Consider the following 144,179-nt stretch of genomic DNA (forward strand, 5'->3'; position numbering starts at 1 on the left):
GAGTTCCAAGCAAAGTTGATGACAACCCCCTCCCCTTCAACCAAGGTATCCGAGCCCACAAATTATCCCACAGGATCAGCCTTTGTGACAGAGCAGCATAGAAAGGACCAGCTGAAACCAGAGATTCTTAAAAGATACAATTACAGGACACCTTTTCACCACAGCAATGTGCAGTCAGCTAATTAAGCCACCATAGACTTTGCCAAGTTCCTTGCATGACATAAGTTAGTCACACAAGGACTTGAAAGGTTTAATGATCATCCTGAAAGCTCTAGAGCCTGGTGATCTTCTTTCCAAAATGCTATCAGAGGCTAAGATTTGTCATGCAGTGAAGAGATAAACGTAATAGTTAAATGGTGCGGACTTGAATCTGCTGAGCATGCAAAATGAATCAGGACAATAAATATAAACTACCCTGAAACAGGCCTTAAAATGATCTGAGACAGGCTTGATGAGTGTTGTGGCTCAGCAGAAGCAGTGGAAAATGCACTTGATTGCTTTCTCAAAATACCTAACAGAGCCTATCAGAAACTTAGGGAATTTAGTGACTTACTGATGGAACTTCAAATAGCTAACTCAGAAGGGGACTTGCAAGAACTTTCATTCTTTGAAAACAGCCAGAGGTATCAACTCCGTTGTATAAAAGTTACCCTAAAACGTACAAGAACAGTACACATGGCTACAATACAAAAGGAAGTACAATGTTCCATTTCCCCCCTTCTCTGTTTTTGTAGACTTCATGTGCCAACAAGCTAAAACAAGAAATGATCCTAGCTTCGACTTTATATTGTCATGTGATGCTCCTTCAGAATATAATCCTCGCAAGCCTTCAGTAGCAGTCCCCAAAACTAACATGGCTACATGTTGCTCATCAGCACATCAGTTTGCCAAAGACTGTAAGGTCAGTGTAAAATGCAGAGAATGTGGCAGCACAAGCCACAACACAGCTTATATCCAGGCTTTACAACATACTTATAGTGCCAATGAGCTCCGCAAAGAGGAAGAACACACTGCTACAACCACAACAGAAATAATTCAAAATGCACAGAACTCAGTAAAGAGAATGTAGGCAGCAGGTTCTGATCCAAAATCTGTTTAGTCAGAATCTACCCAGCAAGTCAAAAGGACAAAACCATTAAAGCTTTATGCTATTCTAGATGATCAAAGTAACAGGTCTCTAGCCAGCTCAAACTTCTTTGGCATTAAAGGCCCCAGCACTCCCTATTCCTTAAAAACTTGTGGAATTGTGGAGATGGTGGGGAGAAGAGCATCTGGTTACCAAGTCGAGTCGGTAGATGGGAAAATGTGCCTGACTTTACCAACACTTATTGAATGCAACCAGATCCCTGACCATAGATCTGAAATCTCTACACCAGATGCAGCGATTCATCACACACATTTGAATCTCATAGTGCATCTGATACCAGAGCTTGATCCTCAGGCTCAAATAGTCTTGCTCCCAGGGAGACATACCTTATGAGTCCACAAAGCAAGAGCTCAGATCAGTGGTCCCTACAATGCTCTATACAGTCAGAAATTAGACCTAGGATGGGTCATTATAGGAGATGTCTGTTTAGGAAGCGTGCACAAACCAACTTCTGTTAGGAGCATGCTTATAAGCACATTAGAGAATGGACATCCTTCTGTTTTTCAGCCATGCTACAACCAATTTCTCTTAAAGGAATCACCACACATTACCCATTTGCCGTGTCCCTTCATAGGCTCCTTTAGTGACAACCTCATCTGTGACAGTGACCAAGATCATTTTAAGGTGCACAGTGTTTCAAAACACAAAAGATGACAATGTCTACTGAGGACAAACTCTTTTTTAGAAATGACAGAACTGGGATTAGTCAAAGGAGATACTGACAACTGGATTGCCCCTCTTCCCTCCGTATCACATAGGCGACACCTACCTAACAATAAAAAACAAGATATAGCAGGCTCCAGAGTTAACTATGCTATTCGTACCACAGCTCAAATGGTGCAGCAGCCTACAGCCACACCAGAAACATCAGCAAAGGTCAAAAAGCAATTGAACAAGTCTTCTGCAGAGCCTTTCATGGTATCTGCTCAAGAGGAACTTCCATTCAGTCAGCCACAGAAAGAGCCTAACATAAAGTATGAGACAAATACATCAGAGACTGGTACATCCTCAGAACAAATTGGTTTCCTCATTTCAGAAGTGGCTCCACTCAGCAAATACACCAAAGGTTCAGTTTCATCCATCCAAACCAAATGCAGAGAAAGAAAGAGCAGTTCACAGAAGAGCAAATCCAGTGATCTACATTTACTAATGGACATGGCTTGCAAGCAAGAGCATTTTCTGAAGGAAGAATATTCAACATCTCATAGATCCCTAATGAATGGAAATTCATCCAACGCAGAATCTGAGGGCAACTCTACAGTAGCAGAAGCAGTGACATGCCAGCCTCAACACTAAGTCACTACCCAGATTCCTTCACACTTGACTCATATTCCATTGCCAGAAAACTGTGCTCTATATATCAGATGATCTCAGCAATTCTAAGGGAGAAGCTAGCAATGGGATCTGATATTCCAAATTTAGATTACTGTCAAGTTCCCAATCACATTGAAAACAACAGTTACATAACTCTATCAACAACCGTATCAACAAAAAGCAATGGCAGTTCACCTAATGTTTTCGTACAACTGTTTTGGGTTTATTCCTGGCATAGCAGCTAAATTCTTCCAGTAATGTGATGCAGGGAACAGCCCCTAATTGATATGATCCACTCAGTACCTGTCAGCAGCTAGAAGCTGATCTTTCCTGTGAAATCTTTTAGGGGATCCATACCTTATTCCTGCTGCCCATCTTCCATTTGTCCTTTGATAGGGACATGTCAGTGTTGGGGTTGTAGCATTCCATGTGACTACAACATGCCACCTTTCACTCTCAATGTACAAAGTTGAGAGCCCTTTTGCCACCACTAGCATCTGTCAGGAAAACCTTTAAACAGAGTGGAAAAATTCTCAAACAGCCTTATCTGATCTTTGTGTTGCACACCCATATGCTCTTGTACCCTCTACAGTACAAAGCCAAAAACATTTTCTGATGTTTCTGTCAAAGTAATAATTGCTGTTGCCTATTTAAAAACAATAGAACTAAGTTGTTCCTCAGACCAGTTTCTGAACTGATCTTGTTACTATCTGAGGACTTAAATAGTGGTATCCATTGATTCCAGGCAGGGAGTGTCATGCCTCCAGCAAAACGTTTGTGTGTGTCATTATTTTTATTGCTATTGTTGTTCTTTAATGGTCATCTTCTCATCATCCCTCATTCCAAAACCAAGTGCCTCCTGGGAAGCCAGATTTCCTGTAGAATTCGGAGAAACAGAAGTACTAGGATCCATGTCACATGTTCATTTGAGAGCAAAAATTCACATCCCATACACTGCATTGCTGGCGCAAGTTAGATTTATTTGTATTTGTTGTGGTTATGCTCACCAGCAACTCAACACTGTTTATTTTGTATTTGGGTTCTTATTGTATGTTTTTCTATTTTTCCCAGTTTCACCATCCTGTTCCTTTAATAAAGCATTCAGATCTATGCACAGAGTCTGTCTTATTGGAGGATAGGTGTGTTTAGCTACATGTCAAGATGCACACAGAGTAACATGTAGTGAGGACAACACACAACATAAATCACATGATGGAGAAGTGAATTTTAGAGCAATGAATACAGTTCCATGATAACTGAAAATGGTGCAAAAATAGCATCACGTCAGAATATAAATGTATAAACTCATGCATCAAAGTGATACTCACCACACAGATATATCCATGCTTTGCCCCCATGTTTAACTTACATCTGGGAAATAGGGAGGGGAAAGAGAAGGCTGCAGTGAGCAGTCAGCATAGACCACCTGATAAGACCTGTTATTTGAGGAAGTACCTGTCTCCCATAATATCTGCCTGGATGATTCAATCTTGCAGGCTTGGTCCACTCCAAATTCATTTAATTAGAACAATGTTCTATTGCAGGGGTGTCAAATTCAAGGCCCGGGGGCCAGATATGGCCCACGGGGTTCTTAGATCTGGCCCACAGGCCTGCCCTGTAAACAGCGAAGGACCGGCCCGTGGGGCCTCTGCCAGTGAAAAGGAGCTCCGAAGGGCCGCATGCAGCCCTCCCAAGATCCATTTTGAGTTGCAACAGCCTCCTGCAACTCTCTGCCAGTGAAAACAGAGCTTGGAGAGGCCACATGCAGCCCTCCGAAACTCCCTTTTCACTGGCAAAGGCTGCAGGAGGCTGTTGTGGCCGAAAATGGACCCTCGATCAGTGACATCGAGTTGGCCATGCCCCCCCTGGCCAGCCCCCCCTCCCAGCCCCTCAAGATCAAACACAACCCTGCTGTGGCCCTCAATGAAATTGAGTTTGACACCCCTGTTCTATTAGGATCCTGGAAGTGCCCTCTGGAATAAGTTACCTTGAGATCTGAATGTCCCTCTACTCTACTGTTGTTTACAAGAGGTATGTAAAAAGCCGGCTCTTCACTCAGGCCTTTGAATGATGGAGAATGAGAGCTTGCTTCTTTCCATCCGGTCTGTCATGTTTGCCATCATTTATTGATGATGATTTATTGGTTTTGTTGTAATTTCTTTGTTTGTTATGAGCTGCTACAAGGGCATATAAGTTTAATATATTATTTTAAATAATGTGAAAGATAACTAAGCAGCTCAAGAGAAGTAAACTAAGTGAGGCTTTCTCTAAAACTGGCTTTTGCAGAATGGGGTGGCTTGGAGGAACCCATGAATTCATGCACTTGCTCTGGTACAGTGGGCAACCAACAAGTGGACTTGATGGGGAAAATTTATAGCAGCTGCCAAAACAGGAAACCACATCATGCTGTATTAGTCTTCCTCCCACATCCCACCCCCATGAATGTTATCTTTTTCTCAGCCAGCTATTTCATTTGTAATTTCTTTTAGAAGTAAATGGAAATCTTCCATAAGTTTGCTGTTCCATGGCTAAAGGAGTTGCTACTCTCACTAGTAGAGAATGTGGGGAAACAGCCGAGAAGTTAGAAGTTGATTGGAGGTTCTGTTCAAGGAGAGACTGCATGCAATGCTTTGGTACTGCTACCTGCATTTAAAGGGCAGCACGTGGAGGAAACGGAGTCTTAATGTGTTTGTCGGGATTGTTCAGGAAGCTCAAGATTAGGAGAAGTAAAAGTAAAAGTGGAAACAGATGGCTAGCTATCTTTGTAGCAAATCATTCTCCTCAGCTGGAACAGCAAAATGCAGCCCTTTTGAAGAAGCCAGTGAACACTAGAGACCATGCATGTTAGAGGCAGTTGTTTCTGCCTGCAATCACACATGTGAAAAAGCTTTATAAATAAATAATTTGCATTTGTTGTTCTCCTGATTCCCCACCACCAGTAGTGGGTTTCTACCAGTTCACCCGGTTCGGGCAAACCAGTAGTGGTGGCAAGCTTCACCCACCCGCCCAGATGTATCACGGACGCTCTGTGCATGCACAGAAGTGCACTCCCGGTTCCAAACCGGTAGTGAAGGTAAGAGGAACCCACTACTGCCCACCACTACCCATGATAGAGCCTTGGTGGTGCAGCGGACTAAGTGCTGTTATGTAGCACTTAGCTGCACTTAGCTGTCTGCAATTAGTGCAAGTTCAAATCTCACCAGGCTCAAGGTTGACTCAGCCTTCCATCCTTCCGAGGTAGATAAATTGAGGACCAGATTGTAGGGGCAATAAGATGACTTTGTAGAAACACCGCTTATGGGGGGCCAAAAGCCCTAATAAGCAGGTATATACAAAAGAATGAAGGCTATTGCTATAAGTGCATCGTAAGCCGCCCTGAGTCTTCGGAGAAGGGCAGCATATAAATTGAACTAATAAATAAATAAATAAATAAATAAATAAATAAATAAATAAATAAATAAATCTTATTCTTTACAGATTTTGATATGTTATTTCTTCCTCTCTCTTCCCTGTTCTTCCTCTCCATTTCCATTGTTCAAGATTTTTTTCTCATGGCTGAGTTAAAGTGCTGTCCTCTAGTCCTTGAACCACAGTAAATGTGATAATAGCTGTCTTGCCACAAACAAGTTGTCAGCAAACGCTTGTTTAAATTATACAGGGTACTGCTAAATTCCACTAGATTTATTTCCCTCCTCTGTCCTGCAAAACATCTCTAGCCAATGTGAAAATATCCACCATTCTGACTTTGAGCAAATGTTTTGCAGTGGTGAGTTTAAAAAGACCCCAATAAGTGCCATGAAGTCGGAAACAGAAATCCCATATCACCGCTGGTACTTCTGTTCAGCTGATCAGTCAAGAATCAACTTGGAGATCTGATTGGGGGGGGGGAGTAAATTATCTGAAGGAACTAGACTCCTTTGTTATTGAATACACAATCTCCCTGGAGAATATTACCCAGGAATTGAGAGGAGGGGCATGACTGCACTAGCGTGAAGTGGCTTATAGGAACTGGATATAACCTACCCCCTAAGGTTACCTGATTGCACCATTAAGGGAGTTATCAATGAAGTAGGTCAGAGTATACCCAGATTGTTGGTTCATATTTGCTTCATATTTAAGAAGATAAACTGTACAGTTAGCCCTCAACTTACAAAAATTGTCCCAAAGGTGCTTTTTTCAGGAGGCAACTGGACTTTCTTGTTTTTTCTTTGAAGATGTTCTGCTTCTCATCCAAGAAGCTTTTTCAGCTCTGACAGTGGGGAATGGAAGATTTTATATTCCTTGCAGACAGCTGGTCATTTTCATTCTTTTAGAGGGCCGTTGAAGCCCTTGGAGGTTTATCTGTGTCCTCAGGGTCACCTGAGTGGTGCTCCTGGTTCCTGTAGTCTGCAGTTTTTTCTCTGGAAATCCATTCCTACTCCCACACCATTCAAAGGGTGTTCATCCCTAATTGTATAGCTAAATGTCTGTAGAGATTATCTTTCACAGAAAAAACAAGACAGTCCAGTTGCCTCCTGAAAAAAGCACCTTTGGGACATCCATGACCTGGATGATTGAGAATCCCTACAGACATTTGCAACAGTTGGTTTAGTGACCATTCAGTTACAATGGCGCTGAAAAAAGTGACTTATGACTGTTTTTCACACTTATGACCATTGCAGGATCCCCATGGTCAAGTGATCCAAATTCAGAAACATGGCAACTGACTCATATTTATGTTATTTATTGTGTTCCAGTGTCACGAGGTCACCTTTTATGATTTTCTGGCAAGCAAAATCGATGGAGAAGTCAGATTCACTTAACAACCATGTTACTAATTTAACAACTGCAGTGGTTCACTTAAGTGTGGCAAGAAAGGTTGTAAAATGGGGAAAATTCACTTAACAACTGTCTCACCAACATAAATTTTGGGCTCAATTTTGGTTGTAAATTGAGGACTACCTGTAATTTAAAAATGGAACATCTGAGGCTGATTATTAACTGAGTCATTGCTCATAGTCACCCATGTCTTAGTCACCTCCAATTCAGATTACTGCAATGTGATCTACATGGGGCTGCCCTTGAAGACCATTTGGAGCTGCAGCTGATCCAGAATGCAGTGACATGTCCAGCTTTGGATGTCCTGTGGTTCCCAAATAACACCACTGCTATGTCAGCTGCACTGGCTTCCAGTTGCTTTCCAGGTGCAATTTAAGGTGTTGGTTATTACTTTTAAAGCCCTACATGGCATAGGGTCAGGTTACTTGTAGAACCGCTTCTCCTGAGAGTATCTGCTCATCCTACTAGTTCATCATAGAATAGGTGTGCTCTGAGTCCCCTTTCTAAAACATTGCCATCTGATGGGACCTCATAGGTGTGCCTTTTCGGTGATTTTCCCAGTCCTTCGGAATAGCTCCCCACTGCACTTTTAACCTTCTGGAAGGCTGTGAAAACTTGGCTCTTACCCCAAACATTAGGCTAGAATGAGACGTTGAGTTGTGACAATCTTTGAGTTGTCACCTAGAGGGAAGGGTATGTTTTTAATTATGTTTTATGGACAATTATGAGCTAACTAAAGTCATTCAATGAGATTGGTGGCCATATAAGCTGTAAAGAAAAATTAAGTAAGTCATAGAACACAGACAAAAACCAGATTGCTGGGACATGTTTGTACTATGGTTTAAGAGAAAGCAAAGCAAGGGTCAAAGTCAAGTTTCTCAGTGAACCACTTTGCTTTCAGCTTTGCTTTCAGTCCAAAACAAAGTTTAAATATGCATTTTTTATATTTATCCATTGTTACCACTGTGTCTTTCATCCTTTCCCTTCTTTGTTGTATTTTGTTGTTATCCTTTCTCATGATAAAGAGAAGTGTCTGCCCTTTGAGATTACCTTTCAAATCATTTTACTGTGTCAAAAGCTAATCTAATAATAGCAATTATAATAATAATGTTAGCATGCACTAGCAAAAAAGATAAAGCTGACACCACTGCTATAACACCATTTCATTTCGTTCTTGGCAACCATTCTATACCACATATTTCAAGTGTCACTCCACAGTGGCTGAAATCTCATTTTTCACTGTCAATTTCTGTCTTCTTGTGTTCAGTCTCGTTTGTGATTGTATTAATAGTCTCATTTTTTCTGCCATTTTACTCTTGGAAGTAGCAGGCATCTCCTCTGGCTACATATTATAATAATATAATATATATAGAAAATTCTCCAAATGGATTATTTTTCATAAGATCCTGTTGGCATATTATCAGAAATTAAAATGATAAACTCCTTGAGTATGTGTATGTGTATATGTGTGTGTGTGTGTGTGTATTCATATGTGTGTGTGTGTGTGTGTGTGTGTGTGTGTGTGTGTGTGTTTTTCCCTCTAGCCAGATTTTCCCTACATAACCAAGGTTTTTCTGCAGCCCCAGCTCAGTAGAATCACATCCACTCGATTCTGGGCTTTTTTCTTTTCTAGCAGCCAACAAGCTCTTCCTGCTAGGTGGGAGACCTATATAGATCTATTTCCAGCTCGTTTGCTGGGAGCTAGAAAGCATGCCTTTTCCATAGCAGTCCCTGCCCTATGGAACAATCTGCCACCTCAAGGTCAGTAGGCCTCTACCCCCCTAGCCTTCCAAAAACCACTCCACCCCCCACAAAAAAACCCCTCTGGGATAGAATGAGGGGACTGTATATCACAAGCTTGACTTGGTCCCAGGTTTTTGTTTTTAATGTTTAGTATGTTTTTTATGTTTAATTTTTGAGCCTCCCAGAGTTTGGTATAGGATATAAACGTTTTAAATAAATATATGCATAATTCTTTTGTTAATTTTTCTGTCTCTCTTTTATCTCTTGCAACTATTGGAAATTAGAAGTGCACTTTTATTGTGGTTATGCTCCTTCTTGAACGGCTGATAGATTCAAAATTAAAGGAAGAAAGAAGCCACATGTCTTAGTCCTCTTCTCCCTAGCTTTTGGGATTGAAGCATCATACATTGAATGCAGAGGTGGTATTCAGCAGGTTCTGACCAGTTCTGGAGAACCGGTAAACACCATCTCTGACTGGCCCCGCCCCCATCTATTCTCTGCCTCCCGAATCCCAGCTGATCGGGAGGAAATGAAGATTTTGCAGTAACCTTCCCCTGGAGTGGGGAGGGAATGGAGATTTTACAGTATCCTTCCCCTGCCATGCCCACCAAGCCACACCCACCAAGCCATGCCATGCCCATCAAGCCACGCCCACAGAACAGATAGTGTTGCAATATTTTCAGGATCAGACTCAATAAAGATAATAGGAGTTAGAGCTTTAAATATATTTCTTTTTAATTATGATAGGCATTCTATATTCACTGAATATTCAAGGTAGAAGCAACGAGAATGGTGAGGGTGGCTCCTTATATATACAAGGGGTGGAGCTAGGAATGGGAGTGGTAAGTTATGAATACATTAAAGTCCAAAGAATAAGTTAACCTCTGATGTTCCATATATACATTATTTACACATTGGAGAATAAGGCATTTACATCTGACAAATCCCCCTCTAAATGCCGGTTCGTTACACAACACCAATTACATTCTGATTCAGGACAATATAATACATATAATTTAGAAGTTAAATATTTGTGTTGTTTAGAAGGTAAGGGTTTTGTTAATATGTCAGCTAATTGTTCAGAAGTATCGCAATGTATTGCTTTAATGAATCCGTCTTGAGACAGTTGTCTCACATGCTTAAACTTTATATCAATATGCCTGGACCTTTGTCCAATTGCATCGGATCTGGATATTTCAATGGCCGCTTTATTGTCTTCATGCATAATAAATGGTAAGGTGGGTTTCTTCCAAACATCAGTGATCAGATCATTGAACCATACAAGGTTATTTGCAGCTTTGGACAAACAAACATATTCCGCTTCTGTAGTAGAAGTGGCTACTAGTTCTTGTTTACCAGTATACCAGTAAACTGGACAATCATTCAATAGAAAAACATAACCAGAAGTACTCTTTCTGCATGATGTATCACCAGCCCAATCTGCATCAGCATAACAAGTAATTTTTGGTTCTCTGTCATTATTGGGTTCCAACATTAAACAAAAATCTAATGTACCCTTCAGATATCTTAGAATTCTTTTGACAGCTTCCCAATGATACAAGGTTGGTTTACTAACATATCTTGACAATAGATTGAGAGGTAATGCAATATCTGGCCTAGTCCAATTAGATATATAAAGGAGTGAACCTATAACTGATCTGTAAAATGTGTTGTCTTTAAACTCAGGGGAAGATTCATCAGTGTTTCTAAGAAAATCAGTTTGCATAGGGGTGTCACAGGTTTTAGCATTATTTAAGTTACATTTGTTTAGGAGTTCGATGATTTTATCTTTCTGTGTAAGTTTGAATCCCCTTTTAGTTTTGTTAATTTGCACACCAAGGTATTTATTCACTTTACCCAGAGATTTCAGTGAGAAGTGTTCATTTAACTTATTTACAAAGATTTCCCTGCTCTCTTTATGCTTTCCAATGTATAAAATATCGTCCACGTAAATTAATACAAATTCAATATGATCATTACTCTTTTTTACAAAGAAACAGTTATCAGCAGTGGTGGCGTTGAAATCCATGGTCTTGAGTACTTTTACCAAGCAATCGTACCATCTTTTGCCGGATTGCTTTAATCCGTACAGACTCTTATTTAATAACCAAATTTCGTTCTTATTAGTGTATTGACTGTGTGGTGCTCTTACATATATTTCCTTATCTAATTTTGCATGTAAGTATGCGGTCTGTATGTCATATTGGAATACGTCCAGATTGAGTGCAGATGCTACTACAAGGGCTGTTTTGACACTCTCAGTTCTCACTGTGGGTGAATATGTATCAGTATAGTCTTCTGGATATTTTTGTGCATAGCCTTGTGCAACTAGTCTAGCCTTGTATAAGGTATTGCCTCCTTCTAAGTTCTTAATTTTATAAATCCACCTGGTACCTATAATTGTTTTATCCTTAGGTGCGATCGCAGGTGTGAATACATTTAATCCTTGTAAACTTTCCATCTCTTTTTCCATAGCTAGTTCCCATTTTTCTCTTTCTTCATGTGGAAGTTTCAATACTTCTTCATATGTATTAGGTGTTATTTGTTCTCCATTCATATGCATTATGTAATCTTTGTATTTATTTGGTATTTGGTTTCTATTGTTTCTAATAGTTCTTTCAGGCTTGCTATGGTTATCATGCAAATATCTAGCTTCCTTTTTTGTTAATGTGTCTGTCTTTATTTTATGCTGACTATTAGTCCAAGTTTTGGTTTTGTTCTTACTTTTGTTAATATTTTGATTTTCTGTTGTTCCTTCCTCGCAAGATATCGTATCTTTACATTTATTAGGAAATATTTCATTAAGGTGCAATTTTGACCAATTGGCCTGTTCATGGAACACAGCTGTTCTGGATACTATAAATTTGTTATTACTATCAATAAATCTGTACCCTTTGGTTCCAGTTTCGTATCCCATGAATCTTAATCTCCTGGATACGTTTTCTCCCTTTCTCCTCAATTGTTTAGGTATGTGTACGTCTGCAGTGACTCCAAATATGTGCATGTGTGATAATTTGGGTTTTCTATTGTACATCACCTCATATGGTGTCTTATTCACAATACTGGACCAGGTTCTATTTTGAGTGTAATTCGAATAATGTAATGCCTCTGACCAAAATTGTTTGCCTAAACCAGCATCCTCTAATGTGCACCTAATCATGGTTTGTAGTGTGGAATTTTTCCTCTCTGCAACTCCATTTTGAAATGCAGAAAAAGGATTGGACGTGAAATGTAACATTCCTCTATCCTTTAACCATTGGGAGAATTCTTTAGACATGAACTCACATCCCCTATCTGTCATAATTTGCTTTATTCTGATATTATGTTGTGTTTCTATACGTTTGTAGAATTCCTTAAATTTCTGAAATGTTTCATCCTTGTGCTTTAATGTGTAAACAAAACCATATCGGCTGTAGTCATCCACTATTGTTAGGAAGTAACGTTTTCTATAGGTAATTGAGGGACTTAATGGACCAACTAAGTCCATATGTACCAAATCAAAAATATTGTTAGTTGATCTGTTAGATTTTTTTGGTCTGGGACTGGTTTTTAGTTTGGTGGACTTACATACTGAGCATTCCAAATAATTTTCACAATTTTTTATTTTGACACCTTCTGCGTGTTCAGTCATTTTTTGTACTACAGGAAAGCTTGCATGTCCTAACTTCCTGTGTAAGATGTGAGCACACTCATCATGAATTGGTTTACCTATTTTTGGTTTCTTTTCCTTGTAAGTATTTTTGTGATCATGAGTTATTCTACACTCATCATTGTCACTGTTACTGACATTTTCATCATCTGCTTCAATACAATCTTCCATATTTGAATCAATGTTATGTAAACATCTTTCTTTAGTTATCAGATAGGGTAGACCTCCTTTTATCATTACAGTACCTACATTTGTTTTGTTCTTTTCTATAGTTGCTTTCCCCTTTGAGAAAACTATATTGATATCAGATTCTCTGCTTAATTTTATGGCACTTAGTATGTTGTGAGGTATTTCTGGGATTAATAATACCCCCTCTATTTTCCCTAGACCAGGCAAGGTCACATTTCCTTTGCCTAGTACTTGAACCTTTTCTTGATTAGCTACCTTTATCACAAACTTATCTTCTATAAATGAAGATAATATACTTTTGTTGTTGGTGGTGTGATTTGTTGCACCAGAATCAATAAGCCAATTGTTATTCTCATCCTGCTGTGTTCTGGTGCTGTCTTGTTTATCTAGCCCATTCAGTGACCCAGATTTCCTCTCTTTTGAATTTTCTCTACCTCCTCTACCTTCTTTGTAATTTGGTGGGCTTCTATATTTGTGTCTATCTGTGGAAGATTGTCTGTAATTATATTTGCTCCTATATTCTGGTCTATGTCTCTCTCTTGAGACTTTGGGGCAGTCTCTTCTACTATGTTCCCTGGATCCACAATTGTAGCATCTAAAGGCCTCATTATGTTTATCTTGAAAGACTACTTTCCTAAAAGGTTTGTGGTCTGTTTGGTTACTGGATCGATTTTTTCTTGAATTGTCTTCTGCTATCAATTTGTTAGATAGACTTTCTATGGATAAATATCCCAAATTAATGGTATCTAAGTGTGACATAAAGCTATCCCATGATGGATCAAGTGAATTGATAATAACACTTTTCATTGTTTGATCTGAAATCACTTCCCCCCTCAATTGTAGCTCAGCTCTTATTTTGTTTAGATTTATCAAATGCTCACTTATAGAAACCCCTGGTTTTACTCTAGAGGAAAAGAAATCCTTAGACATTCTTGTGGTTGTAGCTACGCTATCGCTGTGAAATAGATTAAACATGCATTGAATTATTTCTGATACAGTTAGGTTTGGTTTGATGCTATGATACATTGCAGGAGACACGCTAGATATTATTATGAAAAATGCTCTATGATGTAAACAATCTATTTTTAAAGTCCAAGGTCTTCTTGGAGGGCTAGTTATAAAGAATAGTAAATTTTCTTTCATGAAAATGACCTGAAGCTGTTGATACCACTCTTGTAAATTAATGCCATCAATTCTAAGTTTTGGGAAGTCACTGGGTAAGTTACCTACATTATTCTGTGCATTACTTACAACCTGGGGCAGTCCGTGATCTCTCAAGTGCAGGAAATTACAGAACGGCATTGGGATGCTTGCAATGAGTCTGCGCGGTTCTCTGGCCAGTTCAAGTCCTTCTGGGTTGTCTACGTAGTTTCGCACATGCGCGTTGCTCATTTCTTCTTTGGTGGCGTCGTGGAAGGTTCTCTCCCTTTCAGCTCTCTCGATCCGCTCCTCCTCAGATGAGTCGGTCTCTGGCTCGGTTTTTGGGGTTCTGGTGGTGGTGACGGTTCTTTTCTTCTTTTTGTGTGCGTTGGTATTCGATTTTGTCTGTGGTGTAGGGCGAAATCGGCATGGCTCTCTGGGCTCGGGCGTCGTCGCTTTCGAAGCCAGGATGGGAGCGTGCAGGTCTTGAGTCGCCGGTTTGATTTCTTGCTTCTTCGTAGATGTCTTGGTAATTTTCAGTCTTGGCCCAAAAGCAGCAAAAAGCGTTTTCATTGCTGATTTTACTTGAGATTTTGTTAAATCGTCTTCACTTTCTGATTTTGGATCATCTGAAGAGTTTGAGACTTCTTTCTCACTTTCTTCGTCTGATGGTGTTTTTCGCGCCAGAAATTTTGAACTGAGCGTTTTGATTGGCTCTGCTCCATTCTCTTTTGAAGTTCGTTGAAACCAAGATGGCTGCCATTCAAAATTTCGCGCGGGATCACATCTTTTCTTTTTAACAACTATTTTCTCAGTAGTCATCTCACTTACGATTTTTTGATCTTTGGGTTTTTCTTTAATGACGTTTTTCTCTCTCGCTGCTCCGCTGTTCTTCAGCATCTCCTGGAGGTCCGCGATGAGACTTTCATCATTCTTTTGGCTTTTTAGTATCTTTAATATCTCTGACCTGAGTTCGTTATTTTCTATTTCGATTTCTTTCTGGTCATTATTTTCACTCATTAGTTCTTCTTCTTCAGTGGTGTATTCTTCGGATTCTCTCGAAATCGCATTGGTGGATTCGTTGATCATCTCTTGATCAGTTTCTATTTCTTTGCTGTAGGCCCTGGTGTTGGGCCTATCTTTCTTGGACATTTTTAATTACTTATTGAGTCAACAAACCATCCTCTGCTACCAGCTTGTTGCAATATTTTCAGGATCAGACTCAATAAAGATAATAGGAGTTAGAGCTTTAAATATATTTCTTTTTAATTATGATAGGCATTCTATATTCACTGAATATTCAAGGTAGAAGCAACGAGAATGGTGAGGGTGGCTCCTTATATATACAAGGGGTGGAGCTAGGAATGGGAGTGGTAAGTTATGAATACATTAAAGTCCAAAGAATAAGTTAACCTCTGATGTTCCATATATACATTATTTACACATTGGAGAATAAGGCATTTACATCTGACAGATAGTAAAAAATTTTGAATCCCACCACTGATTGAATGTATATCTGCATTCAAGCTGGAGCAGGGAAATTATAGAGTTGGTCAGGGTCCTGCATGGGCCAAGTAGGATAAAACAGTCTGTGGAACTTTAACAATATGGATTCTGCTCTGGTTGTAACTCAGTCTGTCCGAAGGAACAGATCAGTATTTGGGAATCCTTTTGGAGTCATAACTACTGGATTGATGTGGAGATGCTGGGCCGAGGAGGCTTTACTTAGCAATGGTACACAAAGCACTTGCAGCTAACACCGGCTTGGGGGTTATGCCCCATCACCCTGAAAAAGGACTACTGCAGTACCTTTGGAAATTAATTGTAAAAGGAAGCAGCTTGTATGCTGGGGAAGGAAGACTGTTGTAACACTAACATCTATACTGCAATAGTGCAAATGTGCATTGACTTCCTATAGGTTTTTGAGTACAAGTGAAGGTATTTCTTTGACTGCCATGTGTCTTTAGGACTGTTTCTTCCACATTTTGGACTGTTGCTGTTTCACTAATGTGAATAAAATGGGGATAAGTAAGTAAAAACACAAAAACAATATTATTCTGTGATGATCCCCCATTCTCTAGCCCCTCACTAGAGACTCAAGAACTGTTCTGTCCCCATCTCACACACACACACAAACAGTCAGCCAGGAGTTAAAGTAAACTTGTAGACAATAATTTCCTTCGATAACAGAATTGGCAGCAATCCAGTAGCTGCTTGCCAAAAACTTTACTCACTCCATCAAATAAACCAAAATAAATTCACAAAGCCAAAGAATTGTCAAGTCCAGTCCATAATAAATCCAAGGAAGGCAGATAACGAAGTTCCAGAGACACAGTATGACTTGCTAGCTGTTCAGTTTTGTCTGTCACAAAGCCTGAATGGCCACCACACCCCCTTTTATCCTCTGTGTGGTGTGGTCCAGTGATTCAGATTAATCTCTGGCATGCCTCCTTCTCTGCTGCGTGCGCTTGTCTTTCCGACGTTGGCGGGGATCCAGCCAAGACTTATCTCCGTCGCTGTCTAACTGCGGCTGCTTGGAGATGCCTAGCTCCTGGCCTATCTCTTCTCCTTCGGGAGACACCTGAGGCATTGCCAGAGAGGAGGGTCCTGGAGAGGGAGGCCTTGCCAACTCCTCTCCTTCACTTTCGGAGTCTTCTCCCTCCGATAAGACGGGTCGGGTGTCGGAGTCACAACAAGAACTACATTCTCTTCAGTGTTTCTGCAAGGTTGGGAAAAGGAAACTTTTTCCTAAAGCTTCTAAGATTTAATTACTCTTGTTTCTGAGTAGGGATTGGTACCAAAGCTGCCTTTGTCATTGTTCTTTATTGATTACTACTTTTCTTTTTAGAGTTTATTACATGTATTTTAAAATCATATAGTAAGTTGCTTGGGGTCAATTTTGAATATAATAATATGTCAAATAAACGTAAAGTATTAAAGCGCATCAGTTGATTAATTGCAGTAATCAAATCTGTGCTACTTTAAAATTGGTCATTTCTGGAGATAAAATGAAGAAGTAAAATTCTCAATAATGAAACTAGAGACAATTTCATATATGCATCACATAAAAAGAGTTTGAGGGCTAGTCTTTAATTATTTGTCAGTGGAAAGTTTCCTACAAAATGTATTTTTCATAAGGGCTACTTCTCTTTGCAATAGTAAAGAGAAATTCAGCAGTGGCAACACAAATTCGAGTGGCTAGCTATTAGTCCAATTTATGAGCAACTTCAGTTTGCTGTTCTTCCTACTGTTTCATCATGTTTCATCATATGCTAGTGGCTTGATGTTTCTTTCAAAAATATATCTCATTAGAAGGTTAATCAAAAGGGAAATAAATTGAATCCAAAATCCTTCTGTCCAATTTGAAATGATCTATAATTCTTCAATTTTTTTGTATATAGAGTAGCATAGCAAACAGCATTTGACTATGTACAATGCGACAAAAATATTTTTTCACTGAACTCTATATTCACAGATCTTCTTTTCTTCTTTTTCATTTTTAAAACAACTGCTTTATTTAATTTGAAATCCTTCTTGCAACTCCTGAGCTGATGATGAAAAGCAGTGTAGAACAGATGACCTGAATGTGCCAGAATATTTTGGAAATGCCATGATAATCTCTGAGATGTACAGTTTTCTTTCGGTTTTATTAAGCAGGAAAGCAAAATTTATGCTTTTCAGAAAAAAAAACTAATTATTAAGCAATAAATCTTGTAGGAGTTGTTTATTTAAAAATAGCTTGTTTCTTAAAATTCAAGATCTGCCTTTATGATCAAAAACATTTCATGTATTTAGAAGAATTTCTAGAACAATGGCATTTTATAACTGAAAGTCTAGGTATGTGTATAGAGTTACCAGATCTAAAGGTACAAGAAAAGAGGGCACATTTGCATATTTATTTTCATTTTGATTTAAATTCTATTTACATAATTTGCATTTTTATTTGCACAAGTATTTTAGTCATTTGGCCCAAACAACCTAAACTAGTATCATTGGCTGGATTTTTACTATATATTGTTTTCTATATTTCAGTTTGTTTACAAAGTTAAATATTGTTGGACAACCTCCACTTCTATAAAAAATGATAAAAACAAATCTCCTAAATCTGAAATTGAATAGGAAGTGCTAAATATCAAGACAAAACAGAGTAGTAAAAATTTGTTGCAAATTTTGGTACAGAAAATATACATACCACACACACACACACACATATATATTATAGACATACACAAATTGACACACACATACATATATACATATATATGTACAGATTAGATTAGATTAGATTAGATTAGATTAGATTAGATTAGATTAGATTAGATTAGATTAGATTAGATTAGTTGGAAGGGACCTTGGAAGTCATCTAGTCCAATCCCAGGCCAAGCAGAAGACCCTACACCCGTGATGGCGAACCTATGGCACGGGTGCCACAGGTGGCACGTGGAGCCATATTGGTGGGCACGCGAGTGTTGCCCTAGCTCAGCTCCAGCACGCATGCGCGCACCAGCCAACTGATTTTCAGGCCTTCCGGTCCCACCGGAAGTTGGGAAACTGGCTGTTTCTGGCCTCCAGGGAGGCCTCCAGGGGGGATGGGGAAGGCTGTTTTTGCCCTTCCCAGGCTCCTAGAAAGCCTCTGGAGCCTGGGGAGGGGGGAAAACGGGCCTACTGGGCCCACCGTGCCATCACATGCCAAAAGCAGGGGGAAGTGTGGGGGGGTCACGTGCGCATGCGCGGGAGGGCGGAACGCATTGAATTATGGATGTGGGCACACGCACCCGCGACTTCCCAAGCTCCCCCCGCTTTTGGCACATGACGGCAAAAAGGTTAGCCATCACTGCCCTACATCATCCCCAACAAATGGCAGTCCAATCTCCCCTTGAAAATCTCCAGTAATGAAGCTCCCACAACTTCCGAAGGCAAGCTGTTCCATTGGTTAATTGGAAAATTTCTCCTTATTTCTATGTTGAATCTCTCCTTGATCAGTTTCCATCCATTGTCTGGCCTTCAGGTGTCTTGGAAAATAGCTTGACCTCCTCCTCTTTTGTGTCTTTGTTCTGAATAACATAAAATCTTTCCTTTTGATTGCTAAATTCTGTGTATCCCAATATTCTATGTTCCTTTCTTGTTCTACCTTCTTTGATAGCTAAAATTTCCTTAATAGCTGGAATATGTTGGAAATCTCAACTGGGAACTCAGGCACCTTGAAACAGTTAGTTTATCACTTTTCTTCAAGACTTGGAGACTTCAATAACAATCTGCTATCCTTTATAGTTTTATGGAAAAACAATATTAGGTAGACATTTAACTTTCCAAAATACTGCTGAGACAGAACTACCTGCGTCACAAATGCAGAGTAAGTTCCTGTTTTGAGGGAAGTAAAGCAAGATATTTAAATGAAGAGTTCCATATTTAAGATTTTTCTTTGAAAATGTATACCAAGTCATTTTAATTAATTGATTAATTAATAATAACATTTATATATTGCCAGCTTCCCAGATTCACAACAGTTTGTCACTTGATGATTAACAACAAAAGGGATCCTTGCCCAGTGAAATTCTTAAGAGTATGTATATAAATATCAGACTCCATGCATTTAATGAAAAAAGGAATCTCTGTTTATAATTAACTTAATTAGTTAATTAAGTTAAATATATTTTCTCAATTTAGGCACTTGAGTGGCTACTGCTGTTCAAAACTGCTGTGTCCTGCTCTCTCTCTGGTCTGCGCCTGACACGGGAGCCCCGGTGTGCCCTGATTGGTCGAGATGCAGCCGGTGCAAAATATTAAAGAGCTGTCAAAATGCCGGGCATGCCACTGCCGTTGTGAGCCAAGCAGCCTCCCGTTAGCTATTATTGTTAGCATTAATAAACGTGTTAGCTTTACTTGCTGTCTCACCTCAATCTGTCAAGCCTCGTTCCGGACACTTCAAGAACCATTATGACTTTCCAGTTATATACCAAGCACTTATTTAAAAACAAACAAAAAATCACATATCAAGCATATTAATTAGCTTTAAAATTCAGGTAGCTCACTTTAAAAGAAGATACACTGAGAGAGCATGCCCTCTCGTAATAGTGGATGGGTCCAGCAATATGTTATTTTATTGAATTTTACAGTTTTATCATTTGTATTTGACACTCATGTACATGAGTGATATGTTTTATCATATCATATTTATTATATTAAATATCTTTTTTCAGATACAATAAAGTAATTTTAAATAGATAATATTTAAAATGCATTAGACTAAAAACCTTCTTTAATTTGCCATGCTAAGAGTGGCTAACAGAAAATATGCAAACTGAAGCATGTTCACAAGTACATAGATTTTCATTTTCTTAATGGACCTTCATCTGAATTGATATTTGTCCATTTTCAGAAAAATAGCATGCTTAGTGCCAAATATGCCACACATTTAACTCAGGCCATGAGAAACAAGGAAGAGACAGGAAGTACGGAAGTGATTGCTCACATCGAGAAAACTTCAAGTGAGAAAGAAAATCATAAGAGTCCTGATTTGACTTTGTTGTACTTTAAAAGGAACAGGAAAGGTTTTGGATAGACATCCAATATTCTGTTATTCTCTGCCACTAAATTATTATTAGATTTTTTAAATTCCATCTTTATTACTTTATAGGTAATTTAAGGTAATGAACATTCTTAATATAGAACATTCCTGAAATCTCTGCCACATTTATCTGGTTTACCTCAAAGATTGACACAACTCAAAGATATAAATATAAATGCATGCGAGTGTGCACACCCATACTCCAAATCAAAATTGGGTACAAAAAATGATTATTCTGTTTCATTTTCAAAGACAGTGATATTTTAAGAAAAAAATAGTTATTTTGGTGGTTAATTGCCAATTCTTCTGAATATCCACACAAGGCAAAGAAATGAGAATTTATGTCCTCTTTCCCCAAGTAAAATGCTTTATCCAGAGTAGGCACTTTGTAAAGTACCAAATTCATATCCCAATTGTCTGGAAAAAAGCTGAAATGTTGGACAGCTACTGTCAGGAAATATTAACAATATTGGACTAAATCAGAGCTACCATATTTTGGGTGCAAAAATCAATCAATCAATCAATCAATCAATCAATCAACAGATGGCAGCAAACAGAAGCAGAAAATGATAAATGGACTAATGGTTTGACCAGTTAAAAGTCAGTTTTCTTATCTACAGGAAAGAATAATGATCTTCTTGACAAAACATTCACAGATTGGAATTCTGATTATATTGGCTTGATGCAAGTCTCATTGATTTCACTCATGGTTATTTAATATAATTTTTATTTGAATGATTTCTATAGATTGATCAAAATAATATGGTTTTCTGCTACTAAGTAAACTATGATTCTTCAGGGCTGAGTCTCTATTCATACATTTCTGATCATATTTAATTTTTCTTCCCACAAAGGTTCAGTAGATAGTATGTGGATCATATTTTCCAGCACAGCATATATGAGCTTTGTCTGAACTAAATTATTCCTTCTTTATATTTCCACACTTGCTTAAAATAATTTATATTGTATCTTTTTTTTTTGAGTTTTGTTCTATGTTGCAATGGAATAGAACATAGACATCAGACATCAATTCAAATAGAAAAGGATGCTTGATTTAATATGTCACAATAGTTTGCATGCAAAAATTACTTGATTATGAGATGGGAAGGTATAAAAATATTATAGTAAATAAATAAAGAACAAACAAATGAATAAATAAACTACAAAAATAATCTCCCAGATTTGGTTTTAAATATGCACCATGTTCTTAGGCCTGTGAAAGATGGCTTGGATCCATTACATAGAATATAGAGCATAGAATAACAGAGATGGAAGGGACCTTGGAAGTCATCTAGTCCAACCTTTGCTTGAGCAGGAAAGACTATACTATTTTAGAGACATAGCTGCCCAATCTTTTCTTGAAAGCCTCCAATGAAACCCACAAGTTCTGAAGGCAAGCCTGGTGAAATACTGGTTATTGTTGTCATCATTAGGAAATTTTTCCTTAGTTCTAGGTTGCTTCTCTCTTTGATTATTTTCAAGCCATTGCTTTTTGTCTTGCCTTCTGGTCCTTTGGAAACCTTTGTGGTAGATCCTCAAATACTGGAACATTGCTATCATGTGTCCCTTAGTCCTTCTTTTCACTAGACTAGACAAACCCAAATGCAACTATTCTTCCTATGTTTTAGCCTCCAGTCCCCTAATCATCTTTGTTGCTCTTTTCTGCATGCTTTCCAGAGTCTCAACATCTTTTTTATATTGTGGTGATCAAAACTGGATGCATTATTCCAAGTGGAATGCATTTGGATGCATTATTCCAATTATACTAAGGCTTTATCAAGTGGTATTAATACTTCACATAATTTTGATGCTGTCTCTCTATTAATGCAGGCTATGATTGCATTGACTTTTTTGGCTTTTTTTTCCTTTGACAATTTTTGACAAAGAGATTTTTTGCATTAGACAGATCTGTGATTTCTCTAGTCTAAGAAAAATGGGGATGTAGGTTGCTTTTAATAAAGTGCTTCATGTTGTTTTAGCTGTTCAGTTCTGTACTTTCAATACTCATAGACAGGGCTGGGCTATTGGGGGTTTGCATGGGTTTGGGAAAACCTCTAGCTAAGATTCTGTGCAGTTCAGAGAACCCCCAAATCCCACTCCTGGCTGGCCCTGCCCACCCTACCCCTCCCAGGAGTTGTTTTGGATGCAGGTAAGTGGAGGGCTTGGGCAGAGCGAAAAACGGGCCTACAGGAAGTTTGGCTTCTGGCCTTCAGAGGACCTCTGGAGCCTGGGGAGGCCGTTTTCACCCTCCTGGAGGCTCGAGGAAAGTCTCCAGAGCCCGGGGAGGGCAACCCCCCCCCCACCACTGTGGTACAGGTGGCTGACTAAATCATGCCTACCATGGCCACACCCACCCAGCAACCAGGGAGAGAACCCCTTGCTAAAATTTTTGAAGCCCACCCCTGCTCACAGAGGCCTGTTAAGAGGGTTACATGGTTTCATGGATCTGCTTTGATGAAATGGTTCAACACAATCACCATCAAACTGATTCACCTTATCAAAGCACTCTATTTTATATATATATGTATAATTATTTCCACCTTGCCTACACTTGATCTTAGCAGAGTATCAATTGTTCAGTGAAAGTTAAATGTCCAACTACTTGTCATTACTTTCCATGGCCTTCTTTTCTTTTGAATTGATATAATTTATTTTTAGCAAATATGAAGCATACCAAAGCATGGGAGGAGATATGCCATTGCTGCATATGATTGTGTGGGTGATAAATGCATCATTTTAGATGAGAATAAGAGGTATAACCATCTCTGGCTCCTTAAGTCTTAAAAAGAAAGAAAGATAAGTTTTAGGTAAGAGGGTTGTTGCTAGGCAACAAAGGCATTTCTGCAATGTCTTCTGTTACTGTAGAATCGCCTCCACACCTGATTGATTTCATAATATTTTCTGGGAAGTATTTCTCATTCTGCTCTAATTTATTGGAAACCAGAACATTTTTAAAATGCAAATGTTGAATGGCAGCAAGGCACATAAGGTGGCTTTGTCAGCTTTCAGACCTTTTGTTCTCATCTTTCATGGTCAAACTTTCTTTATCTAGCTTCTCATTACAGGAATTTCTCAGATACATTTCTGCATACAAAAGGTTTTTTTTGGAAAACATGGATAGGAAGCAATAACATTTTAAAAAACTTTGTGTGGAATGAGCTGGTGGTAGCTGAGATAGAAGATAGATTAGATAGGGGCATGTTTGCTATTTCTTTTGGGTCAGTCAGAAAGGAAGACAGTGAGAGGTAATTAATTCATTGTATTTGCTGTATGTTCCCTGTTTCAAGTTAGTTGAAGTGAAAATAATAGCATGCTTGTTTCAAAATGCTTTGTGAATGAGTGGAATGGAAACGGTGTTGGTATTAAAATCTTCTAATCGACTAATTCAAATTGATGCTGATACTGGACAAATCAACAAGTGTTCCTTGGAAGGTTTGATATTGCCAGCTGCAAAACAGGAGGTTGCTGAAAGGCATATAACTCCATCTACCTCCATCTGGCCTGTTTTGTTTTCCATTCCTAGTAATATAGTACCAGATTATAATAAAAGGAAAGGCAAAAAACAAAAAAAGTGGGAGGGAGATGACAACAAGATAAAATTTATGTATATAAGACAGAGTCTAGAATAATTTTTAAATAGTAAACTCAAAATGTTTTTACTTATTTCTGTAATCTTCTATATGCTAAATTCATAGACATTACTATGGCATAAAGACTAGCAGAGATTTGAGTTAGACTGAGATTTGATCCATTTATTTACAAACTAATTATTATTGGCTACATGACTCATTTGAGTGTGTCCAACAGTGTATTAATTTCTATTTTTACAGCATATCACATCATATCAAGTAGAGTCGAAATAAAATCGATGGCTTCACCCATAAAAACAGTTTGGCACACTCCCTAAATCACAGGAGTACCAGAAAGGTAAAGAGGTACAGCACAGTCAGCCCTTCAAGTATTATAGCCAATCTCAATAAAAGTAGTTTTAGCTTTTCTGTGGAGTTGATTTCCTAGTATTGGTGCTGATACATGCCTGACAATCCCATTTATTTCCTGTTATTTGCAGGATATATTAATCTCTTTTTCTGCCTTTTGAGTGAAAAAAACCTTAAACTGTCACTAATTATACCAGTACAATTGTACCCGTACTAATTGTACCAGTACAAAGTAGTATTACCATCTTTTTAAAGTTATCAGTATTCTATTTATCCTTTATCAACTATTAGAAGCACAGTCTGTCAGTTTACTATGAGTTTCACTAGTAATATGCTTAATAAATATTAGGACAATTGGTGTATTCCCTAACCAATAGTGGTGGGTTTCAAAATTTTTTGCTACCGGTTTGGTGGGTGTGGCTAGGGGGGCATGTGACTGAGTGGGCATGGCCAACTTGACATCACTCAAGCCCATGCCCACTCGACTGAGCCATGCCCACAAGAAAAGGTAGGAAAATTTTTGGATTTTCCAGCTATCTACCCCCACCCTCCCTTCACCAGTCACCCCCGTTTCCCTTCCTTTAGTGGCCCCATTCCTAGCCCCACTTCCTCCCCCACCACTGCCTCTTTGTTTGGGCTGCTTACCTTCTGCAGTGGCTGGTTCAGAGTCTGGAAGGCAAGCTGACCAGAGTTTTCAGCAGCCCCCAGCCAGCTGTTGCTGGTGGAAAGCAGCCACAGGCTGCCGTAAAGTACCCGAGGTCGCAGAAAAAACTGCTGCCATCGCTGCCATGTTCTTCCTGCATGCGCATCCCATTGGACTTGCAAGGCAATGGGATACACATGCCCAAAGAACATGGCGGCAACGAACATGGTGCGGGGAGCAAGTGAGGGGCGATCAGGGGACCGGTTCAGGGGCATGGCCAGCCAGCCATTGCTACCGGTTTGGTGACCTTGGTCAAATTTCCGCCAATGCTTCGCGCAAACCGGTGTGAACCAGCTGAATACCACCTCTGCTAACCACTGATCAGCTTCCATTCTTCAAATATTTTTTTCTTTAGCACTGTTTTCTTGAGTTATTTTCTGATCTGTCACTCCTATTATACCTATTTTTCAAAGTAACTTTTCTCTAGCCTGCCTGTAAGAATATGGGGAGGATTTTTATTTAGGCAAGAAGAGAATATAGTATTCATGCAATCCCACCTGCATTGTGAATGTTCTGAAATGACTAACTTCCATCTTTAGAAGAGCATGCATAGTAGTTCTGTTTTTTATAGTATTTTAGAGTGATCATATTATTTTATTTAGAAAAGAATTTTATTAGCGTTATTCCACTGTACTAGTATTCCTTCCCAAAAAAAGGATGCAAAACTATGCTTTTGTTGTTTATATTTGATATCTTCCTGATATTTTCCAATTTTAGTCACTTCTAAAATTGTCACATTTTAGTCAGAAAATCTATGAATGAAGAGAGTGGTTATCCAGGAGTGAGTTAGCTTCCATTATCCTGCCACAGGTCTAGCTCATTGTACAATCAGGGCAAGGTCTGCTGCTCTTGTTTTGGGTACTTTTTGTGCTCTAATGTCAGTGTATATGGTATTTTTTTAAAATTTTACTTTATATTTTATTCAAGAGCAGCACAAAGAGAATATAGAAGAAAAAACAAACAAGTGTAGCAACAACAAAAAGTTCCTGAAGTCACAGCCACATCATTTATGTTCCAGTTTCTTAATTGGCAGATGTTTTCCTAACTGGCATAGGAGAAATCCAATCACCATGCCCATAACAACTAGTCTGCTTAAAGTTGATTGTGACATAGGATGCTGATATTATCTGCGAGCTCAAGAATGGATGGTTAGCTCTTTTATTCAATAGTTAATGGTTTATCAGAAAGGTTTTATATCTCTTCTATTGAAGATTATAGATGGGAATTTTCTGTTGTTAATTCATCATTTTGGGACTGGTAATCCACTGCCACCGTGAAACACTTTAGTGGTTCATGATTTGACTGCAAAGTTTATTAATTGTTTAAACATTTTCTGTTATTTCTTGTCCGTAGTTATTGTCAATGGAAATCATTATTAGAATTAAATGGTTGTATGTTTCAGTGATAATGGCATATTTGTTCAATACAGTGACTCATAATCACAAGTTATATAAACATCCCATAGGTTAAAGGCATCAGCATTTTATATCTCAGTTTAGATAGATTATTTATGCATTGTGTATCAACTAAAGAACAGCTCATGAGTCAATTCAAGTCTACTTTGTTCAAACTCTGGAAATAATTTTCTTCTTGTTACAAGCTGGAAAAGGGGATAATTCAGACTCCTTCTTTCAAGAGTTAGTGAGTAAAAGACAGACTGACTCACCTGACTGACTGCTAAACAGAGAAGCCATAATCTTTCTACTAGGACTTGTCCCTTCAGCCCAACTCTGAGGAATGTGTTTTAGATTTTCCAGCCCAAAGCCCAGAATAAAAGATTTCACAAACCTTGTGCCAAATATAAAATACAAGAAATCATTGTGTGATCATGCAGTTTTGCACATGGGAAAAGTTTTAATGAAAAATTCCATTATATAACCAAAGAAAGCAAAGCTCTAATTATTAAAAGGAAGGTATTATTAAAGAGAAAATATATCTATTATATCTAAAATATGGTAAAGCATAACCTGTTAAATCAAGGCTTTACTGTATAGAGAAAACAAAGGAAGACAACAATCATACCACAAATTTCAAATTCTATTGTCAGAGCACTCAGCTGAGTTAAACTGTGTAAGTATTTTTTACCTTTTTGATTAGACTTTTGGGTTTCAGCACATGCTCATTGATGGAAGGACAGCTGGATGAGGATTTTTGGTCTAATATTTATACATTTATAAACAGATTCTTCCTCCTGTTCCTTTTTCTCAGTTTCACAAAAAATGGTAAAGTTTATGCTAACTGAGGAGAGAGATTGTTGCTTTTCCAAGACCAGGATAAAGGTTCATTTTTGAAGTTCTTGTTCTAGCCAGCAAGTCAAAAATTATCAAGGGGATAGCCTCTTTTAGATGACCTTTGGTTGAGTTTTCTCCAGTTCTGCACTTATATAAATGAGATTGCTTAAGAGAGTCTGTTTTGGCAAGCAAAACTGACTTTAATCTTTTTAGCCTTCCATACATGGGGAGAAGGGCATTGGGATTCATTATCAATATTGGAGATCCTTTGTTGCTTTTAATAGAAGCAGTCCACTACTCTAGCTCAGGTTCAATAACAACAGCCAAAAAGACACCCCATTAAAAGGAATTAGAAGGCTTATAGATAAAAGGAAAGGCAGAATTGGATACCTGTTTGCTTCACAGAGAATACCAGTTTCAGGAGTGGAAGAGATCTGAATTGTCATAAAAAGCACTCCAAAAGCAAAATCTGAAATGAAGCATCAGTTCAGTCTATAAAGGAATACTCATTGAAAGAATATCTTTCTATGGAATTTATGGCTATAGGAAAAGCTCAGGCTGGAACATGCTGAGCTATCTTTTCTAAACAAGAGTGATTTACAGGATGCTGGAATTCATAGAGGATGTGCTACAAAAGCAGTTCAACAATACAGTCATTAACATAGACAAAAAGGGTACTTGAGCTGTAAACAGAAGTCAATTTATTGAGACTTTAGATCCTGGGAGAGTCAGGCAAATGGAAGGAAGAAAGGAAGCTGAATGCAACAGAGGTGGGAAAAAAATATTCACAAATAATTGAATGCCAGCATCCTTTTTTCTCTTAATAAAATAAACCACAGGGGCACACGTAGCCCTTATTCATTTCTTAGATAAAGGACACTTTGTTATAATGACAAGTCAAAGCCCAATAGGATACTCCTCTTGCTTTAACTTGTATAACTGCAAGGGCTGCACAGACATTTCAGCATTATAAGGGGTTCTGTATGAATTAAGCTGTTGGTTCTTAATTCTGATTCCAGTTTTCTCATGCATTATTTATTTCTCTTAAAATGAGAATCAGTTTGATGTTATGGTTAAGGCATCAAGGCTAGAAAGTGGATACAATGAGTTCTGGTCCCACCTAAGGCATGAATCCAGCTGAGTGACCTTGGGCCAGTCACTCTCTCTAAACCCTAGGAAGAAGGAAAGGGCAAATCACTACTGAAATCTTGCAAGAAATTGCCAAGAAAACAGCAGGGACTTATGTAGGCATTACCAAGAATAAATACTTATTTGAAGGTGTACACCACACACACACACACACACACACACACACACACACACACACTGCTCCCTTTGAATTACAGATACAAGTAAAGGTAGTCCTCCTCTTATGAATGCAGTTAGGACCAGAATTTCCATCGCTAAGTGATGTGGGTGTTAAGTGTGACATCACGAGATTACATTGCTTAGCAGAAGCAAATTGGTTGCCAATGTAATTCCAAATGCATAGGTCATTAAGTGAGAAAAAGAGGAAGTCCAGGTAAGGAGTTCAGGGGTATCATAGGGGATGGGGGAGACCCTGGGAAGCTCAGGACAGGCTCATATGATTGTGCGGGACAGAGCTGTAGTGCAGTGCAAACTCAGGGAGGCCACGTAAAGAAGGTACATGCAAGTTTTGGGAAGCTGGAGAAAGAATACTTTGAAGCTCAGGGGTGTTTGACTCTGAGGTCACAGAACAATACAAGCCCAAGCCCAGAAGTGCAGTGCAAAGAAGTGCAGTTTCTTGTCATGGCCAGAAGCTGCAGAAAGTGGAGCATCTCCAGCCACAGGGCCTCCACTCTGCTGTCCTGTACTCCACCATCCCAGCTGTACCAATAAAGGAGAATATCTGTAGCTCAGGCTTGAAATGAAGGTTAGCACTGATGATGTTCACTTAGTTTGGGTAATGAAATGTTTGCAAGAAAACAACCAAGTTCAGATAGCGCCAAGGATCCCTAACATTTACTGTCTTCTTGCTCCCACTGCTGATGAGCTGTACTGGCTAGCTCCTTTATGAGGCAGCTGCTGGCCACATGAGGCCATTTTCCTCAGGTCTTTTTCCTCAGGAAATTGCCATGAGCAACTTGGGGAAGAAAGCCTTGTGCAGTTAGCAGCTGCCTGGCAAAGGCCAGGTCTGGCATGCCAGGTCAGAAGCAGGAGAAATAAAATGGCAAAGGTCAGCTAGGGTGCATTCTCCTTACTTATACATTATATGTGGCTACATGGCTCAGAACCAGGCTATCTTCGAGACCGCCTTCTACCGCATAGCTCCCAGCAACCGGTAAGATCCCACAGAGTTGGTCTCCTCCGGGTCCCGTCAGCTAAACAATGTCGGCTGGCGGGCCCACAGGGGAGGGCTTTCTCTATGGCTGCCCCGGCTCTCTGGAACCAATTACCCCCTGAGGTCCGGACTGCCCCCACCCTACTGGTCTTCCGGAAAGCGGTGAAGACCTGGCTCTTCCGGCAGGCTTGGGGCCGTTGATCTCGCTATGGTGATCTTGCGAGACTCGGCCACGAATTGGAATGTATGGGTTTTAATGTTTTCTTTTAAACTTTTGTATGGGATATTGTTCGCATTGTTTTATTCTCTGTTGTTAGCCGCCCAGAGTCCCTTGGAAGTTGGGCGGCGTAAAAATGCAACTAATAAATAAATGTGCTGAGAAAAGAAATCTAACCCCACTTCTAATTTATCTGTCACAATTTTTATATTAAGTTTCCAATTAACTATTAGTATACTCTGCTTTTCTTTTCTCTTGATTGAGATGCTATGTGTCCTGGAATCCTTAGCAATAACAGTTATGATTCTGTACCATCAGTTTCTATGAATGCAAAGTCTTTCCGTCTCATTTTCATATTCTGTACATCAAATTGTGCCTTATCAGCTTGCTTGAATAAGAGCTCAGCATAACTGAAATGGGAAAATATGAAGAACATACTGATAGTTCATGCATCTTTACTAAATCCCAATGGAATATTGACTTTTCACCTGCACAATAATAATTTTACCCTGATCAATTTTTGTCATTCTTCTACTGAGCCTTAAGAACATTTAGTCCACCTGGCTCATTCTGAAGGATCAAGCCTTCTGAAGAATTATTCTCTTTTAAATTATTGCATAATTAAAATATTGCAATATTCATTACTATAGCCATAGAGAGCCACTGAAATTATGCTAGTATTCCACAAAATTTTGGCTTCAATAATCAATTTTATTATTAATAATTAACCTTTGGAATTCCACATAGGTTTTGATATTGAATGCACTTCCCTTGTTTTATTCCATACAGAACTAAATATTTGTCACTAGCTGCCTGGCAATATTTTTTAGATGGACCATTTAAATAATTTTAAATGTTATATAAATAAAAATGATTAAGCTGTAGATCCCCCCCCAAAGTAAAGAATTGAATTGTTCTTGCCTTGGAGGGAAAAAATACACTGAAAAACATTTCCATGACATTTCCATGTGATCCGTGAAATTAGAATGTAACTGTGCTAATGCCAGTCCATCCACCTTTGTTCATTGTATTTTACCAACAGATTTAATAATTTATACTGGTCACCCTCCAATATAACAGGCATTATGCAAGCCCCCATTTCACTCTACAGCATGGTGGTGACAGAAGAGATTGATGGAGAGGTCATTACATCCATAGGAATATATCTCCTTAATGTGCAGACTTTGTATTACCTGGATGGCTTGCATCAACTTCGCTGAATATAATTACATTCCCCTGCATTCATTTGATCATAGATCAGAAAAGAAAGACCTTGACACATTTTGTTGCTCTTGTTTAGAAGGATATTTTTTAAAGTAATGAAGATAGTTTAAGGTAGAAACCTGATGTAACAGTTTTAACCATAATCCCACTAGTGCATTCTACAACCCATTAATATATCGTTGAATTTGGGAATTGTGAGAACCTTGGCCACCAATATTTAAGTTACATATTCTGCCTCTATAGTATCAGTGGCTTCAGGCTGGGGAAGAAGCCAAATAAAATGACCTGAGTTATATGGAAGCTGCCACAAAGTGAAATGAAATAGGTATGTTGTGTGTGGAAAACATGTCATAGAATGTCAATATGTGTAGCAAATCTCAACAAACCCAGGAACTAATCTAAATCCAATTGATTTAGATTAAATAATGTCTACTTTTAAATCAAATAATGATGAGATTACATCAATGAAATCAGACACTATTATCAGGCAAAAGATGAAAACTCGCAGACCAAAGAAAACAAAATAAATCATACAACATTTTCTTCTTCTTGACTTTTAGTTTTTTGTTATGTCCTAGGGTTTTGCCTCATCTCAAGTGAGCAATTAGTCACTAATAGGCAAAACATGACACAATAAAACGTCACTATTAAGGATGTTACAAGAGAGACCCATAGAATGACATATATTGAATGCGCTTAAAGAAAAATGCAGTAATACTTCCTTTAAATATGTAATATATTTACCAATTCAAGCCAAGTTCTGGTTCCAACTCATCGTATCAGTTAAACTAAAAACTCATTGTCTAAATTGACACAAATGCAACACAAAGACTAGTAACACGTATTACTACAGCCAGAAAGAATTGTTAAGAGTTGCTAATAGCAGGTAATTGGAGTAGAACCATTTCTACTTTGTAAACTTATTCTTTACTTTAATTGACTTTTTTGTGATGATAGAATATTAAACACATACACTATATAGGATTGCTTTTTGCAGAGCTGCAAAATGCAGGATGTGCAATAAACTGCTGAGAAAATAATTTTTGAGATGAAAGAGATTGGCCTAATTAAACCTGCCCTAGAATATATCTAACTCCGTTCATTTGTAAATTTAACTGCAAAGTTCTAAATACAGTTATCTGGGATTATGTTCTGGTTCTTAGCTAATAACTTGTGTAAAAAGTTACACGAAGATCTCTTGACCATTCCTATGTTCCAGCCTTCTCTGATGCTACTTGCTCTGATGTTCTTCCTTGTTGCCTTCTCAAACAAGGAGCCAACACATTGCAGAAACCTGCACTTTTCCTTCCAGATAAAATTCAAAAACCAGCAAACCATAGGAAAATTAAATCACAGTTGAACTCAGAGAACAGAAAGCTTTTAATAATTTCCAGTGGGAACTACAGCAATAACTGTATCTTCAATCATTACTAAAACTCCAAATAAAACCCTTACGATAGCTTTCAGGGAACAAGAATAGGATTTTATGTCTTATCAGAAGTGAATTCTTTCTAGTGCTGACTTCCAACTCAGCAAATATCACACAATGATAGAATGCAAAGATATAAGCAGTGAAAGCAGGAGTGAACAAAAAAGAAAGAAGACAAAATCAGGTTCTGATCATTCTGCTTGGTATCTTGTGAACAAAGTTTCTTTAAGCTGTGCCTCTGCATGGCTATGGAGCAGCCATTACACACGTACACACAAAAAGTCTTGCTTCTTCCCCATACCTTCTCTGCAGCTGGTCTTATTCTGCTCTAAGTACAAGTAGTCCTTGACTTACAACCACAACTGAGCCTAAAATTTCTGTTGCTAAATGAGACAGCTGTTTTGCCCCATTATACAACCTTTCCTATGCAGTTGTTCATTTAGTAATCTGGTTGTTAAGTGAATCTGGCTTCCCCATTGACTTTGCTTGCCAGGAGGTTGCAAAAGGTGATCACATGACCTCGGGACAATGCCAATTGTCATAAATATGAACCAGTTGTCAAGCATCTGAATTTTGATTATGTGATCATGGGGATTCTGTAATGGTCTTAAGTGTGAAAAATGGTCATAAGTCACTTTTTTCAGTGCTGTGGTAGCTTCGAAGGTCACTAAACAAACTGTTGTAAGTCAAGGACTAACTGTTGCAAGCAGCTGCTGTTCAAGTGGGTACATTTCTGCAAAGAAGAAAAACAGATGTCTGAGGGGAGCAGAAAGGACAGGCAATGTCAGCACTGCTGCTTCCAAGCCCCAAGCAGAGAGACACAAGCTTTGCATGTTGGGAAGGCATGTATGTATTCAACATTCATTGATTTACACATGCACACTTCCCTCTGCAGACCTCTTTCTTCAGTGCCCTTCCTTTGCTTCCTTTGAATATGATTGCCCTCCAATTGCAGAAAAGCTGCTCCTTCTGCTTTTGACCTCAGAAAGTCAGAAGGACATTGGCTAATCTTCCCAGGGAACATTGGCAGCATCTCATTCATCTTCACTGCTGGCAAGGCAGCCCATTTCAACCAGGCCTGGAAATGTGAGGTCCTGATCCTTCCATTCAGGGAGTGCCTTCTCTGGATATACTGATCCACATCCAACCTGGCCTGACTAGGGCCAGATCCAGTCCAAAACTTTGGAGACTGGAAGTAAAGAGCTGTGGTGGTACAATGGTTAGAAAGCAGTATTGCAGGCTAATTCTGCCAACTGCCAGCAGTTCGGAAGTTCGATTCTCACCAACTCAAGGTTGACTCAGGCTTCCATCCTTCTGAGGTCAGTAAAATGAGGACCCAAATTGTTGGGGGCAATATGCTGATTCTGTAAACCACTTAGACAGGACTGTAAAGCACTGTGAAGCAGCATATAAATCTATGTGTTCTTGCAATAACCCAGAAAAATGTGGTTGTCCAATCTAATTGCTGCTCAGAAGATATCATGAATACACATATACTTCCCTGGTTTACGCAGAATTGTGCCTGTGAGCATGCAATGCTCAACAGAGTTAGTAGAGAACTGCTTTCTTGCCAGGGGCAAATAATGATGACTATCTTTGACAGGAGTGGACTTTGTTAAGTTCATACATTGTGGCCGCCAGATGGATTAAGGAGTGTCACTCAAAGGAAAGGTATTATTGTAATGATGACACTCATTTAAAATAATAAAACTGATTGCCAGGATTTCAATCTCACTCCCAAAAAGAGATTCATTAAGAATAATTTCCCCTTGTTTCAAAAGAATAGTTGTCAGTCAGTTTTCTAATGAGCTCATGTGAATTGCCCTCTACCCAGGGGTAAAATCTTCTTACTCACTTTCCCTACTTGTTCGGAAATGCACATGCCATTGTCATGTCCAATTTTTGACCCTCTGTGCATGTGCAAAGTCTTCTATGCATGCGCAGAGGGTCAAAAACAGGATTTTAACAGGTTTTAACCAGGAAGTAACAACATCTGGGCAGGTGGGCAGAGCCTTGCACTGCTGCTGCTACCGGTTCGCTGCCACCGCTACTGGTTCGCATGAGCCGGACAGAACCGGCAGGATTTCACCACTGCCTCTGCCTGCTAAGAATGACAGACTAGCCAGATTTTTTAAAAATATAGGCAAGTGTAAGAAGCTTTAAACTTTCTTTCAGTTTTGGGAGAGGCATTTGCTACCACATTTCTTGAAACAACAGACTTTGAGGTTAGAGCTTTGAATTTGAGGTAAAAATAGTAGTGAAGAAAAAATTATCCTGAACTACTTAGACTCAATCAGAGGCAAACTGTTGTGACCCAGGCCCACGTAGTTGATATTAAATGCAAAACAGTTCCAAAAAACAAACAGATTTTATTAAAACAGCTGCAAATTAACTCATTCTCAGCATATTCTAAATTAAATGAAAGCAAAGTCCTCAAAACACCAGTCTTTAGTTTATCTCTGACCTTGGGATAATTAGGCTGTCATAAGTAAATGCCTTATTCTCCAATATGTAAATAGTATATGAACGGGATATCAGGGGTTAACTTATTCTTCACTTCTTAATGTATTCATACTTCACCACTCCCATATCTAGCTCCACCCATTGTATATATAAGGAGCTGCACGCACTCATTCCTTGCTTCTATCTGTGAATATTCAGTGAATATAGAATGCCTTGTGTAAATAAAGAGAGATATATTTGAACTATTAATTCTTAAATGATTTATTGAGTCTGATCCTGAAAACATTGGAACAAGCTGGTAGCAGAGGATGGTTGAATTGACTCAATAAAAACTTAAATATGTCTAAGAGAGATAGGCCCAACACCAGGGCATACAGCAAAGAAATGGAAACGGATCAAGAAATAATCGATGAGTCCACAAATGCGATTTCGAGAGAATCTGAAGAATACACCACTGAAGACGAAGAAATAATAAATGAAAATGATGACCGAGAGGAAAACAAAATAGAAAACAACGAACTCAGGTCAGAGATATTAAAACTGTTAAAAAGCCAGAAGAACGATGAAAGCCTCATCGCGAACCTCCAAGATATGCTGAAAAACAACGGAGCAGCGCGAGAGAAGCACATCGCTACTGAAAAGCCAAAAGATTCAAAAATAGTGAGTGATACGATTACAGACAAAAACGCTGTGAAGAAGAAAAACGGTGATCCCGCGCAAAATTTCGAATGGCAGCCATCTTGGTTTCAACAGACCTCCAGGGTGAGCGAAGCAGAGCCAATCAGAAAACTTGATTCAAAATTTCTGGCGCGAAAGACATTACTAGATAACGAACAGACACACAAATAAAGTCAGCAATGAAAACGCTTTTTGCTGCATTTGGACCGAAACTAAAGATTACCAAAAAATCAACTAGAAAGCAAGCGAGCAAACCAACGCCTCAAAATCCTGACGACGAGAGCACTGACGCCTGAACCCAGAGAGCCCTGCAGATACCGCCCCACACCGCAGATCGATGCAAGCACCAACGCTCTCAAGAGAAGAAAAAGAACAACCGCCATCGTCAGGACTCCCAAGATCGAGCCGGAGACCGATTCATCTGAGGAGGAGCAGAACGAGCGAGCCGCAACGACGAGAACCTCTCACGATGACTCCAGGAATGAAATGAGCAACGCGCATGCGCAGGACTACACAGACGGTCCAGGAAGACATGAGTTGCTGAAAGGATCGTGCAGACTCGTTGCGAGCATCCCCACGCCGTTTTGTAATTTCCAGCATTTACGAGACCACGGACTACCCCCGGTTGTAAGTAATGGACCCAATAATGTCGGAAACTTGCCCAGTGACTTCCCAAAGCTGAGAATAGATGGCATTAATTTACAAGAATGGTATCAGCAGCTCCAGGTTGTCTTTATGAAAGAAAACTTACTGTTTTTTATCACTAATCCCCCCAAAAGACCTTGGACTCTAAAGTTAGACTGCTTACACCATAGAGCATTTTTCTTATTAATTTCTAGTGTATCTCCTGCAATGTATCACAGCATTAATCAAAATCTGACTGTCTCAGAAATTATTCAATGCATGTTCAATTTATTTCACAGTGATAGTGTAGCTACTACCACAAGAATGTCTAAAGATTTCTTTTCTTCTAGGATAAAACCAGGGGTTTCCATAAGTGAACATTTAATATCTTTAAACAAAATTAGAGCTGAACTGCATTTAAGGGGGGAGGTGATTTCAGACCAAACGATGAAAAGTGTTATCATCAACTCACTTGACCCATCATGGGACAATTTTATGTCACATTTAGACACAATCAATCTAGGATACTTATCCATAGAAAGTCTATCCAATAAGTTAATAGCTGAAGACAATTCAAGGAGGAGTCGCTCTAGCAACCACATAGAACACAAACCATATAGAAAGGTAGCTTTTCAAGAAAGATATCATGAAACATTTAAATGCCACAACTGTGGATCCAAGGAACACAATAGGAGAGATTGCCCCAAAATTCCAAAAGAAAGACATAGGTCAGAACACAGAAATAAATACAACTATAGACAGTCTTCCATTGATAGACATAGATATAGAAGCCCACCAAATTATAAAGAGCATAGAGGGGGCAGAGATAATTCAAAGGATAGAAAATCTGGTTCACTGAATGGACTAAACAAACAAGACAACACTAACATACAGCAAACTGAGAACAATAATTGGCTTATTGATTCTGGAGCAACTAATCATACCACTAACAATAAAAGTATATTATCTTCATTTGTAGAAGATAAATTTGTAATAAAGGTAGCTAACCAAGAAAAGGTCCAAGTAATAGGTAGAGGAAATGTAACCTTACCTGGCCTAGGAAAAATAGAGGGGGTATTACTAATACCTGAAATACCTCATAACATACTAAGTGCCATAAAACTAAGCAGAGATTCTGATATTAATATTGTGTTTTCAAAAGGAAAAGCGACCTTGGAGAAAAATAAAATAGATATAGGTACAGTGATGATTAAAGGAGGCCTACCTTATTTAATAACAAAGGAGAAATGGTTACACAACATTGATTCAAATATGGAAGATTGTATTGAACTAGATAATGGAAACATTAGTAACAGTGACAATGATGAATGTAAAGTAGCTCATAATCACAAGGATGCATAATGAGAAAATAATGAGAAAAAACCAAAAATAGGTAAGCCAATTCATGATGAGTGTGCTCATGTTTTACATAGAAAGTTAGGACATGCCAGTTTTCCTGTAGTACAAAAAATGACTGAACACGCAGATGTTAAAATAAAAAATTGTGAAAACTATTTGGAATGCTCAGTATGTAAGTCTACAAAACTCAAAACTAGTCCCAGGCCTAGAAAATCAACAAGGTCAACCAACAAAATTTTTGATTTAGTACACATGGACCTGGTTGGCCCACTAACTCCATCAATCACTTATAAAAAACGTTACTTCTTAACCATTGTGGACGATTATAGTCGTTATGGATTTGTTTACACATTAAAACATAAAGATGAAACTTTTCAGAAATTTAAAGAATTTTACAAACGCGTAGAAACACAACACAATATCAAAATAAAACAAATCATGACAGATAGGGGATGTGAATTCATGTCTAAGGAATTCTCCCAATGACTGAAGGACAAAGGAATGTTACATTACACATCTAGCCCATTTTCTGCATTCCAAAACGGAATTGTAGAGAGAAAGAACTCAACATTACAAACCATGATTAGATGCACATTGGAAGATGCTGGCTTAAGCAAACAATTCTGGTCAGAAGCCCTACAATATTCCAATTACACACAAAATAGAACTTGGTCCAGCATTGTAAATAAGACACCATATGAAGTGATGTATAATAGGAAACCAAAATTAGCACACATGCACATATTTGGAGTCACTGCAGACGTACACATACCTAAACAATTAAGAAGAAAAGGAGAAAATGTGTCTAGAAGACTTAGATTTATGGGATATGAGACAGGTACAAAAGGATACAGATTCATTGATAATAATAACAAATTTATAGTTTCCAGAACAGCTGTGTTCCATGAACAGGCCAACTGGTCTAAAATACATCTTAATGAAATATTCCCAAGCAACAACACAGATACAAAACTCCAAGAAAAAAGAACTATAGAAAAGCAAAATGACAACAAACATAGAAACAAAACCAAAACATGGACAAATAGTCAACACAAAATAAAGACAGATACATTAACAAAAAAGGAAGCAAGATATTTGCATGATAATGATAGTAAACCTGAAAAAACAATTAGAAACACCAGAAATCAAATGCCAAATAAGTACAAGGATTATATAATGCATATGAACGGAGAATCAACGACACCTAATACATATGAAGAAGTGTTAAAACTTCCTCCTAAAGAAAAAGAAAAATGGGAATTAGCAATGACAAAAGAGATGGAAAGTTTACAAGGATTAGATGTATTTACACCTGCAATTGCACCAAAGGACAAAACTATTATTGGCACTAGGTGGATATATAAAATTAAAAATTTAGAGGGAGGCAATACTCTATACAAGGCTAGATTAGTTGCACAAGGTTATGCACAGAAATATCCCGAGGATTATACTGACACATACTCCCCCACAGTAAGAACTGAGAGTGTCAAAACAGCTCTAGTTGTAGCATCAGCACTCAATCTCGATGTATTCCAATATGACATACAGACTGCGTATTTACACGCAAAATTAGATAAGGAAATATATGTAAGAGCACCTCACAGTCAATACACAAACAAGAATGAGACTTGGTTATTAAACAAAAGTTTATACGGGTTAAAACAATCTGGTAAACGATGGTATGATTGTTTAGTAAAAGTACTTAAAACTATGGATTTCAGTGCTACTACTGCTGATAACTGTTTCTTTGTTAAAAAGGGAGATGATTACATAGAATTTGTATTGATCTATGTGGATGACATTTTGTACATAGGTAAACATAAAGAAAGAAGAGAAACATTTGTAACAAAGCTAAATGAACATTTTTCACTGAAATCTTTAGGCAAAGTAAATAAGTATCTTGGTGTTCAAATTAGTAAAACTAGAAAGGGATTCAAGCTTTCTCAGAGAGATAAGATCATAGAGCTCTTGAACAAATGTAATCTAAGCGATGCCAAACCCTGTGACACTCCTATGCAGACTGACTTTCTAAGGAATGCAGATGAATCATCCCCTGAGTTCAAAGATAACACATTCTATAGATCAATCATAGGCTCCCTTCTTTACATTTCCAATTGGACCAGACCTGATATCGCTTTACCCCTCAATTTATTGTCCAGACATGTCAGCAAACCAACAATGTACCATTGGGAAGCTGTCAAAAGGATATTAAGATATTTAAAGAATACCTTAGATTTTTGTTTGATATTAGAGCCTAATAATGTCAAGGAGCCAAACCTCACATGTTACGCAGATGCAGATTGGGCTGGAGACACTTCATGCAGAAAAAGTACATCTGGTTATATATTCCTCCTTAACGGTTGTCCAGTTTACTGGTACACTGGCAAACAAGATTTAGTGGCCACTTCAACAACAGAAGCAGAATATGTTTGTCTATCTAAAGCAGCAAATAACCTTGTATGGTTTAATGACTTAATTTCTGACATTTGGAAAAAAACTGCCTTGCCTTTTGTCATGCATGAGGATAATAAAGCGGCTATCGAAATATCTAGATCTGACGCCATTGGACAAAGGTCCAGACATATAGATATAAAATTTAAACATGTGAGACAGTTATCTCAGGATGGATTTATTAAAGCGGTGCATTGTGAGACATCAGAACAATTAGCTGACATATTAACAAAACCTTTGCCATCTAAGCAACATAAATACCTGACTTCTAAGTTATATGTTTTGTATTGTTCTGAATCTGAATGTAATTGGTGTAGCATATCGAATCGGCATTTAGAGGGGGATTTGTCATAAGTAAATGCCTTATTCTCCAATATGTAAATAGTATATGAACGGGATATCAGGGGTTAACTTATTCTTCACTTCTTAATGTATTCATACTTCACCACTCCCATATCTAGCTCCACCCATTGTATATATAAGGAGCTGCACGCACTCATTCCTTGCTTCTATCTGTGAATATTCAGTGAATATAGAATGCCTTGTGTAAATAAAGAGATATATATTTGAACTATTAATTCTTAAATGATTTATTGAGTCTGATCCTGAAAACATTGCAACATAGGCAAACTGCCAAAGGCTTTTCTTGACAATAGTTCAGGGACAGAAGAAATAACTACAGCCAAACAAGAAGCAATTCTCTCAACAGTTGTTTTCTGGCAAAGAGGCCAAGAGCCGTTGCTGGTCTTTTAAGCCTTATGGGAGGGGCCAATCATCTCTTGGCCCTACTCCCAAGTTGTCCTCTCTGCTTTAGCTGCTCCTGCCTTCTGGCAGCTCTTCTCATATGTGCAATAGGAATAGGCTCCTCCTGTTCCTCTGCCTCTCTACTGTCAGCCTCTGGAGGCTCTGGAGTCTGTACATCAGTCCCTGATAGCCCTGGCCCCATCTCTGCCTCTGACGCAGAGCCCTCATCCAGGCTTTCCCCAGCCTCGAGGACTGGCCCATGTCAGTCTCATCGCTGTCCAACTCCGCTGCCAGCTCCGCAGGCTGCTGGCGGACCACAACACAAACTAGAACACAACCCTATACTAAATCCCTAAATAAATGATGAATGTTAACAAATACATTCAAAAATAATAAAAGAGGCGGGAAATAGAAATAGTATATTTTAAGGAATAAACATTGACAAAGTTGGAAGGTGGAAACAGATTTCAAGGAAAAAAATTATTCATTTGTGCACAAAATTTGCTTGTGTATATTCTCAGTGTCATCATGGCTTAAATTCATATCTGGAAACAAATCTATCTTTGCAGTCAAAGATCTGGAAAAATAGGTTAACCAAACTAACAAATGTTTGCTTAGCTGTTCTCAAGCCAGAAAACATTTGCGGATTATTATCAATATGCTGATTCGCTTCACTGTCCAACACCCAAATGTTCCTGGTGTTTTCAAACGCTGTTGCTGCCAGGGAAAACGACGATGAAGAACCACTTGTGTTGAGTAGCCCTACGCCCTTGTCTCACTGCTCCTCTGTTTCTCCTCTCAGGGCAGCGTCTCTGGAGATGCTCTGTAGAACCACACGTGTAGCAACACTTCACTGTGTAAACAGTCTCAGCTGCTCTGCCGGCATCCTGGGATGTTGCAAATGTTGGCTTGTGCTGAGCATTATTTCCTCCCTTTCCTAGTCACCTCTCCAGCTGTTTCTGTTCTTCCTCCAGCAATCAGCCAGTCAAATACGCCATGGTTAAGTCCCTCTCTTGCATAGACTCTAGGCTAATCACTAGAACATCCCATGATGCGTCCAACGAACAGAGCACCACATATACGTGCTTCAGTAAACATCATTCCTCTTTCCTCTAATTCTAGAAATGTCTTTCTCATAGCCTGCAAATGTGTGGACATGCTCTTCCCCCACTTCAGTTGTGCTTTATACAGGCTCCTTGTCAGCAACATTTTACTGCCAGCAGTCTCTCTAACATACATACTGCACAAAGCCTCCCAGCACTCTTTCGCAGACTGGAGACCCCTCACATGTATCAGCTGACTGTCCTCTAAAGCCAGAATTATGCTCGCTAATGCCTTTTCATTCCTTCCCCGGTCCCCATCATCCAGGAATGCTGGTGGATCAGTAACTATCATCCACAACTCCTCCCTTCACAGGTACATCTCCATCTTTACACTCCAGGAGAGGTAGTTTGTCTCATTTAGCTGAGACACCACAAAACTTAGGACCCGGGTATTTACGAGACCGCCTTCTGCCACCGATAGCCTCCCACCGACCAATACGCTCCCACAGAGAGGGGCTCCTCAGGGTGCCATCAGTCAAACAATGCCGGCTGGCAGCCCCCAGGGGGAGAACCTTCTCTGTGGGGGCACCTACCCTCTGGAATGAGCTGCCCCCGGAGATACGGCGGATCCCAGATCTACGCACCTTTCGCCTTGCACTAAAGACGTTTTTATTTCAACAAGCCGGGCTGGCCTAACTCTTTTAAATTGTTTTAATTTTTAAACTGTTTAATTATGGGTTTTAATACAGGGGTACTTTTAATTGTGGGCCAAATTAATTTAATCGGATTTTAATACTGTTTTTAAATTTTGTGTTTCTTGTGTTTTATCTGTTGGCTGTTCACCGTCCCAAGTCCTTCGGGAGAAGGACGGTATATAAATATAATAAATAAATAAATAAATAAATAAATAAATAAATAAATAAATAAATAAATAAATAAAACCTCCTCCCATTACACTGACAGAAGCCATGTTGCTTGTTTCTATTACAAGCACTAACCACTAACAAACCACAATGCACAGCTCCTCTGGCTCTGGTGCAAGCTCTCACTGAGTTTCTCTTCTCTCTGGTTTCTCTAGTCACTTTGGCCTTCTCTCTGGACTGGGCCTATAACATGTCAGACTGTGTACTCTGACCTTATTACAAACATTTCATTGCAACTTACTGTGGTTTCTATAGGAAAATCAAAAATATTTTACTAGCATTGTAAAAACTACAAGGTACTTTTTATGTGATGTTTACATTGATTTTATGTAATGAACAGCAAGGGAATATTCTGCTCATATTCAATTTTCAGCAATATTTTCAATGGGACTATATTGAGAAAAAAAATCTTAATTTTCAAGTTAATAAAAAGTAGATAAATAATGGTAGAATGGTGTTAGCTGCTGAATTCTCTATTGGATTCCTCCATTAAAAAATAACACTTTGGTATTTATCTTTCTCTAAACAACCAAATGATATCTTTATTACACTGGCTACTTGGTTCTCAGGAGCACATTATGAAAGAATAGTTGTTAAAAGGAGAAACACATTTACTCTGGCCTTTATCAACATTTCAGAAAGCTATGAAATATTCTGTGCAAACATTTGACAAGATTACATAAACCATTCAATGCTTAAGTGAACCTGCTGCTGACAATAAAAGTGGCAACAGTGAAAACATGAGAGGTTAAGTACAGTACTTTTCCTAAATAAACAAAAAGGTACACATACTTAAGTCAACAGCAATAGTCCTTGTAAATAGCTTTTCCGGGTTCTATTTAAGTGATCATTATACTTTACAAGCAAAATTGATATCTATAACACCAATATAACTGTGCAGATAAAAGAAGTCAGTCAAGGGCAGGATAAGAAACAATGGATGGAAACTAATCAAGGAGAGAAGCAACTTGGATTTGAGGAGAAACTTCGTAACAGTGAGGACAATTAACCGGTGGAACAGCTTGCCTTCAGATGTTGTGGGTGCTTCATCACTTCATAACACAGTTTTATGTCACTTTTCTTAAAATTTCACAAATTATGCTACCAATTTTTGACAATTGTACCACTGAAATTTGGATGTTTAATTGAAAAGAGATCCTGGAAATTGAAAAAAGAACATAATTAGGATCATATATGGCTTTCAATTAGTTTAATTATGTATATAATGTACTTAGGTATATAATGAAGAAGCACTGTCTGGAATCCATGAGTCACAAAGCTGTGGTGGTTATGATGCAAACACCATAACTTTTTTAGTTTCATCAAGCAATGGGATGCAAAATGCATAACGGCAGCATTTGCATGATGGTGCTTGTGCACATGCTGTAACTTTCCCTCCTTGCTCCACAAAAGCCATTGCCTAATTCTATTGCCAATAAATCCAGCTGGATATATCCTCTATTCTGGTGATATAAATGGGAAAAGATCTTTTATATCTGTTTGCACTACTCCTAAAGCTCTCCTTTCATTCTTATTCTAAATAAAGGACTAAATAGAAGAGACATTAAATGAATGTTGTTGTTGTTATTCTCATCACTAGCCTGAATCAATCAATCCACTGCAGGATGAAGGCTTCATATCCATCTATCTATCAGCCGCCGCTGCAGGGCAGCAAGTCACAGTGGAGTATCATAGGATGGAGATGGAACCATGGCCTACTGAAACTCTTTTCCCTGAGACTACCATCTGTACAACTGTTTAAGGCACTACTGATGCTGAGGAAACTAGAAGTTTCACAGAAATTTTTATTTCTTTGCTATGGCTTATATGCCACTCAATCCAATAAGAGTCAAAGTGTCTTACAATAATGACAATGCCAATTCCCAATAAACATATAAACCAGCATTATCAACAAAATTAAGCAACAGTATCCTGAGGAACAGCTACATCCATATTGGGATGGTCTCCTTATTACCAATGTAGTCCAAAGCTCTGCAAAAACACTCTCGGGTTTTAATGGCTTGCAAAAAAAGGGGGAGAGGGAGTTTGGGGAACCAAGTTAATTTAAATGCTTTTCCAAAAAAGTAAGGGACAAGAGTGAGATGGCTCATCCTGAAGATTATATTTTTTGAGAAAAGAAACCTGGAGAGATTCCTCACTTCCTGAACTTATTAGGTAAACAGAAACCACAGAAAAGGTAGTCCTTGACTTACAACAGTTCATTTAGTGACCATTCAAAGTTACAGTGGCACTGGACTTCTGGTTGCAACCTCGATGAGAACAGCTGGAAAACAGTAGGCTCTGCTGAGCCCCATGAAAATCCACCTGGTAACCGCTGCCAGGAGACTCTTCAGGGTCACAGCCATCTTGTAGGGATGGTGAAGGAAGGAGGGGCGCTTCACTGACCACAAGGAAACTGCAAACTCCTCATTAGGTCCGAAGCAAGCTCTCCCCAAATGGCAGCAGGCACGGCCGCCATTCCTGGCAGTCACAAAGCCAGGACAATCGGGAACCAAGAATGTGCAGGAGCGGTGTATGGACAGAACATTGAAATTGGGTGAGATATTTACCAACTTTTACTTTAATGACTTGCAATAACAAAAAGATTATGAAAAGAAAACTGCTAAGCTTAAAATAATGGTGAATTGAAACATGGGGAACCCAGAAACAAAAAAGCGGGGGGAAAAGCCCAAGAAAAGTTATAAAACTATAGCTATAGCCCAAGAGAAGCTATAAAACACAGACAGCATGGAAAAAAGCCCAAATGATCTGAAAGCGACTTTAGGGAGAAATTATTTGTTTATTTGAATTTCAAAACCCCTTGGATTTATCCAACAATCAGCTGTTTTTGACAGATTGCTTAAATTGGATTGGGGCATAAGAAAGCCATCTACTGGAGAAAGAGAAGTACAACACTATAGCCGCAGTTTATTTAATGAAAGCTAAACACACAAAGTCTAATACACAGAACAGAAGTAATAACATCTAGTGAATGTCTGGATCTTGACTCTGTTGTTAGAAGACAACTGGGAAAATTATAGAACATTCAATAGTGGTGGGTTTTTTTTTTTCTTTCTTTTTGAAGAGTTACAAAAGGAACTAATTTGCAAATAACTAAATCTTACTAAAATTGACTATTGGATTATGGTTTGGAAAAACTGGAAGAATTTAGTGGACTAACCTGGAGAAATTTGGACTTGGACTATTAATGTTATTTAATAGAAAATTCTAAGAGGCAAAAGAAGAAAAGGTCAGAAGCAAGATAGAAGAAGGAAATAAGACTTTAAAATTTGGACAATTGGGGAACTATAAGGTGTAAACTATTATGAAATAAAATGTGGGGTTTTGGAGGTATAACTATGGGATTGATGTAACTTGATTGAATAGAAATTTCTTAAATATTGAGATATTGGAATAATAGGAATATACTTTTAATAAGCTGTATTAAATCACTATAAAATGGATCTAGGGAAATCTTGTGTATGTTAAAAAGTCTATGTGAATCCTTAAGAAATGACAGAGACAAAGGAATTGTTTAAAGATACAGAAATGAATGTAGAAGCTACTCAACAATTGGGTGGAAAAGAGGAACACGATATTCAAGAAGTAGATGAGAAACTAGAAAAAGGAGGGGAAGGGGAGAATAAAAACGAGAGGTTAGGAACAAAGAGGAAAAGAGACTAATAAGTACAAGACAAATATAGAACATCATAATTTATAAGGGTACAGAAAGAAGAGAGCAAAACCCCTTTAAAATACAAAAATGAAAGGAAGTTTTGTGGATGGGTGTTCAAAAAACGCAGCAGAAAGAGGGAAAAGGCACTCAGAAGGGAAAGTTTAGTAGACACAAAAAAATTAAAGAGATACAAGATTCTAAGAGAGAGAGATAAAAGACTGACCAAAAAATCAATAAATGATGGAATTTTAGAAAGACTAAGAAATGATGGATAATGATAAAATATATTAATAAAATGGGAAAACACCACAACCCCAATAGATTTTTGGTTAGTAGATGGTAATTTAAGACTATACAATTTAACTGAAGTACTAATATTAACAGTGTGATAAAAGATATTGTGAATTTAAAATATTAAGGATTAGAAATGTTGGGGACTTTGAGATATGATGAATTGAATATAGACATGATGAATTGAATATTGTTAATAATTGGTGTTATTTGTAATCCTATACATTTGGAATATTGAGGTTACAGTGGAATAATGAATAATTTTTAAAATATTCAATGACAACATTTACTAAGGGATAATAAACACAGGGTGCGAAGAAATGTTATTTATATGATTAAATGAATTAAAGGGAAAATGTAAAAGGAATATGAAATGAGACTACTATTGTTTGAAGTTAGAAAATTAGAATTCTACATACTATTTGTATTATTAGTATTATTATTGTTAACATTGTATAAAAAAGACCTGACCCAATCAATGTACTGTCCACAAAATATGTATGTTTATATTGGAAAAAATAAAAAACTTAATCATAAAAAAAACAAAGTTACAGTAGCACTGAAAAAAGGGTCTCCTAACCATTTTTAAGAGCTGTGGTGGCACAGTGGTTAGAATGTAATATTGCAGGCTCACTCTGCTTGTAGTTCAATCCTGAGAAGATCCTAAGAATTCTACTATTTTTGTGTACTGTAGTCAGAAGTGATATTTTAAGAATGGGAATTGTGGCACGTTGTGATTTATATAGGAGCCGTGGTGGTGCAGTGCTAAGAATGCAGTATTTCAAGGTGACTCTGTTCGCTGCCAGTTTGGTTCTGACCATCTCAAGGCTGAATGAACCTTCCATCCTTCAGAGGTCAGTAAAATGAGGACCCAGATTGTTGGGAGCAATATGCTGATGTTGTAAGCTGTTCAGAGAGTGCTGAAAAACACTATGGAACACTATGGTATATAAGTAAGTGCTATTGCTATTTTTCACACTTGCAACTATTGCAGCATCTCCATTGGTCATGTGATCAAAAATCAGACACTTGGCAATTTATGATAGTTGCTGTTTCCCAGGGTCATGTGATTACCTTTTATGACCTTCTGATGAGCAAAGTTGTGGGAAAGCCACATTCACCTAACAACTATGTTACCAACTTAACAGCTATAATGATTCACTTAACAAGAAAGGTCATAAAATTGGGGGAAAACGGACAACAAATGATTCACTTAGCAACACAAATTTTGGGCTCAATTGTGGTTACAAGTCAAGAACTATCTGTACAGCCCTACAGACTGCATTTTTTTAGGGTTCTGCAACCCTTTCCATGGATGAGAGGTTTTTTTTCTTCTTAATTCCTTGGAGACAGATGGGTTCATTTGACCTTTAGTCACTTAGAAAATTTGCTATGGATATCCCTAAAGAGCAGCACTGAGTGGAAGTGGATGGCTAAGTGTATTCAACAGTATTCTGTTTTAGGATATTCTCAGATGGGTCCATAACTTCTTGATTTTGTGTGTTAATTGAAGAGTAACAGTGCATGAATTTGCCAAGAAAAATCTTTTCTTAATGTATTTTGATTTTAGAAAACATTTTGCAAAGTAAAATGGCCTCTTGATTAGAAATATAGTTAAACTGAGAGCATGATGCTTTGATAATTAGCTGGGTATAAAGTAGTTCAAAAATTGTATTCAAAGAGTGCTTAACAATAGTTTGAAAGAATATGAATAAAATACTATAACATTCAGTACTGACGTCTGTATTTTTCAATATTTTTATTACTGACCTGTATGTTTATCCAATTTGTAGATGATATAAAACTGGGTGGAATAGTGGGTAACTTCCAGGAAAGAAATGTGAACTGAAGACTGAAAATAAAGGAAACTGGAATAAGTGAAAGAAGCATAGCTAGGGTGATCAGGGACTAGAAGTAATTCCCACAGAGACAGATTAATGGAACTAGAAATCCAGAGCCTTGAAAATTTGATCCTAAGTAGGTATATGATAGTATTCTGAAAGGTTATTGCATGGAACCAGACACCTGTCCTGTGTCACCCCTGAATGTAAAATAGAATAATTGTTTGATCTATTCCAATTAAACGTTAGAACAGTTAGAGTTATTTGATTCTATATGAACCCCCTTCAGGCTAAAAATCATCTGCCAATCTGCATTATATGGATATTTGCACTGAATGGGATACTGGACTGTATTACATATAGGGGTCCTTCAAATTCTGAAGTAAGATATATTTCATAAAAGACAAAGATTCAACCAGCTACCTTTATAAATAATCCATAACTGCAAACTCCCCCTGTATCTGAGAAGAGACTTATCTTTTCTCTGGTGCACTACACCGCTGCAAGAAAAAGATTGAGAAACTAATTATTACAAGGTATATATAGGAATATTTGATCCTAAATGGAAAATTGTTCATTTGCTGGAATTCTTGCTAAAGATGAGAGCAGTCCTTGAAAAAAAAACACTTACAGTTCAATCTGTTACCAAAGAACTGATAGATATAGTTTTATAATTCACATGAAGGGGTTAGAGAAAAGGGTAACAATGCCACTGCCTCATCACCACATATACACCACATACACAAAGATGATTAGGGGACTGGAGACTAAAACATATGAAGAACAGTTACAAGAACTGGGCATGGTTAGTCTAGTGAAGAGATGGACCGGGGAGACATGATAGCAGTGTTCCAATATTTGAGGGGCTGCCACAGAGAGGAGGGGGTCAAGCTATTTTCCAAGGCACCCGAAGGCCAGACAAGGAATAATGGATGGAAACTGATCAAGGAGAGATTCAATTTAGGAATAAGGAGACATTTTCTGACAGTGAGAACAATCAACCAATGGAACAGCTCGCCTTCGGAAGTTGTGGGAGCTTCATCACTGGAGGCTTTCAAGAAGAGATTGGACTGCCATTTGGCATAGTCCAACCATCTAGTCCAACCCCCAACTTGGGCAGGGGGGGTTGGACTAGATGATCTACAAGAACCCTTATAAGTCTGTTATTCTGTTCTTTTCTGTTCTATTCTGCTCTGCTCTGCTCTGTTCTATTCTATTCTATTCTATTCTATTCTATTCTATTCTATTCTATTCTATTCTATTCTATTCTATTCTATTCTATTCTATTCTATTCTATTCTATTCTAGTCTAGTCTAGTCTAGTCTAGTCTAGTCTAGTCTAGTCTAGTCCTAGTCCTAGTCCTAGTCCTAGTCCTAGTCCTAGTCCTGTCCTGTTCTATTCCTATTCCTATTTCTATTTCTATTTCTATTTCTATTTCTATTCTTCCCATAAAGATATCAGATGGACAGGCCAATTGATGGGATAATAGCTCAGACTCAGTTATAAGGCTATATTAATAATCCTACCATTGACTTATATACATTTATATTATTTGATAAGTTAAAATATTTATAAATATAAATTTATACAAATTTGGGGTGTGTGTGTGTGTGTACACACAAACACACACACACAAAAAAAATACATGCATACATATAAAATAAATAAAATACAAATTTGATAAAAAAAAATTAAAAATTAAACCCCTGTCCCATCGTGACCTACTATAAAACAGAAAGAGGCAGGTTACAAATAAAGCCCATACAAAATCCTCCTTCTAAGGCAGTGATGGTTAACCTTTTGGGTGTTGAGTGCCCAAAGCATGCACACATGCGAATGCATGCGCACATGCCTGAACCCCCAAAATGCAATGCTAGCAGGCCCACCCACACATGCACCCCACACTCCCACACCCTAATTTAGCTTCCAGGTTGGTGCAGGAAGCTTTCCAGGTCCAAAACAGGGCACTGGGGGGCCTCATGCAGCCCCCCCCCGTGCCCCATTTTTGGCCTGGAAAGCCTCCTGCACCAACCTGGAAACCAAAACAGGGCATGGGGGCACAGCATGAGGCTCCCCGTGCCCTGTTTTGGGCCTGAAAAGCCTCCTGCCCCTCCCATGCCTGTGCCCCGCCCCCACCCATGCACATATGCATCCCCTGCATGCGCCCCACCTTCCACGCATGAGTGGCAGAGACCCGAAGACCAGCTGGCTGGCAGGAGGCTCATGTGCATGCGTGGTGGAACTGGGCTGTGGCGATGGCTGGCGTGTCCACAGAGAGGGCTCTGTGTGCCACCTGTGGCACGCGTGCCATAGGTTCACCATTACAGTTCTAAGAGGTCACAAAAATATCCCTTACTTAATTTTTAATGTATTAAAACATTTTTAATTGTCTATTTTTAATATACGGATACCTTTTTACCAATCATTTCAAAATCTGCAAGGTCAGTAATAATAAGTCCGTATCAGTTTGGTTCTGCACAGTTCACTGTGTCATTCCAGTGCATGGCAAGATATTCCTAAGAACTTGGGCTTTGCAGAGCATTTGAAGAGGTACTTCAGAAAGTGCATTGACAAGAATAAACCATTCCTGAAACACTGAAGATAGGGTTAGGATTAATTCACTCCATTAACAATCCTAGCAAAAGTAATGTTTCAATAAGCACAATATGCACAGCCCAAGGGAGCAGCTGAGCTGAGCCTTTGAGAGAATATGGCTAGGGCTGTTTCAATGCTTTGAGAAGTATGTTCCTTCTGCCAGTATAAGTGTTTTTTGCAGTGAGACCGGTCTATTCGGGCAAACTGGTCTACTCAACTTGTGCCAGTACACTTCATTACAAAGTGGCCTTTGAAAATGATCAATGCACATTCCTTCTGGATACCCTAAATGTTTTAATCTGTTTATACATTTTGTCAATGAATAACTATTAAAGGTGTGTCATACCAACACAGAGCAGAAGAATATAACAGAATTAATAAAACTTAAATATATACCAAAGCACTAATGCTGACAAATGAAAACTTAATTTGTCACATTTATATCCTGCCATTATCCAAAGAATCTCAAAGGATTACAAGATAAGAAAAAAACCTCCACAATATAATTCAACATTAAAAAATCATAAAGCCATGTTGTGCAAGATAGACGTGAATGGGATTCTCCCATATTAATCAATTTCTAAAAATGGAAATCAATCAGAAAGAAAAATGCTTTTGTTCAAGTCCCATTTAGAACAATGAGCTTTGCACAATATAAATTCCCTTTATATCTATCCATTGTGTATGCATATTATTGCTATGCAGCTTTTAATTAATCGTGCAATTAATTTCCCCTTAGAAAATCTGTCTGGTATAAGATAGTCATTGTACGGTCATTTATTCTATTAATTCCACAAATGTCCTTAATACTCCACAAAACCTTGCTTTCATACTTTTTTAAAAGAACAGAGTAGGAAAGAGAAAAGGGATAGAATTGGGTATTTTTCTGTATATTAATACAAACAAGAGAGCAACATTGCAGACATTCAACACTGAATAATTCCAGAAATGACTAATTCTACTAGTTGAATCGAAATAGCAAAGCATACAGTTATTCTCCTGCTGTTTAAGGGGTGCGGTGTGTGTGTGTGTGTGTGTGTGTGTGTGTGTGTGTGTGTGTGAATGTGTGTGTGTGTGTGTGTGTATGCACATGTGAATGTGTGTAAGGGAGGGAGGGAGAGGGTGGGGGATTTATTTTTCATGTTCATAAAAAAAAGTCAGCAATGGAAACTGGACAATTTTAATAGCCATCTTCTCACCAAGATAGCAGCAGTACTCCATTTATATGTGTTTATTTACAATTCCAAATCAATAAAATATAATAAATACAGAAGACCAAAAAGTTTGAAAACTGCTGCTCTAATAGAAGAAAATTAATGTGTTTGAATGAACTTTTTTTCTTCAATTTTTTGAAACAGCTTTACAAATTCTACCCTAGGCAATCCATGCAGAAAGGCAGAGTGAATTCTCATTTATTTACTTGCTCACTTTCCCTGACAGAGCAAGATTTGTCTTCTTAAACAAAAGTATATAGTTCACTCTGTTCATATAATAGCACCTCACTCCATATGTCTATCTACGAGACCGCCTTCTGCCACCGTTAGCCTCCCATCGACTGGTATGCTCCCACAGAGAGGGGCTCTTCCGGGTGCTGTCGGCTAGACAATGTCGGCTGACGACCCCCGGGGGAGAGCATTCTCTGTGGGGGCCCCCACTCTCTGGAATGAGCTGCCCCCAGAGATTCGTAGGATTCCCAACCTGCGCACCTTTCGTCGCGCCCTAAAAACATTATTATTCCAATAAGCAGGTCTGGCCTAAATAATAATAATAATATTTTTACTATTTTAATTGGGTTGTTTTATTAGAATTTTCGGCCAATTTATTTAATTGTTTTAAATTGTTTTTAAAATTTTTATACTGTCATGGTTTTATTTCTGGCTGTACACTGCCCTGAGTCCTTCGGGAGAAGGGCGGTATAGAAATTTAATAAAATAAAAAATACAATAAAATAAAATATGTGTCTGAAACATCTTAGCTTTAAATGAAATGAAAACAACTGGATCCATGTTGGATTTTCTCTATAAAACCTATTGAAAAGTTATTTGCAATACTGCACAACACAGAAATTCAGAAAGGCATATTTTCTGCACTTATCTATGGACTCTTCATTAAATTTTTGATCAAAAATATTTTAGAGATTAGAGTCTCAATTCTTATATCACAAAGACCATAGAGAACCAAAATGTGCAGCCTGAACTACCAGGGATCAGTATAGGTGTCAACTAGAAGTTTCATTATCTGTAAATTGTATTGATTTTATCTTAGAAGCTTAAATATTTATGAATGTTTTGTGGCATACCAATCACTTATAAGACAAGTCACACTGAAATTGGTTATAAATTAATACTATTAACTAACAATATATTAGGCATGTAGATCTTTACAATGACCTTTTGGTATACTCTTAAAAGTTTTCTTAAGAGAAGCTAGTCAGTGTGCTGTATCCCCTCAAAAAGCATCTGCAATCATTTTAATATCATCATAAACAACTAGAAATTTATCATTAGAATTTTACTGAATTTTTTTCTTGAAAATATTGTGTTTCACAAAATAATCTCAGTTCCTTTAAAGATATCTTGATTCCACAATTGATGTTTGACTTGGAAGAAAATATTAGCACTTTTTATCATTTTTAAAAAATGCTTACAATAGAAACTACTTTGGTCTTTATATTCCTCCTTCATATCTTAGTACTTTACTTCTCCAGCTTCTCATATTCCTTTGTTCGGACATCGCACCACTACATCTATTACCCCTGCTGGTCTTTTGGTCCTTGCCTACTACCAAGATGGGTTGTGCTGGCTTTCTTAAGTATCCATTCTTTCCAAAAACCCAGCTATTATAATGTGATGTTGTAGTATATGTGCAGATTCAAGCAATGTGGCCTTTTGCAATTGAGAGATGGAAATTTTACTAATATTTTCTAACTGTGGTCTAGGATTTTTTTGGTATGGCACCTAGTGTGCTGATAACCACTTGGACCATCACTGCTGGTTTATAACATAAACTTTCAATTTCAATTGAATTTCAGTTTCAGTTTTCAGATCTTGATACTTTGTGATCTTCTCCAATTCTGTCTTCTACTATTCTCTGGTATTGCCACATAAAATATCTACACTTCCTTCTCTTCAACTTCAACAACAGTTATACCTGGTGAGTTATGAGCCAAGACTATATCTGTCTGTATTTGGAAATTCCACAATATTTTAACCTCTTTATTTTCAACTCTCTGTTCTCAATAATTTTTCATTACTGACATATGACAGTGGTTTATAGATGTTTCAGTAAATCATATTAGCAATTATGTTAGGTCTTGCTTATAATCAGTTTGTACAAACCTTTTGCATGCACTAAGTATCTCATCTACTGTTTCTTCTGCTTCTTTGCACAATCCGCACTTTGAAACATTTGATAATTTTTCATTTCTGACCTTGATTGTATTATTTCAAATACCTTAAGCTACCAAAATCAGCCCTTCAGTTTTTTTAAAAAAATGTTCTCATTTGAAGCCATTGCCAGGTTTTATTGTTGTAACTGGTCACACAATCAGCCAGGTGCTTAGACTGAATTTGGCATTTTTAATCCACCTATCAAGTCCTTTCCAAGGACAGGCAGAAATTGTTTGGTGGTGTTAAAGGTATCATTGCAGGATGTTGCAATGTAACAAGTAAAGCTTCTTTTTGCAATTGATGGTGAGTTTGTCGCTGTCAGTGGTGTCTACATGCTCAACATGTTTGGGATTTGCAACCAAGGCACCTATCACTATTGATCCTATCTTTGCTTTCTTTTTTTACAATCATTCTACTTCTATTTGCAGGTTTTGTGATTCCGCTGTCTCCAGATACTGTAATCATTATTAGCTTTCTTATCCAGCATATATACATGTATATTGTCCATATATACCTCAACAACTCTGTGATGTGAGTTGAGCCAAGACAGTGTCTGATCCCAAGTATTCCTAAGGAAGGCTCATAGTCCCCTGGTTTCTAAGCAACACACAAAACCATTCTTCATAATACTTTATAAGAATGTAATATACTATTTTACATAAGATCACCTTGTGAGACTCAGCCCAAGAAGCACCCATCCTTTACATTATTTAATCATACTGTAAGAGAAGAAAAATGAATAAATTACAATGTCTGGGAAGTAATAGGAAGCAGAATGTCTATCAACTATTTTTACCAATTTTGATTCAGAGTAAAAAGAAGCTTTAAAAAAAAGAACCTTGTTTTATTTTCAAAAGAAAGTTTTTATGCACTTGGTACAAGTTATAGATTTTTGAAAATATCTTAAAATTGAAAAAAAGTGTATATAATTTTCAAACAGAATTAAGACAGGTAAATTATCATCACAAATGTAAAAATAAATTGAGAATACCAGGCAAAAACCCATGCATGAAGTTTATCATTAAAGTTTGCATTTATGTAGGCTTTGAATAAAGCATTTTAAATTTTTCACAGTTAACATAATTTACAGTATCTTGGATTTTAGTGGGCAATGACCATAATGAATACAAATCCTTTTTGTAATATTTTTAGTATGTTCCATTTTTCATCTTGTTGAACTATCAACAACAACCTTGAGTGTGCTGTATTAATGACTATGTGCTGTATCATAATATTTTTGCATATAACTATTGTACAATATTAATCTTGAGGATGTTCTCAGGTAAGTAGGTTTATATGCAAAGCATATTTTAAAAAAGACAGACACATAGTCAAACCAAAAGCTCATCATCATGGAAGGAATTTTTGTTCCATAGTTCTCCATAGCCAGATTTTTTTTTTCTTCCAAAGTAGAAAATTGTTCTATTGTATTCATTCAATAGCTTTAAAATCATTTTTTTTAAAAAAACAGATACAAATTAATTTTAAGCCTAAAATGAAATATTTTTTCATAGGTGATATAGGTGTGGGAAGTATTTGTTGAGACAAATTTGAAATAAATGTTTTGTTCTTGTATGAGCACAGCCACCTTTTACTATTTCTGTACTGCTACTCATTAAAGTATATGCATTTTAAACCAAATGAAAGAAGCTTCTGCTTAATGATCAAATGATCAAATCATTTCACAAACACAAACAGAAACATACAATGTATTTTTGCTGAACAGAGTATTTGGCCGGTTAACAAATTTAAACAATTTTTAGTCCTTTCAACTAAAATTACAATTTCTATACCTCCTTTTTTGCCATAACATTTATTTTCATCTATTTTGTACCAATATTACCCTTCATTTTCATCTCTAATTTTGACCAAATTCCATTTTCCCTTCTATTCTATATTAAACCCCTTCCCATTATCATCTAATTTTTATATCCATCATCATATTAATTAATTATGTGGTGTTACAGTTATTTAATTCTTATATTAATAATAAACCCACTTATTTTATAACATACATTTCCTTAACTAATACAATCCAACATTTTAATATAAATCAATTGATTATATAGATATCTTTTTTATTTATATATGAACCAGAAGAAAAAAAAACCTTAGTTGAATTTAAAAATATTCTAACTATTATCCTCTAATCATATAGCTTTCCCCCTGTATTATTCCAAATCATCACTTGTTTGTACACACATCACCGTAAACTATTAAAAACATTTCAATTATTATTCCAATTATTTTTCAATTCATTTTCACCATCATATGATTTAACATTATTTCTTACTACAATTCATATTTCAATTCTAGTCATATACATCATATTCCTCTTTCATTTCTTTCCCTTTCCCTTTTCATTTTTATTTTTACCTTTTCATTTTTATTTTTACCTTTTTCTTTCCCTTTTTTCCTTTTGTGCCTTAAAATCCTGATCTCTCCTGTTTTGCCCTCTATTTCCCGTTGTTCCCCCTCTCTTTCTTTTTTCTCTTTTTTTGTTTCACCACTGTTTATCCTACTATTTATCCCAGTATTATCATTTTGTATTTCAAAGACCTGAACTCTTCTATTTTGCCCTATATTTTCTATTCTTTTCTACCCTTTTTCTCTCTTTTTTAAAATTCCTTTTTACTCCTGAAGGTGTCTCTATTCAATCCACAATTTCTGATTGTCTAACAAATATCCATTTTGTTTCAATGTACATTAACAATCTTACTTAGCTTCTCTTTTTCTTTTTAGCTTTAAAAATATCAAATCAGTTTTATAGTCCAGTCCGAATTTAAACAGCTCTTCTCACTTCTTTTTTCCTTTTTTCCTTTTATTTATACAACACTTCTGTTATAGGGCTTATTGTCCATTCTCTTTTGTTTTTCTTGAAATTCGAAAAAGAAAGGGGAAAAAAAGGATCTATTTATTTCTTTCTGATTCTTTGACTAATCTTGGGGCAATTTCTCTAGTTATTTAAAATTTTCCAAATTATTTCCAAATAATTTTGTTCAAAAGTCAATTTTCCATCGTGTTTTTGTCCCTTTAAGATTACGCTTCAAAATCTTCTTTTCTTCCCCACATGCTCATCAGCGGCTATTTTATTGTGAGGGGTCTTAAAGTTAAAAAATTTTTTCCTTATTGTTGTTTCAACCATGGGTTGGCTGTCACTCACCCAGCTTCAAAAAACTCCGTTCTATTCACAACTCCTGCTCAATGCTTAGTCCGGTCCCTAGCTTAGTCCCCAGCTTTGTGACAGCCGCAATGATTGCCGTCCCCTGCCGCCGAGTAATAAAGAGTTTCCTCTGACCTTTGAGGAACTTGCCTGTTCCTTTTGGTCTTCCAAGGTGCCTCTCCTTCTTCCCCATCCCTATAGGACGGTTCTGGTCTGAAGACCCCTCGGCAGCGGTTCGTCAGTCCGGGTTTTCAGGAGCTCATCAGAGCACGCTAATCCCCTGACTGTCTCACCGCGACGCTTCCGGTCGAATCCCACAGTCATTTCATCATTAATGTGATTCCTATACAGTCAGACTTTTTGTGAAGCTTTTGCAAAGCAAACCGTGGAAAATGCATCTGGGAAGAAATAAAATAGAACAATTCACAGAGGGATTTCTGGAGAAAGGTGGTTGCCTTAAAAGGGGGGGGGGCTTTAGTAGAAAATTGTACTTAGACAGAAACCCTAAATACCTGGTCTAATTATATTCTAAGTAATATCTTGGTCTGCTCCCTCTCCCATCCAGAAAAGATTGCAGCCCATAGCCAGAAGTCTGAAAGAGTGATAGACGCACCTACCAATAGGTGATTTTCTAGCCAGGCATAAAAAGAAAAACTGCAACAGCAGCCACAACAAGCTCCCAATCACACAGTTTATGTTGCAATGAGAATAAGAGAGAAAAGGAAAGATAGAAATTCTCAGAATTATTTGGTATACCTTTAACATGTGCATTGTGCAATATCTCTCATTTCATGATAATTCTTCAGAACAAGGCATGTTAGCAATGGTTTCGAGAAGGAAAGTAGAGAGGAACTATTTATTATTCATTTATAGTTTAGGGGCACAATTCAGAAGTCCAAAAATGGAGCAATCCTATTTAGATCATTTCATTCTGACCTGATGTCAGATTCAAAAACAAGATGCTGAAAATAGAGTCTCATTCTGCTATTTGATTATATAATAAAAAGATATAAATGGTTTGGGAGTTTTTATTAACACAAAATGAAATTTACATTTTCCCTTTAGTAGTAGTCTGTAGCCTTCTAGCTTCTTCTATACTTTAATAAAATTTCAAGAGCTCATGGGATGGCCCTCCCATTAGGGCAGGGGTCCAATTCAGAAAGCATATCAGCCAGGAAGACTGCAATGGGATGGAAACTAGAAAAAAACAGCAACCTATTTCTTCACAATATACGAAATGAAACTAGAACCTAAAGAAATTTTATACCACTTAATGGGGAATAGAAACGTCTTCAGACAGCACTGGCTCAATGGTCTGGAAATGGAGATGAGCATTATTCTCTATCGTCAGCAACAACTAGCGGAGCCAAATAGGCAGGGATACCTTTACCTTAATGGGGAGTAGAAAAGCCTCTCTTATAAGACAATGATAATTGTTGATGATTGGCCATTCTTAAAATAATTTTTAATGTGCTGAAATTAAGGCCATCTTGAGAGAGATACGTCAGATCTGTTACCTAAGCAACCAAGGGAAAAACATGATTTAAGTCCAAAACAAGCAGAAGGGATGTGAAAGTGACTCAGGCAAATATGTCCCCAATTAACATGAGCACAATCAGACTTGCAAGATTCTGTTACTATAACCAATATTAATACTAGTTTAAAATAAAAGTAGTTTTAGCCTTCATGTGAAGCTGATTCCTTGCTTTGGTCTACATATTGACTGACAAATTTCATGAAATTAAATGTTTAAATATGTGTAATTTCTTCTCTATAAATATCCTGATTACCAAAATCCATCCAGTTGGTAGACTGCATGAAGTAAACTTTCCAACCTCGACACCAATATTCAGGTCACTGAAATATTGCATTAAAAACAAAACAGCTAAAGATAAAATTTATATTATTATATCAACAGCTTTTTCCTTAAATATTTATAGTTATATCAAAATTAACTGTTATAGTTTCTCAGGTTATATTATTGTTCTTTTCCAATGTATTTATCTGCTTATTTGGGGTTTTGCTCATTTCCCCCTGAAAATAGAACCAAATGTATACTACTTCATGGTTATAATATATAGCTGCCATCATGTTTTAAAGTTTACTAGAAGGTGCTTAGATGCAATTGCAGATATTCAGCATACTTTAATATTAAAAATGGTGCTCATGCAGTTTTACCAATATATAGCAGACGTAATACTAAAATATTTCTGGACCAGTGTGACTAAAATAAATGAAATGAGACAAGAATAATAAGTTTGTTTTACATGATTTCTGCTCAGGAGGCTTATAATCTACCAAAACCAAAAAAAATTAAAGAATGGTCAAGGATATAAATAGTAATAGATGTATTAGCCAGTAGTATTATAAATATAATATGCAACGAGGATGGAAGTATCTGCGGGTTATGGTCTGAGGCTGTGGCTTATAACATCCTTCACTATTGAGCACACTAATGTGGATTGCCAAGAGTTGCATTTTAATAAATGTCAAATAGCAGATGCCTGTGCTACCATAATGGTAGTTAACTGACAACCATCTTAATATAATTGGTCTACATTCAAATTCTTGCTTATCACTGCAAGCCCTTAGAGAAATAACTATGTATCAATTAATGAACCTCACAGGATTAATCTGACTTTAAAGTTGGTGGGGTAGGGGTAGATAGAATGTGAATGATATTTTTGCTTCTAGCAAGAGAAAACTGATAAGATGACAAATAAAGGACCTTCTATAATGTAAGGTCCCAAAATGTACTTGAGTCACCAGAATGCCAAAGAGAGAGAGACCTAAGAAGAGGCTTGGAAAAAATATCAGCTTTTATTTGTACAAAGAAGAGCTGGGTAGACCATTCCACAACATACAGACAAAGAGCATGCAATGAAAGACCACACCTTGGGGAAGGTATGGCATCCTTTTATACCTTCAGAAACATCAGCTTAGTACCAATTCTGGCCCCCTGGCCCATGCCTTCCTTGTAGCCCTGCAGTGGCCATGCAGCAAGGAACAGTGGGGCTGAGTGCTTAGCAACAGAGGGGCTGGGTGCTTAGCAACGCAGGTATTTGCCCGATGTAACCCTGCCAGGCCATGACACACCCCGCACCAGGCACTGAGTTGTACACAAAAATAAGATAACAGGAGTTAGATCACTGGCAGAAGCAAATGGCAGAGGCAATTCTAATTCTTACAGGAACAAAGCAATTCTTACAGAAGCGAAATAGCAAGTTATTATTATGTCCCAGTAATTCTACCTATTCTACTGTTATTATGTCCCATCAATAACATAATTATTCATAACTACAATAACAATGGAATGGTAATAAATGTTTCCTTTGACTTTACATATTACAAATTATAAGGCCACTAATAATCAATTACATAAATGCTGTCTATTGGTATTGATTACTCTATATTTCATCCAGCACAATAGCTCACTTTAGTATACATACAGGAAGTCATTAGTTAGCTGCAATCTTAAAAATAATATCATCCTCTTAACAAGATGATTTCTCAGTAACCTTAAGATACAGTTTATTGGTAAAATATAATTAGTTAGCTCACCATCATTTAAATTATTTTCAATTCTTTTAAATGACTGTTGTTGGGATAATCAACAAGGGTTGTCACTTCTATTTCCACTATATTCAAATGCTTCAGTTGAATCAGAGTGATCCAGATATAGAGTAATTTCTAATGCAGAATTCATGAACATAGGCATAATATATGCATAGATTCCAGTGGTGATGCCACATTTTTCCTATTTACTTCTTCATGTTTCTGCTTCTCACTGGTGCTCCCTAGTGAAATTAGAATTAGTACCTGTGATTACTTCTTTCCATAAGAACCAGTTAGTAGCAGGGGTGGGATTCAGCCGGTTTGGGCCGGTTCAGGCAAACCAGATATTAATTTTAATCTGGTTTGCAGAACCGGTAGTTGCAAGGACTGGCTGACCCTGCCCAACCCACCCTGCCCTTTTCAGGAGTCTCCCCGCAGCCCATTTTCGATGCCAGGTAAGTGCAGGGCCCACATGGAGGCTCTGGGAGGGCGAAAAACAGGCCTACCGGAAGTACCGGAAGGCTGGAAACAGGCATGTTTGCGGCCACCAGAGGGCCTCCGGAGCCCAGGGGAGGCCGTTTTTGCCCTCCCAGAAGCTCAAGGGAAGCATCCAGAGCCTGGAGAGGGTGAAAAATGGGCCTACCAGACAGTAGTTTAAAGGGACAGTGTTGCCTGCAATTCTCATTACTTGTTGCTTCTAAGCACATGCTTCCCACAATCTTCCAGGGCTTGAATACCACACTTTCAGCTGTTTTCAGCACCACTCAGTTTCCCACCCTAGCCCACCCCCACCAGGCTGGTCTGGTCTGGTCTGGTGGGGGGATTGCCTTCTGCCTTACCCACCACTGTGGTTTGAGACATGCTACAAATGGAGATTGACCATCCCCTAAGCCATGCCACTGTTAAAGTAGATCCCAGTCGCTGCGCTGCAATGGACAAATAAAAAGCAGAGTGAGAAGAGGAGGAGGAGGAGCAGGGAGAAGAAAGAGGGAAAGCGGGCATCCCGGGCAGCCAGCCAGCCACCGAAGCACTGCCATTGCCAGTGGGGAGGAGACGGAGAGAGGGAGGGAGAGGGAGAGAGAGAGATACAATCCAATGAGAGAGAGAGAGAGAGAGAGAGAGAGAGAGAGAGAGAGAGAGAGAGAGAGAGAGCTCTGATCCAACCAAGGTTGTCTTAATGCATGGGCCTGATGGGCATTTGCCCGTGGCCTCACAAGCATAGGGGCCCCATACTAATCTGTGCATGTTAACCCTTCAATGCACCTTGTATCTTATAAATACAGCAACTTATTTATTACATTTTACTGCATTTTTAAAGTAATGCTGACATGCAAATATATGTTTAATTTTATCGACTATTTACATTTTTATTCCTGTGAGTAGTTGACATAGCGGCCCCAGTACACTTCTTTGCCCAGGGCCCATAATGCTTGTAAAATGGCCCTGGATCCCTCTCACCTCAGCTCATGGCAGCAGCACAAGCCATGCTCTCCACAGCGGCCTGCAGCTGATCCGAGGCATGCAGGCCGATGCTCTTTGGGCGCCTGCTCCCACTACCTCCTGTTGCAGTCAGCCTCAGCACAGTCGCCACCTCCTGTGCACGCATGGTGTGGGTGGGCCTTCTGATAAAAAAAAGACATCCGCTGAAAATGAGCCCCGAGTGCTTGTTTTGGGGCCCAAAAGAAAATTAGACTGTGTCTTATTTTCAGGGAAACAAAGTAGTGAATAAGCCAAAGACTGAACTGTAAGTATCTGACATTATTATTTTATTTTGTTGTATTGTACTTCATTTATTGTTGCGTGTCATTTCGTTTCATTCTTAATGATATGAGTCTGTGCTTTTAAATAAATAGACATTTTTACCTTTGCTATGAATCACTAATATCTAATGTATTTTTGCTTTTGTTCTGTTTTGTTGTCACTGTTTTGAAATCCTATTGTCAATTTGTAGTCACCAGAAAAATTAAGCATTTGCACTCCGATACAATTCTTTTATGTTTGCCATGATTCATGTGAGACACTATTAGCCCAGAGTGCATCCTCATTATACTGCCCTGCACTGCCATGTAATCCTCTGAGTTTCTTGGTGAGAATCAAGGGAGAGAAGATCAGAGGGATGAAAGCAGATTGCCTTTAATGATCCTGTACACAACACCAGAGCTCTGCTCTAACAAATCATGCTGTGATGCTTTTGCTTATTAATCAAGCGGCTGTGGTATATAGCGGCACAGTAATATATGCCAAGTGTGGATAATTGAGTTCTGCTTCTGAACTAAAAAAAAAAGACTTCAATTTCATATTTATGAATGCCTGTTGGTTGTGGCAATGTTTATCAAAGACATGTTATTTTTAGCATCTTGAATTAAAATGGATCATATAGACATTTTGTTTCATAGGCAACTGACAAGCCACACTTTTTGAGAAATAATGATGCATGTCACAATCAGCTCTGAATAATTATTCTTATTTAGATACAAAGCTTATCTTAGGGAAAGGGTAAATTTAGACAAATGGGTTTTTTTTTTTGCTGTAAAATACAGTTTCTGGGATTTATATTGTACTGGGATTGATAACATTTTCGTGAATGACTATTGTTTTCCTTATGGTAACATTTGGCAAAATCCTGGAGTATTTTCAGATATTTTCAGCTTCAAGATCAGTTCCAGATCTGTCGGTTTTGAATAATGTCATATGTTTGGGAAGTAGAGTTGATTTATTTCTAATTATTTATTTCTAACTTTATTCAGTTTATTGGAAATAAAAGCAATTTCATTCAATTTATAAGCCTCTCAACTCCTAAAAACTTTGGGAAGTGTACCACTAAAAGCCCACATATTAAAAAAAATTAGCTGAGCAGAGGAGCAAAATAACAAAACTAGACCCAAACAAATCAACCAAAATACAACAAAATAAAGCAAAATAAAAATCCACAATTGCTCTATTCCTCCAAACCTAGGAGAACAACTAAATAATTACCTGAAAGACCTGTGAGATCACTGATGGTAAGACCTAGAGTGTCCTTAAGCGTTTGGAGTGATAACAAAGAAAACATGGGCTCTGTTATATATAACACAACCAACCACAATCTATCACTCCATACATAAATCACAGTTTAAGGAATAAATGCCCCCACCTACTTTCTCTGGGGATTTTTTTTTTTTTATTTGATGAGCATTGTTCATGGATTCCTTTTTCATTGGTCAGATATATAATGGTAAGCATTCCTTAATGACTATAGCATTAACTAATGGCCAGGACGCATTCTGTGAGTCACCAGATTTGGAGAAAATTCTATCATAGAGATGTTTTTTTAAAAGCAATATTTTTTCTTTCCAACTCTTTTTCGGAGAGGATTAATTATGTAAAATGAGTTGATGAATCGGTTTTTTATTTCCAATGGCAAAACTGACTAGGTAGATTTAGTTTAATCCTGTGCATGACTAGGTTTGTTTTGGGCATGTAAATTGAGTTTTGGGTGGATTCCCACAAATATTAACTCCTCACTGACCCATTTAAAGAATGGGACTGTTTGCATTGTTCAAAATTAATATGCAAATAATTAAAGTGTGACCTTTTAAAGTATGCATTTTCTTGCTAGAGTTTGGAGATGAGACAGTGGCTTTGGACTTGGCTCTCGGACAAAGAATATTATAATTTATAACTTTTCAGTATCCCTCTTCCAAGAGAAATCAAATCAATTACTATATAACTCTTCAGTGTTTGGGGAAATTATGTTGACCATAACACTGCTTTTGCAACAATCAAAAAGACTGAATGAGATGCTGAAGGAATACTGTCCTTGTATAACTCCAAGATGACAAGAACAATCTTTAAACAATTCTTTTCACAATCACATCTTTAGAAAACTATAATTAGCTTCCCTTAATTAAGTTTGATTTACATCTAAAATAATTAAGATAGAGATGTTAGCGATAGATATATAGAGATAATGATATAAAATAAATCAGCGAAGAAGTAGAAAATCTTATTTTATTAATAGGCCCTGTTGGCACAATGCTCTTAATCAGATTAGTCACAAAACCATTTTAATTCTTTTAAAGTTAATATTGGCTGAACATATTCACAGTAAAAATATCTAAGTAATCCTTATGGAATACAGGATCTCTACCTATTTCTCTGAAAAATACCTGGTTCCTATGAGTCAACTCATCAGGACAGGATTGATGCCCAATGAAGGAGGAATTTACCATAGTATCTGCAAATAACTGGAAAAATAAAAAGCAATCTCCAAAAAAGGACATACCTTGAAATCTTTTAGAATTTGACATGCAAGATCTGAACTGGACATTACTTTATGTTCTGGAGATGAGCACTTGATTACTAAAGTATATAAAATGCTACTCAAGATGAATATGAAAGATAAATACATTAAAGATTGTATGGTAAAATGGGCAAAAAAAATAGGGTATAACATAACACTAGATACATGGGAGAATGTATGGACTAATGGACTAAAATTTACATAATTATAATTTGAAAGAAAAAAATTATAAAATGATACATTGTTGGTATTTGACCCAAGATAGACTAGCAAAAATGTATAAAGGCAGAGGTGGGTTTCAGCAAGTTCTGACCAGTTCTGGAGAACCGGTAGCGGAAATTTTGAGTAGTTGGGAGAACCAGTAGTAAAAATTCTGACTGGCCCCGCTCCCATCTATTCTCTGCCTCCCAAGTCCCAGCTGATTGGGAGGAAATGGGGATTTTGCAGTAACCTTCCCCTGGATTGGGAAGGGAAGGGAGATTTTGCAATATCCTTCCCCTGGAGTGAGGTGGGAATGGAGATTTTACAGTATTCTTCCCCTGCCATGCCCACCAAGCCACACCCACCAAGCCATGCCCTGCTCACCAACCACCAAGCCATGCCCTGCTCACCATAATACCCACAGAGCCAGTAGTAAAAAATTTTGAAACCCACCACTGTATAAAGGGACTTCTAATAAGTGCTGTAGATGTAATCAAAATCCAGGTTCATTTTATCATATGTGGTGTTCTTGCAAATATGTGAAAATATACTGGATAAATATAACAATGATAATGCAGAAAATATTTAAGATACAAATGAAACCTGAAGCTTTTCTTTTAGGTATTATGGACAAACCAATGGAACAACTTGGGTTGCTATTCCTTCACATGTTGACAGCTGCAAGGATAGTACTTGCCAAGTACTGGAAAGGAAAAGGGATGACAACTGTTGAAGAATGGATTTTAAAACTGACTGAATTAGCAGAGATTGCGAAATTAACTGCTTTGATCAGAGACAATGGACTAGACAGCTTTATAAGAGTCTGGAAACCATTTGTGGACTTTCTATGCGTCAATTTACAATAACAGATGTTGGATCACCCTTTTCCCTTTTTTGTACATCAGTTTTTTATTTTTGTTGTTGTTAGTGCTGGACATGTTTTGTTTTATTTTGTTTGCTCGTTTGTTTTTTTGTTTTGTATTTTATCTTTTATGATAAAACAAACTAAATATACTTTAAAAAAAGAATTTGAAATGCTTATACAAAATCAAGGTAATGTGTTGTGATGTATTTATAAACAATATATCTAGACAGAACAAATTAAAAACGATATGATCAAGTGGATGAAAAATTTGAGAGATGTATTTACCAGTGCATCAATGGGAAAAGCTAGGTTAAAAAAAATCAATAAAATTTACTCCAAGCTTCCATTTAAGAGAAAATTGGCCCACCTACTGGGCCGCAGCCTGTGTGAAACCGGACCACATGAGGGATGGGAGAGCAAGTGTATGTGAAGCTCCACTTGCACAAGCAGCAGGCAAGCACATGCATGTGAAGTTCCACTCATGTGAGCAGCGGACACTTGAGTGGAGGGTGCTTGTGAATGCAGTTTTGCACATGACACTCTCCATTTGCATGAGTGGAGGTTTGCGCATGAGCCCAAGTGCCGCCCCCTCAAGCACCCACCACTCACGCAAGTGAAGCTTCACGTATGAGTGCAAGCGTCGTCATGCTCATTTATGTGAGTGGAAGACATGTACACAAGCCACTCGGGTTAATGGAGCTGTGCACACACGTGTGTGTCTGCCATTCACATCCATCCCCCATGCCGGGGTGGAAAAGTTGGGGACAGACATAATTCTGTCAGCTACTGCTAGGGAAAGAAAGCATACAACAAACATTGGAAAGTGGTTTTTTTTTTTACTCTGCCTGCTTGTGGCATGTGTGATATCACAATGCCCATATAAAAGGAGATGTCATGATGTCATAATGCTGCTGTTATCACTTGGAGCCTGCCTTGATCCAACCTGCTTCTGCCCATTAGCCAGTTGGGCTTTAATGCATTCATAGCTGCCATACATTGTAAGGAATATCTGTAATTAAGATTTTACAGCTTCTGTTTATGTTGCCTGATTTTAACAGCTACAGAATAAGCTGCCTGAGATCATGTGTCCCCACCCTCCACATCTCCATTGACATACTTAAGCATCTTATGGGAACAGATCAGTATTCTGCTGGTAGATGGAGGAGCTTATTCCTTCCTGAGTGCTCCCTGAATTTTAAACAAGGAAATGTAATTGAAAATTAAAGCAAGATTTTAAAAAACAGTGTCTGTCATGGGAAAAAGATGATTCAAAAGATGATATATGGAAAGCGGAATTTTTTAAAGATGAAAACTTGAACAGTTGGCTGGGAATAGATCTACCCAGAACAGACTTGCCTTCCAGATGACTAAGAGTGGAAATTCAGAATGTATTTTCAACATATTTGAGGGATGCTGTGTTGGCAAGAACTAGCCTAAAATAAGCTTATCAGAAAGAAAAATGACAAGAAAATTCATTGTGATTTTAGACTCCAGTCTCTAAGGCAGAAAGTCTAGAAGGACAATATATACAGACAATATGGATAAGCAGATTGCTTCACAGGGTGTGGATTTGTGGACAATTAGGAAGTGGTTGAAGCCAAAGAATGCCAGAAAAACCTAAAGATTTCAGGAAAAATGGCCATCGTTTTAAGCCAGCTCTTCATTGTGAAAACAAAATAATAAATGGAAGGACAGCTATGCCAAACTCCTACTTAGTAGCCACGCCTTTTGTAGATATGTGTTCAATTTGAGAACTAGAGCAAAAAGAGTAGGGTTGTTTTAACATTTTTCCCCAGATCATTGCAGTACTGATTCAGATTCAGTATCTTGAACATGGAAGGCTATACTGCTCTACTGATTACTAAAGTTTCTAGGTTATATAAGCAAATGTTTGCAATTATTCTTTGATTGCAGAGAATTCACAATTCTGCTTACAATTTTGTCTGTGTGTGTGTGCGTACACACGATTCCATGATCGTGTATATTCCATGATAATAAGCTAATTTCAATAAACAGGATAAAATAAATTTTGAAAACAACTTGGATTTATGTATTTTTTTAAATCTTTGATAACAAAATTCTTGTGTCCTTAATGTAAACTATCTTGTAAGTAAATCCACTATTTTTAGAGAACTAATTGGCAAAATTGAGTTAGAAATCTTAATAATATTGCCTTCAGTCTGGATTTAAAAGCCCTATGCAAAACACCAAAGTAATCTGCATTTTATCTCCCTTCCCCTTCTCCTTCTCCTTCTTCTCCTTCTCCTTCCCCTTCCGCTTCTCTTCCCTCCCTCCCTCCCTCCCTCTTTCACATTTTTTGCTACATTTTACCACCAAACAATGAGAAACTGAATGAGAAAGAAAAATTCCAGCAATAATAAAAATCAGACGAACCAAAATAGTGCATGGAATATGATTTTCTTGTAGTTTCCTAGTTATAATGTTATAATATTCCAAAGCTAGTCATAATTTGAAACATCTTAATGGTAACAGTTGCTTTCACTCATCAGCCATTAGCAATTAGTAATGTAGAATTTTCTACATCCTGGCAGTACAGAATTGGAACATGAATGGTTAAACTGTGTATTTCTATCATAAGAGGTGTTTGTGTTTTTGCATATTTGTGTTTGTGTGTGTGTGTGCGTGCGTGTAAGTAGTATATGCATGCACATATTAGCAACAAATCAAGGGGAACAAATACTATATATGAAGATGAAAGTTGTGTCTATTTCTAGATGATTAGGCAATGGAATTTGTATAAAGTAACTCTCAGGATTATTTTATGAAGGCAATGAAGCTTCAACAAGTATGACCTTCATTTTACATTTGTATTCTAGTTTTGTTTTCTACACCTACCCACAAGGGAAAAAAATGAAAATGTATGTTTCTCAGCATCTTTTATACCTCTATTTTAGGAAAAATGCATATTTATTTTTAAAAAGTAATATTATATTAGTCTCAAAAACAAAATGCTATTCAAAATATTTATATATATTGTGTGTCAGTGGGGGGCATGCGCAGAAGCAAGGCACGCACACAAGCGGAGCGAGCACGTGCGCACGATCCCCATGCGAACCGGTAGTAAAGGTAAGTAGAACCCACCCCTGGTGTGTGTGTGTGTGTGGGTGGGTGTGTGTGTGTGGGTGGGTGGGTGGGTGTGTTACCTGTGAACATCCTATCAACATTTAAAGTCACTAAGACTATAATATCTAAAGTAAGAAGTTTCCAGCTGTTCTATAGCACTTGAATACAGGGTAAATAACATTCAGGGCATCAAGGCAAATATAACATGCTTAAGTATTATAATTTATTATGAAATAACGAGGAATTCCAATATTAAATGAGAAGAAAGTTGTATGATTTCAGAAATGTGCCAGTTAAAAACTGGCCAAAAGGATTTAACAAAGACATGATCTTCAATTAAAAAAAATATTAATTGAAAAAGACAAGGCACAAGACATTTAGTCTCAGTGATTAAGATAATCAATTAATCACAGGAATGACTAAATAATTAATGGCAGCTTTGCAGAAAATAAGTTTTGTTTCTGATGTTAAGCCGAAGTTCACAATGATATTGTCAAGTTGACAGATATACTATATTATGTCAGTGGTTACAACATAAATGTGATTTGGAAATTCAAGATATAAATGTATCTGCTGGTATATTTTAATAGAGTCTAAATATTTTGGATTATAAATCTATTTGCCGAACTGTAGTTGCATGTGCTTTTCTGGGTCAAATTAACCAAATTAATTGTAAAGCGCAGCAACGACAAGATTTGACATAAACTGTAACACTAAATGGACTAATTGTGCAAGCTTTTCCTCGTAGATGCTGTTCATTGGGAGAGATATGGGGTCTTTTAGCCCACTTATTTTTTCTTGTTCTCTTAAAGATTTTTCATACTATCATGAAATCGTAGATATATAATTAAAACTTTTAAACAAAAAGGATAACAGTTAACCAACTAATAGAAAATAAGGAAGAAAAAAAGGAAGAAATTGAAAGCAAAAAGTACAAGAACAGAAAAAAAAGTTGCAGAAAAATAGAAAAGAAAAAAAAGAAAACATAAAGAACTGCAGTCTAATACAGGTAATCCTCAAGGTATGACAGATCATTTAGTGACCATTCAAGTTACAACGGACCTCCCAAAAGCAATGTACAACCATGATTCAAAGATAAGAATTTATTAAAGTTATCTGGTCATTCACACTTACGAATGACCGGCGGTTTCATAACTTCGCAGAGATACTTAAGCATGTTCACCTATCTCTTTCCTTCCACATCCTTGCCCTGCTGGGTCCCTGGGAGACTGCACCTGCTTTGTCCTCCTATTCCACCCCTCACAATGTCTTGTCTACCTTCTGGAGATCTGCAGAATTCAGTATTATAGGCCATTCTTACTGGGCCACGTGGAGCAACCATTTGCAAACTGACCTCGGCAAAGCAGCATTTTCCCCCATCTCCTGCCTTTCTGCATGGCCTCTTTAACTCAAAACAGGATAATGTTTTGCAGATTCTATATTTCCTTGTGAAAAAAAAGTTTTAAAAGGAAGGGGAGAAACAAGAGCAGTAAAATGGAGAACAGACAATGAAGGATTACATATTAAAAGGGAAACGCAGAGGGAGGGAAAGAGCAGCTTTGCTTCCAGGTCAGGTTTCAACCAATGCAAAGCAGCTCCCTCTGCATAACCCTTCATTGTCTGTTCTCTGTCTCACTGCTCTTGTTTGTCCCCCTTACCTTTAAAACTTTTTTTTACGAAGAAATATAGAAACTGCAAAGCATAAACTGTGGCTCAATATCCTGTTTTAAGTTAAAGAGGCCATACACAAAGGCAGAAGGTGGGGGAAATGCTGCTTTTCCAAGGTCAGTTTGCATGTGACTGCTCCACATGGCCCACAAGATTCTGCAGATTTCCAGAAGGTAAACAAGGCATTGTGAGGGGTGGAGATGGAAAGGAAGAAGAGCACGGGGGTATCTCAAAGGGTGGGGGAGGTCCTCGGAGGCCCAAAGCAGGCATCCCTGAGGCATCCCATGCAAATTTAATGACCCCTGCATTCATTCCTACATTCATTTAACCTATGCATTGGGGTGATCCAGGATGAGGACTATTTCAATTAAATCACGGGTGTCAAACTCAATCACATTACGTGATGTATTGTGACATATCATGACTTTTTTGCCTTTGTGGAGCCAGCCTGCGCATGACGCATCCAGCCCAGAGGCCACCAGTTTGACAAGCCTGGTTTAAAGAGTTTCAACTAATATCTTCCCACCTTACGATCGAAACGGGTAGGCTCTAGTACTGTCATAAATCAAGGATTACCTACCCCTAGTTTTCACAGCAACTATAAGTAGAAATTTATATCATGCTTTTTTTTCTGTAATCTGTTCTTTCTGTTTTTTGGGGTTTTTTTAAAATTTGATTTATATGCCGCCCTTCTCCGGAGACTCAGGGCAGCTTACAATGCGTTAAGCAATAGCCTTCATACTTTTGTATATTTTATACAAAGTCAGCTTATTGCCCCCACAATCTGGGTCCTCATTTCACCTACCTTAGAAAGGATGGAAGGCTGAGTCAACCTTGAGCCTTGGAGAGATTCGAACCAGCAGTAATTGCAGGCAGCTGTGTTAATAACAGGGTGCTTAGACCACTGTACCATCAAGGCTCTTCTGTAATCTATTAATTTATTCATTTCAGCAAAAACTGTCAATTTCACCAACTATTTCTACATAGTGAGAAATGTTGAATCTTTTCATCTTGCTGCAGTAATTATATATTAAAATAATCTTCCATGGCCTATCTATCATGATATTCTTGACTATTTATATACCTATAAATATATTTATATCTATTTATATATGTAAAACCATGATTCAGCTCCCACTTCCAGGAATAGGTCAGGGTTCCTCACCCCAAAACAATTACTTTGAGACATACTGCAATATTCATCATCTCTGCTATGGATATTTATAATTTAGAATATTTAAAATGCTCCAAGGTCATCCAAAGAATTTTAGTGTGATGTACTCTGAGTAGGGCCATTCTTAGGACACCCAAAAACCACAGCTGATATATAATTTTGCAATTATATTATTTAATTGGATGGCTAAATAGGATCTTGCCATATGAAGCATTAAAGCACTGCACTATCTATGACACAGGATGGCTTAAAACCAATGTTTAAAAGACCAAGACTATTAACTGGCCCATATACTAATATCACCTGGAGAAGTTCCGTTTGTAGTACCATTTGTAGGTCTGATCTACAGTATAATTATGCAAAATAGGGGGTTGTTTGTGGCAATGTTCTAGCAATAGAAGTGTCTCCTGGATGAAGGATGGTTGGCATTATGATAGTTTAATAGTAGATAAATGGTTTAGGTAGTGCTATGCAGAACTTGTAGATCAAGCACTACTATGGGACCAAAATGCCTACAAATTAGGTATGTTAATTAATATAGCTTAATTGTGATAAATAGCTTAATGCTGTGCAGCTAGATAAGTTTTATTATTTTAACTGTTTTGTTTCATTGTTTATACTTATGTGCCCTCAATGTTTCTCTTTCTATTATTTTTTAAGATAACAGAATGAAATACTGAATTTTGAAATTTTGAATGAACTGTTTTTCCTTTACTAGTGGCAGCTAGTTCAGTTCTGAATAATGAATAAATAAATAAATAAAATAAATTTACTTAATAAAATTCCATGAAAGAGACCTAAAACAATGACGACATCAGCAAATATTGCAGGCCCAATTGGCAAAAGAAAGCTTAGGACCGTATTGGTTGGAAACATGCAGAAGAGGCCGTCATCCTGCAGTGGATAGACAATGGCTAAAATGATGGTGATGGTGATGATGAGTAGTAAATATGTTGCCGTAGTCTAATCTATAGAATGCTCATTCTCTAGACATCTATACTGTAATAATCTTATGCATAGGTGACTCTGATGCCATTGGATTTGCCATTGAAACCAACTTAGAACTTTAAATTAATACAATAATCAGATTATTGTATCAGAAAAATGCATTTTGGGCCACTTTTTAAAGGTACTCATTGCTTGACCATTTTCACATTTTGCTCAAGAAGTTGGTTTTGAACTTGGAAAACTATACTTTCCTTGATATCTAAAGGCAAAGAAGCACTTTAGGTATGAATTACGTCGTATTCTGGAGCCCTTTCTTCAGCTGTGTCTTGGTAAAGTCAAATGCCAGTATGGAAAAAAACATTTATGGCCCTCAATTGCTATAATAGCCTCTCCACAAGATGTCTCCCAACTTGTAGACATTTTGAGACTATACTTCCCAAAATCTCTATACAACAATTTGCTTTTCAAACAATGAGATTTAATCATTAGAGTAGAGAGCTAATAAGGTTTTTCCATCAGACAGTTTCTGGCTACAGATGCCTAATGATTCATCAAAAGTAAGACAGAGTATACATTACATATGTTCATCCTTCACTCACTTCCATATCATCATTATTAAACAATTTTGCCTTTCATCATTAGAAAACTGCACAACAGAACCTGTAAAGCCTAAAAATGTTTTTTTAAGTCAGAAAAACAACAGTTGGTTAATTAGATTGTGCCTTTGTGTACTATTCTGAAAGAAAAAAAATATTAACTTACTAAAAATTATATCCTCTATAAAATGATATTCTTTAAACGCTTTCCAGTACTGTGCAGCTTGTTTGCTGAATAGGAGTCCTAGTGACATAATACATCATTGTAATATGATGCGACATGAAAATTTTGCAGATTTTTTTATGAACTGACAACAACTTAATGTGATATGATAGGAAGGATTGTAAGAGAAAGAAATAGCATCAGGATTAGTGGAAGATGATTTCCACATGGATAGTTGTGTTGGAACGATATTAGCAAAACAGCCTTCTCATACCTGAAAATTTACAGGTAAATTTATGTCTTTAAATTTCTGCACTAGATCCTACGTATTTACTATAAATGCAGAATAAATATATTTATCCATCTACACACAAACAGCCAAATCCAGGAAAAGTCTGAATTCTATCACATAAAATTCAAGAACATTTATATGTTTTCTGTGTTGATCATACTATTATCACAAAATACATTTGCTCTTACAATAGACTCAGCTAGCCATACTTTCCTGTGCTGAGCATCTGAATGTTCTACCTAGAATATTTCTCTACTTACAAATAGGATGGAATGGTGAAACTAAATATTGTGTTCACAGCAAGGAGGGAGTTTTCAATCCAGGAGGAAGTACTGTGAAAACCACATATATCTTTAGTGCAACAGGAAAGTATAGGCAAAAAGCAACTGGATTGACTTACTCAATTTGGGGAAATCTTCCATCACTAAATCTAACAGAAATTTAGGCCAAACTCTTGTTTGTTAGTCATATCAAAGTATAGCAAAGTGTTAATCTGCAGGATCAAATGTTTTCGCATGTTTTTTCCCCGTCTCTCTATTTGTCAAGAAAAAGAATAGGATTGAAAAAATGCTCCATTACAAATTGTTCAAGGTCATAGAAATCATTTGTTAACTACCAACCCAGCATGTTTCAGAAGTAAATGAGAAGGGAGCTGAACAAATGGTTAGTAGGCTGCTGAATCACCCTCCTTTCTTCCATCTCCTTCCTTTTCTTCCACAATATCAGACAATCACTTGCTTTTTTTTCCAGAGGAGATTCTGTTTGTTTTGGCGAAGGCTGCTGCATCGCATTTCAAACAGGCACTTCATTATGTGACACAAACAAGCTGCTGTGCTAGTAAGCTAGAAAGAATGATGAAGAAAAGCCCTGAGTCTTTTGAGGGACAGCAAGCGGAGATGCTAACCGTGACTTTTTCTTTCTCAATTGATCAAATCCAGGCACTTCTACACACTGTCTTTGTATCACTCCTAAATCAACGCCATTCCTGTATGATTCAATGTGATCTATACCAAGGCCATTGTTGGGTAGCTGAACCAATGTATTTCCAGCTATACTGTGACACATTTGAAATTGCACCAAATCCATTTTTGTATCAGAAATGCAGGAGTTGCGTGAAGCATGGAAGGCAGACTGTTTCCCCAGTGACAGAAACACTTGTTTCTTCCTACTTTTCTGCTCCTGGGTTTGGTGCTTTTTTTTCACGCCTGAGAGGTTCCAACTTAATGATTATAGCTTCCTGCTAGCTTTTTCCTGGCAGTTCAATCTGAGAAAAGGAATGCAGCTTTCTTCTCCCATCACAGCAACTGCTCATTTATTTATGCCATTGATTTAAGAATATTGGGGGGGCAGGTCATAGCTGGGGTGTCTTGTTTCTACTTCTACTTAATAAACTACCCCAAATGCATCTACAAAGTAATTTTCACTGAAATCTATTATTCTTATTCTCAAAAAAATTGTTTGAGAGAGCCAATTTGGTTCAGGTGTTGGCTTAGAAACCAAGACACTGTGATTCCCACTTCAGGCATGAATGCCAGCTGAGTGACCTTGCACCAGTCAGTCTGTCTCAATCCAACCCACCTAATAGGGTTGCTGCAGTGGTGGGATTCAAATAATTTAACAACCGGTTCTCTGCCCTAATGACCAGCTGGGTAGGTGTGGCTGGGTGGGTATGGCCAACTCAACATCACTCACCACGCTTGGCCCCACCTCCTGGCCGCTCGCCTCAAAGGCCTCAATAAAATACAATTTCCCTCTCTATTTATTTACAACTACTGAACATCACTTAATAACGGTTACAAGGAAAATCACAAAATGGAGCAAAACACACTTAAATCTTGCTTAACAATGGAAATTTTGGCTCAGTTGTGGCCATAAGGTGAGGACTACTCTTAATAAGAATGTAGGATAAGGAGCATACTTTGCTCACCGCTTTGGGGTGATTTTCAAGAAACATTTCAAGACTTGAAAGATTTTGGGTGCAGGTGGTGGTGATGTCCGCTTCTCTCCTCGGTTGGTGTGGCAGCCACACTCGGCCGAGGGCCACCAGAGGGAGGTGAGGAATCTGAACAAGGGTGGTGCTTCCGGTGAGAAGGCCCTTCGGTTTCTTCTCATGCGAGGAGATGGGATGCTATAAAGCCTCCGCGGCCTTGTGTGGTGCTACCCAGAGCAAGGGGGAATAAAGAGGCCAGCTGGCAGGCTGAAGCATTGCTTGCTTTGCTCCCCCACCTCCACTCTTGCAAGTTTCACTGTCTTTTCTCTTCTTGCATGGCCCTCCCGATCTTCGAGACTGCGGCTCCCTAAATGGGAAGGTTGGCTGCAACAAGAAGAGAGGCCAGGTAAGCCAGACCCAGATGCTTCCCTCATCCCAGAAGCATCAACATCGCACTCTCTCCTCTCTGCTAGTGGCTGTCACCTTCTCCCTCTCTATCCGTGCTGCTGAGTGATCCCGAGTGAAGCCAGCTTTCCCATTTAGGAAGCTGCAGTCTCAAAGATCAGGAGGGCCATGCAGGAAGGGAAAAGGCAGCAAAACTTGCAAGAGCAGAGGTAGGAGAATAAAGCAAGCAAGTGAACCTTCAGCCTTTCAGCTGGCCTCTTTGTTCCCCCTCGCTCCTGAGGCAGCCCTCGGGAACAGCAGCAGAAGCACATTTGGCTGTGATAGGAAGAGAGACCAGGTGAGCTGGACCCAGATGCTACTCGGGTCCCCTCGTCCCAGAAGCACCAACCTTGGACTCTCCCCTCTCTGCTAGTGGCTGCCCCTTTCTTCACATGGGATAACCCAGAAGCAGGGAGGCAGAGGGAGCAAGGGACGGCCTCTAGCAGCTGCAAACTTAAATGTGGAAAGCGGCATACCACGAGAAGGAGATCCGCTCTGGACCTGCTGTGTTCAGCCAAAGGGGGTAACATGGCAAGGCTTGCCCTCCTTTCGGGCCTGGACTCTCGGCTGCTGCCCACTCACCCTCCCCTCCACCCCGGGTCCTGCATCCAACCCATGATGGGGGGATCTCACAATTTCTGAGAGGCGGGTGAGTGGGCAGGCGACCCTTGGGGAGAGCACTGCACTAGGGCACTGTGTGCCCAGACCAGGCACTTTCTCTTGGGCCTCCCTCCTGGAGCTGGGCCCAAAAGATGGGCCGAGCCTCATTGTGTCCCCCCTCCCCAGGCAGCCCTCTCACTGAGAGCAGTGGGCCCAGAACTGATCTCCTTCCCCTACCATCAGCCTTACCTTCTCAGGCCAGGTAAGGAATGGCTGGGAGGGAAGGGTGAGGAGCACCCACCTGCAGGCCTCTGCCCACAAAGAGGCCACCTGGGTAGCCATGCAGCTCCAGCAGGCTCATGTGGATCATGGTGCCGCGTGGCTACCAGGCCTGAGCCCCTCTTCACAGGAGCCCCAATGATGCCTCTGGCCTCCTTAGAGCAGAGCTGGCTCTGAATGCTAGATGGGGCCCCTTGGCCATTGTTTGCCAAGGAGGCCAGCTATGGCCTCTCTTGCCACCCGCTGAGGCGCCTGATGACAGATGGGGTCCTTCAGGCACTTAGCTTGTCTGCCTGTTTAGTAGCTGCAGCCCCTCCCTTCGAGCACCTTGTCAGACCTGCCTTGTGGTTTTGCCTGCGAGGACGTCACTTGCTTGGAGAGGGAGGGGGGATGGTTAGAGGAGTACTGAGTTGCCAAAATGGCCTCAGGCGAGGCCGGGTGAGGTGAGGAGTAGCCTGGAGGGGAGGAGTGAGCTGCGAGGCAGGCCCAGGCATGGTAATTCAGTTGGTTTGCCAAACTGCACACAACACTAACAACCACTGGGTTGCTGTTGTGGGAAAAATAGGGGGAGGAAAGAGTGTTATGGATGTTCATCACCTTGAATTAAACATAATTAAGACAAGGTAAAAAAAGCTTCTTCTTTTTAAAAAAAAAAAAAAAAGAATGTTCAAATAATTCCAGTTGGAATATAACATTGTATCTTTCATTTACATGCTAAAATAAACATGACCTTGACTGATCAAAGAACAAAGCAAGAATGTGAGTCATTTATATTCAGTGTTTTGAAATTAAAGTAATCATTTCAGCTCTGCATGCTACATAAAAAAGCAATTGTTTTCCTTATGAAATATATGTATTACCACACCAGTTAAAAAAATCTGGGAAGGCAGACATTGGTCCATTTAGTTAGGAATTATCTGTCGCAGTCATCTAGTACAACGGTCACCAACCACTCACGCTTCAGTGCTTCTTTGACTCCCAGAGTCAGGATGGGGTCCTTCAAGCAGTTACCTTGGCCGCCTGTTAGCAGAGAGAAACAGCCAAAGTCAACCCTGGCTTTGCTATCCATTGCAGACGCTAGATCGGCCCCCTGCAAACTCTCGTCTCTCAAGGAGCACTCGCTGAAGAGGCACGGGAAACTTCGGCCGGGCTCCTCGAGAGACGAGAGTTTGAAGGGGGCTGATCTAGCGTCTACAATGGACAGCAAAGCTAGGGTTGACTCCGGATGCTTCCCTCTGCTGTAGTGCTTCCTGGATGTGGTTTACCGCTCTGAGCCCCAAGCACCCCCTCATCAGTCCCCTGCAGCAGTTCCCCTCCAGCCGGTGGGTTGAGCCCAGCGCCGGCTATCGTAAGCCAAGCCAAGCCCTTAGTCTACTTCAAGCCATCCCCCATCAGGGGGACCCCACAAAGCCCTCACCACCCCTTCCATCCTTCTCTCCCCAGCCTTTTGGATGAGGTGGAAATACTGGATCTTCAGAGGTTGGGTGGCTATGGCTGGGAAGAAAAGGAAGAAGAGCAGCAGCGGTTCCTTCTCCTGGAGATATCTTTGAGGTATCTTTGCCTGACTTTTCTATACAAAGCCGACTGGCTCTTTCCCCTTCTTCCCCGTGGCTCTTTCTGGGGAAAAAAAAAAAAACCCTTCCTCTGGTGCTTTCCAAAGCTGGCTTTTCCAGTGTTAGCTGCCCAAATCCCCTTTTATTGTGATTTTTAAAAATTATTATTTGCATAGGCTGTCCCTTTCCAGACATCACTGGGCTTTAAAGACTTCTCTTTGTATTAGATTGGGGGAAAATCCCAGGCATGAATATGCCTATGTATTTAAAATGGGAATGAGCAGAAATTCTTAAAAGAAATTTAGCATGAAGTGGGGGAACTGAGATTTGTTAGTTTTGCTTTCTTTGCTGCATTGCCTTGATTATGTTGTGCAAAAATTAATAATGGTGCACTGGTTAAGATTCTAAGTTGATGCTGATTAAATTTAAAATAGGACAGTTATGAACAGTGTACTGTAATGAAGGGAAGAAATGATAAAATGGAAAAAAGCTGTAGTGCTTCCTGGATGTGGTTTACCACTCTGAGTCCCAAATGGCAGGAGACAAAGGCTGCCTTGGTGCCACCAGCTGGCACAAATATACCATGGTGAAGGTGAAATGCTGATGCCATGCAAATGCAAGTAGCACTTCACTCCTGCACCTTCCAGCCATCGCCACCGCCACTTCAACCTGCTTGGGCCACACATACCCACACACCCTCTGTAACAGCACCATTATCTCATTCAGGCCAGCAAGGGCTGTGCTCCTTTTTGCATGTTGCACCACCTGCAAAGTTGCACATTGCACGTGCCACTCCCTATGGCAGATATTTCCAGCCCCACCATGGCCTGGTCCCATATTCCAGAGCTGTGGTAGTCACAGGACTGGCCCTTTGGTCATCCCGGAGCAGCTCCTCCAGGCAGCCCCCCTGCAGGCTGGTGCACCCGGATGGAGGAGCTGCTCTGGGATGACCAAAGGGCCAGTCCTGTGACTACCACAGCTCTGGAATATGGGACTGACTTTCTCACCAATGTCAGCAAGCCACCATCAGTCTGCCTGTCTTCGTTTTCCTTCACTTAGACTGATCTAGCTTCTTGAGAGAAGGAACGCAAAAGAGATTTCCAGGCTGTGTGCCTGGACCAGGCACTTTCTCTCAGGCCTCCCATCTGACGGCCTCGCAGAAGCAGACAGGTAGGCCCAAACGGCGGCTGTGTCTCCCCCCCCCAGTGGTCCACAGGATTTAAAATTATGAGTTTGGTGGTCCCTGAGGTCCAAAAGGTTGGAGACCCCTGATCTAGTACTTTGCAGTGTTTCGGACTCCACCTCCTATTAGTCCCACTAATGACCAATAGCCAGTAACTATAACAGATCTGGGTGTTTTATGGCCCACAGCCTCATCCGGCCCACAGACGGTTCCAGACCTGCTTGTGGCAGCAGCAGGAGTTGAGGTATTGGTGCTGGGGTGGAGAGGAGTGGGGTGGCAGGGCAGTGGCATCACTCCACAACTGTTTCAGCTACTCACATGTCCCTTTGAAAAAAATATTGCCGTCCCCTGGACTATAGGGTCTTCAATTTGAGACATCTAGACAGGATCAGATCTCCACTGATGGCCAAATCTGACTGTAGGTTCTGCCTCAGTTTACCTTTTCCAATAAACTACCAAGTTGGAAGTTCATTTAAAATGATTAAATGATTAATTTAATTTATTTATTACAATTTATTATAAATTTATAATTTATTTATTACAAATTATAATAATTTATTTATTATTAATAAATACATTTATTACAGTACTCTGATAAAGTGCGGCCTCCGTATGATAAGGGAGAACCAGGAAAAGTGGCTAACATTTATTTTCATAGCTAGCACAACCAAGAACTTCAAAGCAAATGTTGTTTGGTTTATAGAAATAGTCATCTGTCCAGTTATATCACAAGAATTAAAGTATCCAATAATATGTGAGCATAGCCATAGAAAACAGCATTGTATTCTGAGTAAAAGTAAAAGAAACATTTGAAAGGAAAAAGATCAAAATGGGTATGGGTAGGAAACATTCTCAAGCCTTCCCAAGATTAAGCTTGAATATTTTCGTTGTTAATGGAGGCTTGAGAACAGCTAAAAATGAAACTGTTATCTACAATGTATCAAATGGTCTCTTGCCCGTTTTGAAAGAGAGGCTTTTATTGAAGGTTAAGATTTATGGCAAATTATTAACAATAAAGCAAATTTAAAATACAAGAAACCTCATACTGGTTAGCTAGTGCAACAGTACTACAAAAAGTGTGTTTTGAGTATTGCAAAGTCCATAGTCCATCCTGTGTGGCCCTCACCAGGGATTAGACAAACATATTTCCTAGCCCTACCGGAAGCTAAAAGGAATGAAATATCAAATGAATCATTTTATTCAAGAAACCTGAATTTGTATAAATAAAAGAGCTCTGCAGAAGTTTGGATTTTGACAGTTTATCCTAAAGATTCAGAGATCAAAAGATTTGAAAAAAGATAACGCCTCTTTTAAGTTGAATTGTAGCCCTGATAACTTCATAGATGTCCAATCTATGCTGTTTTCTTGGCACAGAACAGAAGCAGTTTGACACTGACTTCTTTGCATTTAAAATCTGGTGATTTTTAAATCCAGTGTATAATTCTGAGGAGCAAAATGATGATTTTGAATTAGATTAATGTCAACGCAGTTTACTATATCAGACCATAAAATGATGGTTCAATTCTCGGGGCAAAAAGGGAGTCTAGTAGCCCTCTCAGACTCGGGTGCACCAGATGCCTGCTCAATCCTACCCTGATCAAGAAACTGGGCATGAAACTCGAACAGCTTAAAGAGTCCATAGCTTTTTGTCAAGCTGGATAGTTCAGTGGCAATTGGGGGTCCCAGTGACATTTGTTACCAAGCCAATAGAGATGAGGATGGGCACACACACGGAGACCCTGAGCTTTGTCTTAGCCCCTGGAATGGAAAGGCCCCTTGTGTTAGAATTGTCTTGGCTCCAGAAATGGCTCCAGAACCCCTATGTGAACTGGAGGGGGGGGCTGCTAAAAATCCAGCAAGTCAGCTGTGATGGGGGAGGGGAAAAGAGCCATCAAAAACCTACCCCAAAGTTGCAGTAGGCTTTGAAAAAGGAGGTGGGAGTAGCCACCAAAGATAGGCCCCAGGGTGACCCTCCAATCCCCAAAAAGTATTGGGATTTACGGGACGTCTTGAGCGAGAAGAGGTCAGATGTGGTCCCACCCCACCAGCCAACTGACTGTTCCATAGAAATCCTACCAGGGGCAAAACTACCCAAACCTAAACTGTGTTCCATGACCTCCAGGCAATTGGAGGAATTGCAGGTTTTTATAGACAAAAAAACCTGATCCAACCCGCCAGATCGAGGGTGGCTGCCCCAGTGCTGTTTAGGGAAAAGAAGGATGATAGTTCCCGAGCTCAGGGAAAAGCCACCGTACAACCACAGCTTTTCTATGTGCTGGAATTGCAGCTCCCAGAGTTCACAGCAAGCAAATCTCAGTGCCTGTACAAGTGGAAGGTTCCAAGCTGGGAAGCTCCTCAAGATGTATCTCTTCTTCCAGCTATGGTTATAGCTATATACATAAATAACAACTATAATGTATTATGGAACATAAAGTAAAAGTTCATAATAGGACACTCAAAATAAAATAGAATGAAGGGGGAAACAGTGTTTCTGAATAAAGAATCATTTGGAAAAAGAAAAATTCAGCTCTGATTATTTTTAAATATTGCTGCACAAGCTGCAGCAATGAGTCACACCAGATGGGAGGTTATTGCAATCCTAATTAAAGAAAGCATACAGTACTTTTGTTTTAAAGCTCTGCAACAACCTTATTGGCCATAAACATTATGTTAATGTGCCATTTGATGAGAAGAAACACTTCAGTAAGAAATCTATATAGATGAAAAATAAAAGAAATGATTTAGCCGGAAATTGCAATTAACATGGCCCAATTCTAATTTGCAGAAAAATCTGTTAGCACATGTTGAGTTACCATCTGCATTATTTAAGAGAACTGATACCTACAATTTCCATAGCCCTTTTTAATATTTATTTGGGTTTGTATTTTAAGCATTTATGTATTGTGTTTTTCTCCTTTAGTGTTTAAAATAAATTATATCTATTTGCAATGTTTTAGAACATAGTCAGACTGTAAGGTCTTGCCTCTCCAATCTTCCCAAGAAAGCAGGACTCTTGAAACTGCAGTGGTTCCAAAAGGAGCTTTCATTGGAAGGTTTATGATAACAAGAGATCTAGGCAAGAACTGAAGCTTCTCATTTAAAACCAGCTATTTAAAGCAATGCTAACCAAACTCCTCCCACACTACATCATTGCAGGGAAACAGAAACAGAGACTTCATATAGAGATTAACACAGTAATTCAGGAAACAGAAACTGGAAAGAGAAACAGAAACTTCATATACAGACCACTCCAGTGGTGGGTTGCTACCAGTTCGCCCTGGATCAGACGAACTGGTAGCGGCAGCGGTCGGAGGCTCCACCCACCCACCCAGACTGTGCATGTGCAGAAGTGTTGCACACACACACAAGTGCGTGTGAGCCCAGGAGTGAACTGGTAGCGAAGGGTTTTGAAACCGCCCCTGGACCACTCCATTCCTCCCCTCTCCTTCCTCCCACCAAAATGCCAGCATCCCTGTAGAAATATCTGGGACCTGACACAGACATATGCATTAAGTCAGAACAGAGCAGTAATATAAGACCATACTGATCTGTCAATCAAGTTAAACAAGGGTATTTATTAAAAGACCTTTATCCAGTGACAGAGAAAGGAGTGAAAATGGGACCTAATTTGCCATACTGCTTCTCCTTGAGGAGTTCTGCCCATCCCACCAGGTCAATTGGGGTGGGCATGCTCCAAATTCCTTCCTTAAATATTGCCATCTAGCCAATCTACGTAGTGTGCCTTTTCAATAGAGTCCTCTGCCCTTTGGAAAGCTTCTCCCAGTGCCCCTGACAATCCAACAAGCCCATCCTTTTGGCTTTCTGAAAGGTCTTGTAGATCCAGATCTTCCTGCAATGTAAGGTATACCGACCAGGGTGCTATTCAGCAGGTTCTGGAGAACCAGTAGCAGAAATTTTGAGTAGTTCAGAGAACTGGCAAATACCACCTCTGACTGGCTCCAGAGTGGGGAGGGAATGGGGATGTTGCAGTATCTTTCCCCTTGGAGTAGGGAGGGAATGGAGATTTTGCAGTATCCTTCCACTGCCACGCCCACCAAGCCACGCCCACAGAACCAGTAGTAAAAAAATTTGAATTCCACCACTGATACTGACACTGGAGCTCAGAAGAATTGACTGTTGATGCTTGGTGATGTGTTGTTTTGTAGGATTCTGGGAGTTATTACAATTATTTGCTGGTTGTAAACTACTCAGGATTATTGGACATAAAATGGCCTGCTATATAAATCAAAGAACTAAGTAAATTCTTGGTTTTGTCTTGAGAAGGGGAAAGGAGGGTATGTCTGATGTGATGGTTAAAATTTTCTTTTTGTTCCTTCTTTTAAACTTCAAATGCTCTTCTCAGCATTTCCTTGTGGTTTTTGTCAGCTGAACTTCCTCAAAGGCTTAGTGAGGGATGTAATACAATGTCAGGAAGCTGTAAAGAAAGTTTTGTGTTGTTGCTCAGGAGACACGGTCTCAGAATTTTGTCAAACTGACAAGGTGTGATACAATATAGTTTCATTCTCCCAACTTTCCAAAAAATTTTTTTAAAAAACTAGGACATTTACTGAGCTTTTTTTCTGGTTCTTTTTCTCCTTCATGGATACATAAAGCAAAAAATAAATATTTCAAATTGTATTGTCCGTTTCTGTTTTCTATTCATATTGAAACTTGCTTTTTTTTCATTTTTGTGAATTATTTTAATATTCCTAGTAATATAAATTATTGTTAAATAGAATATTATTCTAATTTCAATGTACAATTATAATACAATTATAATAGGGTTCAAAAAAATATAAGACAGGGTCTAATTTTCGGGGAAACACGGTATTAAAGTTCCATAATTAATTTCAATTCCCTGGCCACATATTGATGCAAGATATAACCAGAAATATGTTTCAAAAATACAGTTTTAGGATTATGTATAAAATCTTTTATATTTAGGCAGTAAGGTTTAATATCTGAAATTCAAGTGTATTTGAATTGCCATGGTAAATTTTTCATATATTTCAGTAGTTGTCAATCATTGCTAGAGGTATTACGTAAAAAATGCTGGCAAATAAAAAAAAATCTATTCATATAATTATGTAAAAAAAACTAGTCAGGATTCTGCAGTTTTAGAGAGCAGTAATTAAAATGAATGTTCTTCAGTTTCTCTTCTTTCACTCAGCCATTATTTCCACAGGCAAGCATTCAGAGTAGTTGTTTGATATTATTAGGACAGAATTTTTTTTTTAAAGGAGTTCCTGTTAACCAAGCAAAACTGGGACTAGCAATTCCATTGCTAAGCACTGTGGTTACTAAGCAAAATATAAGCATATGATAATACTGGACTTACATTGCTTCCACTTCAAGAAAATCACAATGGTCATTAAGCAATATATCTCATGGCCATTACTTAAGATTTCACTTTTGCATTCTCGACTAATTCTGATTGTTGGAACCCAGTTGTCAAGCATGTGATTAGCAATCATATAACCATGGATCTTGTGATAATGGTAAATGCACCCCAGTTACTAAGGACCTGAATGTTACTAAGTTACTAAGTTACTAAGGTCACTTCACTGCAGGATAATATGGCTGTATGAGAAGATTGGTCACAAAATTATTTTTTTCAACTGGTGTTAACTTTGAACTTTGTTATTAAGTAAGGAATTTGGTAAGTGACAACTACCTGCACAGAAAAACTCGGTTGCACATCTCTTGATGAGTTCTTTCAGCAGTTTTAAGAATAGCTGTCAGACAAATTCTGGCAGAGTCAGGAAGAGGAGTCAAGCAGGGAATTAATTTAGAATTAATTAATTCAATCCCCCCCTTGAATGGAATTGAATCCTTCACACGTGGACCTGGGTTGTTCACCCCTGATGATATCTTTTAAAACATAAAAAGTAGAGCTTTGTTTTAAGGCATTATATTCTCACAGAATTCTTCTACTGTAATCCTGAAGAAAATTGCACAACACTGCAATTCTGAAGTGGGGTACAGATATAGACATAAAAGAAACAAAGATGGTTTGCAAGAAATGTTATAGGAATGATGTTAATGATAGCTAGGTTTACTGTAGCTACAATTCTTTTGCCTATCTCATGCCTTCATTTCATTTACTATTTCTTGTTTTTCTGGTGCTTTGTGTAATGCTGCTTACTCCTATATATTATATATATATATATATATATATTTGTTTTCTCAGGTTTTCGCGGGTGTTTGTATGTAGGTCTTTGGTTATTCGGGTCTTCTCCCACGTAAAATTGGAAGTGTCTTGGCGACGTTTCGACGAAGTCTCATTCGTCATCTTCAGGCTGGTGTTCTCGGCTTCGTGCTTCCAGGAGCACGAAGCACGAAGCCGAGAACACCAGCCTGAAGATGAAGAATGAGACTTCGTCGAAAGGTCACCAAGGCACTTCCAATTTTACATGGGAGAAGACCCGAATAACCAAAAACCTACATATATATATATATATATATATATATATATATATATATATATATATTTCTTTTGATTCATAGGTATAAATGTGCGATATTTTTGCAATCAGGGTTTTTTCCTATGTTGAAAGATGTTAAAATGGCCATGGTGGGATGAAATCTCTATTCATCACTTTCAGACCTGTCAGAAATTTTATGTTGTTTCTTCTGTGACTTATGGAAGACTGGGATAGCACTATTTCGGCCTTTTTAGGCCTCTTCAGCCAGACACACCCATATTTTGTGACTCCTCCCTGTAGAGGTCAAATATTTATTTCTTTTGATTCATAGGTATAAATGTGCGATATTTTTGCAATCAGGGTTTTTTCCTATGTTGAAAGATGTTAAAATGGCCATGGTGGGATGAAATCTCTATTCATCACTTTCAGACCTGTCAGAAATTTTATGTTGTTTCTTCTGTGACTTATGGGAGACTGGGATAGCACTATTTCGGCCTTTTTAGGCCTCTTAGGTTTGAAAGTGATGAATAGAGATTTCATCCCACCATGGCCATTTTAACATCTTTCAACATAGGAAAAAACCCTGATTGCAAAAATATCGCATATATATATATATATATATACAGTACATATATATATATATGTACAGTACTAATGGTTTGGACCAGAGTAGGGTAAAATTAATTCCTTTTTGTGCAGTGTTTCTTATTATATACAGCAGAAGAAGATATTCCACACAACTATGATTGGAAGGGGAATTATTAATTCTCTCCTGCTCAATACGTTAATCTCGCCTACATAGATGCTTTAAGGGTAATTCTTCTTTCCATCTTTCCTAGGAGTAATCCTTTAAAACATCAGGCATTGTTATAAGTAACATTTTAAGCTGGTTAGAACTTTCAGCCTATTGATCGTTATCTAGCAGGTGTCCAGAGTTAAATCTGTTGTGTTAGTCTTAATAAGCAGAGGAATTTAACAGAAAAAGAATTTTATTTTGCACCAACACCAAAGTCTGCCAAAAGTAAAATAAGCACATTCATGACTCCAATTTCATCTAATCACCCAGGAATATCTTGTTACACCCATAACTGAAGGAAAACACATTGACAACAGATGGGACACTAAAGAAAAATGATGGATGGTTACCCTGTGGTGACAAAAAATAAAATAAAGTAGCACTGGGGAATATGGCAAGTGCATACTTGCTTGCTGAGCATATAACTATAAATGTCAACTGCCCACTTCTATGATAGAACATTTATAAACTTAAACAGGACTGATACCAATATAAATATCAAAGAATCCATTTCCTGTTTTTCGATTATGAAAACAGCCTGTGCTTCCAATTATTTAACAGACACATTCATGGTGAATGATTCAGTCAAATTATTTTCAGGTACACTACTAATGAGTTTATCTCTATCTACATTTACGTTGGCTGATATGCTCCAATAATTTTTATCTGCACTAGCAATGCTGATTTTTTTTTCTCAATTTCTTCATACTTCTAATGCATCTGTTGGAAATATTTGGCCCTGTTGATCTTATTAAACTGCAAATCCTTTTCCCACAGCCAATATACTGCCCATTACAATTCAAGATGCTTGCAGCTCTATAAAGACCTACATTGCAGGAGATTTAGTTATTTGAGGAATTGCCTATCTCCTGTAGTTTCTACCCAGTAAAAGCCAACAAAAGTGAGTGTGCTCCAACTGCCCTTGATCAAATAGTGTCACCTTTCACAACACAGGAAGCACACTTTCTCTTTCGTAGCACCTGTGCTACAGACAGATTGAGCCAGGGGGAGAAGTCAAATGGGAAATAAATCTGGAATCCCTAAGTGGGCACAAGAGGGTGAAGTCTCACTCCCCTTGAATATCATTGAACCTTATCTAATTTTACCCAGGTGCAAACCACCAGTTTGAGAAGATTCCTCCCTAGAGGCTTGAGCAATAAAGCAAGTAGTTGAACTCTTCATATGTGGATCTAATTGTTCACACCTAACTGCCTGTCTCTGCGATCCAGAGAGCTTCTACCATGATGACATTCCAGAATCCTGGAAAGACTCGTTGTTCTCCAAGGTCTTGGGGTAACATCAATGAAACAATTCTTGTTAAAGGTCTTGATATATGTTGCATATGTGTTGATGTTATTCATTGAGATTTCCATTTTGTTATTTCCTTACAGATGAGATGTGCCATAGTGGGTAATAGTGATATAGTACATAAAATTGAAATTCGTTGTACAAAAAAATAAAATCACATTCCAGCAATACATTTGAAATAGTTTTCAATTTCATGGAATCAATTTTAAAGACTGAAACTACATTGGCTACTTTCCAAACTTGTGACATTGCAGTCAGTTTTAGATAAAATATTTTTAAAAGAAAAATGAACCACATTGGAACTATTTAAGAATTTTGAAATGGAATCATTCTGTAACCAATGGCTTGTAAAACCTTTGCCCAGTCATAAATGCAAAATATTATCTAGGTCACCTGTAGAAATATGCATTGTCAATATTGTAGAGTACTCTGGTGTGGTCTGATTAATAACATAGACTAGGACTAGAGAGACCCTGGTTCAGGTTGATGTTCAGCTATGGAAAGTTGCTGGGAGAGTTTGGACCATTCATTCTGTGTCACATCCATGACACAGGATTATTGTGTCATGGATGTGACACAGGATTATTTTTCTAGAGATTAAACAAAGGAAATTCTCTATATAAACCAGCTTGCGTTTCTGATTTAAAAGATGGAATATAAATCTAACAAATAATTAAAGCTTATTTTCAAAGAAAAATTACAGAAATATAATTTCAAATAATAGATACTATTGTCTTTCATGGTATTAGCATGCATACTAAAGTCCAAACTGGTAAAAAAAAAAATTACACTAGATCAATGATGACGAACCTATGGCACACATGCCAGAGGTGGCACACAAAGCCCTCTCTGCTGGCACACATGCCCTCGCCTCAGGTCAGATCTCCATGTCGTTTCTTTCGTAAGCTTCTGTTTCCCTGCAAATGACAAAACAGAATGTCCTGAAAGAAAAAGATCTTACGTCTTGCTGTGCTGCCAGTGTTGGGATGCCCCACTTCCCACCGGCCAGCTAGTCTTTGGGTCTCTGCTACATGTGTGTGGATGTCCATGGATTCGGGTGCGCATATCTGCGCATGTCCACACATGCATTCAATCATGCACGCGTACCTTTCAGTTTGGGCATGCGAGGGGTGCAGTTTGGGCACTCGGTGTCTAAAAGGTTCGCCATCACTGCACTAGATCTTAAACAAAGGACCATATAAATCTTCACTATATCACCTCCATATCTTTCTATCCTTGCTAACCTTCACTGTTTTCCCATGACCATCAGCCAATTGATATATTGCTTTTTGTTCTTATAAACCTCTCTCTGAGGATCACATTAGCTCCATGCAATCAGTTTTATCTATTGTCTCTTTCCTCTCTATTATTTAATTTTCTTTGATATTTTAATTTAGTGGTATAATTGAATTTTGTTTTATAATATAGCACAAGGGGGATTCTGATGGCATTTCTTCTTAGATATTTCACACAAATAGATACAGGGAAAGCTTCTGTGGCAGAGGTGGTATTCAGCAGATTCTGACCAGTTCTGGAGAACTGATAGCGGAAATTTTGAGTAGTTTGGAGAACCGGTAAATACCATCTCTGACTGGCCCTGCCCCCATCTATTCTCTGTCTCCTGAGTTTCAGCTGATGGGAAGGAAATGGGTATTTGCAGTAACCTTCCCCTGCCACACCCAACAAGCCATGCCATGCCTCACCCACCAAGCCACACCCACAGAACTGATAGTAAAATTTTTGAAATCCACTACTGTTCTGTGGCAAGAAAAGGATCTTGAATTATTTTTCTGGATAAACTGAGGCAGTCTTTGAAACATGAGAGTTTTAATCTATCAGATTTTCATGGGTTTTCTAAAATCGTTATATTCATTGGAATATATATTTCTTACATTATTATCCCACAAGGGCTTGTCTACAGATCCAGTGTGTATCTTCTTTAAAATCCTGTCAAATTAATTAGATACATGTTGACTATTGCAATTTTGAGAACTGTGAGATGTATTTGGTATTACCAAAGAAGTACAGTAGCTAATTTTGACTTGAATTCACATGAAAATGATGGAACAACTCCAGGTTGGCAAAGAAATGACAAAGCCGTATACTCTTCCCTGATTTATTAATGGATTCAAATATGAGCCTAGTTTTAATATATAAATAAAATAGTCTGTTCTATGCTAATAAAACTGATAGAGAAAATGCAAATGATCTGCATTTTCATTAATAAGGAAAGTCAAGAGGGCATAATTGAAAAATGGAATTAAGATTAATAAAAATGGAATTAAGATTAAATACAAAGAAGTCCATTCTTGTGATAACTCATGCAGCAACCAATTTTAGAACTGACAATGAAGATTTTGAAGTGATGGATAGGTTTAACTATCAATAGTAAAGAAACAAAAGGTCAAGAAATCTGAAATATTATGCAGAATTAAACTTGAAAATGTAGCAGTGAAAGATCTGAAGGTGCAGAAAATAGATACATCACTCTGAAGTTCTTGCTACGTGATCCCCAAGAATCAATATCAACTTGATGGCACATAATCAATCATGTGTATGTGGATTTGCCTATGCATTGTATTATCATTATGGTACTATTGCATTATCAGTATTTTTATTTTTGTTTGTGAAGAAACAAAAATGTTGCAATTTTCCATATGCTATGGTCATCACTATATGTATTATTCTTTCTCTCCAGTTATGACTTTGGTCATCAACTCTTTCACATAAAAGTTTTTAGTAAGATACAGTGGGCATTCTTTTGGGATATGGATAAGCAATTATTTAAAAAGTCATGTTATATATGATAACGGCAGCAAGACTAATATATTTTCAAAAGTGGGAAAATGTAATAATTATCCACAATAGGGGAATAGCTGGTAAATATGATGGAACTTGCAGAAATGGCTAAATATTATCTTTTTGCTTAGAAAAATATTATCTACATTGATGACTGACTGGAAGCCCCTTTTTGCATAAAACAGAAAAAATGTACTTTATGGTTTTGATTTTTAGAAAAAATCTAGATTATAGAAAACAGTGAGCTTCCTTTTGTAATCATGGAGTAAGAAATAATTTAGTAATTGAACTTGTATTTGCTGCATAAGAAATCAGAAGCTTCATATTTCTACTTTTTCTTTCTTTCTGCACTTTTGTATTTTTCTTTTTTTTTTCATTTTCTTTTTATTAGTTTGTGCTAGTTTTTTATATTCTTTTAATAAAATAGCATTGCTTGTAGGAATGTCACAATCAGCATTCTGTACTAAGTGGTATAACTAAATAGAAAGCATATTTGGAAATTTTGCACTTAGTTCATCCTCAAGGAAAAGTTTACAAAAAGAGAAAAAGATGTATGCTCACTCTGATTCAATGTTACCTCCAAATTCTAGGAAATATTGCTTGGTTTAATTCTTGGCTTGACTACTAATATATATTTGTCAGGGCATTGATTAATCCCATGTTTGGCTCTGGGACAAATCACCCTGATTTAATTAGAGGATGGATCGAGGCCTCTCCAAATTGCAATATTCTGAAAAGAAACGCGAAGAAAAGTTCTCTAATAAAACTCATTTATTTGTTATAAAGAAAATAAAACACCTCACTAACTAAGAAAAGTAATTGTTACATTTTGGCAAGCGAGGTCTCCTGCCGGTCCAGCCGGACCTCTGGCAAGAGAACAAAGGAAAGAGTGTGAAAGAATGTGGGTGGATGCACATGCGTAGTAGCTTTTGATAACAATTCTTGGCAAGGTACGGAAAGTCTGATAGTCCAGAAATGATGAGCTCAGCTGGTAAATAAAATAACGCAGTGACAAAATTATCAATTATAATAACAAAAACAACTTCCACAATATTTTCAATATTAAACCAAATGAAAACTGCATAATAGCTAGTTAATGAAACATTTTTGAATCATGACTATAGAGTTTTTTTCCTAAATAGCATGATTTCTTAGGTATATACTGTAGGTGCCTATCTCAGGTTAGCAGGAGCAATAGCTATTATAACTAATTTTCTTCCTTTACCTTTTTCAATCATACAACAGTAATAGTATTTTGTGAATGGTGTGGTGGCCTAGTAGTGAAGATACCGCCCATTCAGAAGATTGTGAGTTCAATCATGCCAAACAAATGGGCCTTATCTAAAAAAATGAAATTCAATGTAGAGAAAAGTAAGGTTTCAGATTTAGGCAGATTGCTTTACTGCCATGCTACTCATCTTTTTTAAAGAGGTAGAGTAGCTTATAACAATTTGGAACATATTGCTACCCCCCCTCCCAAAATGCAACATAAGACCAATATATATAATCAAGTGAAAGGTATAAAAGCTATCCTGCATTTAAATTATATTGTAATAAGAAATTCCAAAGATTTTACATATATCCTCCTAATCCATATTTTAACCAGATTTGCCTCCAACAGAAAACTGTGTACATGTGCAGATCTGTACATTGGGGAAACAAAACAACCACTTCATAAATGCATGGCACAACATAGGAAAACAAACCCATCAGGACTAGATTCACCAGTCCACCTACATTTAAAAGATAAGAGCCACTCTTTTGAAGACAGCAAAGTCCACACTTTGGACAGAGAGGACAGCTGGTTTGAAAAAGGGGTCAAATAGACCATCTATGTCAAAGTTGAACAGTCAACAAAATTTAACAACAGAGAGGAAGGAATACAACATCATCTATCTCCAGTCTACAAAACAGTCCTTTCAACAGTTCCAAGAAGGTGCCAACCCACTTGCACCACTCAAGTGACCCTGATGACACAGATAAACCTCCAGGTGGCCTTAACAACTTGCTAAAAGAATGCAAATAACCAACTGTCTGCAAGGAGTATAAATCCTTCCATTCTCCACCATCCAATCAGAGCTGAAGAAGCTTCTTGGATGAGAAGTGAAACATCTTCAAAGGAAAAATCAGAAAATCCAGTTGCCTCTTGAAAAAACACCTTTGGGCCATGCTTAGTAGTATAACATGACAACCATGCTAGTTGTGCATAAAATTATGTAAAAGATGTATGTAAACATTTTCCCAAATCAAATCTTATGGTTCTACAACTCCCTCTATAAAGTCATTTGATCAGCACAGCGGATTATGTGCACTTTCTTCAGAAATAATGCAGTTTCCCATTTCCTAATTTTGTTGCGACCTTTACCAAATTGCCTTGACCATGCAGGTTTGTAATAAATGTACACATTATCAATGCTGGAAGCATTGTTCTGCTTCTTTGCTTTCTAAATCATCTCACTGTTACTATAGTTACAATGGAGTAAGTACATTTAAAGTGTTTGCAGCACAATTTGACTAATGGATCTATCTGTCTTTCAGATCTATAACATAGCCTGGTCTTATCCTGGGGTGTTGGAGAAATTTATTTAGTTTACAGGATTGCAAGTCATAGTCTTGAGTGTATGTCACTATATTGCATGAGCACTCTAACTGATTGTAATTGTAGCAATGTAGACTCCTGATTGGCACCACTTCCCCTTGTTTTGCTAGTCTAGAAAGAATGCAGCCTGTTTCTCAGAGCAACTTTAGAATTAACTCCCTGTGTTCCAAATGCCATCCTTTGGCTGGAGGCAGGCATGATTAAGCTAAGGTTTATCTCACCTCACCCAATCTGTGCCTAAAAGTAAAAGGTAACCTTAGAGCAACTTGCGGTGTCACGTGACATATGGGAACTTTTTTTCCCCTTCGATAAACTAGGTGTGATATATCCAGCCCGCAGGCCTGGAGTTTGACAGCCCTGCCTTAGAGGGTTAATTCCCCCCCCCATACACATTCTTCTAAGATACCTATCTGGATCAAAGTAGACTGAAACCAATTGTCCTCTTTCTTTTGCATTTTGTATCATCTTATATGTAACTCATCTTCTTTTCTTCTGCACACAAATTTAGATATCTCTTCCCTATTGTTTAAGTTGTGCATCAGCTGCCAAAACAAGTATTGTCTGAAACAAAAACACCAGTCTAAGAAAGTTATTTATCTTTATCACAGAAATTCTCCCCAGCAAAGTAGCTTCTCCCATCTTAACATATCTTTTTAACTTCCATATCTTAATATAATTATTTTAAAATAACATACAATTCATATTTGTCCTAGTGTTACCAAATATTTTACCTTAATCTCAGTCTTAAAATCCATTTGCTTCATCAATTTTGTTTGATCTTATATTTTCATATTTTTGTAACATTTCCATCTTCTGTTATTAATCATAAAGCTTGCTAATGCACCAAATTATTTTAATCTGCCCATTAATATTTCAATTCTCTAAAGTGTCTTCCAAAACCAACATCATCTGTAAAACATCTTAGCTTCTTTTTTAAATTTTTGTTCCCACAATATTCTCATTTTGTCTTGTAATCCATTTAGTATTTCAAGAACCAAAATAAATAAAAGAGGGGGGAAATGGGCAGCAGTTTTTTTCCTCTTTGTATTTCACATGATTTTGTGAATCTCAGTTAGTGCTTTCTGTGACATGTAAACTGATCGTTTCCATTTTTTAAAACTCTCTCCAAAATTCATATTTTCTCAAAACAGGAAAGCCCAGTTCAAACTGGCAGTGAGAACAATCAACCAATAGAACAGCTTGCCTTCGGAAGTTGTGGAGGCCTTCAACAAGAGATTGGACTGCCATTTGTCAGAAATAATGCAGGGTCTCCTGTTTAGACAGGGAGCTGTACTAGATGACCTACAAGGTCCCTCCCAACTATGTGAATCTGTTAAAAAAAACTGTCAAAGGCCTGCTCTGCATCTAAGAAAATCAGTGTGGCTTATTTTTCATTATCTGTCCAAAATATTACAAAATGTCCAACACATTTGTAATGTTATTCTTGTAATGTTATTGTCCCTAAAAACCCACAATGATCCTCATGAATAAATTTCTTATTAAAGTCTTGTTAAAGTCAAATCTTGTCCCTCTAATCCTCCTATAGGTATTAGTGCTATATCAGCCACTAACTCTCCCTCTAAGATAGAGTTTGTTGTGTTTTGTACAGGTTGCAAAAATTGTCAAAACATAATTTAAAAAATCCATCTAGTCCATGCACTTTTCCTACTTTAATTTTTCTTGCAGCCTCAAAAATTCCCCTTGTAATTCTTGGTAAATTTTGTTTCTTTAGTGTTAAATGCAGGAAACCAGCATTAGCTCAGGGTATACTCTTTACAGAATTAATCCATATTTCTCTCATTTAGATTTTCACTATTTTTTCTAAATCTTTATACAAGTTAGAATAATATTGATAAAATGTTTTTCGTATGTTTTCAGTTGAGTATTGATTGGGAATACCTGGCATATCCTTTGGAATGCAGATGATGCCATATTATAGACTAAGATATTAAATGATTTATTGCAAATGTCAGATTTTATGATGCAACAAGATATATGGATCAGAAAAGCAAGATATCATACAGCAAGGTAATTGTGTTTGACAGGGAAAACAGTGAAAAGTTATATGTAAATACAAAAAAACCTGGAATAAGTAGATGGATTTGTGTAACTTTGTAGAATGTTTCCGATGGAAAATGGATAGAGATATTTTAAGATATGCAAATGCTTGTATAGTGATAATAAGCTTAGGTGGTCTGTTGCAAGAAAGTGGTCATAAAAGCATGTTATATAAAAGTAAGAGTTAATTATTTCAGGTTCAATGCTGTTGGAGTAATAAAGAGGGAACATCCAGAAAGAGGGAACATCCAGAAAGAAGAGATGAATCTATATGAAAAATATATATTCAGGTTGTTTGGTCATGTATAGAGAAAAAATTAGTCACAAAGCATGTGAATAAAGATGAAAGGTTGAGATGAAGAAATCTGTGTTTGGATATGAGATCTTCAAAAAAGAGCATTTTAAAAAATAAAAGGAAATGTCTGAATCAATGTTTCAGCATGATGAAAGCAATGACAGAAATATATATGGATATAAAAAGTTGCTGATTCCGTATGTTCTATCTATTTCTATTGTTAACCTGCATATAGTTTCTATTACATGCACTGACCTATTTTACGGGTATTTGTAAAATGTTGTTTTTCAGAATATTTTAATATGAGACTAAAGATTTTCAGACCTAGTTAGTGATATTGCTGGGATATGATGATGATGTTAGAGGTTTTTGGCACGTTCTATCTACTGGATTACTTTACGTAGTAAAAATGTTCTGCCTATCATTTGTGAAAATTTATTTATTTATGGAATTTATTTAGTGTGAACTGATAAAAATGTTTAGCCTCTCGATCACAATAAATTAACATTCTATTCTATAAATAAATATTCTATTCTATATATAAATAAATGAAATAGGAATAGAAGGGGAATTCATCAAATTTGCAGATGACACTAAGCTGATCATTGGCATCCTTCAGTCTCAAGAGACTATGGTATCATGCTCTGGAAAGACGTCTTAAAACAGCATCTAGTGTGACTAAAAAGGCCAATTCGAGAGTGGCAATCCCTTCCACACTTGAGGGCAGATACATTCTGTCCCCTGCTCATCACTAAGCTGATAGGAATAGACAATATCTCAGATGATAGGCTCAAAATCCAGAAGGATCTCAACAGACCTGAACACTGGGCCCGCTCCAACAAAATGAAATTCAATATAGAAAAAAGTAGTTTTACGCATAGGCAAGAAAACCCAAAAGTACAGGTACAGATTAAGTGAAACCTGGCTCAACAGCAGTAACCGAGAGAAATCTTGGAACAATCATTTAAATGTGAGCCAATAGTGTGTGGCAGCAAAAGCCAATGCAATTCTAGGCTGCATTAACAGAGGTATAGAATCAAGATCACGTGAAGTACTAGTACCACTTTACAAAGTCTTAGTAAGACCACATTTGGACTACTGCATCCGGTTTACACATTATAAAAAAGATGTTGAGATTCTGGAAAAAGTACAGAGAACAGCAACAAAGATAATTAGGGACTGAAGACTAAAACATATGCTGAATACTTGCAGGAATTAGATACAGATAGTCTAGTGAAAAGAAGAACCATGGGAGACATGACAGCAGTGTTCCAATATCTGAAGGGCTACCTCTTTTCCAAAGCACCAGAAGGCAAGACTAGAGACAACTGATGGAAACTAATCAAAGAGAAATCCAACCTAGAACTAATTGACAGTAAGAAGAATCAACCAGTGGAACAGCTTGCCTTCAGAAGTTGTAGGTGCTACACCACTGGAGGCGTTTAAGAAGAGACTGGTCCCTTCAACCTCTAATATTCTATTTGATTCTATTCAATTTTATTCTATTCCTAAAAATACCATAATAGTATATAATAAGTGTTCCATCTATAATAAACAGACTATCTTCAGGCCTATTGGTATCCATCTTAAAGTAGTACCTAGAAAAATATATTATTTAGTGAAATGTTGTTTCTAGTCAAAGGTGTATCCAGCTGGATGAACAAGACAGGTCATTGAGGTGATGAATTCTGTAATAATGTACCAAGTATAATGTGGTGCATCACTCAGCATGAAGTTTTTCTCAGAATTACTACAAGAAATGTTGATGAAAAAGAGCAGACTTGTGTAAATTCCTTTCACAAGTTGCCTTAGGTGTTACCACACATTCTGGGTTGCTTATAGCTTTCTCACTTTTCTTTCAAATTATTTTGGAGATCAATGTAAGCATCCCCCACCCATTCCCCCAGGATTCACAGCCATCAAGGTGAACGTAAACAAGTTGATTCTCTTTTTATTATACACATATCTAGAGGACTTCTCACTTTATGTTTCACTCAGTCTCTCTCTTTGACATTTCTATATTTCAACCATTTTTCAGTGCGTATATTCTAATTGTTTTTGCATTGCCGTCTCAAACAATGAAAGAAGAAAATCAAGAAGTTATGTCCCTATTGTTTTAATGTATTTTGTTTAACGGACAGAAAATACTACATTTTCATGGGGGGTGGGAGGGATCAGCAATCTGATTTGCTTTACCCTAATCCATCACTATAAGAAGTTTTGTTGCCTTTGTTTTAGCAATCCATATGCCATAAATAGGAAGGTGTTACATTAAAGATTGCAGAGATCTGTTTTGCTATTAGGTCTATAACAATTGAGTATAAACTTTTCCACCGAAAAAAAAATTCAAGGTGAGTTCACAGTTGCCAAATTGAAATTAAGAACAAAATTGTAGTTCATGTCCTATCACATTTAATCTTTAATTTTCAAATACAAAAAAAAATCTTAAAAAAAGAGAATTCTTATATAGCCAAGGGTGAGAGAAATACTTTTTTCTCATCTTATTTCCAGTAGCTCCATTTCAGATTTGGCCATCATGTATTTTCACTACACTAAGTAAGTGTGCAAATGGAACAAATTGTATTTACTTTTGTGACTGAAGTGTACATAAACACCTGCCACTTCCTTTTTCATTCATTCATTCATGCATTTATAGTACAGTTCAAATTCAAATAATGTTATTAACCAGCAGATAATATATATATATTTCAAGTAATATATTTTAAAAGTATAGAATGTACACAAAATTAATACATTCATAAGTAACTGCATATAATACCTATCCATATAAAAGGAATAATAAGGCAAAGCATCCATTTTATTATCAGTAGGATAATTCTGAAAACCACCTGTCAGCCTTCCAAGTAATGCACCCATAGAAAGCAGAACTCTGAGGCAGGCAGATTCCTCAAAGAACAATTTATTGGATACATCATATTGGCACAACTGGTGAAAGCCGACTCTGAAAGTTAAAAAAAATTAAAGCTCCCCCTTTTCCCCAAGTCACTGGTCATGCTGTCAAGGTGCTGGCTGGTTGCTTGGTTACTTCACTTCTCCTCTGGCCAGCCACCTGTTAGAATGTTCTTAGTTCCCACAGGAAAACTTTTTTGTTTTGGCTACAAAGCCCCATCTACCTATTTCCCCGCTCCCTGTCCCTTCTTCTGCTTTGTGGCAACCCTGAAACCTCCAAGATGGCCTCAGCCAGGTTCACTTCAGGGTTGACACAACCTCTTTATTGCAACTTTCCACTATTTAATTCAAAACACTCCCTGTCTACAGCTCACCTATATGCCTTACAGAAAAATTAGATGTTGCAAATATTTCTAACTTTTTATATCATGTAAACAATATTTCAGAATTACTTTCATGTTCTTTTTCACTCTTAATTTTCTCTCTTTTTCTTAAATGTCAGAATATTTTCTTCTGCAGTTTCTTCTAAAAGAAATTTTACATTGAACTGTGATGAATGGTTCATGACCTGGTCAGTTTATGATATTCCAGTCTAGCTCCACCATACATCATGAAAGGAAAGAATTTTCAACAATAAATAAATTTAACAAATAAAAATGCATACAGTTAAGTATAAGTACAGTGAAGTTTTCTGAGTTTGGATTATTCTCAAAGAATTATATCATTTGAGCTCACTCTTAATATACAAATATAGAAGGGGAAGAAACTATTCAAGACAGAATGATATACTTAGTAGTCAAGGAGAAAGGGTGTAAGTTTAAAAAGAAAAAAAATGAGCTTAGAATGTATATGGAAAGAGAGAATGAAGATATATGAGATAGAGTACTATAAGAAAAATAAGGTTTTGCCTATGAATGGGAGTTTTGTTAATTGTGTATCATTTGTATATGTAAAATAAATATATATATTATAATAACAGCATTTCAAGAAATATATAATGTTTCAAGTGGAGTTAATAATATACAAATCCCAATTACCTAGTGCCAAATTAATAGGTGAAATTATTTTTGTAAGAATAGATATTGCAATTTTTTAAACTGCTTTTTATATGATGAAATTAAGCTAAACAACACAAAGGCAAGAGATACTTAAGCAAATCAAAGTTCAAGTGTTATAGAGGAAAGAGAATTTTTAAATGGAATTATCATAAATTCAGTTATTCACCTAGTTATTCTTATTTTACTACTGAATCAGGCCTCATTCTCTTACATCAAATAGTACTTCATAAAGCACTGTCAAATCAGTGCTTTATTAATCAGTAGAGCATGATTATACCCAGGATATTAAAGACATAGTAAATAATGGAAGAAAGTATTGTGATATAGTTATCTACACTACATTGTTAAATGAACATTCTAAGGCTCAGTGTAGTACTAAAAATATATTGGCATACAGAAGGTGGGGAAAAAAACATACCTTCTTAAAAAGATGTTTTCTTCTTAATATTTATACAAAAAAGAAACCCTCAAAAGTTTAGCGATCAGAAAGTAACCTACAGCTGGAGATAGAACTTCTTTGGAAGCTTAGTGTGCATCAAAAGCAACTTCAACAGCTGCAACAGAAAATTGGAATTATAATTGTCACAACAGATTAGAAATGATACTGCGAACTCTCTGAAGCTACAGTATAAAATATATAGAATGGAATAAAGGAAATACTCTCTATAAAAAAAAACATTGTGTACACCGATTATTTACTGGGCTACATGAGATTTACCGTATTTTTCAGAGTATAGGACGCACCTGAGTATAAGATGTACCTTAGTTTTTGGGGAGGAAAATAGGAGAAAAAAATCTGCCTACCAGGTAGTCATCTGGCTAGCATCCTTAGTCTGGTCAGCTTCAGCACATTAGTTAGCTGGTTGCGTGCTCTTTTTATCCCCTGGTTGGGGATAAAAACCAGCTTCTAAAGCACAGCTGATTGTCAGACAGAGAAGCAATGAGAAAAGCAGGCGAAGCGTGGAAGATCGCTTCACTCGCTAGCGCCTGGTCAGGGCTGGAAAAAAAATTCTAAAGCACAACTGATCATCATGCGGAAGATCGCTTCACTCTCTAGTGCCTCGTTAGGGCTGGAAAAAAGGTTCGGAGTATAAGACACACCCAAATTTTCAGCCTCTTTGGAGGGGGGAGTGTGTCTTATACTCTGAAAAATACGGTACAATATTTGAAATCTGGATTCCAATTCCCTTTCAACCCTCAATTTTTTTTCCTTTATGAAAGTGATTCTGTTTTGTTTTGTTTTGTTTCTTTTTTATTTTATTTTCAAAATGTTTCTGAATATTTTCAGAATTATTTCATGGGAATTCAGAATCACAAGGTGTCACAATTATCTTGTAACTCATCTACCATATTTCTGCAGCCTTGATATAGGAAGATCTCATGGAAGACTTTTTTTCTTGATGTCTTTGCTTGGAAGTTCCTTTGTAATATAGAAAGTCATAGAATACCTTTAAAGATAAAATGGTATAATGAAAATAGTACAGCTAGACACAAACAGAGCTATTTCCTTGTTAGCAAGAATTCCAAATCCCATTCATAAGAATATAATTGAAATTTTCTTTATCCTCAAAAAATGTCTCAAAGATGTTTTGGACTGGACTGTTTTTTCCTTGAGGAAGAAAAATAAAATGTTTCCTTTCTCATCCATGAAGCTTCATCAGTTACGATGGACTGGATGGTGCAAGGAGGGGGTGGACAGATGGAAGAATTGTATTTCTTTGCAGTCATCTGGTTGTTAGCACTCTCCCTGAGAGCCCTTGAGGCCACTTGAGGGCTTATCTTTGCCATCAAACCCCCAAGAACAGATGTCTGCAAAGAAATACAATCCTTCCATTCATCACCACCACCATCTGGTCAGAACCCATCCTTCCATCTCTCCACCATCCAGTCTCAACTGTCAGTACCTATCCTTCCATCCTCCTTCCTGCCCCATCATGACTGATGAAGCTTCTTGAATAAGAAGCAAAACGTTTTGTTCTTCTTCCTCAAGGAAAAACAGTCCAGTTGCCTTTTTGAAAAAATACCTCTGAGACAACTATAATCTGGATGACTGAGAATCTCCATAAACATTCCTCAAAAAATATTTCAAAGTGATTTTTCTTCCACCTGATTGAATAACCAAATAGCAATGACTAAATGTTGTTCATTAAGTTTACATTTTCATCACAGTAATTGCCCCAGAACAATATCTTATATCAATATATTTTCTGATGGCATAAAGTTTTGAACTTTTATTCCAACCTATTTTGCTTTATGGCATATTTAATATTTGCTATTCTAAAAATAGTTGACTAAATGAGCTACAAAACAGTATGTGGTTGATGACTGGCACTGAACTGACTGATTTTATTATTTATATATGTAAGATATATTTTGGAAGTGGATGGTAATAAAACAATAGAAGGATCAGTTTCTTATTAGAGGAAATTTTTTAGCAATCAAAAGCACAATATATCAAAACTAGACAGCGAAATACACACTAACTCATCTTTTCAAAGAAAATGAAAAGAAAATATTCTTTACTTACTAGCTATAATAAATTCATCATAAGCAGTGCAGGCATCTAAACAATATTATTTTAAATTTAGAACAATAATGTAGCATGCTTGCCAAGAGGGATTGTTAGTATTCTGATATATTGCTATTATGTTAATAATGGGTTTTCCCTTTAGTGAGGAACTGTGGGAGTGTGTTTCCATTGTGATAATAAGTGATTATATTCTTTCTACAGCACAGAAGGTTTTATCTGAGGTGCATAATTCATCTTTTTGTCTGTACCCTTAGGATCCAAGTTTTTCTAGGTTCTTCCATGCTTCTTTCCATGCAGTTTTACCAGTCATTACCAAGTACATCCCAAGCCATATTGTTGGAGGCGGAAAGTATTCAGAGTCACCCTGAATCTTCCTACAGACTGTGGTCTCTTGTAGCAAAACAAATGGATATGAGCCATGCTAAGTCCATTAGGAGCACCAGGAAACAGATGCCTAATATTTTAGTTTGGATGTTTTTGTCCTTGGTATATCTCATAAATTGCTGAACGTATTTCTTTTATAGAAATGAAATAAATGTTCAAAGAACAAATCAAGCAAGTTATACAACATGATGGAAAGCCTCCATTCTGTTTTCTCCTCACATTGGGGAACAGAAAGTGGATGCAAGTCCTTCCTATAGAAAATAGACAGAAAGATAATTACAAAATATCAGTCTTCAAAGCATAGGCAAACCCTAACGATTTTAGTAGTCAATAGAATAAAGAGTTGAATATGATGGTGGGAATGACCTTGCGGAACAGGAGGAAGACCTGTTGCCTAGCCTGAAAGAATCAATGCTTCCAGTTTGGTCTAGTGGTTAAGGCACTGGGCCAGAAAGTGTGAGACCATGAGTTCAGTTCAAGTCCTACCTTAGTCATGAAAACCAGCTGGGTGACTTTGGGCCAGTCATTTTCTTTCAGCCCAATTGACTTCACAGGGTTGTTGTTGTAGGAAAAATAGGAAGAGGAAGATGTCTTGGATAGGTTCACTACCTTGAGTTGTTTTAAAAAATAATAAAGGCAGAATGTAAACAAACAATCAAATTGCATCTGGAAAAATTGGTAGTCTATCATCTCAGCCCAGTTATCATCATATATCTTTGTCTGATGGAGAAAACCAAGGATAATATTGTCCTATTATTAGTTCTTCAAATTTAGTTGCTTTAAAACACCTTTAGGTATTATACCTCGGCCTATACAAATTTGTTACCAAATTTCAAATTTTCATATAACAGAAATTAAAATAAATAAATAAATTGGGAATCATATTATTAACTATTCATTTTCATCAGTGGTGGGTTTCAAATTTTTTTACTACCAGTTCTGTGGGTGTGGCTTGGTGGGCGTGGCATGGCTTGGTGGGCATGGCATGGCTTGGTGGCAGGGGAAGACTACTGTAAAATCTCCATTCCTTCCCCATTCCAGGGGAAGGTTACTGCAAAATCTCCATTTCCTCCCGATCAGCTGGGACTCGGGAGGCAGAGAATAGATGGGAGCGGAGCCAGTCAGAGGTGGTATTTACCAGTTCTCCAAACTACTCAAAATTTCCACTACCGGTTCTCCAGAACTGGTCAGAACCTGCTGAAACCCACCTCTCATTTTCATGATGAATTTAACATCATTAATTTTCATTCTTTACTCTTACTTTGATTTTATTTGTAGTCTCTGGAATGCCATAAAAAACTAACTACAGCTCTTGGTCTGAAGCAAGTTGAGTATGCTGTTGTATGACTTAGGTTGTGGTAAAGAAGCCTACATTTATATAAACATATGTTGATTTCTGCTGTGATTATATTTATGCATGAAATGTTGAATCAGATTTTAATGCTTTCTTCCTTTTTCCACTGATTAATGTGTTGTGCATTACCACCTAACGTTAAATAAATGTTTACTTAACATTCTTCTGGTCAGCTACTCTGTCTGTTTTTCCCAAATACTTAGGGATTGAGATTGTGTTCCCCTAAAAATTAGTATAAAGTCCCAAATTTTATGATCATATTGGTTGCTTTTACACTAAATGAGCTATGAACTTGTTAATTGCTTTCAAAGATTGATTCATAGCCCACTGTTGCATATGAAGACCAAGTTTATGTCTGCTAAACTGGAATTTAATTCCCTTTATGTGTTTTATACAGAATAGTCATTAAATCATAAAAAATAAAAACACCTTTGTGGCATTGTACAGGTGGCCTGGGAGATTGGGGTGGGGTTTGAAGAGGGAATAATAGCTTAAGGCTTTGCACGGGAACTTCAGATTCTGCCTGACTTCTCTGCAATCTCTTTCTCTCAGTAAAAGTTTCCTTTTGAACTACCACCATTTCAAGAGTCATGCTTTCCTGAGAAGATAGCTGAGGCAGGTTATTAGGCGGAATTTGAAGTTCCCGCACAAAGCCTTAAGCTATTTTTGTCTCTTCAAACCCCACCCCAATCCCCCAGTCTACCAATAGCCAATACAATGCCGCAAAGGTGTTGTGAGAACTCTGAAACATTAGCTTGATAGCAGTTCACTCTCAGGATGCTGCAACCTTGGAAACAGCTGGAACTGGCTGGGAGGAAGCCCATCCATTGCACTGGCCACCCTGATCCCCGTGTTATAGCAAAAGCAAAAATATGCAAAGAATTTGCCTTCAAGAACTTGCCGCTTTCCCCTCCAGAATGGCAGCATCCCTATGGGGACCTGACAAGCAAAGGAGGGGGGAAAACATATTATTGGCCTCTTATCTGAAATAGTAACAGAATCATGGTACTTCCATCACTAAGATGGAAAATAGAGTATAATGATTCTATTCAAAGTGTCTGTCAAGCAAAAAAAAAAAGGAGGAGTTGACAAAATGTTTTTATGTGCTTTTTGGAGGAACAATCAAATATTAAATAGACCACCTTTCCTTAGGAATAGTAGGATAATTGGAAATACGGCTCAGCACAAAGCGAGAAGAATAAAAAAAATGGGACAAGAATTTAAAAAAAACCATCCAAAGTATTTTTAATAGTTTATGTAACTTTCTCTGTGCTAATATAACAAAATATTTCTTTCGGGATATTTTGTAGTTAAAATCAGAGGTGAAAACAATTTAGAAGAGTGAAAAAGTATTTCTATAGGTGGTATTTATTTGTTTCTTTGCATTGGATCAACATGCTGTCCTAGTTGTTTTTATTTCACGTAATCCATCTAAGTGAAAACATCACATGCACTTCCAACTAGAACCTAATAAAAGTCTGTGCTATTCACTTTCACATTCTAAAGCTTTGTGAAGATGCTCTCCCCAGCATGGTATGGTTACCCAGATGTCCTCAAGTGAACTGCTGTGGTATCTAAGTAACCATTTTTTTTCATGGCTCTTTTAGACAATCAAAAAAGCTTCAGAAGAACCTCACGCAGAGATATACAAGGAAACTGGCCTTGGATATCCCCATCTGAGGCTCATCTGAAGCTTTTTGATTGTGTGAAAAAGCTGGGGACAGTAGCTACTGCATTGATATTTTTAATTAAGTTGCACATAATTTGAATTTCTAATATGGGCCTTGCTATCTAATACATTTTGATATGAGAAGCAAGTTTGCATTATTTTATTCTCATAAAAATTCTAAAATTCCCAAATTTCTGACAATTGTGAAATAGGGACAACTGGCGGTGACAGCCAAATCTCCACAAGCTTGGAATGTACAAAGTCATCAGAGTGGCCACTGTAGGGACACTGGCACCTGTAGCAAATTGAAATTTTATACCCATGCATAGAAAATATTCATATGGAAAGAACAATGTATGTGCAAGTTATCAGAGACTCCAAATTTTCAAAAACATTGTAATGTTTTGTTCATACAGGAACCTTATTTTATCAATAAGATGTAATGCTTTTAAATATGCCTAAGGGGAGAATTGTTGGTCATTTAACTTCCAATAACTGATCAAAATAGGAAACTACTTCATTTAATAATTCAAGGGAGACTTTAAATTATAGAACCACTAAATACTTTGCTTTTTCTCTGTTGATTCTTTCTTATTGTTTTCCCATGTTTCTCAGGTGTTTCGGTCTACTCATGAATCATTCCAGTGGACTTTAAACATAAACTTTTATTTCATCTCTGAAAGTTTTTAATTGATTTTCCTCCTTATTCTGCATAATAGTCATATGTTACACCATTTGCTGACTATAATAGTCTGTAATGTTTTACTAATATCATTTACAGTATTCTGAACTAGATACAAATATAGCTAATGGTGCTTAATTCACAATAATTAAATTGTGTTATAATTTTTCTGTAACAAATATAATTGACTATAAATGGATTAGATTTCATTAATAACCTGGTACTGTATAGGTACATTCTTGTGATAATCTGTTTTGTCTAATAAATGAAAAAATAAAGGTATAAGTGATTATTTACTATGATAGCTAAGAAACAGTGGAGGTAAATAGTTATATTATTGTATAGTATTGTATTGTATTGTATTGTATTGTATTGTATTGTATTGTATTGTATATATGAAATAAGTTAGAATTTATAATTCCTCAGGAAATGGACAATGGCCTTCAGACTGCTAATCCAACCACCTGTCTATTAGGCCCATGTCATTTTTGGCTGATATAGAATAAGTCAGCGTAGGCTGTTATGGGCAAGCCACGATATGCCCATGTAATTAGTCTCCTTTAGCTACCAGGGGCAACTCAGGGTGTTGGTTATAATTTATAAAGTTCTTCATAGCATGGTAATTGGCAAACTGAGGGACCATTTAACTTGTCCTTTATGATCAGGCACAGATGGCATACATTAGTCCTCTCAATTAAACAGTATCATCTATTGGGAATCAGGAAATGGATTTTCTCTGTCGTAGTGCCTGTCCTTGGGAAGGGCGTCCCCTAGAGATCCTGATCTTGCATAAATGGGTTCTAAAAATCTGATCTACTTCTCCTATCCTGGGGCTAGAGTACATGGGGAGCCTCTTAAGAGAACACTTTGTATTAGGCTGTGTATTTTATTGCTCTTACTTGGTGTTTTTTTATTTGTTATGCTGTCTCTAACTTAATATGGTATACCAGGAGTCCCGTGTTGGTATACAATGCCATGTGCATGCATGTGCGCATAGTTCCATTGGTGCGACAGCAGGCAGGCATGCCTTCCACTCATGCGAATATAGTTTGGGCATAAGATGCTTGCACCCGCGTGCAAAGTTCCACTCACATGAGTGGAGGGCACTTGAGGGGTGGGCGGTTGTGTTCGTATGCGGAGCTCCACTCATGTGCACCAGCACCCTTCACTCAAGCATTTTCCGCTTGTGCAAGGGTAGTTTTAGGTGCACGCACACTTGCCCATCGCTCACGCAGCCTGATTTGAAACAGGCTGCAGCCCGGTAGTGGGCCACAGCCCATGGGTTGGGGAACCCTTTTGTATACTGCCCAGAATTCCTATGGAGTTGGGTGACTTCAGAAGTTTGATAAATAAATTAATAAAGTAGGAAAAAGGTCCCAAAATGAACATTATATTTAAAAACTAGTCATAATCGTAATAAGCCCCTGCTTATTCTCAAAACATTCCAATAAATTATAATTGCACAATAATAATCAGTTACTAGTATCATTGGTCTGGGCAAAAGCAAATAGTCCAAACACAGTAGATATAATCTAGATATTGCTCATAATATTTTAGAAGCAAATGTGGCATTTTCACCAAGAAATGTTCTTGCTTCATTTTATAGTATAATACATGTAAAAACTCCAGTCATCTTATTAATAATATGATAAATAATAAGCCAAATATAATATTTGGTTCCTCAACCTTTATTAGTATTTATTACCTCTTTATGAGTAGATCCGATGAAAAATGAAAACTGTTCTGCATTATTTGTGACCTTTTCAAAAACATATGAGCATGAATGATTTATATTACACTGAATCCTGATTCTGTTTACAGATATAAGGAATTTTTCAAAGCATTTTTGTAGTTCTGCTTCCATTGGTGCAGCACTAGCAGCCATAGCACCTGGCTTCCAAAATCCACTACAAGATTCTAAGAACCTTGATTTAATTGCTTCATTGTCTTCCCAGGGAACCTTCCTCCAAGTTCATAAGAAATCTTAAGTTCAAAATTACTTAGCTTTATCTATTTTCCCAGGCCTTATTTGTCTTTGGCTTACTTTATACATCATGATAAATAGCAATTTAAAAGGAGAGTGTATTTGATGCCATAATTAAGGTGCTGGACTAGGAATGGGGAGACTCGGATACTAGTTCCCGTTAGGCATAGAAGCCAGCTGGGTGACCTTAGGTCAGTCCCTCCCTCTATGTTCAAATCCAGATCCTGCAACAAGCTGGTTGATCATCAAATACCCTGGTCACACCATGCATTGATAGTTTTGTCGTAGGAACTGGGCAAGGTAAGTGCAAAAACAAGCAGTGCCAATAAAAGTAATGGTGCTGTAGAATATACTGAATGAGGACTTGCTAAATAAAGTAAATAAGTCCATGAGGAGCTGCTTCAGCCAATTTGAACATGGAATTAATAATATGGTTCAAAAATTAATTTCTTAGGAACTTTTCTTCTAAAGGCACTTCTAACTTTAATTATCTATGCAACTGGATGATATAAAGTACAGAGAATTTATATCTCAATTATTGCTTGTACCTTTTTCTCATTTATAAATGAAATTGGTCTAGGTCTTGTTCTGAAAATAGACATTATCTTTCAACAGATCTTTTAATGATCATCTTCACAAATTTATATTAATTAGTAGGCATTACACCGTATAAAGTGTCCAAGTTGCTCATAAAATAAGTTTTACCCTCTATATATTTTCAGTGTCTTTATATCTTTATACATTGAGCAGAAAGTAGTAAATATTTTACTGTTGTTATTATTGTTGTTATTATTATTTTCCTTACATATTTTAATATTCCATGTGAAAAATTAGTAGAGATGCCAGTGTGCCAGTTGATGTCAAAGATATTTCTGTGGGCTTTTTTGGTCCTACAAACTTATTTCAGCTTTCTGTTTTGGAGTCTGAATACCTATAAAAAACAATAATTGACATATTTTCTTTAAATGGCAGAATATAAATGATTACATGGAAGTTATTCATACAGATCTCTCTCAAGATCCCTCACCTTGTTTTATATAAAATCTACCTAATTTTATATCTGGAATTTAGATATGCCACTCATGCCTTTTTTAAAAAATGGCTTTTCTGTTATATTATGGAGATCCAAAAGTTTACATATGTGTAAAGAAAATATTTTGTGGTTTGAAAAAAAGTACATTTTATTTTGTTGTGTAATTTTTATAGAGAAAAATTTGCTCCAAATTTTCAAGTAAGATCAAATCTTACCTCTGTAATCTCTATTTATGAATAGCTAATACGTATAGTAACCTCTCTCCAAAATGCAACAAGTGTAGGGCACTGTAAAACAAATGTTTAAATGAAGCATTGATATCATTACATATCTACTCTATGATAACTTTTTATAGTATATAATAGAATCTAATAAATGCAAAGTATTATTTTTGTTGTAACCCAAGATCTATGTTTTTAGTATTAATGGTCACATCCTTTTCCATTTTCTAGGCAAAATAGGAATCCTTTATTGGTATAAAGTTTGAAATTCTTTCTTTTCAGCCATGAAAGTTTGCATACTAAATTGATTCAGTACCAACAAAAATTCATAAATGACAACTTGAGGGGTTTGGCGGGGGTTTCCTAGGTTGCCACAGGGTTCAGCTAGGATGTTGTAATACTGTAGTAAATCCTGCTGCTGATACATATTACCTATACAGTTACTGAGTCACAAAATTATACTAAGAGAAAGTCACTGCTGTATGGACCACATTTAAATTAAACCAATGTTTATATTCAACAATAGAGAAGTTTAAAGCTTTATATATCATGACAGTCAGTTTGGTGTAGTGGTTAAGGTGTCAGGCTAGAAGCTGGGAAACACTGAGTTCTAGTTCTGCCTGTGCTACTCAGTGTATGCTATTCCTGTATGCATCTTACACTCTGCCACCACATATTGGATTGTCACTAAGGCCTCTCTGCATAGACTGCACCTTGGATCATGTCTAGTGTGGTAGACTAAGGATTTGGTATGTCGTGCCTCTTGCTATGCTGCTATGATCGCTTTTTAGTCCAGTCCTTTCCAGCCACTGGTAGGATTTCCTAATATCTGCCACCTTAGCTATTGATAGTATATCCCATACAGGGTCTTGTTTTCCCAAAGCACTTTCTCTGCTTGATCTTCTTCTGCTGCTGCCTCAGAAATTATATCAGCAGTTCATCTTTGGGTACCATCTTACTGCTGTAGTTCTGGAGGCTCTGAGTTTAATCTAGGATAATGGCTTTGATTCTTTCCAGCTGATGTATAGATTCTGGGTGTGGGATTTGGGATTCATACATTCTGAAGAGCATCTAGGCCTTCACATCAGCAGTTTCCATATCCTTAGTAAAACAAAGGAAGAAAAAAAAACTATTAAATTCTTTCTACCTAGACATCATTGTTGGATTGATCAGTTCTCTCATACAGTATTTGTGGCTGATTGTCATGTGACTTCTATATGCATGCATATTCTTTATACAATTTAGAATTCAAGAAGAAAAAAAACATAGACTTTGGACAACTCAACCCCAAATGCTTTTAGGAAGAATGAAGCTGATAACGGGACAGAAAGTAGCCAACTATGTCCTTCTCTCTTTAGTCATGAGACTGGAATTCAGAGGTGGGTTTCAGCAGGTTCTGACCAGTTCTGGAGAACCGGTAGCGGAAATTTTGAGTAGTTAGGAGAATGTAGTCAATACGGTTAAGCAATCCTTTAAAGTGGTTTAAAAATAAGCAAATGAATGGTTGACTTTGCAGGAAATTTTTCCCCCTAGCATATGCTGAAAGTAGGCCAGCTGGACTTCAAACATCAGTCAGACACCCACACTTTCCTAAAAGCTAAACACCATGGATTTTCAGTGGGAGATGCACATCATTACTAAAGACATTAAATAAAAATTAGTGTCAACTGGTGATTTAAACATGAATACTTCTGTAAAATATTCATTAACACAGGGATCAGACTAGATTTAAAGAAAATATTAGAATTCTGTATTGACTGGACACTATTAATTAATACATCTCCTACAGATGAACAAAACAAAAAATAGTAGATTACTTTTTTTTAATTTTCTGTAAGTACTTCATGGTTTATTTGGACATACACTTTATATCATTATCTTGTAAATACCCAACCTCTTTTCAGCTTTAACTCCTTCAGTGATTAAGTAAGATGTTGCTTAGTTAAACCTATTTATCTTTCCACCCCTAAAATATTTCCTGTGTCTCTATTTCATTGCCTGCAGACTTGGATCTGATTGAAAATGTGTGGGGAGATCTCAGATATGCATTGTATGCAAAAGACTTAAGCATATTAATAATTGTAAATAGTAATAATATTTAAGAATATTAAGATTTTTTCTGTCCTATAAGAGTTCTGCAAATGGGGTGTGGATGGGGGAAGGAAATCCAAGGATGAGAAGTTTCCTATTTGGCTACAGGAAACATGTAAAACCTGTTATTTCTTCTAAAGGAGGTATTAATAAGATTGACTAAAGGAACGTCTGCACCTTCCACTTTCATGGTTTGTTATTCTGTAAATCTGTAAGCAATTGCAAATAAATGGAAAGTAAGCAGGCTTTGAAAGATATCATGTTTAACTTTTACCATACTGAAGTTATGTCAGCTTCTGTTGATTTATAGATTCAGTTTGATACAGAGTACATAAAGTTTCTTATACAACTCTAGATCCAGATTCAATTTAAATTCTGAAACAATTTATTATAAGACTTGAAATATTTCCATTTATACTATAGAGACTCATGGGAAAAAAGTTCTGAACATTTGCAGAGTATTTACATTTGTGGGATCCCTTGTGAGATGAAGAAAGTAAGTGTGTGTATGTGTGTAATATATATGTGTGTGTAATAGTAAGATATATATATCTTACTATTCTCTTACTTACCTACTTCCAAAATAATTATTTTGGAGTATGATCCTTCCCTTTCACCCCCATGCAGTAGAATGGGAGGTCTTGCCCAGTTTTTTTTTCCCAAAATGAAAGAAAACTGTTAGATAAATTCTTCCTGCATCATCTTCTAAAGAACAGCTTGCTTCTGGCATTGGAAAGAACACAAAAGATGCCACATTTAGACTGCCTAACCATAAAAAGAGAAAATTATTGAATATAACATCGGATCAAACTAATACATATTTGCATAATCCTTTTAGGGCACAGTTATTCTGACTGTGAAGACTTCTTTTCTACAGTGGGTATGAATACTTTAACCTGAGTATGACTTGCATGTTGAACATTTTAAAAATACTGTTTCCTAAGGTTTTATTTTAGTCCTCAGTTGCAATCAAATATCACATTACATACATGGATATAGAAACTTAGCAACAAAATAACAAAGGTACTCTATTGAACAGTAAGGATTTACAAAGTGAGGGTTGTTGACTTCCTGGTATGAAAATAGATCTTTTCTGGAAACACCATAGAGCAGGGGTGTCAAACTGGCAGCCAATGGGCTGAATGTGTCACATGCAGGCTACTCCCACTCCAGCTCCGCAAAGGGAAAAAACATTGCAATACGTTATGTGACGGCAACGTGACTTAGTGAGTTTGACACCCATGCCATAGAGAAAGTTATGCCAATGAATCTTGTTTCATTGTTTTTGTTTTGATTTGTAATTATCTTTTGAATCTTACTTTACCATTTCCATTAATATTTTATTTATTATACTTCTGAAATTTTAGAAGAAGGATATTAAAATTAGTTCAATTATTGTATTTCAGCCACATATGCTTTATTTATATTATGTTTTTGTTTCCTACAAATTTTGTTAACCCCTGAAAATCATACGATGATTTTCGCAAGGGAACCTTCTGAAAATTTCCATCAACTTGTCAGCTGCATTTATGGATATTATTAATTCCTAGTGTCAAGCCATATAAATGAGAGATATTCATTATAAATTCAGCCTCTCACGCTGGATGGGGCACATTTGTATTCAGTGTTTCCTCAATCATGAAATCTTATTCTTAGAGCTTTCTCTCATCTTTGGTAACTGACTTGACAGAGTTATAGAAAGACCAATCATTTCAAAGTGTTCTGATACATTTCATGATCAGTCCACAATAAATATACAGAGTTGCAATCCTGGCACAATTATTAGAAAGAAACCCCAATGAACAGTATGGAATTACATTTAAATTATTAGCAATACCCACTTTAGCATTCTTAAAAAAAAAAAAAAAGCCCTTCTGTACAAAGTGAAGGCAATGCATGTTTCTTGCAAAAATTAGCATGGTTTTTCAAATAGTTTGTTCAAAGTTCATATTTTGGTGGTTGCTGTTAGAATTTTTTAAAAAAAATTTGGCAGTAAATTGTACTGTAAAGTTCGTTTTATTCCTTTGTTTTAAAAGGTAAAGGTAAAGGTTCCCCTCACACATATGTGCTAGTTGTTCCCAACTCTAGGGAGCAGGGCTCATCTTCGTTTCAAAGCTGAAAAGCCAGCACTGTCCAAAGACATCTCCATGGTCATGTGGCCGGCATGACTAAACAGCAAAGGCGCACGGACAGCTGCTACCTTCCCACCAAAGGTGGTCCCTATTTTTCTACTTGCATTTTTTACGTGCTTTCGAACTGCTAGGTTGGCAGAAGCTGGGACAAGTAATGGGAGCTCACCCCGTTACGCGGCACTAGAGATTTGAACTACTGAACTGCTTTGTTTTACAAAACATCAATAGAATCTCTGGGTGATGCTGTTTCATAGGTACAGCAGTAGAGAAGGCAAAAGTTCTAACTTCCACAAGTTGATACTGTCCAATAGATGGGAACTGGAGCATGCCAGCTCTCCCAGTTAGCATGAGTAGAGAAGAAGCTCCCACTTGTTATACATCAATACAGTTGCACATTTATATGACCACAGAGCAATGAAACATGTGCAAATAGCTACAACAAAGACTATGTCCACAATATAATGTTATTCCTGCATTCTGCTCTTCAGGGCCAGTTATTTCAGTTTTATTTAGTTCTTTTCTTTCACACGAATACCAATCAGTCTTTTGGTAGGGCTATAAATATGGGCACAAATGAATAGCTGTACAAACAGATAACCAGTACTGTATGGGGAAAATAATGAACCCTGCCTCTGGAAAGTAGAAAGAAAATGTGGAAATGTATTACATTACTTAAATTAGAATGCCAAAAAACAATTAATTTAGATATGGAAGTCTTATTCACATGCTTGTCCCATAGTAAATATGTAAGGGACATAATCCCATATGGTAGAAGGAGTAGTGGACAGCATATTAAGAGAGCCTCATTAGATGCAGCTCTGCTTCGCCTACCAACTGTGCTGTTGCTATGCAACAACATTACACCAAATTTAAAAAGAGCCTTTTGTGATTGTGGAAATCTTCCCACAGTGAAAGGTGTCTTGAAGATGGTGACAACGATGGCAGGATCAGAAGGAAACAAATTTTGATAATAGTGCTGAATGGTAGTTCACACCACTCTTTCACGATGGATTCCCATTCAGATGTAGAGGCTAGATTTGATATTTCAGAATATATCAGAATATGGAACCATAAATCAGGTTAGAAATAATTACAGTCCCAAAATTAATTAGCATAAAAACAAAGTTGATAGTGTGATAAAGTCCAGTCCTATCTGCACATATAGGGAACAAGTGCTTTGGACTTGATGAAAAAGATTATTTATGATTGGGGAAAGAAACACTTCTTCAGGTGACTGCATGGTGCAATCAAGCTTGGTACAGGTCAGAGACAATGAAGAATCAGCTCAGAAAAAGAAAGTGGAGTAAAAATGAGCTGCTGGTGACTGAGATCAGCTTTTTCATAAAGCAATTGCTTATTCTGCCTTCATTTTCTTTTGTTGTTGATTTTTGTCCTAGGTTCATATTATTAATATTTAATTATAAATATTTAAATTCTTAATGAATCAGTGAAGTTTTTTCTAGGAAAGGGCTACTAAAGGAAGAGGTTTCCCACTTGCTTCCTTCCTAGTAAATCAGACAGTGTTAGGTAGGATTTTTCTGGAATAAAATGTTGGTTACAAAACATATAGTTAATTCTCCCCAAGAGCTACCAGGACTGAGAAGTAGGGCTGGAGGAGAAGGGTTTGAGATCTCCTAGGGGAAATAATGAAGGCTCAAATCATGTGCATGTTTATCCCACAACAGTACTGTAAAACTGCATCATAATATCTGTAAAAGTATAAATCTAGAATAATAATTATGCTTTGATTTACAGATCACATATTGGATCATAGAGCTGTGTGGCATTTCAGATTCAGTCTGAAGAATGCATAGTGAAGGCAGACTGTCTCTGCAACACATTAAAGTACTGTTACTGTCTACAAAAGAAAGAAGGAAGGAAGATCCTGAGAACTACACAGGCCATTCAATTTACATCAACAAATGGGAAGATTCTACAGCAGATCATAAAGACTGACAGAAATACAAATTAAAGTGATGTTTGTTTGGTAATTAGTCTCTTTTCAACCTAAACTACAAGGAATTCTCCTGCTCATCAGCTTTTCGTGACTGGCTCTATCAATCTTTTTCCCCCTGAAGGAGAACAGAATATCAATAATCCATCACAAAAAGACAATTTAGAACTGCCATTTGATTTCTTAATGTAAGATTATATTTGATTATGTATGTCTTCTGTATAAAACTGATAAGCCCCTGAATTGGTGAAGTATCCATTTCCATTCAAAATGATTTTTCTTAATTATATCAGAAACTGAACTAAAATCTCATTCTCAAAGCAGTATTTATCTCTTATAAGACAACGCTTTGATTGCACTGCGCAAGACAGGAATTTGACTTAAAACTGAGAACAATAACTAGCTATGTTCAGTGACTCATAAAGCTACCACCTACAAGTAATGAGTCATATTCTAACAACATTTTTTTAAAAAATAGACATAATATTTTAGTTTCTGTGCTGAAACAAAAGATGGCTACAATTATACAGATTCTTGCACCTATTTTCATTATACACTGAAACACTGGAGCATATCTCTGGACAAAAGAAAAATAACGTGCTAGTTTGAACAGATATGCTAATAATTAGCCATGTGTACTCATGTCAAATGAATCTGATGCCAAGAAGTTTGGAATTTATTGTATCTCCTTTGAAATGCCAGGAGAGGGCAAGCTGCAATCCACGCTGATACACCCTGATTCTTTGCTCTGCAGACTTCAAAGCTCCCTTTGAACATAGCTGCTTAAAACTAGCTCACGGGTTCCCGCCTTGTTAAACAGGAAAACAAAACTGGGAATAAGATCTAAATAAACATACCACAGTTACACAAACAAAGAACTACTACATACACACAAAAGGCCAGCACCAGCTGCCTGCAATTACTGCAAGTTCAAATCTCACCAGGCTCAAGGTTGACTCAGCCTTCCATCCTTTCGAGGTAGGTAAAATGAGGACCCGGATTGTGGGGGCAATAAACTGACTTTGTATAAAAAAGAACACCGCTTGGGGGGGGGCGAAAGCCCTACTAAGCAGGTATATACAAAAGTATGAAGGCTATTGCTTAACGCATTGTAAGCTGCCCTGAGTCTCCGGAGAAGGGTGGCATATAAATCGAACCAATAAATAAATAAATATAAATTATGATTTCATCCCCTTTGTGGATCTCAGTGATTCAAAAACTGTTAAGTACAGTTCTTGGCTACTAATCTACTCTCTACCCCTCCTATAAACTAAACATATTGCTAGGCTTCAGATGCATTTTGAGAGTCTGGAAACTGCTATTGAGATTATTTTGCCCCTATCCGTACTGCATTTACTGCATATTTCTGAACTTCTTGTACACAAAAGTGCCAGGAAATGGCAATGAAGAAGGCTGTAAAACAATATCACATTGTGTTCTGTCCCTGTCTCACACACAAACACAGTCAGCCGAGGGTTAAGAAAGCACTTGGCACGCACACAGGTTGTTATCTAAAACTTGGCAGCTATAGGAGCATCGACTGCCAAGGGCTTTACTTCATCAGATAAACAGAAAATACATACAAATTGCAAATAGTCCAGTTCCAAACAAGAAACCTTTCGGCAGCTTTAAGCGTTGTTCAAGTGCCTAGCCAGAGTTAGTTTTTGTCCGTCACAGAGTCTTAAATGGCCACCACACTCTCTTATATAGTCTCTGGGGTGTGGTCCAGTGACTCAGTTATAATCCCTGGCACGCCTCCTTAACTGCTGCAACCGTTTATCACGCCTTCGTTGACGTGGATCCAGGAACGACAGATCACCTCCCTCGCTCTCATCGGAGACACCTGGCTCCTGACTAATCTCCTCTTCCTTGGCCGGCACTTGAGGCAGTGCCAGAGGGGAGGGGCCTGGAGAGGGAGGCCTGGCCGACTCCTCTTCTTCATGTTCGGAGCCTTCTTCCTCCGATGAGATAGGCTGGGAGGGCGGGGCTACAACACATTGATCTGCTGGAAAGTAGTTTAGATTTTAGCTGAAAAAATGGCAGCAGCAGGAATAGGATCTAACCAGTTCTTCCTAGGCATCAGGGGAAATTGGATGGCAGGAGGAGGGGGACTGACTCACTTTAGAACAGAGGTGTCAAACGCAATTTCATTGAGAGCTGCATCAGGGTTGTGTTTGACCTCAAGGGGCTGGGTGGGCATGACCGGGGTGGGTGTGGCCAGTTTGACATCAATCGTGTTGGGGCACCTGTGGTGGCCCAGGGGGGCTGGGGGATCCTCCTGCAGCCCTCTACCAGTGAAAACAGAGCCCAGGAGGGCTGGCAGAGGGCTCCAGGAAGCCGTCACAGCCAAAAAGAGAACCTGGGAGAACCGTGTGTGGTCCTCCCGAGCTCCGTTTTCACTGGCAGAGGCACCGTGGGCTGTCCTTTGCTATTTCCAGAGTGGCCCCACAGGCCGGATCTATGCACTCCACAGGCTGGATCCAGCTTGCGGGCATTGACACTCCTGCTTTAGAAAGTGTGAACATGAACCATTAATCCTGAATGGAGCCTCCAATCAACGATATTCCCATTTCTCCCCAACCTTCATATTTTCAGCCATAGAGATCTTTGTATATACTGGATATTTGCTTAGATTCTAATACAATATTCTGCATGATTTAGGATTCCTAGCACAGTAGAATCCCATATTATACAGAGAGCTGTCCTAATTTATGTATGCCCTTTCAGATATTCTTCAGACGAGACTTGCTAGTAAGATCTCTCCAGACAATTCTTCACATTGCCTTTTCACCACCTGACCAACTAGCATCTGTGGCACATCATTTTGTTGGCTGACCTGCCATCTGAATACTTATCCCAATCGCCATCTGGTCACACACTGGTTTCCTTTTTCCTGGATCTTCTCCTCTTCTCCTGAAGTTCTGATAGGGGACAAAGTCTTCAGCAGACTTCTCCCTGCCTGCTGCACCTGTATCAAGCCAATCAGCCTGCCTTTTAAAGCTCATTGGCCCCATGTCATAATTCCCTGAGAGATAGGCTATGCTGGCAAAAGTGTTCTGTAATAGCAGCCATAAGGCAGGCCAGAAGTGTCTGGTTTAAGGGGAGGACATGGGCATGTTGCATGTTGGATTGCTTTATAAATTAAAAAAATGAAATCATGCTTCAGTATTTTTGTTCATTAATCTTTTATGATCAGTAGAACTCACGTGAAGCTTTAATAATATTTCAAAATCTGTCAAAATCTGAAACTAGGGTGTACTTTACCACAGAACTATATCCTTAGATTTCTATCTCTGTATAATCTCTGTATAATATATGTACACTGTTACAGTGTACAGAAGTACTATGTAATTTTGAAATTTCAATTTTGTATCATTACCTCCATTAGAGATTCAGCAGGAACATGAAAAAAAAAAACCTTACATTGCACTTAAAGTAAGTTCAGGAAGGAGATGCAAAGATGACATCATCCATTTTGACATACAAAAAACAATAAATTTAAAAAGATGTATGATTTATTCTTCTTGCACTTATTGTATGTATCTAAAATTTGTTAAGATTCTTCCTATCAAAAAAAACAGTATGACTTAAATTTCACTCAAAGTTTAAAAAATAAAAGAGGTTTAAAATCCTAACAGTCTTCTACAGGTATTCATTTGTAATTTGTCATGTTTCATCTACCATTATTTTAAATTTAATCAAGTATTTCTTTATTTTTTTAATAGGCCACTTGACTTCATCCCACCTCTGACTAAGAAAACTGTAATTTTTCCATCATTATTTATAAGATTCATAAGGTTTCTTAGTCAGAGGTGGGATGAAGTCAAGTGGCCTAAGCAACTCTGGGTAGCTCACAATTTGGCCCTCAAAATTCTTGTTTGAATATTTGCTACTACCACTAAGGTCTATGCCCACAGCAGCTCCACCCAGGCCAACACTGTAGTCTTCAAGGCCCATTGCCGTGCCCCTCCTACTCATCAACAGTCGGAATGGGACAACTTGCCACAGCCAACTCACTGTGGGACAACTCGTCACAGCCAACTTTCCATGGCACAACTCACCATGGGACAATTTAACAATTCAATTTAATCACTTGAAATAAAATTTAAAATTATTTTAATTTTTGTCATTCACATTTAATTTTGTCCCTCCTTTTGCATCCTTCCTTTAATGGTTCTATTCTACAATTTCTTTGATATTAGTGTAACTCCTGTCCTGCAGCAAGTTGGCCATGGCGAGTTGGCTGTGGCAAATTGTCATAGACCCCATCACAGCCTAGCCCTATTCAGTGGGTGAGTTGTTATACACTCCTTAGCAGATTCTGACTTCCATGGCCACCATCCTGCTATAATTTCATTATGATGAAAATATAATTATGATCAAGGAACCTTTCAAAAACCAGAATTATATCAAGGGTTGTGATTTATAAAAAGTCTCATTCTATCATCTGTTCAACAGAGAAGTCAAAACAACAGTCTGCCACCAGAATCAGTCTGAACCTTACAAAGAATTTTTAATGTTGCTCTGTTCTCTGGAATCACATTTTTCTTATTTACTAATGTAATTTAAACTACAGTTGCAAGCTTTAGTTTATTTACTGCTCAACAGGTAAAAGCACCTAGCTGACCTTGGTTAATGTCAAAATTTTAAGCAAAGCTGGATGTTGTTAGTACTTGGATCAAAGATCACCAGAAAATGCTAAGTCTGTACAATCTTTTTTTAAAAAAATCCAGAAGAACACGATGGCAAATCACTTCCTTATTGCTGTCAAGGAAATTACATAGACGTGTTCATGAAATCACTAGAAGTTGATCTAGATTCAAGGAAGTCTTCCCTTCATCTATTAAACTGACAGACATTACTTTTTCTGCTTGATTTCTTATCCAGCTGAAGGATTCCTTGAATCGCCTCATCCATTGTTTTTTATTTATTTAAAGCTTCACTGCATCAAGTAGGTATATAGAAAATAAGTTTTTATTTGTTCATCTCTATTCTGTCTACTTTGCCTTTGACTCTCAAAGGTTCCGAATTTTTTCCTACTCTAGAAATTTCTATCTGTAAATAAGGCTAGTAACCTAGCAACATGGAGTGAATAATACATCTTCCCTGCTGGGTAACACTGATGCATAATCAAATAATCCCTTTCTATTATTTGAAGCAGTAACATTCATTTTATGCTCCACTATGCATATTTACCCATGCCTATTTAGCAAAAAGAGATGGATAAAATAATTTTCATTTATGTCTCTGAGTTTACCCAAAAGTTTTGAACAACAATCAGTACAAAATGTAAAGATAGGTGTAAAGACAGAGAGAGCCTTCAAATCCCTTACCTTCTGGAGCTGTCCAAACATAAACTGAAATTGAGACAACACAGTGCAGCACATTATATAATATATAAACTTTCAGCTCTCATCACAGCTTTCGCCAAACATTCTTTGCTGAGCTTTCCTTTCCATATTTTTCCTGAATCGTTTATTTCTATTCCTATTTGCTTATTCCCCAGGGCCAAAATTCAATAGTAGAAACCATTTTTTACACATAATATATAATTCTACAGTTTCATTTGTGCATATCTTTTTATATTCTCAACAAGGCAGACCAGAAGCTTTTCTTATACTCACCTTATTTTAAACAGCTTCTTTCCTACTTCTATTCTTCCCTTGATAGCCTTCTAAAAAGTCCCAAAAACAAGTTAAAAAAATAAAAGTTTTGAAAACCACTCTTTTTGGTGATATCCCCACCTCACCAGATAAATAGCTACAAGTCTTTGGAAAGTCAGAGACTGAATTATGGCTTCTGACCTTATTCTAAGGGAACAAAACTTTTAACTGTATTTCTCAAAGAGAACATGTGTGATTAATTAAATTGATTTGAATTGTTTAAGGACTGTTCTCAGACTCAAAATTCAGGTTGTAAATAGTACTTATATACTGTATATCACTCACAAAATTCTTTTCTGACCTTTTTAAATGATTGATATCACCTACTTAGATGTGGATGGGTAGAATATGGCTGATTCTTACAGAATGCTATCACAAAATTCATTCCACTTTGCAAGACTAAACCAGTTATTTTATGAAATTTTTAGTTACTTAATGTAATATGTTAAATTTTAAACAATCAGATATATGATTCCTGTAAAGTCTATGATGGTTATGACTTAGATGGTTTTTAGTAGCATTTGTGATACAGGTCATATTCCTATCCATTCTGATGGCTTTCTAGAAGCAGATTTAAGTAAATAATTTACTTGTTTAAGACAATAAACTCACTTTGTAAGAGTCAATATCACTCTTTCACGGTAGAAGCGAAGGTACTATCATGCAGAGTGATCTAACATCTACATAGCGCACTGGGGGGGAAATCAATTTTCTCCGCAACCGAATAGTATTATTTTCATTTTATTTACTCTAAAACAAATCTCTATGTTTGTATAGTATCTGATTCCTTTGAAAACATCTTGTTTAGTCGAGCTGTTTAACTTGGCTGAGCACAATCAGCACTTACTGGTTACATATATTTTGTTTCTTATCTTGTCCCATTCCAGTTCAAAGCACATGAGGATACAGTTGCTATTTCCAGGCAAGGGAAGCAGAGCAGGTTTCTTTTTAACCTTCCTCCATTATATTTCATGATTCTTTGCTAAAAACAGAAGATCATTGGACAACAAATGATTTGCCTAGGAACAAAGGTGTTTTAGGATAGGCAATGCAGAGGCTTCCTACCTACTTTTAGTTCTTTGAAGAACTCTTCCTGGCAAGTGATCTAATACAGAGGACTATGTCTTGAGACCTAATGAGAGCATAAGCAGAGCTGTGCTGGGATTCGCCCAAAGAGGATACATGTCAGAGTGGCCTCCAGAATCAGGCAGTTACTGAATACAATAACTGGAAGCTCTAATGCCAGTGAAGTGGGATTTGGACCGGCTTCTATTACTTGCCATTCATTGCATTATATGGTCTCTCTAAACCAGCAGTGAAATCCCCCCCCCCCAGTTCTATCCAGCTCACCAACCCAGTAGCGCCGGCAGCAGGAGGCTCCACCCACCCACCAGGATGTCATTACATCCCATTTTTTTACCATCTGCGCATGCCGAACTAGTAGTGAAGGTAAATGGATTTCACTGCTGCTCTAAACTCAATTCCCCCCCTCCCCGGTTAAATATATATTATTTTCCTCATGTTACAGGCTATTTTTATAACATTCTTATGGATAGAACTGTTTTAGGTTTTTTTCATAAAAATCACAATATTAATTTGAATTGAATTGAATTGTAACCCTCTAAAGCAGAGTTCCCCAATCTTTGGCAGCCTAGAGCGGGGGACAGGGGGAAAGAGGGGATGGTTTTGTGAGAGGGGCAAGCACATGTGTGCATGTGCACAAGCACCTGTTGTTCACAAGAGTGGGGCCAAGAGTGCCCGCAATGCTCACATAAGTAGAGGTGTGAGCACTCGCGCAACTAGGCCTGCAAGCATCTGCAATGCTCATGCAAGTGAGCCCCCCCAATAACCCATGACACTTACATGAGTAGGGCCATGAGCCCTCACAATGCTTGCACTAATGGGGCTGTGTGAGCAGGCGTGCACCAGCCCCATTCATATGGCCCAGTTGTGAATAGGTGTGGCCTGATAATGGACCGTGGCCTACAGGTTGGGGACCCCTATTCTAAAGCCTTTAGTAAATTTTGAAGGTGTCACCAGAGAGGCATTTATAGGAGAAGTAAAACAATCAAAATGATAGCCACAACTGCATGATTGAAGATTTTCTCCTTCTTTACAGGTGTTGTATATGTACAAAGGGAGCATAGTTTCAATTTCATAGGGGAAATCACTTTCTTTACTTCTTTTACTTTTTTGCAAATAGTTGTGTGTTACCTGATTAATTGGGTGTGAACCAGGGGTGTCCAACCTTGGTAGTGCTAAGACTTGTGGATTTCAATTCTGTGAGTTGAAGTTCTCAAATCTTAAAGTTGCCAAGTCTGGACAACCCAGGAGTGAAATGCTACCAGTTTGGGCCAGTTCTCCCAAACCGGTAGTAAAAATGCTATTGGTTCGCCCGAAATGGTAGTAAAAAATGCTTTAAAAAGTAAAAAAAAAGTTCCGACAATTGCGCGGCCCAGCTCATTGTCACAGCTGATCATGAAAACTTTTTTTTTTACTTTTTAAAAGCATTTTTTTACTACCGGTTTGGGCAAATAGGTAGTAAAAAAATGCTTTTAAAAAAGTAATAAAAAAAGTTTCCAATGATCAGCTGTGACAATCAGCTGTGCCGCACGATTGTCAGAACTTTTATTTTTACTTTTTAAAGCATTTTTTTACTACCTATTGCCTGAACCGGTATTTTTGTGTAAAGTGTGATAGTTTGTTTTTGAGCTATCTGTGACTCTGTGAGGTTTCTGCTTGTTGCAGGGGCCATTTTGTGTGAAGTCCAGCTGCTTTTGCATTGTGTGTGAATCAGTTGTGTAGCTTTTGTGTTATTTTTGTGTAAAGTGTAATAATTGGTTTCCCCGGTCACATGACCACCAAGTCACGCCCACCCAGTCACATGACCACCAAGCCACATCCACCAAGCCATGCTCACGGAACCGGTAGAGAAAATTTTTGAATTTCACCACTGGGATAATCTCATTGTGAACCCTTACTATTCACTCTGTAGCAGGGGTGAAATGCTCCCGGTTCAGACCGGCTCGGGCGAGTAGGTAGCAATGGCAGCGGGCAGTTTGAAGAACTGGTAGCAAAAATCCCTGCCCCCGCCCCCCCATGCCCAGCTGAGCCGCGTGATCTTCAGAGCCTTTTTTTTCTTTTAAATGGCTCTGACGATCCAAGCTCTGACGATCCCAGCTGAGTTGCCTGCCAATCAACTCAGCTGGAATCATCAGAGCCTTTTGAAAGCATTTTTTACATGGTTTTACATGTAAAAAATGGTTTTAAAAGTAAAAAAAAAATGGCCACGCCCACCCAGTCACATTACCTCCCCACCAAGCCATGCCCACAGAACCGGTAGTAACAAATTTTAGATTTCATCCCTGCTTTGTAGCCACTATTTTTTGCAGGGATGTTCAATTATTTTATTGCAACCAGGATGGCAGATGCAAAGAATCAGGACCACTCATAAAGTTGCAGTACAGTAGATTTAATCAAGCCGACAGTGCACTCAGCTAAAGTTCAACCCTAAATTGGCACCAGACAAGGGTCAAAGAAATTCAGGAAGAGTTGGACTTGTGGGAATGCAATGACTCTAAGCTGATGATGCACTTAACTCTACCTACCCCCCAGCTCTGCCTGCTGTTCTTCTACATCAGATCTTTTTTCAACCCTGCAGTTTCTAAATATAGGCCCAGATTGAATGTTCATCGTTTGATTTAAGCAGTGGAGCTTTAGCCACTTTTAATCTTTACCTACTTCTTTTTAAAGTTATGGGAAAAAATAAAATTCCTCTCGTCAGAACAGGAGTTGCTATTTTAACTTCTGCTTTTACCAAAAGTGCTTACGATTGGTATCAATTCAATTAACCTTTTTTTTTTGTTCTATTTTATCTTATTTTGGGTTGTGACATGTCTTTTGGCATAACAGGATTAGACCAAAATGACCCAATTTTTCTTGAGAAAAAGAAATGGGGTGTGGCCAACAGAATTGGGTAGAAAAATATTCTACTCTATTGAAGTACAATATAATCTGTTTCTTTAAGCAACCTCAAAGAAAAAACAAAATAAACAAACGGGCTTTTCTTTTCTTTTTTTAAAAAGTACACTAAAGTGAAAAGGGGAGAACTGAGGCAAATATTGTGTCTCAGTAACTCAAATGACTGTTTCCTGGTCTAGCCTGTGGTCACTAAGACGGGTGCAACTCAACAGGTGTTCCAGTCAATAATATCCTCCCCTGCCTGGTTTCTTTTTCTTTCTCTACATTATCCAGAGTTTTTTTTAATTAAAATATTAAACCAAAGGAGACTAAAAATTGGGAAACCACGATGAAGTTTATTTCTGTCACCTGCACTTGGAGAACATAAAAATTCTAAAAGAGAAGGTAAAGCTTGTCCTAAATGAATAAGTGATGAATTGTCTTTGTTTATTCATGAGGAGCATCCTCCTCTCTTTGTTTTCACAGATATTCTGTTTCCTTTCAGATCTTTTCCATACCACTTTTCTCTAGCACTCTAGTGCCCTCTAGTGCCTGGAAACATCCAAGCTTTCCAGTAGTCATGAACACTGAAAACAAGAGAACATTTTTGCACAGAAAAAGACAGCACAGAAGGATGAAATCCTTTCATATTCCTTTATTCAGGGAAAAATTGTTTCTACATTGCACTGTGAAGTCTATAGTTTTCCTTTTTGAGGAAGAAACTGACCCCTAATAATGAAAGCCGGGCTGGCTTAATCCCATCCTTTCGGCTTTAATTTGAAATTGGTTTTAACTGGGTTGTTTTAAATTGTGGGCCGAAATTATTTAATGTCTTTTAAACTGTTTTTTAAATTTTATATGTTATGTTTTATCTCGGCTGTTCACCGCCCTGAGTCCTGTTGGAGAAGGACGGTATAAAAATCAAATAAAATAAATAAAATAAATAAATAAATAAATAAAAGAAAGAAAGACTACCATTATTACTACAGTGATTTTTTTTTTCAAGCATGATAAGTGGGGTCAGTATATCTGCAAAAATGGGCTGCAAAAATATAAACATCCACAAAAAGATACAGTTAATATTTACTTGCAGTCCATATTTGGTCACTTTACTACTTACAGTACAGTACTGCAGCAGACTGTGACTTCCATAAACAAAAAACTAAGGAAAACCGACAATAGCAATGCATATTGGAATTGTTAAACCATGGATTCAGTGGGACAGTGGGTGACAGCAGATATTAAATAACTGCCCTTTTTAGTGCAGACAGTCAAAATTCTGAGAGTTTAGGATTCTAATACCTTTAATTAAACTCTTTTCCCTAACCGGTCTAGCAATTTATGTTCTTTTTGAAAAATATAAGAGGTTGAAAAGGCTGTTCTAATAAGTCCTTCTATTAATTTTGTTTCACAGTAGAAGACAATTATTTTTAAGGGTTCCATTAATTTTATCTTAATTTTATACACACACACACACACACACACACACACACACACACAGAGTATATATATTTAAGTATCTATATAATAAATAATTTCAATGGCAGCTAAAATAATGCAGCATGTGAATGGGTGACTTTGGACCAGTCTATCTCAGCATACCCTACTTCAGAGGATGGTTGTTGTGGGAAAAACAGGAGGAGGAAGGATTATTAGGTATGTTCACTGCCGTGAGTTACTTATAAAGCAATAATAAAAGTAGCATAAAAATAAAATCAAATAGCTTAGCAAATTAAAGTGTTTTGATCTGTCGATGAAGAGTTGGTATTTGCTTCCATTCCCTATTAATTTTCTACTCATGATATCAGAGAACAATAAAATGGTCTTGACCTACAAGTAGAAAACCTACATTCACTGTGGTCTGGGATAGTTTTTTTTCTGAATTGGACCTGTAAGTAAACACTAATGGCAGATTTTAGCCATGGGAAAGAACTTTGCTGGAGAAAATTGTAACCTGTGAAGTGATCATTTAGAATGTCAATTTTAATTTGATGTCTAAGTTATAAAAATGTCTCAGCAGCAAACAACAACAACAAAAACCCTGCTTTAATTTCAACATATGCCAGGAATTGCAGATTGGTTGGATGGATATGGTTAGTTCCACAGGACATCTGTGGAAACAAGAACATTATTTATATAAAAAAGCTATAATACATTATATAACAAAGCCATGGATTTGTGCCTAGGAGAGAAATGGCCATGTAGCTATAACTCTTAACAGGCGAGAGATGGGACTAGCAATCATCATTCTGCTGTATCTGAGATGTTTAATGAGAACATAAAATGGTTTCTTTTTAATATTTTCATCATGTGCATTCAGAAAGAGTGTGAGAAATTATTTTAATTAGTTCTAGGACAGATGAAACCTGAGCTGATGCTTGCAAGAGTTACCAAAAATGGCCAAAAAAGAGATTTCTTTGGTATGTTAGAAATAAAGGAATGCCAAAGATAATGTAATCACATTCAGAGGAGAAAGCCATGAAATAAAATTGGGTGACAGTAAGAAGGAAATGGAATATATTATTACTATGCCACCAGAAGAAGTTGGGAACTCAGTTAAACAGAAAAGAGGGCAAGAGAGAACTTAGGTGATTTAAGTAAAGTCAAATTAGATGGACTCACAACTGGATGAGCAAATATATTCAAAGAGCTCTTGTTAATAACCTAATTTCTGCTTGGAGGAATACCTGTGGAGATTCCCAGTCATTCAGGTCAGAGGTTGTTTCAAAAATGTTACCTGAATCAGTCCAATTGATTGTGGAATCATCCTGGAACTGTTGCAAGGGCCACATTGTAAACTGGAGATAGGTGGTATTGAGGGAGGGGTGTTTAATTCTAACATAAATGGGTTCTTTTACCCCTCTTTCAAAGCATTAGTCGTATCTATCTAAAATATGGACTTTGTTGTCTTCAAAAGAGTGGCCTTTGTCTTTCAAATGCAGATGGACTGCTGAATCTTGTTCTGATGGGTTTGAACACCTATGTTGTGCCATGCGTTTATGAAGTGGTTGTTTTATTTCTCCAATGTACAGATCTAGACACATCTCATTGTATTGTACTGCATATATCACATTGCTCAATTTGTGTTTAGGGTGGATAAGTTCTGTCGTAGTGTATTCTTGAGTTTAAAGTGTACACGTATATTGTGTTGGTTGAAAATCCTCCTGAGCTTTTCAGATATTCTTGCATGTATGGAATGACAACATTGCTACATTTGTTGTTCTCTTCTTTGTTTGTTATGGAGGAAGTTTCGGAGTGGAATGTCACAGAGCTCTGTCCTGGCCCTGGGCTCTTTAACATTTTTATTGGTAACTTTAATGAGGAAGTTGAAGAGATAATTATCATTTTGCAGATGCTACAAAACTGGGAGAAGTCAGCTAACATTGTAATGAAAGAGGGAAGATTTTTAAAAATCTAGATAGTTTTGAACAATGGTCTGAAATGAATAAGATGAAATTTAATAGGCTAAATAAAAAATCTGGATAGAAAAAAAAGCTATAGAATGGGGAGATCTAATTTGGTAGTAATACTCATGAAAGGATTCTAGGAACCCTTGTTAACCACAGCAAGCAGTGTGATGCAGCTTTTAAAAAGGCAAATGCTATACTGGACTACATTAACATAAACAGAGAATCTAGATCAATGAATTAATTGTGTCTCATTCAGCCTTGCTCTGGTTAGACATCATTTGGAGTATTGTGTCCATTTCAAAAGGACAGTGGCAAACTGGAACAAGCTCAAAGGAGGGACTATTTATATGCTGAAAGCTTGGAAACCAGGTCCTATGTTGAATGATTAAAGCAGGGATGTCAAACTCATGTCACCATGTTATCATCACATGTGGTATCACAACTTTTCCCCCCTTTGCTAAAATGGAGGTGGGCGTGGCCAGCATGTGATGCATCCGGCCCGTGGGCCGTGAGTTTGACACCCCTGGATTAAAGGATCTACAGAAAAGAGGACTGAAAAGAGATCTGAAGGGTTGTTGTACAGAAGACCGAATGTACTTATTCTCATTTGCCCCAGAGGACAGACCAGAACCAGTAAATTAAAACTACATGAAAGGAAATTTCAACAAGAGATTTTACAGAGTATCCAGATTATACAAGTGGCCTAACAGTGAAATAGGTTAATACACAGTACTCTGACTTCTTTGCTAGAGATTTTCAAACAGAGGCTGATGGTCAGAGATACTGTAGTGGATCCTGCACTGAGTACTCTCAGTTATCAGCATACATGGCTACTCTCTACTCCCTTCTAACTCTAGAAGTCTGCGATTCCGTGACTCGAACTGATATCATTCAGCCAAGAGAGAAAATGCTCATAATACAAGTTGCCACCAAAGCAATGGAACTTGCAGAACTTATTTTGGCAACCTTGCATTTAAATTTTGGCTGCAGTATGTTCTTTTTTAAAAATGCTATTTTTCTTCTACATCACTGCCTTTATCCAAGAAAGTAGGCTGTTATTCTGCATTTGGAAAATAGGACAGAATTAGTAATTATGCTTACAAATCCACCGGGCTTTAAAATGGGTCAAGTAAAGAAGAAAAGTTGGAGAAAAAAACCATAGCTCCTGTAGCAAAGGATTTTTTAATTTTATTTTGGAAGGGCCTAGAGTAGACCACTACTGTTGCTGATATACTGAAGCCACCATTCAAAGTAGATGTTGGTAACTGCATAGTGTATAAACATTCAACTGATGCAGCTTTGTTTGGAATAGCGCTTCAAAGATTCACTTGCTGAATTGAGCTATCATACCGTTGCAAAAGTCATATGAGCTGAACCATAAAATGTTAGTAATACTAGCTATACTGTTCAAGTAAATAAAAATGTCATGTACTAGAATGTGCAAAACATTTCAAATCTAAGGTTTCATTTGACCCCAGAACATTGTGTTGTTTAGGTTACTTGACATCCTTATCTCTTTGAATGAGGAAAGGGTCAGTACTGAATATACTGCAAAATAGATAAATAAATAATGTTTTACAGCATGGTCTGTGTGTATTTCTCTGAGAATTCTGCTGCAGCTAATCTGAAATGAAGCTTCTACTTGTTGTACTGCAGTTTCGGAAAAGTGATCAAGTATACTGTGATACAGGAGTCCTGGAAGATGCTCTATGTATCAGTTCAATAGGAAAAATATGAGAATAACAGTTAAGTTCTCATATTTAAGTTGCATTCTTTCAAAATTCTTAGTATTCTGGAACTCTCAGTGGTGAGTTTCTGCCTAGACAGACTAGACACATCTATGCCCAATATATAATTATAATTTCTTCCTTCTCCACCCTTCTCTGTGGCCTGTGGGACGCAGTTGGGATAATCAGTCTGGAATTTGGCAGCCCCTGTATGAGAGACCAGGGAATTGAGGCCAGCCTGGCCAACAGTGAGTACACTGGCTGAGGAAGGAACCGCATAACGTCAGTATAGTGGGAGTGTTTCTGAGCATTGTATCCCTCTCTATATTAATTTTGTATTATGTATTTATTTGATATTGGCTTTGTATTTTGTTTTAACTAGAACAACATAGAATAACGAAGATGGAAGGGGCTTTGCTCAAGCAGGAGACCCTCTACCAGGGGCCCTCAACCCCCAGGCCATGGTCCACTATCAGCTGCAGTCTGTTCAAAACTGGCCTGCGGGAGAAATGGGCAAGAATACGTGTGTGAAGCTCCAGTCGTGTGAGCACAAGCGCCCTCCATTCAAGCACTCTCCACAGCAGGGGGGGAGGGTGAGTGGCAGCGCACATGAGTATGCACAGCTCCATTTGTGCCAGCAGCCTGCACGCATACCAATTCCATGGCAATAAGAGGGTCAAAACACACTTAATTCTTCTTTCATATTTCACTGGCTGATTGTCATCTAGCAATCCTCCCCCAGATGGCCAATTGTGTTTGGGTAGGAGCCACCCATTGATTTACCACTTGGCTGCTATGACTAATTTGCTCAACACTTTGTTGGAAAGGTGTTCCAAATTTCTCTAATCTGGACTCCACTTGAGTGCTGACTTGTATGGGGATATCTTACCAAGTTACCTGCTGAACTTATCCCTGGTCACTTTGATCATACCGGGAGAAACAGCTGGTTATCCTTGTTTTTGGGAAGTTAAAAGGTCCAAAGTTCAGAATGTGGTACCAATTTGATAAATAAGTGGTGGGTAACAGAAGCTCATTAGAGACAGTGAGTCTACAGATATCTTGCTTTATCTTGCTTTAATTGGGGGATAAACTTTCATTTAAAAACATAATCAGAAGCTGCAAAGTATGCCACCAGTTTCTGAAGTCTGATTTATTTACTCTTAAACCACCTAAGTATTATTTTAATTTTAAAATGTACAGATGGTTGCAGCCCGGTGCTTGTGTTTGTCTCCTTAGTGATTCTATGTTAATTGTCATCTAGAACAGGGGTGTCAAACTCACGGCGTCATGGTGGCAACTTTTTTCCCCTTCACTAAACTGGGCTTGGGTGTGGCCAGTGCATGACACATCCAGCCCGCAAGTTTAGCAGCCCTGCTCTAGAAAGAACACTTGGTAAACGTCAAAATTGAAAAACAGCTGAAATCTAGGTAGCTATGCAGTGGTGGTATTCAACCGGTTCACACCTTTTCACTAGAACCAGTTGTTAACTATTTTAGCAGTTTGGAGAACCGATTGTTGGAAGAAATATTTTGCTTTTTTCCACTTTACAGGGCTAATCCTGTAAGGAAGGCAGGAAGGAAACATTCTGATGTTGTTTCTAGCCTAATCTTTATTGCCCTTACAGAAACTGCCTCCCAGTTAACCCTTATTACATTGTAACAGCTAAAGGTTCTTGGCAGTATGCCCAGACTTACTGTCGCCTGAGCTTCTCCAAAGATTTTTTTTCCTTTGCTGGTACTTTGCTGGGGCTTGACTTTCTTAAAGGGGAAGGGTTGTTTTAAGCTTTTTACACTGCTGTTGGGAGGAAATACTCCCCTGTTGGAGTTCTTCTAGCCGGGATGCAATGATCAGCACTTTGAAGAAAGAATTGAATAACAAAACAGAGCTGCCAGAAAGAAGCTTTTAATGACAAGGAACGAAGATGAGTGACATTCAGCAAGGCTTCTTGGCTAGCTAGAAAGATTTGCATTCATTCTTTGAGTTTACATACCCTTTCTGAGTTTTGGTCTAAAACTGATTTTTGGTGAAGTTTAATTCTGTGCTTAGTGACGTATAATCTTGTGTTTATTGATGGGATAATTTTCCCTGTTCAACTTTGTTTGGAAGGGAAAAGGTTAATCTCTGTTGGAAGAGTAACAATAAATAAGGATGACTGCAAAAGGATATGACAGCAATTTTCAAAAATTTGAAGGGATTTCACATGATCAAGATAGGCTGAGATGGCAGATATAAAATGGTCTTAATTTCCAGGAAGACAGAGTCAACCTGAGTGTTAGGAAAATCTTTATCCTATAATCCGTCATCGTTTATTCCTATCCCACTTAGGAAAATTTTTACCCTAGGAAAAATAATTAATCACTGGAAAGAGAAATAGTGGGCAACTTTTCATTAAATGGGTTTAAGAAGAGGCAGGACAACTATCTATTAGGAATGGTTTAATTTGGGTGTTTGTACTGAGTAGAGGATTTATAAAAAGCTTCTTTACTTATATTACAAGGGCTTCCTGCCTGCCTTCCTTCCTTCCTTCCTTCCTTCCTTCCTTCCTTCCTTCCTTCCTTCCTGTTATTAGTTTCCACACTAGATGGCATTTATAAAAAGGATTTATAAAAAGCTTCTTTACTTATATTACAAGGGCTTCCTGCCTGCCTGCCTGCCTGCCTGCCTGCCTGCCTTCCTTCCTTCCTTCCTTCCTTCCTTCCTTCCTTCCTTCCTTCCTTCCTGTTATTAGTTTCCACACTAGATGGCAGCAGATTGCTAAAGAAAGATTAAGTTTTACATTGGCCTAAATTGGAAAATTATTTCAGCTGCCCTAAAATCCTTGCCAAAAAGAGCTAGTACTTTTCCAAGTTTGTACTTAGGGAGCTGCAAATTAAACGTTTGCCAATTGTATCAGCTGAAATCACATAATGCTTCCTTTATTTCCTTTAATAATGGAGTGTGCACTGATATCTCATAGTTTAAGACTACTTTCCAAAACATACACAAGTATGGCCTTTTGTGAGTAAACATGTATTACAGTTTTATAGTTAAGCATATGTCAACATCACAGAAAAAACGTATCTCACCATGCACTAATACATTACAAAAATGCTTTAGCAGAATCCTGCATTTGACTCATGTAAAGTGTTCAAAAGAGGGTTTGTTAGGCTGTCTATTTAGTGACCAATTTTTCTGATTGCTTTTAAATATAAAACCTAGATGAATTTCTTTTAGAGAATAGAAGAAAGAAAACACACACTTAAATATCTCTGCATCTAATCTTCCTGGTGAAAACTATTTATACTCTTCCCAAAACAGAACATTTATTTTAAGTTATCGACTTCTGTATTGCAATGAAGGATCCAAGAACTAAAAGCCAGATGCTTCCTTAAAGATCTGTATCTTTTAAAGGTATAATTTGTAACATACATATATCCTTCCTTTTCTAGATGAACTCAGTTCATACAACTTGTGGAACAAAAGCATGCCACAAAGGAGTGGAAGATGAATGTTCTGAATTATGGACTACATTTAAAAGATATAAATCTTTGTAGAAACTGTCTCACATGTCCTGAAATCCCCTCTGAAGCTGAATGGTGCAGAATAGGACACGTGCAGCACAAATGGGGCTTTGTTTATGCCTCTTTGAAACCAAACTCAATCTTTGCAATTTACATTCTCCCAGGAACTGTCATGGTCCTTCCCATGTTAGCTGGGATCTCTCCTCAATCCAAGAACATTTTTGAAAATCATATGTGGCAGGAGATAGGTAGGAAGGCTTAGCAAATTTCCTTTCACCAACTTATTGTTAACTTAATATAAAATCCAAGGTGCTTTATAGTGTAAGGTAAGCATTCCTTCAAGTTGATTTAATCTTGACAAGTCATGCATAAGTCCATTTTAATTAAAAAAAAATAAGATAATTTGATTTTAATTAATTTAAGGGCCCAACAAAAGTCATCAGAGGATCCACTGTTCAATGAATCTGCAAGTGTCACATGACTGTTCTCTGGTTTATGGGGTATTTCTCAAGAAAAAAGAATGATAATGTTGATCTATCATCCAAAGGTTGGGAACTGGTTGTAGAGAGCATTTGGTTTCCTGCTGCCACAAACATGAGCTAATATAACAGGAAAAAAATAAACTTACTTACCCAGGAAACATTTAAGCAGAGCACATATCCAGAAATAACTTTATAGTGTGAATCAGGCATAACTACATTGTTCTGCGGAAGTACAGTTGCTGTGGTTAGGAAATGTGTATCCCTAGCAATTGTATCTCGGATCTTTTGAGATATTATTCCCCATTTTTTGTATTCTATAATTTAGTTTGGTGAAATACAAGTAGAAATTCTTTCAAATGAAAAACATAGTACAATAGCTTTTATTTAGAGATGAGGCATCCAGTGGGCATGTCTCTCATTGTGTAACCATCTCTCCAATGATCTGCAGCTTCCCTAGCTTTCTAAATTTTAAATAGAAATTATTGGAGAATTTCTCCTTCTCTTAAAGAAACTTGAACATCCATTCAATCTTTCCCCCATGAAAGTTTTTTTTGGGGGGGAGAATTGCAAAAGGCCATTTGTATTTAGCTTCATCTTTTTTTCATTTCTGTCACCTCCTCACCCAGCCTTTCCAACCTGACAGTATCTAGATGTGTCAGGTCTCCTTCCAGAAATCTCAGAATTTGACAAACTGATTAAAAATTCCAGAAAATATAGACTCCTGTTCATGAATGTCAGCTGAAAATCATGTTAATATTAGTAATATTGTAATGACTGCTATTGGTTATTTTAGGTTATGTTTACTATATGGTTATTCATATTATTACCTGGTCCTGTTGATAAACTACAATACTAAAGATCCTATGTATAGTTATGTTTTATTCAATAGCTTCTCCACCTAGAGAGTTGACAGATCTTTTGTGAGAAATTATTCATCTTTTCTTCTATGTCTGAGGTGGGGAAACTATGAGGCTGTTTAACTATCAAATGCTTCAATCAGATCCAGACATCTGGAAAAGAAAATTAATGTGTTCTGTCCTATTTCTTTGGAGATAAATCTCAGCTTTCCTTAGTAATAGCTTACATGTGAGAAATCATCTGTGGCAAAGACTTGACCCAGATGTTCCTTCAGAGAAATACTGACAGGCTCCAGCAAAGTCCCAAAGTGGGGGAAATTGCATCATTAACTGCTTAATGGATATTTAATACTATGTTGTAATTTCTTGAATGGTTTCTTCCTCTGTGAAAGAAGCTTCTGTTTTAACAACTTATGTAAGTTTTGTGGGAGATGTTTGTTTCTTTTTAATATTCTGATCAACAGTGGATTTCACATCTTCTTACCACCAGTTTGCCATGCATGCATGCACATGCTCGCTTCGCACATGCACACCCTTCCGCGCATGCGCCCAGCTTCAAAAACATGGCTAAATAGGACGGCATTATGCCTGGGTGGGTGGCCCACCCACAGTCGCCACTACTGGTTCGCCTGAACCGGTACGAACTGGCTGAATACCACCTCTAATTCTGATACTGTTTATACATTTATTTTATGTTCCAAATGGTCACTAGGGGTGTAGCATCTTTTTGAATCTTTGCACACCCCTGGTTAGAAGGGGGCAGAAAATAGTTGTGGGTGGGTTTTTTTTTAATGTCACAACTTCTCAATTGCACAACAGCCTTGTTTACTGCTCTATAGCTGAAGATGTATTCTAGAAACATCCAACCCTCTTCCCAGAGCAGGACTATCTCAGACAAGGGGGTGCCCAAACTTTTCCTGAACACCTCCAGTACCACAGCTCCAGGATACAAGTTTATTCCACAACTCCTTGAGTTTGGAACTCAAACTCAAACTTTGTGTAAAGTTTCTACCAGTTAGTTCTTGTTCTATTCTTGGGCATTCTATAGCAAATAAATCTGTATTGTTTTCTCTGTGACAGCGCTTCAGTTATTGGAATATTGCTATTAACCTTCTTTGGCCTTTTCTTCTTTAGGCTAAACATACCCAGTACTTTTAAATGTTCTTCATAGTATTTAGCTTCTATTTCTTACTTGCTCTTCTCTGTACTCTTTCCATTCCTTATATCATGGCAACTGAAAGTTCTCTCCTTTGGTCATGCTCCAGAAAGAAGAAAAGATTCCTTTATTTCCATAAGTAGTTACAGACATTGCATTTCCCATTACAGCAAGTGACTTTATTAATAGATTTTACTTGTCATTTTGGATTTAGTTTGATTCAGTTGGAGATAAATTCTGAGCTCACTAAATCAGAGGTGGTATTCAGCTTGTTCCCACAGGTTCACGCGAACTATTGGCGGAAATTTGGCCAAGGTCGCTGAACCGGTAGCAATGGTCGGTTGTCCATGTCCCCAAATCAGTTCCCTGGTTGCCACTTGCTTGCCCCGTCTGCCATGTTCGTCACCACCATGTTCTTTGCACACGCACATCCCATTGCCTTACATGTCCATTGAGATGTGCATGCGTGAAGAACATGGCAGCAATGGCAGCAGCTTTTTCCGTGACCACTGGTACTTTTTGGTGGCCTTCTTTGCCAGCCACTTTCCAGCAGCAGCGGCTGGCTGGGGGCTGCCGAAAACTCCGGTCAGCTTGCCTTCTGGACTCTGGACCAGCCGCTGCGGAAGGTAAGCAGCCCGAACAAAAAAGCAGTGGTGGGGGAGGAAGCAGGGCTAGGGCTAAAGGAGGGGAAACGGGGTTGACTGGCAAAGGGAGGGTGGGGGTAGATAGGTGGAAATTCCAAAAAGTGTCCTACCTTTTCCTGTGGGCGTGGCTTGGTGGGTCATGTGACTGAGTGGGCATGGGCATGAGTGATGTCAAGTTGGTCACATCCACTGAACCGGTAGCAAAAAATTTTGAAACCCACCACTGCATTAAATGATTCCAAGTAGGATTTCCTCAAAAATTTTTTACAAGGGACATTTAATACAGACTTGAATCTAGTCTTTCTCTACTTAAGAGAGTCTAAAAAGTCAGATATGTATTTCCACAGACCAGGGGCGGGTTTCAAAATCCGTCGCTACCGGTTCGCTCGTGGGTGAGTGCACGCACGCACGCAACCAGGCAGGTGGGCGGAGCCTCCTGCTGCCGCGGCTACTGGTTCACCCGATCCAGGGCAAACCAGTAGCAACTCACCACTGCCACAGACCTACTCCTCATATAAATGGTTTAAATAATTGTAATATTATTTTCTCATGATCGCATGATATTTCCTTTGTTAATCAGAGTTGATAAATACTTTAGCTCTATAATATAAGGGTAGCATATTGCTCTAACATATTAAGGATTTGTTTTAGCAAATTAGGAGAGGAGAAATGTTACTTGTATGCTTTTCAAACAAAGTAATACATGGCAGAATTCAGTCTTGTGATTTCTTCTTTAAGAGATCTTTTTCAGAATGCTGGAGAATTTAAAAGAAAAATGATGTTCTGGGATATGGGAAGGCTATATCAACTGATTAAACCTTTGAAATTCATATCTTGAAACTCAGTATATTTTCCAGAGAAACAATTGACAACTACACAATCTCCAACTCCCACCCCAAATACAAATGTTATTTCCTTTTTTAGTTATGCTTCCAACAATTAATCCCTTCCCCCCATCTTCCCACTGGCATTTTAGCTTTGTGTATGCAGGGAGATTTAAAACACTCCTGCTTTGAAACAGGCAAATTCCTGTATATGTTTGAAATGATCCAGTCTGTATTAAATAGTCTGTTGGTTCTCTGAATTATCAAGAAATATATGGGTTGAACAGAGAACAAACAAATATGCCTACCTAATGATTTACACCCACCTTCTAGCTATAAATACTAGGGTAGTTAGCAATTAATACAGATAAAACTAAAACTGACAATTATTTTTAGTTCAATTCTAAAAGGCCTAAGGGAAATAAGAAGATATTTACTTGGTCCTGAAAATATGTAAGACTTGCAACATGGCATATTTTGTATAGACCGGTGATGGCGAACCTATGGCATGTGTGCCACAGGTGGCACTGGGAGCCATACTGGTGGGCAAACGAGCATTGCCCTAGCTCAGCTCCTGTGTCCATGCGTGCACTGGCCAGCTGATTTTCGGGCCTTCCGGAAGTCAGGAAACAGGCTGTTTCTGGCCTCCGGAGGGCCTCTGGGGGGGTAGGAAAGGGCATTTTCGCCCTCCCCAGGCTCCAAGAAAGCTCTGGAGCCTGGGGAGGGCAAAAAGCATGCCTACTGGGCCCACCGTGGCATTGCGTGCCAAAATGGGGGGGAGCGCAGGGGGGTCACATGCGCATACGTGTGGGGCAGGGTACATTGAATTATGAGTGTGGGCAAATGCACGCGTGACCACCCACGCTCCCCCTGCTTTTGGCACGCAATGGCAAATAGGTTAGCCATCAGTATAGACTGTTTCATAACTATAGTAGCAGGTGCCTGGAGAAAATATGGGTCACTCCATATTTTGTTCACCATGAAAATTTAGTTCCAAGGTATATCAAAGAAGATTTATACCAGGGCTAAATAATTTTTAAAAATAATGTATTTTATTATAGATAATTAATGAAACTCACACATAAAATATTATATAACAACAAAATTAAAGAAAAATAAATGATCTGGAAAGTTCTATCATGAATATGATAAATCCAAAACATTGAACCAAAACTTTTCTTGGCCACTCTAGTGTTGGCAATGTTTTGGGCCATCTCTTAGCCATAAAAGTTAATAATGTAGCAATAATACATAAGGGCTGAAGAAAAGCTCACCCAAAAAGAAAATGTGTCGACTTCTTTACATGCAAGCATCACTCTTAACAGTCCTATAGTTTTCATTCCAAAATGTGGCAGTAATAGAATAGGCTCAACCCATTTGAATTAACATTTCACCTTCTGAACTGCATCTCTTGCATTAAGACAGTAGCAACAAATCATTACTAGATATTCTATGGCCGTGATGGTGAACCTTTTCGGCACTGAGTGCCAAAAAGGGAGCGCGCGCACGCGTCTGGGCCACAACCCAGAAGAGGAGCTGCCCAGGGCACATGTGCACACCGAAAATGAACTTCCAGTTTCAGGTACTGAACTTCCGGTTTCAGCCAGCTACTCTTCTGCAGGAATATGGAAGACCAGCTCTTCTAGTTTCCAGCACTGCTGCATGCAAAAAGGCCAGCTGATCATCACACGTGAATGTGCACCAAAAACCCAGAAGAGGGACGAGCGATGCCGCATGTGCCAGGCGACATGGCTCAACGTGCCACTTCGGGCATGCGTGCCATAGGTTTGCCATCACAGTACTATGGTATGTCAATATACATGAACCAAAATGTATTGTTTCACCAATTTATTTAATTTTTAAAAGATTAATTTCAAATTCTTTACTGCAAGCAAGTTAAAGCTAGAAGAGACATTCAGGCATGATATTCCAAAGGTCATGTAAATTTGTAATATTGATTTCATTAAATCCCTTCAGATTCTTATAAAAGTGGGTAACTGACCTAAGAGTCTCAACAGATTCCTCCAATAGCACTAACAGAGACTGAATTTCAAAAGCAGCTATAGCATCAATCACTGTGGAAGACTGGATTATAAAATCAATTTAACTTGCAAAAACAGAAAAGCTGACTAATTTGGTCAGTGAAAAAGTGATAAAGACTTTTTTTGAAAGATTGAAAACCTTATACAGACTTTTTATTGGAAGAAGAAAAGACTGAATTAATGATTTCTATATTTGGGGATTAAAAAGAGTCAAATAGAATGGGAAAAATAAGATGGAAACTGTTTAATAGAAAGAAAGGCAGAAGGCATAACTGTGTTTTCTTCTTTTTAATTTTTTTAATTTATTTTTGGAAATGTTTTTAATTTTTCTAGAAAAACTTAGTAACTAAGTAATAACAATATCATTTACCAATAACGTTGATTCCCTGTCTATTTTTAAACTGAACCTGTCCTGTAATATGAGTTTTTGATGAACCAAAGAGTCAACATTTGTTTGTTGGCTGGCTTAAGATGAAATTTTTAACTGTTTTTAAATGTTTTAAACGTTTTTAATTGGTAAATGAGTTTTAATTGGGCCAAATTTATATATCTTTTAATTGTTTTTAATATTTGTTCTGCATGTTTTTTTAATCTGGCTGTACACCGCCCTGAGTCCTCAGGGAGAAGGGCGGTATAGAAATCCAATATAAAATAAAAAAATAAAATAAAAAATAAACATTGTATCAACAGACAAGTAGTAGTTTCAAATCCCGGCGCTGCCAGTTCACTATCGGTAGCATGTGTGTGGTGCTTCTGCGCATGCACAGAGTGTTTTTGTTGACATCTGGGTGGGTGGGCAGAGCCTCCCGCCGCCGCCACTACCAGTTTGCCTGAACCAGGGTAAATCGGGAGCAACCCACCAGTGCAACAGACTAATATTTTCTGTATGCAGCTTGCATTTAAAAAGAAGAGCTTTTTTTCTGTTCAACACAGCTTTCCTTTAGGCTTGATCCATCAAAGGACAGATGTGAAATTAATGGTGGGTGGAGTCTATTTTTACCATCTTATTTCTCTCATCTGTCCTGCTGGTCCTTTCTCCCTCTTCCCTTCTTCTCTGGTCCTATCCAAAAGGATTCAGGGAAAGGAATAGATGATGGCTGCCAGCTGTCTGAACCGATTTCTTATAGAGTGCTTTTATAAGGCCCTTTGCCCACTTTTGCTCAAAACTAGGGCTGTCCAACCTTGGCATCTTTAAGACTTGTGGACTTCAACTCTCAGATTTCCCCAGCCAGCATGTTGACTGGATGCCAAAGTTGGACATCCCTGTTCTAAAACAAAAGCTGTTATTGGTAGCATCAACACATTTGTACAACTCCCTGCCCCATAACAAATTCTTTGCACCAATTTTGTCTGGTTCTTTTGGTCTTTTTGCCCTTTAATATAAAGAATTTTAATAAATGTAGTAATGTTTTTACCTTTTTATTCATATTGTTATGTTGGATTTTTGCTGGTTTTATTATAAACTGTCTTGAACCAAGATGTAAACTGGAATTAGGAGATTATAGTGTTGCATGGCATTGTTATAGCATTCATGGTTTACTGTAGTCTGCCTAACTATGCACGAGTTCCTTATAAAGGGTCATATCTATTTTAATGCAGTGTTGGTAACATTTGTAAATAATATGTGCACTAAAGCATTCCCGCAATTAGCATACTATCCATTTTGGCCCTAAATAACATACACTGTCAAGGCTTGTTTACACTTACCCTAAAATAAAATCAGAAAAAGTGCTTCTGAAAATATATCAAACATGTACTCTGACACTAAAAGGGAAATGTTTTATTTATTTACCAAAAATTTATATGCCGCCCTTTTCCCTAAGGATTCAGGGCGGCGAACAGAAGTTAAAAACATACAATAATAAAAAGTCAAGTGATTAAAACCCAGATTAAAACAACAACAATCAAAATAATAAAACCCAAGGATCAGGGTCAACCCATTTGTTGGAACAGCCAAATCTTTAAGTCCCCACAGAAGGAGCGGAGATCAGGCGCCGTTGGAAGCTCGGTGGGTAACTCATTCCAGAGAACGTTTTACACGTTTGTACAGTTAAACTGAATATTGAATCCATTTTTCCTTGCTCCCATTTAGAGAATTTGCATCATTATCATCTGTACTTAGATTATTTCTGAAAGAAATGAGCTGAAGCTGAAAAGTTCTACCAGGCTGTAAAAGGATCGGCTTGGCTTGGATGAAAATCTTTCAGGACTGAACTACTAAACTACCTGTAATTTCTTTCATTGAAAAGGCAAACAATGTAGTCAAGTACTCAAGGGAAAAAGTGACAATGATACAGATCTCCATTGTCAGAACTACTTTGGGGAGCACATACATAGCAACATAATGGTAGCAATATTTCCGGCAGGGAGGTGCAGCTATGGAGATAAGTTTGTTTTCCATTTCCTTAACTGTCATACAGGAACTATATTTTATTTTGGTGCATAAAAACAGTCCGTGTCTGTTGCCATCCCAGACTTTGCCAGCTCAGAATTGGGGAGTGCAATTTCCAGTCTATTAAGGAGAAGAGAATGTGGTACTACAGTAATAGGAATAATTGCTGGATATTTTATAGATAATAACAAGGATCAAGCAAATGAAAGAATCTTTTTAGGAAATTATACATTTGTTGTCAAAACACAAATGTCTAAATTAAAAATCAGTTCAACTTGTATATTGCATCCAAAATCTGTATTATCTATTACCCACTCAATTTCTCTCTGCACTGTTTGATTTTCAAACACATTGATCTATCCATGCATGATGAACCTATATATATTACACTGGTTTTCAAGGAGAGATTTTATAGCTAAATTCATACATCATACTAAGCTATGATTTATAATATGCTTAGCTTTATAATCCTACCAAATAAGTACAGAGCATTCTGTATAAACTAAGGCATTATGTCTTGTTCAATAAACTATTGTGGTAAAAAAAACTGTGAATGCCACCTTTGTTTACA

General features: G+C 37.7%; 2 long non-coding RNA genes across 3 annotated transcripts; both read right to left on the reverse strand.

The window, feature by feature from the left end:
- Positions 1-60,653: 60,653 nt before the first annotated feature.
- LOC148112684 (uncharacterized) lies at positions 60,654-61,491 on the reverse strand. Its single transcript, XR_015729306.1, has 2 exons — positions 61,414-61,491; positions 60,654-60,961 (listed from the first exon to the last, which is right to left on the reverse strand). It is a non-coding gene; the product is annotated as an uncharacterized LOC148112684 (long non-coding RNA).
- Positions 61,492-102,146: 40,655 nt separating this feature from the next.
- On the reverse strand, positions 102,147-113,615 carry LOC132711534 (uncharacterized). Of its 2 annotated transcripts, none has more exons than XR_015729160.1 (3): positions 113,438-113,615; positions 104,318-104,440; positions 102,147-102,365 (listed from the first exon to the last, which is right to left on the reverse strand). It is a non-coding gene; the product is annotated as an uncharacterized LOC132711534 (long non-coding RNA). The 2 variants fall into 2 exon arrangements; XR_009622412.2 differs by lacking the exon at positions 113,438-113,615 and adding an exon at positions 110,769-110,833.
- Positions 113,616-144,179: the final 30,564 nt, after the last annotated feature.

Source organism: Pantherophis guttatus, chromosome 8 (assembly GCF_059756535.1).
Source record: "Pantherophis guttatus breed Tessera chromosome 8, ASM5975653v1, whole genome shotgun sequence".
Taxonomy (NCBI): Eukaryota; Metazoa; Chordata; class Lepidosauria; order Squamata; family Colubridae; genus Pantherophis; species Pantherophis guttatus.